Source organism: Leptodactylus fuscus, chromosome 6 (genome assembly GCF_031893055.1).
Source record: "Leptodactylus fuscus isolate aLepFus1 chromosome 6, aLepFus1.hap2, whole genome shotgun sequence".
In the NCBI taxonomy this organism is placed as follows: Eukaryota; Metazoa; Chordata; class Amphibia; order Anura; family Leptodactylidae; genus Leptodactylus; species Leptodactylus fuscus.
In genome coordinates, this window is record NC_134270.1 from 57,040,646 (window position 1) to 57,153,919 (window position 113,274).

The window sequence follows — 113,274 nt, forward strand, 5'->3', positions numbered from 1 at the left end:
TCCTCACCATTTTCTTCCTTGTGAATGGACCCTTAAAGGGAGCCCATACACACATGGGGGAAATTTGATAGAAGCCACGCCAGCTTTCTGTGGTACATTTTTGGCACACAGCCATCTGCACCAAAATAGTGCACCCAATCACACCACACAACAATTTTCCAATATGTTCTCAACTTTTGAGGAAAGTAGGTGGAGTAAGCCATAGAAAATGGCGTCCTGGATTGGAGACCCCTACATCAGTCACAATATTTGCCAAATCCATGGCAATAACCTGTAACTCCAGGACACACTGACATTAGGTATCAACCACTAACCTTCAATGATTTGAGTGAGAAAGGCCACCAAATGTGAACACATAATAAATACAATCTTTACTTACTATTGACATAGAAGATAAGACACATTCATAAGACTATGCATTAACAATGTCACACAATAGATGTATAGGACCAAACACCAGTAACAATATAAAGTTAATAATCTACCAGATTATTATCTACCAGACATGCAGGATGACTATGCAAATACCGCCATCAAGGCTGAAATAAAGTGCTTTAGTGCAAATGAAACTTTAACCAGGTGCGGTTGCAGTGGCATAACTACCACCATAGCAGCAGAGGCAGCTGCCACAGGGCCCGGGACATTAGGGGCCCAATGACAGCCACTACCGCTGCTATCATTATACTCGGGGGGGAGGGGGGGGGTCTTTTCGGACCCCAGAGTATAATGATTGGCAGACCGGGAGAGGTAAGAAACATAAAAAACACTGTTACTTACCTCTCCACGATCCGTGCAGACTTCGGCCTAGTCGTCTGACGTCTCATGACCCCGGCCTGCGTCCCAGGTCATGTGACGTCTGATGTAATTGAAGATTAACTACTTCGGAGGCCGACAATGTAGATGACGGGAGATAGGTGAGTGACAGAGGGTTTTTTATGTTTTTCTCCTTCTGGGTCTCCGATTATTATACTCTGGGGTCTGAAAAGACCCCAGAGTATAATAATTGTTTATGGGTGTCCACAGTGGGACATAATACTGTGTGCAGAGGCCACTTTGGGGGATAATACTGTGTGCAGGGGCCTCTATGGGGGATAATACTGTGTCAAGGGGCCACTAAGGGGGATAATACTGTGTGCAGGGGCTTCTATGGGGGATAATACTGTGTGCAAGGGCCACTTTGGGGGATAATACTGTGTGCAGGGGCCTCTATGGGGGATAATAATGTGTGCAGGGGCCACTATGGGGGATAATATTGTGTGCAGGGGCCACTATGGGGGATAATACTGTGTGCAGGGGCCACTATGGGGGATAATACTGTGTGAAGGGGCCACTAAGGGGGATAATACTGTGTGCAGTGGCTTCTATGGGGGATAATACTATGTGCAGGGGCCACTACGGGGGATAATACTGTGTGCAGGGGCCTCTATGGGGGATAATAATGTGTGCAGGGGCCACTATGGGGGATAATATTGTGTGTAGGGGCCACTATGGGGGATAATACTGTGTGCAGGGGCCACTATGGGGGATAATACTGTGTGCAGGGGCCACTATTGGGGATAATACTGTGTGCAGGGGCAACTATGGGGGATAATACTGTGTGCAGGGGCCACTATGGGGGATAATACTGTGTGCAGGGGCCACTATAGGGGATAATACTGTGTGCAGGGGCCACTATGGGGGATAATACTGTGTGCAGAGGCCACTATGGGGGATAATTCTGTGTTCAGGGGCCACTATGGGGCATAATAGAGTGCGAAGGAATGCGTAGGCGGGGTCGGTCGAGGTCATCGGTGTCGGTCAGGGGGGCCCATGTCAAAAGTTCGCCATGGGGCCCCGCCATTCCTAGTTACGCCACTGGGCGGTTGGAGGTATAAGTAGACCCATTTTCCACTGTATGATACCAGCCTGATGCAGTTTGGTTCAACTCAACTAATTTTGGATACTAGCTTGTTTTTACTGCAGAAACTGCCCACTTCATGTATCTGGTTGTCATATAAGTGACAACCAATAAGCTGAGCAGTGTATGGCCATGTTGGTATTGCTTCGGCTCACTTGGTATCTATTCTAAAGCAGGTACTAAAAGAGCCCTCAGTACTAGGTATTCTCTGGTTCTTTTTCATGGAAAATGATAAAAATGGGTCAAGCTGAGGCGATCTAGTAGCAAGTAGAAGAAAAGGACTGAAGTGTTACATACCCATCATGTAATGTTATGTTGCCTGGTGTCCACCCCAATACATTTTTTGGTGCCCATGCCTTTGTATAAGGCTGGCACTAGTGCGTGTATCCAATTGGTCACCAATAAAACATCCCTAAATAGTTGTTTGAATGAATAAACATGCTAGGATTCAACTTGGCACAAGCAGCCACATTTGTCCATGATGTTCAATGACATCAGACACATGTAGCGTGATTCTGTTACATATCATGTGTCTACACAGACAGCATGGACACATGCACATGGACCCTTCACGTGGCTGTATCATGCTGATAGGGAAGTTTTAACCACCAGAGGGAACCATGAATAAAGTAATGCAAACTAGTAGTGCCAGAGATACAACATCATCCCAGAGAATTGGTAACAAAAAAACCAGACTGACCCTACAGAAAGAGTAGGTGACTGATGAAGTACATGAAGGAAATAATATGGCAGACCGTAAAAATAGATAAGGAAGCATAGGAATAGGAATAAAATAATACATAGACAAAAGAGAAGGCTTGGACTGGACCAAACACATTTTGGGGTGGGCAAGAGGTATAAAGGGTATGTAACACTTCCTAGGCGTCCAGCTGTGACATGTATATATGGGTAAAGTATCATTGGCGCTTGTACTAAAGCACTTTATTTCAGCCCTGGTGGTTGGATCTATATGATGATTAATTTGGTAGATTATTAAATCTATAGTCAATGATTAACCAGATAGAGATTGTGTCAATTGTATTCTATTTGTTTCAATTTCTACTCATTCTGGGTTTAGTAGACAAATAAGCAGCCCTACTCCATCCCTATTCCATGACTGACAGCTCTCGTTGTGTGTTACTCATACCTGGGAGGTTGTCACTCAGTGAAAAGACCTGCTCTAAAACCACCTCAGAAGGAACAGAGAATGGTGATGGGAAGTCACATTCATAGAAATTTATGTACAGTAGGACCTCTTGTGGTCAGTTTTAGGTACTGCAGGCGCATTTATGAGCATATATACAGTATATATATATATATATATATATATATATATATATATATATATAGTCACATAGGGATCTTCAGGGTGGTGCTCAACATCCTGAAAAAAAGACAAAATAGCACAAGTATTGTAGAAGAAAAAAAGTGGGGGGCACTCACCCAAATGACGATGTTTTTCTTAAAATTCTTTAAAATTTTATTGAAGCATATTATTTACAAACACGGTCAGAAGGGAGAAGTGGCATACAGTGGCGTTGGCAACAGCCATTTCGCACCAATACAGGTGCTTTCTCAAGCCTAGTATGCACCTTGAGAAAGTACCTGTATAGATTGTAAAAAAAATTGTCATTTCTTTTGCAGGCTGCATACAGCAGCCTGCAAAAGAAAAGCACTGCAGACAAGCCTGGGAGCCTTTACAAGGCTCCCGGCTGTCATGCCAATATGACGTCAACTCTGGAGCTTGCTCCAGGCGCCGGCGATCACCGGCAAAATGCCCATGCACCTCCAGGAAAATGGCGCCTCAGTTAGCTTTTGACTAAGGTGTCAGAGGGGTTAATATCCCTGGTTGGTGCCCGCACAGATCGGGGGCATTAGCACTGGGTGTCTACTGTGTAAAACATAGTTAAACATTCGGCTTCCGCCATACTAGTACAGCGGATGTCGGAAAGGGGTTAATTAGCCTGATCATCAGCAAGAGCAGCCTTCCCTGCTCTCACCTCCCCCCTGTTTATACAGATCACACAGTGCTCAGAGCGCATCATAAAGACTTCCAGGTGAACCGTAGAGGCTAATTAGTATATCAATACAAGCAGGCTAATTAAAAAACTTAAAAATGATATTTTTTTTATCTCTACTAATTCAAAATCGTCTGGGAGGATTACTGTATAAAAGGTATGTCTGGAATAGCCTTTCTAATGGTTATGACTAAGGGACCACTTGCCACGTTCCGAAACGCGTAAGCCAATTTGTTTGTTTTTATCTCAAACGGAATCCATGATTGTACATTTTTAAAGAGTTTAAACTTCTTTAAAGTTTTAATGTTACAGTAAAAGTTCATTTTTACAAGGCATGCTGGAGAAGGTACTTTTTTTATGCTATTATTGCTCCGAGTAGCAGTCTGGAGCTCGTCCGAGCAGCCCACAGCTTCATGCTCTTTATACATTGATTGCAGTCGTTCCTATGGATAGAGCAACACGGTGAGTGTTTTTTACACATATGCAAACATATGCTTAGTTAAAAATCACAATAGCTAATTATAGAATCCCTTTAAATATGTGAAAAATAGAGATGAGCGAACACTGTTCGGATCAGCCGATCCGAACAGCACGCTCCCATAGAAATAAATGGAAGCACCTGGCACGCAGACTTTGCCGGCGGCCGCTTAACCCCCCGCGTGCCGGCCGCTTCCATTCATTTCTATGGGAGCGTGCTGTGAGCATGCTGTTCGGAACGGCTGTTCCAAACAGTGTTCGCTCATCTCTAGTGAAAAACCATCATTGTGCAACATTTTGAAAAATACTTTTAAAATAATGGCAATGGCGCCTCCATCAGAACTGATTTAAATAAAACAGCACATACATAAGATAAGACTTGGGTCACATCTGCTTTCGAAATGCCGAATGGAATACCGAATGCATTGGCAAGCGGTGAGCTTATGAAAGCACACGGACCCCATAGAATATAATGGAGTCCATGTGCTTTCCACGCGGTGTCCGCATGGAACATTCGGACACAAAAGTACTTCCTGGTCTACTTTCCTGTCCACATGACTTATGCGGACACCGCGCGAAAAGCACACAGACCCCATTAGGGGGCATTCACACGGAGTAACGCCGGGCGTGTATCACAGCCGTACACGCCGGCGTTACGGCAGACTGCCGAACACTTCCCATTCACTTCAATGGAAGCGCTCGTAAACGCCGCTGTTACGAGCGCTCCCATCAAAGTGAATGGGAAGTGTTCGGCAGTCTGCCGTAACGCCGGCGTGTACGGCTGTGATACACGCCCAGCGTTACTCCGTGTGAATGCCCCCTTATAGTCTATGGGGTCCTTGTCCTTCCACTGCTCACTGCTTTCCAACACGTTTGGTAGTCCGTTCGGGGGGTCCCCATGCAGACTCTCTGGAGTACCGAACGCAGATGTGAACCAGGCCTAAGATAATATAAGATAATCCTTTAATAGTCCCACCATGGGGAAATTCAGTAACTCCCTCTATATTATGTACAGTTCTGGTGAATATGCAGTCCCTATATATAGGATCATATACAAAGCATCTAACCCTATAACTGCACAAACAGTTGTCACTAACCTGACAGCTATTTGTGACCTAGTATCAGTACTTTATGATACATGTAACATGGCCTGAACAAACTTATTCCATATTACACAAAGCAAACTATACAAATGAGAGATATACTGTACTACCTAGTACCTAAGATGTCACAATCTATCAATTAAAACAAAACTTGCAAGACCAGTAGGGGGCGCTATGTTTCCATCACCAACAGCCCACAGACTGGTCTGATTGCAGTAACCAAGCCAGGTGTCAGTCTTAGGGTGAATTCACACTGAGTAAACGCTAGCTTATTCTGAACGTAAAACACGTTCAGAATAAGCGGCGTCTAAAGCAGCTCCATTCATTTCTATGGGAGCCGGCATACGAGCGCTCCCCATAGAAATGAATGGGCTGCTTCTTTCACTCCGTGCAGTCCCATTGAAGTGAATGTGGAGTGCCGGCGTATACGGCAAGCTCTGCTCATGCCGGAGCGTACACGCCGGCACTCCCCATTCACTTCAATGGGACTGCACGGAGTGAAAGAAGCAGCCCATTCATTTCTATGGGGAGCGCTCGTATCCCCGCTCCCATAGAAATGAATGGAGCTGCTTTAGACGCCGCTTATTCTGAACGTGTTTTACGTTCAGAATAAGCTAGCGTTTACTCAGTGTGAATTCACCCTTACTTTTAGAATATATTTAGAATACACTTTGAGCACTGTGAGCTTAGTTTGGTTTTTATCGGCTTTACCTAATAAAGGTTAGATTTTATTTACTTGTCAGACCAATGACTAAGTTCAGTGAAGTTTTCTAAGATACAGGTCTTGGTATCTAGTCAGTGAATTTATTGACTTATGTTTTAGATTACAATGCTCTTTCATAAATATTTAATTCTAGTACAATGCAAAGTCAATTTATACACCAGACTGATATAGTAAATCAAACTCAGATCTGCTAATGTTTAGTTCCCAAAGAGTTGTCTGTAAGTCGTGTTAGGCTGGATTCACACCGGCGTTGGCTCTCCATACAGGAATTCTATTCTCCTCCACATTTTTCGCCCTTTTCAGGCGTAAACCGAGTGGAAACCACGCTGACCCCATTATGGGGTCCGCAAGTTTCCGTGGGTAACCGCTTTTTTAAGAGGATTAGGTTTTCATTTGGGGGTCCCCTGAACGGAAACCCGAACACAGACGTGAACCTAGCCTAAAACTGGATTTACATAGAGTTTTGCAGAATTTCTTGTGATGTCTTCATTGGCATTTTTTTTGGACAAGAACACTACAGTCAGCCACTACATTAGGCCTCACGTTGTGGAAAAGCAGTTTGCTGTTTGCGGGGCACAGGCCTTGAATGAAAGGCACGGCTGATGTATGGGCAGCACATGGATATCATCAATGAATGGGGGCTGTGGAAGCTCAGCTGATAAACCGGATAGGAATAAGACCTGTCCTGAGTTTTGCGGCCCGAACTGTCATACACAGTCACGTGCATGCACCGACAGAAATGAATGGGCCAGTGTGCTATCCAGGAAAAAACATACAATTGTGTGCAAGGGACCTTAAGGGGTTTTCAGGTTACATAATATTGATTAATTATTCTTGGGATCAGTTGTTCTTAGCAGCTGCTATAAGGAGAATGGAGCTAGCCAGAAGCAAATCACTCTGTTCTCCATACAGCGGCTGCAGAGAACAGCTGATCAGCAGGGGTCGGGGTTGTTGGACCCCTCCAATCTGATATTGATGACCTATCGTAGGAATAAGTTGTTAATATCATTAGCTTAGAAACCCCCTTAAGTTCTATAGCAAAGTATTACATACAATGGGGGTGGAATTTATTAAAGGGATCCTATAATTTAAACACTTTTTTTTTTCTAGCTGACACGTCGGAATAGCCTTAAAAAAGGCTATTTGTCTCCTACCTTTATCAGTCGCCTCCGGCCCGCCGTTCGGTAGAAATACTGGTTTTTACCGGTATGCTAATGAGTACTTTTGCAGCACTGGGGGCGTCCCCAATGCTGCCAGAGAACTCTCTCCAGCAACGCTTCCATCTTCAGCAGCAACAGCCTCTTCTGCGTCTTCTTCCGGCTGGGGGTCACACTGTGGCGCCTGCGCAGTCGGCTCTGCCATCAGGACGCAGGCAAGAGCCAAGCGCACAGGCTGGCCTGCGGCCATTTTTTTTGTAGGCCGCTACGCACACATGCGCAGTATGCTCCTGTAGTTCTAGTGAGAACAGGAGCGTACTGCGCATGTAAAAAATACATGTGTAAAAATAAGACTCCCATTAACTTCAATGATATTTTTTACACGTGTAAAAATACGCCTGTAAAATGTCATTAAAGTCAATGGGAGTCTTATTTTTACACGTGTATTTTGCAAAAATACACGCGCGTTAACTGCATGTGAATGTACTGGAGCATATGGACGTTGCGACAAGTTCCAGATCCATAAACAGGGCATGTAAGTTCTTATATTTTGTAACCATGGCCTATGACATAGAAAGTGCTGTTTTAGTGTTTATAAGAGCTGCCTCATGTACAGGGCAGACAAACTGCAGCTCAGCACACACACATATCAAACCTGGCGCAAAGTGATAGTGGTGTAGTTACCAATAGCAACCCATCCCATTACACCTCTCATCTACAGAGGCCCTTTCAAAAATGGAAGCAGTGGCATGGCTGGTTACCACATGAGGTAGGGTGGCCATTGTGATTGTTGTGGGCGTATTCTGGTCTGGACAATAATGATTTCCTTCCACAGACACAATATATCGCACACACTTTGCATCTAATGTCTTGAAGTATTCCTGTCCTCAGGACACTAGCCGGTCACACGTGAGTTCCACATTTCTAGAGCCGTCCCCTTACAAAGCACTGAGAGAGGAACTTCTTTGACCTCCAGATGTATAACCACTAGAGATAAAACAACCAGGTTTATAATCCGTCTCCGAAGAGTTACACGCAGCGGCCATTTTCTTGGAGTTTTCTCCACGCATGCTCCCTTTCTTATTAGGACTAGACTACGGGAGACAGGGCGATAGACCGGTTGTATCCCTCTTGTGTTTGGGCTGTGGTCACCAAGCCAATCAGACGCAGGGGAGGCGGGGTCTGCGGTGAAAGGCGCGGCTTCCTGTAGTGTACCCTTCACAGGCCGCGCAGGTGTCAGAGGCCGGTGATGGGCGCAGTGCGGAGCGGGAGTATACAGGCAGCGCGGTCTCTGTGTGTGGCATGAGTACCAGCTCACTCTCCTGGCACTAATAAGTAAGTAGTTTGCTATGCTGGAGGGCAGTACCCTATAGTGTATTGTAATGGTGGGTGTGATATCATGCATGTATATATGTACACCCTTAATATAATCATTGCATATTATTTATGTTGTTGTGCTAACCTCTGACATCAAATGCAATGTCCCCTATACATGGAAATTACTAATACAGTGTGATTCTATTAATCTGGCATCAGTAGGATATGATGGATGCCTAACTATGGGATAGTCCGGATTATGGAACTAGTAAAATACAGAGAAAGCCTTCCCATAAGCATATACAGAGGAATGTGTATTAAACGTATTATCATGCTGAATGGTATCTCTTTAAAAAGTGGTGCAAAATATTCAGAATTACAGTCTGGTTGGATGGACAGTAATTTGGTACTAGCTTTAAAGGGATATTCTGTTAATTACATGTTAATTATAATTGCAAGATCTGTGTTGGTCTGACTGCGAGAACAATTACAAGAACAGGCGTCCTGCTCTGCCTGTATAAGTGGAGTGGTAGGTAACTTGTGTGCGGTGCTACGCCACTCAATTCTATGCAATGTCGGAGAGAGACGATGGGTGTTTTCCTATAGACTTGAATGAAGAACCCCCAATCTTGTGATGAGTGGTGACCCCATTGATTTAGTGATTATACTCTATCCCCTACAAAAGCCGGTAACCCATCCATTATCAATAGTCTGAAATCTGTTTAGTTCCCATTTTATCATAAATTTTGGAGGCCAGATTAAAGGAATTATACAGTAATATAGTGATAATTTCTGTTCCGCACCATATAAGCATGTAGGCCAGTGCGCAGGAAGCATTCAGCCCTGTCATACTGCCTGTAACATTCATTTGATGCTTTCTATGTTTTACTCTATATTGTTTTTTTGCTTGTGGGAATTCATTCTAGCGTTATGGTGATACATTGTATATAGGACACGTTTATGATGCATGAACACATTAGTTATACTCTGTATTGTTTTGGCTTGTGGAGAGACTTTAGTGAAACTTTGTGGTGGTACGTTGTAGCCAGTTATGGTGTATGTGTCGCCTGACACCACAAAGCTGTGGAGATGAAGAAATCAGTGTCCTGTCTTGCGTTATACGGTGCTGTATATAACTGGATGATGACTTGTGCACGTATACAGGGACAGTAAACCGTCCTGACCTTAGCCTGCTGTGACAGGTGTATGTACAGTTTCAGTGCAGGGATTGTATGTGGGGGGAGGGATTGGAGATGGCATTAGAATAGACTTGTACACTTCAGTTACTTCTGGAAATGAAGCAGGGCCTTCCATGGCTAACAAAGAACAGCAGATATCTAACTGCTACTATGGGGTAATACATTTGCAAGAAAGCATCAGGTAGAGCAGTCCCCATATAAAATTGGATACCATACCCCTAGAAACTTTTGAAATTGGCCCCATGTCCAGGGCTTTATGGCCATCAGAACTTGCTGGGAATTGTAGTTTCACAACAGTGGGGGTGTCCTGGGTTGCAGGCTATTGTAAAGCATTAAAGGAATAGTCCTATTATCTCATTAAATAATGTTACATCATTAGGATATGCAGTCACTTTATGATCAGTGGGGGTTTCAGAACTGGGAATCCTAAAAATGATGGGGGTGTGATGCTGATGTGGTTTTTCTCCTGCACATCTGGGTGGCCAGGGACAAGGAAAGACTATATTGGATGCGTACAAATGCCACACCTTGTCCCCTACATCCCTGTGAGTGGTAGCAGACCCTGAGGTTGGAGCCCCACCAGTCATAAAGTACAAGCACATCTTAGCAATATGCCATCACTTTATAAGATGGGAAAACCTGATTATAAGCAATACCAGTTGTGGCATTACAGTGAAGCTGTGTGTAGGCTACAGAAGGGTTAAACTGCTCCAGATTGGTCTGTGTTGTGTAGGGCTAAGCCCCTCCTGGAATGGCCTAGAGCCTATACTGGAGTGAGATGGATTGTACTGGACTGTACTGTCTGGGTTGACAGGTGCCGCTGCACAGAACACATGTCCGTATCAGGCTCAAGGTTCATTCCAATTTACTGACAACACCGGAAACCTTCACCTAGTAACAGGTCTGCTATCTATATGTCTGAAGGGCAAATCCCAGACGCCAACTGTACCTGGGAATCCTCCAGACGGGTCACGTTGCTGTGTGCTAATTATATCTGCCCTTCCACACAGATACTGTACGTGATTGTATGAGTGGCTGTATGTGCCTGCAGGGTCTCCTTACCTTATTTGACTATATGTGTATGGCAGCCTTCTACATCAAAAACTCATGCAGCTCTGTTGCCAATTGTGGTGAAATTTTATCCACATCCTAACCACAACATGTGGGTTATACCTTTTCCGTGATTAGATGTGCAGCTATGTCTGTCTCTTGACCACTATGTCCCTAGGATTAGACCATGAATAGTTTTGCTGAACGACATTAAATGGAGATCTTAAAAATTGTGAGGAATGGGTATAAAAAGTATATTTAACTGTGTACCATTTCCTTCTACAAATAATAAAACTAATTTGGTCAAACCCCTTTCCAGGCTAGGCTTAATATTTCATACTGATGTTGTGTCCTCATATAGGTCAGTGGGGATCTTACACTGTGACCCCACACCAATCATTTGTTCCAGGCAGCCTTGAATGAATAAGACCAGAACTGCTGTAGACACTAATAGGCGAGTCTGACCCCCACCGATGACCTATTTCCAATCCAAAAAATCCCAGTGTTGCCCAAACACTTGAAAAATGTGTCAAGGATGTATATCTAGTTATATTGTTTCATTCAATCTACTTTTGCCGATAGGTATTAAAGGTTCGGCTCTGTCTGCTCACCTCGTCCAGTGTACAGTTGGTCAGTATATGAGTGCAGTGTGATAAAATTGTTACGTCCTTGTCTTTACAGACCTTTAACTGATTGTATCTCTGTCCACAGCGCAATGTCCCTACTGTTTGCCCGGCCAACAGTTAAAATCTCCAACAAGAAGGATAAGAGATACATGGCTGACGTCAACGCCTCTCCTCTCAAGCACTTTGTGACTGCCAAAAAGAAAATCAATGGCATTTTCGACCAGCTCGGGGCTTACATCCAGGAAAGCTACAACTTCTTGGAGGGTGAGAAAAAAATTAAATATAAATGTAATTTATAAAAAGGAGAAAGTTGTATATTTCCCAGAATGCAGTGCAGTGGCGCGCATTATATATTAGATTCTTATTCTAACCAACTCCAACAAATGTGTGAACACCGCTCTGGATGTAATTGGTGTATAAGGTATATATTCATTTAGCAGTAACGTTGGTGCTCCTAGTAAAGAGCACTTTCACCACCTCCACCAATTAAAGTTCTTTGTATCTATTAATAGGTGCTGCTCCACTGATTCCAGCGTAGTTGGAATTTCTTTCTCCAGGCTTAACCATTCCTGAGCAACAAGTGCAGTTAGTTTTGGTGCCCAGTGTGCTATTTAAAGAGGACCTGTCATGTCCTCAGATATAAGCGGTATTATATACCGCTAGAAAACCATGAATTCAGCACACTGCCAACTTTCCCGGTATGCACCCCAGTGTTGGAGATATCGTGTCATGTGTTTTGGCCCGAGATCTCTCCACTATCTGAAAGGCAGGCCTTATAGTCTAGTGTTATTGCTAGGATATGAAAGGTCCTCTTTAAGCTATGTAATGTCAGAAGGGCAATGTGAGGCAGGGGGTGCTCCTGCCAGACACGTCCTCCTGACAGTACAGAGCCTAAATGGCAGATGGAGCAGCAAAACTAATAGCATTGATTGCTCGAGAATGGTAGGGGCTAAAGAAAAAAAATCCAACTGTCCTAGAATAAGTGGAGCAGTAGCTGTTAAATGATGTGAAGAACTACACTTGTTGAAGTTTTGTATGGAAACATAGAATACAGGTGACATGTCATTTTGGCTGCAGAATGAACGCTCCAAAAATGAAGCCCATAAGAAACGCACTTTTTCTTCAAATCTAAATTTTTTTTCCAGCTACATTGTACAGAATAATAAATGGTAGCATTACGAAAAACAATTTGTCCTGCAAACATTAAACCCTCATATGGCTTCGAGAACTGAAAAATAAGAAAGGATGTGGAGTTTGGAGTCAAAAAACGAAAATCTAAAAATGTCACCGGCGGGAGGGGGTTAGAGGACACTACAACTTTATCTCGTATTTGAATGTAACATGTTTGGTTATTGGTAATTTAGAGACCTACCAGAATGCAGAGCTGGATCCAGTTGCCTCTGAAGAACAGGTGGTGGAAGTCAAGGGCTATCTTACTAACGTGAAAGGCATCAGTGAAGTGCTTGCCAGACGTCACATGAAGGTGGCCTTTTTTGGCAGGTAAGATGAACTACCTTCCTGACATGATTGTTTTAGTGCATATGTTTATTCCCCATGAGATAACAACTTTGCACCTTCGTTTTTTACAATGCCACATTATCAAATTCCTCTGCTATTCCTTCACAAATTGTAAGAATGAATTGACTTCTGGGAGTTGGCTTTCTTCTTGTCAATAAGCTGTGTCCCGGCACTGTGTGACACAGAGTTGATTGGACAGTCAGACCGTAAAGACCCATCCGATTTACAAGGGGAAGGCTAACAATCAATAGAAAATTTATTGATACATTTCCTGTAGGTATAATATAGGAACATCCTATCAAAGAAAAGGTGCTTCAGAATTGGTTTCTTATAGAGAATAAGGGAATAAAGACTTTGAGAGAGGACAATATGGCCACCACTACAGCTCCCAAAAACCAGTGTGCACAGGTATTGAAGCCTCGCTTGTCTCACTTTCCCTGATTATGTTATATCTTTCTTCTGCATCAGGACCAGCAATGGAAAGAGCAGTGTGATTAATGCCATGCTGTGGGACAAAGTCTTACCTTCTGGAATTGGCCATACCACTAACTGTTTCCTACGTGTTGAGGGAACTGATGGGAATGAGGCTTATTTACTGACTGATGGCTCAGAAGAAAAGAAGAGTGTAAAGGTAACTTGTGAACATACAATTATGCTTCCTAGGTCAGATATGGTCGAGCAGGTGTGAATGCTTTGTGTCTTAGTATCACATCATTTCCAGATCTCTGCTTGCTGTCAATGATAAAGTACCATGTTTCCCCAAAAGTAAGACAGTGTCTTACATTCTTTTTACCCCCAAAAGTCCCACTATGTCTTACTTTCGGGGTATGTCTTATATTGCGAAAAACAACCACCCCCCACCCCCCACCCCCTAATCATCATCATCAATCATATGGATTGAAGAGGCGGCACGCGAGGAGTTAAGCGGCGGCCGCCGGCAAAGTCTGCGTGCCGCTTCCATACATTGCAATGGGAGCGTGGTATTCAAATAGTATTCGTTCATCTCTAACTTCAATTGTAACTTCTTACAATTGAAGTTAGAGATGCGCGAATACTATTTGAATAGCGCGCTCCCATTGCAATGTATGGAAGCGGCAGGCAGACTTTGCCGGCGGCCGCCGCTTAACGGGGTTCTTCCATGAAAAGAAGTTCTTTCCTCTGACCACGTCGGAATAGCCTTAAAAAAGGCTATTCGTCTCCTACCTGTTGCCATAGCCAGCGCCGCCTTCTTCCTCAGCTGCGTCCACCCCGTCTGTCTCTTCTTTGGGCCTCATGGATGACGCATGCGCAGTCGGCTCTGGCTGCGAGAGCCTGTTAGAGCCGACTGCGCATGCGTCATCCATGAGGCCCGACGGGGACACAGAAGGGGCGGACGCAGCTGAGGAAGAAGGCGGCGCTGGCTATGGCAACAGGTAGGAGACGAATAGCCTTTTTTAAGGCTATTCCGACGTGGTAAGAGGAAAGAACTTCTTTTAATGGAAGAATCCCTTTAACTCCTCGCGTGCCGAGCGCTTCCATTCATTTCAATGGAAGCGTGCCATTGAAATGAATAGAAGCGGCTAGCACGCGTGGGGTTAAGCGGCCGCCGGCAAAGTCCTTCTTCACAGCGCTGTGCTGTGAGAGCCGGGGGGAACGCCGGGGAGTTCCCCCCCGGCTCTCACAGCACAGCGGAGCCCCATGTTTCCCCGATACAGTAGTAACAAGCCCCCCCGAAAGTAAGACAGTGTCTTACATTCTTTTTACCCCGAAAGTCCCACTATGTCTTACTTTCGGGGTATGTCTTACATTAACCGACCTCCCTAAAACCCGCGCTACGTCTTACTATCGGGGGTGTCTTACTATCGGGGAAACACGGTATACTCTAATTTATGTTACTGGGAACATTACCTGAAAATATGATACTTCCGCAGATGCAGAGATTGTAGTTGTATAGGCAGGAACAAGTCAGGGGTTACCTTTCAGTCTTTCAATTTTTCCAATTGTTGACAGTGAGAAGAAATCTTGTAATAATCTATATATACAGTATATATGTTTTGGTTCTCACAGCAATAACTTTTTTTTTTTCTTTTGCCAAAAATGGTGTCTCTTTAATCCAAATCCTCCCCTTTCCTTTTAGACGGTAATGCAACTGGCTCATGCTCTTCATCAGGATGAACTTCTGGATTCTGGATCCTTGGTCAGTGTTATGTGGCCTAATTCCAAATGTCCCCTGTTGAAGGATGACCTTGTGCTGATGGACAGGTAACAATTGCTGATCTCATGCCTTGTTATTGTATCAATATAAGTTTTTACAATTCTCAATAAAACAAAGTGCATCACTCCAGTTATCATTATGTAATATATCCCTGTAATAAATCACGACAGTGTCATACATCATAGGAGGACCCAATGTATGGCCGTGGGGAGGGGGCTGTGCATCTGTGTGATTCCTGGGTGACAATGGAACGCTATGATGACTGGGTAGGTTATAAATGGCTGCTATAAAATAAGAAACTGGCTTTTGTGGTCTCCTCAGTTCCGTTGAGGGCAGGTATAGTATTATCAGCTATAGGTTACTTTTAGATTATTTGTTCTCAATAAAGATTATATAATGTTAAAGCTTTTAAAACTGTAGATCATAGGTGAAGAACTGGGATGGGCATGGGTGGAGGTGGTTAAGGGCAGAGACGGCTGTCAGATAAAGGCAAGTTTGTACAGTACCAAGAATAGTTATTACAAGAATAATTGTCTCAGGACTTCTCATCCAGATCAGCAGTGATCACTATAATAATAGTACAGAACACCTTGTACTAGTAACATAGTTGTTCTCTAGAATTGATCGAGATCTCTGCCTGTAGTAATTTAATGGGAATATTCATTGTTTATTTCCAGTGAATGAAAACCTGTGCTGGTTAAATCTTCCTCTTTTATTAATCTGTTTAAAAAAAAAGAAAGAAAGTGGGTTCACCATAAATTGGCAATCTCTAATATGGCAAACACAAACCACAAAAGAGGGTAAGTATGACATAATAAACACACTAATAATAAAAATCTCAAAAAATCTTTATTATAATAATTAAACACATACACAAAATAGGACGATGTAAAGAAAGCAAATGTACACATACACAAATGGGTATAATGGATGCCACAGCAAATACTGGTCCCTGTGAATACTGCTAGTTTCCCTCATGAGCCATGAAAAAGTACAAAGTACACACTCTCGTATTATGTATTGAAATTCACATAGGTGAGTGTTACCATCATAAACAACTATATAGGACACAGATATAAATTCTGACTCCCTTTTATGTTCACCCCTAAGGATGAACAATAGATATTATAATATCAAAGACTACAGGTCCTATTAAGATATATCTTACTTTCTGTATACAAAGAGCGGCGCATACATTGCCCTCAGAGGTCTAGTGACCACCATATGTTAGAAGAAAGACATGTTGCAAGTGCAAGAAGATTAGTATAGACACTCACCCATGGGGAAGGTAATCAGCAGATCACCAGGGACGGGCACCCACTACCCAACGGGTTTGGGTAGTGGGTGCCCGTCCCTGGTGATCTGCTGATTACCTTCCCCATGGGTGAGTGTCTATACTAATCTTCTTGCACTTGCAACATGTCTTTCTTCTAACATATGGTGGTCACTAGACCTCTGAGGGCAATGTATGCGCCGCTCTTTGTATACAGGAAGTAAGATATATCTTAATAGGACCTGTAGTCTTTGATATTATAATATCTATTGTTCATCCTTAGGGGTGAACATAAAAGGGAGTCAGAATTTATATCTGTGTCCTATATAGTTGTTTATGATGGTAACACTCACCTATGTGAATTTCAATACATAATACGAGAGTGTGTACTTTGTACTTTTTCATGGCTCATGAGGGAAACTAGCAGTATTCACAGGGACCAGTATTTGCTGTGGCATCCATTATACCCATTTGTGTATGTGTACATTTGCTTTCTTTACATCGTCCTATTTTGTGTATGTGTTTAATTATTATAATAAAGATTTTTTGAGATTTTTATTATTAGTGTGTTTATTATGTCATACTTACCCTCGTTTGTGTTTGCGCTTTTTGTGGTAAGGACATGTGTTTATAGGGCGTAGAATACATAATGGAACTGATATATTTACTTTTATTTTGTGTTCCGATTTTGCTTTGTGTCTTACAATCTCTAATATGGGTTTTTGCTATGTTTCAGCTGATCAGTGGCCACTTTATATAGCCCTACCTCTTTTTTTTATCTTTTCTGTGTAGAAAGCAATGCAACTGTTCCAACATTACATGGCCGGGGCAGCTTTTCATTCAAACTGTGATCCTTCCCCTGCAAGGAGATTTCTTAAAAAACTACAATGAATAAGCTTTATTTTTTCTATTGCAGTGTGAACTACTGCCCCTGTGCAGGATACATTATATACTGACCTCAGCATGTGACTCATTGGGGTATATTTATGAAGACTGTCATATTGTACAGTAGTCTTCAGATCCCCAGGCAATTCGTATTTAAAAAAAAATTAAAAAAAAATTGATAACTTTTTTGCCAGATATCTTAGGGTCTATTCACACAGAGTTTTTTGGCAGCAGATTTTGACGTGGAATTCGCCTCAAAATCCACTGCCAAAAATACATACTTCCTGTTTATTCCTTGTTATTTTATAAAATACCCACAGTCCCTCTTATTTACTGTACTGTCTTGTCTGTTTTCAGCCCCGGTATCGATGTGACCACTGAACTGGACAGCTGGATAGATAAGTTTTGCCTTGATGCTGATGTATTTGTCCTGGTGGCAAATTCTGAGTCCACCCTTATGCAAACAGTAAGTGTCCAGAATTTCCCAGTCACCATGATCACCTCCTATAGCAGGTCCCTCTGCACAGTGTTATATTTACTTGTGTTTTTTGTGCCCTAGGAAAAGCAGTTTTTCCACAAGGTCAACGAACGTCTCTCCCGACCAAACATCTTTATCCTGAACAACCGATGGGATGCATCTGCGTCAGAGCCAGAGTATATGGATGAGGTGAGAGGGGGAGACACTTAAGACTGATTGGAACATTTTATCTCGTTCTTGAAAACTTGATTAACACAAATGGGCTAGCTGCCATAGCATTGTAGTTTTCCCTGCCTAGTGGTGCATCTGCAGCTTCTCTATGGCTCAGTAACTGGGAATATAACATATACTCGGAAATAGATTTGTCACTATAAACCATTGTAGCCCGTCCGAGCAGAATCTCTTTACAACCCTGCAGTGAGGAATAGCAATTATTTGCTTATCCTATTGAACATTTTAGAGGCAACACTGCAGAAGCTTTGCTACATTACCTTAAACTTCAGGGGTCTGAAAGTTTATGTCTACTATCTTATGATTTCCATAACGAGCTCATCTTTATAATAAGTGGAGATTTCTTACCAGGTACTCCTCCTAAGTTACATCCTATATTATATTTCAGAGCTGCACTCACTATTCTCCAGGCTTCATCACTGAAATCTCTTAGTATCTGTATTGCAGAGTGTATTATTTTTGTATTTCTTGCATATATACTGCACCATCCTATAAGTTTACATACAGTCGGAAGCCTTTCCATTTGTTTTGTACACTCAGCTGCATTTTTTTTTTGGGGGGGGGGGCTTTCACTGAGGCAGCACCTAGAACACATTCACAGCTCAGTCATGTAATGGGAGTGTACTAAGACTCTTGTTAATCTCTGCCAGTTATGTTACTGTTTCTATTCTGACCACACCTCACTGTGGCATGTCTAGGATATTAACTATAGCAGCATGCTTAGTCATCTGCATGATCAATGTGCCAGGTAAAAACAGGAGATCAAACCAGTAATCCAACATTGACTATACTGCCAAAAACTACAGCTGAGATGCACTTGAGATGGCTGTCAACTGAATGCCGAGCATGTGTGAATGCTCAGTAGGGAGAAGGGAGTAAGCTGCTGCCAGACACTTCAGGTGGCAGTGAAGGTCCCCTAGGAATGGTAGGATTGAGCATGTGAAAGTTTAACATGCCAGGTCCTTCTTTTCCTGACCCCTGATGTTGGCGAAGAGTTATGACCCTGTCAAACACATAAGATGTTCAGTTGGTCCCGCTAGCATTGTCAGGAATGCCTGAAATGAATGGGTTTGAAAGAGTCCTGCAGGTTTCCGACGCCGACAGCTCTGAACGGACTCCGGGCGCTAGTGTGAACCTAGTGTAAGGCCTGATTCACATCTGCGCCGCGGCCTCCGCTTTCAGGTTTTCTGTCTTCTACCGACAGAAGATGGAAACCTGGCAGACAATGTCCGGCCGTGAGCCCCTGTGTGCGTTTTGTGCTCTGTGGCGAAACTGTTTTTGTCTTTTTGTTTGTTTTTTTTTTGTTTTTTTTTTAAACGGACACAAAGTCCTGCATGTCCAACTTTGTGTCCGGTTTAAAAAACCCGGTTTCGCCGCGAAGAGCACAAAACGCTCACAGGCGCTCACGGCCGGACACTTTCCAAACCCATTCAAATGAATGGGTTTGAAAACTGACTGCAGGTTTCAGTCTCCTGTCCAGTTTCTCGGGCAGGAAACGGAAACCTGCAAACCGGAGATTGAGCGCTGGTGTGAACCCTCCCTAAGCCCCATCCCTAGAGACATGCTATAACGTACTGTGATGTAATACTAGTGTTTTTCTCCTACCGTTAGTTGTCAAGGTTAGACATTATCCTTGTCTTATTAGGGACTTTGCTGACTGGCTACTTCTCTTTTCTGTTGTCAGTTTTATGTGGTTCTTTGCAGACATTTACTTGTCAAATACTGCTCTTTTCTCTGCAGGTGCGGCGTCAGCACATGGAGCGATGCACCAGTTTCTTGGTGGATGAGCTTGGAGTCTTGGATCGAACCCAAGCAGGAGATCGCATTTTCTTTGTGTCTGCCAAGGAAGTTCTTAATGCCAGGATACAGAAGGCTCAAGGAATGCCAGAAGGAGGTATTGTAAACAGTATGTCAATGAACCTAATGTTTATAGCCATATGGGGAAGTGTTTTTCTGTGAAAAATCAATGTATTCTATGAACTTAGCAATGCTATTCTTTAGCATTGTGCTGAGGTTAAAGAGACTCTCCAATCTATCTATATGGTAGAGAAGGGTAGTCGTTTCATATTCAGCATCCTCGTGTATTGGGTAGAGTGATGAGCAGAGTTACACGAGCATTAGTCTTTTTGAAGAACCCGTCCTGCATTACACAGATTTCTTATTTATATACATTATTATCCATCCATTCAGCCATTGTTCATAATCAACCTACCATGTTATTTGGCATGTGTTAGATCGTGAGCTTTGTGATCAATGGCCATACTGGGTAGAGATGAGTGAGTACTGTTCGGATCAGCCGATCCGAACAGCACGCACCATAGAAATGAATGGATGCACCTGGTACTTCCTCTTTGACGGCGGCCGGCCGCTTAACCCTCCGCGTGCCAGCTACGTCCATTCATTTCTATGCGAGTGTGCTGTTCGGATCGGCTGATCTGCACAGTACTCGCTCATCTCTAATACTGGGTATTTTGTAGGATGATTGTTTTCTGTTTCTCGACTCAGATGGTTAATGGTTTCCTTACTCACTGTAGGTGGCGCTTTAGCTGAAGGTTTCCAAGTTAGAATGTTTGAGTTTCAGAACTTTGAGAGAAGATTTGAGGTACGGTATTAAGGACTTATTATTAATAACATTCTCTCGCTTCTGTTGATAAAATCATTATCTCTTCCACTTCTGAAGCATTTCTCGGCATGATACCTACATACAGGGGCTGTATTTTATTCATTTGTCAAGTCCGTAAAGTCAAAGAGACAGATGCATATATTTTTTTTTTTTAATGCTGATTTTTGCTGGATTGTTTTGAGCCAAAGAAAGAGCAGTATAATTCCTTTCTTCTTTTTTTTTTTTTTTCTTTTTTTTTTTTTTCATTTCTTGTTAAACCATTCAGTGTTTCAAGTTCAATAAAATTGAGCAAAGTCTTCACCGAAAAAGTAACAAAATATTCATGTACGTCTTCAGCATGAAGGAGTATTCTGGGTCATGGCAAATAAACAGACTGTTTTGAAACTTACATGGTTTTCAAGATCTTTGCTTGCCAGTGGTGATTTAGAAGTTTGGAATTTGTTCACTTCAAGACTATGAAACTCATAATCATATACTATTTACAGCTTCTTCTTTTTTTTTTTTGCTGTTGGTTGAACATTTATGTAATAGACTTACTTGAACTATTTAACTTTTTAATAGAAAACAGGCTATAACATTTTAAAATAACCTGAGGTATCACTAGCTAAAAACATAGCTGGGAATTTGAGCTTTCTACACGACAGTTCATACTGGGTTTAAAAAAGTCACACTCCCAACTGTTTTTAACTAGTATTTTTGCTCATAGTAAGGCCGTTTACGATGTCCGTTGAGCTCTGCACATGCACCGATCGTGCTTCTGTGCCCCCTTTCATTAAATGAATAGGAGCCATGGAAGCAGGGCCGCAAAATAGAATAGGAATAGGACCTGTTCTATATTTTGCAGCCTGGACTGTCGTCCCGCACACGTGACCATGTAATTCACAGCCATGTGTATGGGCCCATAGAAATGAATGGATCAGTGTGCTATCTGGGAAAAATACTGCAGTCTTGGCAGCACGTGAAAGCTGAGAATCTTCTTTCTAGGTTGCATAAAAAAGGATATGCAGCCATTTATTTTGACAATCTTTATTTGGCAAAGGTTACAGCTCTTCATACTCTTAGGGCTTGTTCACACATGGGGCGAGTTTTGACCATATTTTGACTCGGGGAGCCAAGTCAAAATATGGTCAAAACCCGCCTGCCACAATGTCGTGGTCGCGACTTCCCCCGCCCCGGAGTCGGCTCAAATGAATGGGCCGACACCGGAGGTTGCGGCTGCCAGGTGGAAGCCGCGGCTCCGCGAGCCGCAGAATCCGCCTGAATAAAAGGGAAGCTTGCTTCTTTTTTTCAGTTATCGGCAGTTGCCAATAGCGGAAAAAAGAACGCTAGTGGTCTCCATAGACCACCATTGTAAAGGGGCGGATTATGATGTGGATTCCGATGTCAAAATCCGCCCCTTTGGCCCTGTGTGAACTAGCCCTTAGTGGGAACTTTATTGTCTGTTTTCTATTAAAAGGTATTTACATAGGTTAATTAAAGGGGTTGTCCAAGAATGACTGACTGTTTTCTGCAGGGAGTGAATGGGGAGGGAGACATATTCACCTGTTCCGATGCTCTGGTGGCTTACACTGTTGTCCAGTCCAGTGGCATCCCATGGGTTGTTCCAGCAGGAGTCCTTGCTGAATAAGGCCAGTCAGCAGCCTAAGTAAAGGACCCGGGTGTCGCTCACATATGTCACCCGTGACTTCACTGGTTCCTCTCCTTAGGCCACCGATTGTCCTGAGCAGTAATGTGCAGTAAGGACTTCAACCAGAACAAACCCCATGTTGCCACTGGACCGGACTGTAGTGGGAGACACCAGGGACAGGCGAGCATGTTTTTGGTTTATTCACCATCCCTGCCCTCCTTGCAGAAAATTGTAATTCCTGGCCAACCCCTGTTAAGTATGCTACACAAATATTCATCAAATACCTCCTGACAATATTGAAAAACTATTAAAAGGTAGTTACACTTTAAGCAAGGATGAAAAGACAGATTTTCTGCACCTGGAAAGAAGATTTCTATTCAATAACTTCTAGTAATTATCTGGAAAACTATGAGAAATTGCTGATAAAGTACAATCGAAAAATTGCGTTTCAATAAAATTAAAAAATAAAGTACAATACATAGCTTACTTTTTGGCAACAAGCAGGTCAAAGCCTGCACCTCCCACTTTTGTATTGTAAGTAATATAAAGTGAAGGGAGTAGCCATTGGCACACTACTCTTAGGTCTACACCTTAGGCAAGTTCATGAGCCTAAAAAACAATAAAATTCTTTTGTATCTTTCTGGCAGGAATGCATCAGTCAATCAGCTGTAAAGACCAAATTTGAGCAGCATACAATGAGAGCAAAGCACATAGCGGAGGTTCTGCGCCAGATCATGGAGTCTGTGCATGTGGCTGCCCAGGAGCAGAGGTGAGTGTGCTGTATTAAAGCAACAAAGACGCCGCTCCTATCAGATTGCAGCAAAAGTTGTCTTGTTTCATGTCTGTCATGTAAATACTATAAAACCTCTTCAGAGTTTACTGCCTTGAAAAGCGGGAGGAGTTCAGGGACCGATTAGAATTCATTGAGAAACAACTGGAGCTGCTGACAGAGGATTACAGGATGAAAATCAAGCAGATCACAGACGAAGTGGAACACCAGGTGAGAAAACGTATGCCGGAAACTGAGTCTCTGGACACCACAAACTATATACTTTACGGGTGTATAGATGACGGGAGCAGTATATTTACTGGTAGAAGCATGCTCACTTCACAGGTGGCATCATGGATGGGGCAGGGACATGTGGTATTTCTTTGTTGCTTATATATCTTGGCTATTTCAGGTGTCAAATGCCATGGCTGAGGAGATCCGCCGCCTCTCTGTACTTGTTGATGACTTCCAAATGGAGTTTCATCCATCATCTGTGGTTCTTAAAGTTTACAAAAACGTGAGAAATTTTCTGATTTCATCAGTTGTTGTCTTGTTGTCTCCTCTTGTCCTAACATTTCCTTACTACTTTCATGCCCCCCGTACAGGAGCTCCATCGACACATAGAGGAAGGTTTGGGCAGAAACCTGTCTGATCGCTGCTCCAGCACAATTTCTGTTTCCCTGCACACCACCCAGCAGGAGATGATCGGTAAGATTTATGTCTTCAGGGTCAGTACCAGGCCAAGAATCTTGATTAAAAATCTACCATATACAGCACCTATGCACATGTATGTGTTTTCAATGTTACAGACTAAAAACAAATCTTGCGTAGTCTGATCCTGCAGTTTCATATTACTCCAACTATTCCACTTCATGGGTTCCTTACGCACAGTGGAATACAGGCAGATGAAATAGATAAACAGCCCCTCTGTTCTGGTTCCAAATTGAGCGATGTTGTGCTCTGTATCTCTCTTTGTTCATTTTGTATTCATAAACAAATAATTTATAAAAAAAAAAAAAAAAGAAATAAACACATGACTAACAAAACATACATATGTGGAATTTGTTTGTTACGCTAGGTTCATACTAGCGTTTGGGTCTCTGTTCTCAGCTATCCATCTTCTGCATGCAGAAGACGGAAAGCTGTCAGAACGGGTCCGGCCGTGAGTGGTGGTGAGCGTTTTATGCTCTCCGTCGCAAAACCGTTTTTTTTAAATCGGACACAAAGTACTGCATGTCCGACTCTGTGTCCGATTTTAAAAAACCGGCTTCGTGGCGGAGAGCATAAAACGCTCACTGCTGGACATCTTTCAAACCCATTCAAATGAATGGGTATGAATGAGTCCTGCAGGTTTCCTTTTCCTGCCTCTGTTTTGTGCAGGAAACCTGCAGAACAGAGACCGGGCACAGATGTGAACGAGACTTAATCTGTAATCCTGGAAATGACAGATATGCAAAACAGTCTGAAATGTTAAATTTAAGCGAGTGGCTTTTGTTTAATCCTTTGTATGTAGATGGTCTGTTGCCTCTTCTACCATCATCCACCCGATCGCAGATCGACTTGTTGGTTCCCCGACAGAGCTTCAGCTTGAGCTATGACCTGAGCTGTGACAAGCTGTGTGCCGACTTCCAGGAAGACGTTGAATTTCACTTCTCTCTTGGGTGGACGATGCTTGTGAATAGGTTCTTAGGACCCAAGAATGGCCGCAGAGCTTTGATGGCCTATAATGACCAGGTGGGTAGAAGCAAGTGTTTTGTTGTTTTGTTTTTTTGTAGCACCTTTGTATAAAAGATTTACTTCTTGCTTATGTATCACTATCATTGTCAGATACCACGTGCAATGACTCCGGTGAATCCCAGCATGCCACCGATGCAGCAGGGAGCCATGACTCAGGAAGAACTTATGGTTTCCATGGTAACTGGATTGGCATCACTGACTTCCAGAACATCCATGGGCATTTTGGTAGTGGGAGGAGTGGTAAGTGTGACTATCGCAGTGCTCCTATCCACAGAATATGCCATATACTTCTAGAGGGAGGAGGTTGTGCAAGGGTTCCTTTAATCTCTGCTTTGCATAGAACATGTGACTCCATATTTTCTTATATTTACTCTCTCTAGCTTAGCATGCTTCTATTTTTTTTCCTGATGTATTCTAATTTTCAGCTGCTCAACTAGTATTGCAAAAAGAGGCAAAGGCCATTTTGTTTATCGACAGGATTGATACTGATAAAATGACTAGCATCAGATCTGACCATATGCAGCTATTAGCTGTGGTGTATAGAGCATTGTTTCTGTGATTTAAGCGATATGTAACTGTAGAAATTAGACTTATTGTTTATGCAAATGAGCTAAATGGCGCACCTTGGACTGCTCTTCCCTAGCTAGCACCGCCTTCTTGTCTACTTCAGACATTGCTGGCGCCATTGACTTGGTTTAAAAATTTCAATTGTTTGTCATCCCTCCTTTCCATGTCATCTAAGACATATGCCTGAAGACGAACAAGCGAGATTTGTGACCAGAGCTAAGACAATGGCTCCAATACAGGGGCAGCTCTGATGTACCTGAGTGTGTTGTACTGGTTAGGGCTCGTTCACATCTGCGCCCGGCACTCCGTTCTGCAGGTTTCCGTTTCCTGCATAAAACAGAGCAGGAGACGGAAACCTGCAGGAGTCTCTCTCACTAGAGATGAGCGAACAGTGTTCTATCGAACACATGTTCGATCGGCTATCAGGGTGTTCGCCATGTTCGAATCGAATCGAACACCGCGTGGTAAAGTGCGCCAAAATTCGATTCCCCTCCCACCTTCCCTGGCGCCTTTTTTGCACCAATAACAGCGCAGGGGAGGTGGGACAGGAACTACGACACCGGGGGCATTGAAAAAAATTGGAAAAAGTCATTGGCTGCCGAAATCAGGTGACCTCCATTTTAGACGAATAGTGGATTTCAAATCCGGGTCATATGAGAATGTGAACTTTGTGACTAAGAGACAGGGATAGCTGTACAGGCAGGGATAGCTAGGGATAACCTTTATTTAGGGGGGAATGTTATTAAAAATAACTTTTTGGGGCTCTATCGGGTGTGTAATTGTGATTTTTGTGAGATAAACTTTTTCCCATAGGGATGCATTGGCCAGCGCTGATTGGCCGAATTCCGTACTCTGGCCAATCAGCGCTGGCCAATGCATTCTATTAGCTTGATGAAGCAGAGTGTGCACAAGGGTTCAAGCGCACCCTCGGCTCTGATGTAGCAGAGCCGAGGCTGCACAAGGGTTCAAGCGCACCCTCGGCTCTGATGTAGGAGAGCCGAGGGTGCACTTGAACCCTTGTGCACCCTCAGCTCTGCTACATCAGAGCCGAGGGTGCGCTTGAACCCTTGTGCACACTCTGCTTCATCAAGCTAATAGAATGCATTGGCCAGCGCTGATTGGCCAATGTATTCTATTAGCCTGATGAAGTAGAGCTGAATGTGTGTGCTAAGCACACTCATTCAGCACTGCTTCATCACGCCAATACAATGCATTAGCCAGTGCTGATTGGCCAGAGTACGGAACTCGACCAATCAGCGCTGGCTCTGCTGGAGGAGGCGGAGTCTAAGATCGCTCCACACCAGTCTCCATTCAGGTCCGACCTTAGACTCCGCCTCCTCCGGCAGAGCCAGCGCTGATTGGCCGAAGGCTGGCCAATGCATTCCTATGCGAATGCAGAGACTTAGCAGTGCTGAGTCAGTTTTGCTCAACTACACATCTGATGCACACTCGGCACTGCTACATCAGATGTAGCAATCAGATGTAGCAGAGCCGAGGGTGCACTAGAACCCCTGTGCAAACTCAGTTCACGCTAATAGAATGCATTGGCCAGCGCTGATTGGCCAATGCATTCTATTAGCCCGATGAAGTAGAGCTGAATGTGTGTGCTAAGCACACACATTCAGCACTGCTTCATCACGCCAATACAATGCATTAGCCAGTGCTGATTGGCCAGAGTACGGAATTCGGCCAATCAGCGCTGGCTCTGCTGGAGGAGGCGGAGTCTAAGGTCGGACCTGAATGGAGACTGGTGTGGAGCGATCTTAGACTCCGCCTCCTCCAGCAGAGCCAGCGCTGATTGGCCGAATTCCGTACTCTGGCCAATCAGCACTGGCTAATGCATTGTATTGGCGTGATGAAGCAGTGCTGAATGTGTGTGCTTAGCACACACATTCAGCTCTACTTCATCGGGCTAATAGAATGCATTGGCCAGCGCTGATTGGCCGAATTCCGTACTCTGGCCAATCAGCACTGGCTAATGCATTGTATTGGCGTGATGAAGCAGTGCTGAATGTGTGTGCTTAGCACACACATTCAGCTCTACTTCATCGGGCTAATAGAATGCATTGGCCAGCGCTGATTGGCCGAATTCCGTACTCTGGCCAATCAGCACTGGCTAATGCATTGTATTGGCGTGATGAAGCAGTGCTGAATGTGTGTGCTTAGCACACACATTCAGCTCTACTTCATCGGGCTAATAGAATGCATTGGCCAGCGCTGATTGGCCGAATTCCGTACTCTGGCCAATCAGCACTGGCTAATGCATTGTATTGGCGTGATGAAGCAGTGCTGAATGAGTGTGCTTAGCACACACATTCAGCTCTACTTCATCGGGCTAATAGAATGCATTGGCCAATCAGCGCTGGCCAATGCATTCTATTAGCGTGAACTGAGTTTGCACAGGGGTTCTAGTGCACCCTCGGCTCTGCTACATCAGATTGCTACATCTGATGTAGCAGTGCCGAGTGTGCATCAGATGTGTAGTTGAGCAAAACTGACTCAGCACTACTAAGTCTCTGCATTCGCATAGGAATGCATTGGCCAGCCTTCGGCCAATCAGCGCTGGCTCTGCCGGAGGAGGCGGAGTCTAAGGTCGGACCTGAATGGAGACTGGTGTGGAGCGATCTTAGACTCCGCCTCCTCCAGCAGAGCCAGCGCTGATTGGCCGAATTCCGTACTCTGGCCAATCAGCACTGGCTAATGCATTGTATTGGCGTGATGAAGCAGTGCTGAATGTGTGTGCTTAGCACACACATTCAGCTCTACTTCATCGGGCTAATAGAATGCATTGGCCAGTGCTGATTGGCCAGAGTACGGAATTCGGCCAATCAGCGCTGGCCAATGCATTCTATTAGCCCGATGAAGCAGTGCTGAATGTGTGTGCTTAGCACACACATTCAGCTCTACTTCATCGGGCTAATAGAATGCATTGGCCAGCGCTGATTGGCCAGAGTACGGAATTCGGCCAATCAGCGCTGGCTCTGCTGGAGGAGGCGGAGTCTAAGGTCGGACCTGAATGGAGACTGGTGTGGAGCGATCTTAGACTCCGCCTCCTCCAGCAGAGCCAGCGCTGATTGGTCGAGTTCCGTACTCTGGCCAATCAGCACTGGCCAATGCATTTCTATGGGGAAAAGTTAGCTTGCGAAAATCGCAAACGGACAGGGATTTCCATGAAATAAAGTGACTTTTATGCCCCCAGACATGCTTCCCCTGCTGTCCCAGTGTCATTCCAGGGTGTTGGTATCATTTCCTGGGGTGTCATAGTGGACTTGGTGACCCTCCAGACACGAATTTGGGTTTCCCCCTTAACGAGTTTATGTTCCCCATAGACTATAATGGGGTTCGAAACCCATTCGAACACTCGAACAGTGAGCGGCTGTTCGAATCGAATTTCGAACCTCGAACATTTTAGTGTTCGCTCATCTCTATCTCTCACCCATTCATTTGAATGGGTGAGAAAGCTGTGCGGCGGTGAGCGTTTTACACTCTCCACCGCGAAACCGGGTTTTTTAATCTGGACACAGAGTCGGAAATGCTGCACTCTGTGTCCGGATTAAAAAAAACAGTTTTGCAGCGGGGAGCATAAAACGCTCACCGCCGCTCACGGCCGGACCCGGTCTGTGCTTTCCGTCGTCTTGCATGTAGAAGACGGAAAGCACAGATCGGAGTGCTGAACGCAGGTGTGAACTTAGCGTTAGGGACCATAACAGTTGAAAATTGATGCATTGGGAAGCGCAGGCGTGTCACCATTTAGCTAAGTTTCCGTTCATGAGATTCTCTGCAGGTGCTGCAGCCAGATCTCAGATGAAATTTGTACGTTTGCTATGTGCCATAAATCATTTCATAGTCTTTATATTAATACTTCCTGTTTCCTGCTCCTATTTTAGGTCTGGAAAGCTGTGGGATGGCGTCTCATTGCTTTGTCTTTTGGCCTATATGGTCTTTTGTATGTATATGAGCGACTCACTTGGACTACTAAAGCCAAGGAAAGAGCCTTTAAACGTCAGTTTGTGGACTACGCCGCTGAGAAGTTGCAGCTGATTGTTAGCTACACCGGCTCCAACTGCAGTCACCAAGTACAACAGTGAGTTCAGTATTTTCATTTACATGTGGCTATAGGCTTTAAACAGAAAATTCAGCATTTACATATTGAATTACTTAATCCACTTATGTAAATCCTTGACATTACCATCTTCTGATCTGAAGTCACTGCCTGTATTCTGCTCCAGAGCACCACTCACTGTTTAATAAGTCAGTTTTCTGGTATACAAGGTTTCTGCCTACGATGGGGTAATGAAGACTTGTGTTATCCAATCTCCCCCATATTGTATATACATTACACTGTTGTGTATTCTGTTGTGTTCCTGAGTTACATCCCATGTTATACTCCACAGCTGCACTCGCTGTTCTGATGGTGGAGTCCTGTAAACATGTATTACTTATTCTTTACTGATCCTGCTTTAGTCTAGGTTCACATCTTTTATTTAAATGGTAGTGCTGTTATCATTTACTATGCTTTGCTATTTCAACAGCGGCTCCTATTGTAGTTTCTCCTAAGCCATATACTCCAGATCTGGAGTATTACTAGGCACTGTACCATCAATCATATAATGTAGAAGGTGTACAGATGACACCAGACTTTAATTTACAAGAGCAAACTGTGTACAGACAACAGAAAGGAATGCTGGGAGATTTCAGCTTTGACTCCAGCAGAATATAGAGTATAGCTCTGGAGTATACTAAAGGACATAACTCAGGATTATCACGAGATATGTAATAGCATTGTATACATAGCTTAAATCTTGTTTTGAAGACAAATGTGGTTTTCTTTTTGTTTCTTTTGTTTTTTCTTTCATCCATCTTGGGTGAAAAGTAATTTGCCTATAAATTTACCGCCTCCTGTAGAAGCAAACCTTCAGCTGAATGCAGTATTGCTTGCTGAGTATTTCTAATTTTCTCTCTACTCACAGGGAACTTTCTGGGACATTCGCTCACTTGTGTCAGCAGGTGGATATCACTCGAGAAAACCTAGAACAGGACATAGCAGCGCTGAATAAAAAGATTGAAATCCTGGACAGTTTGCAGAGCAGAGCGAAGTTATTAAGGTAGACATGTCTTTTGGAATTTCTTCCCACTAACTCAAATGTAAAAATGTGGACTTTTGTTACTAGCACTAGAGTGGGCGATCTATCCTATCCTATCCCACTAATCCTTCCTATCCTATTTATACTAATATATATATATATATATATATATATATATATATATATATATATATATATATATATATATATATATACTAATATTATAAATGTGAAGGTTTGGATGTTGGCTGAACGGATTTGGATGAAATTTGGCACATAGTTTGTAACCCTGATTAACACACAGGCTACTTTTTATCCTGGTAAATGACATGGCTTCACGACTGTTATGAATTTATGTTCATATACTATATTAAACTGCTCTTGCTAGCAGGACTATCAGTTAATTGCACTTTGATGATAAAACCTGGTCTGTTATCTCTCTATGTAAATGCACAGATAACATTGAGTCCATTCTTATTATATGATCTGCATAAGTGTTCTGTTCAGTCAGAGGGAGGAGGGGGGAAGATAAACTCTAGGCATTGTGCTGACGCACTGAGATGGAAAAACTCCTTTAATCCAAATTGCAGTTTCCCAATTTTAATCATGCCGGGAAAAAGAAAATTTAATTTGTTGAAAAATTCTCAAAAAACGAGAGTTATGACATTAGCCTGAAGTCAACAGACTTCTCCTCAAGCGGAGCTGAGGAGGATTGAACAAGCTAGGCGTCAAGTGGCTTTTAAAGCTGCTGAAACACCGGAGCAGACGGATCATCGATGCCAACAACAAGCTCATTATATGGCGTCCCAGCGAGCTACTGAGATGCCGGAACATTCATGGTATGAGGAACAAGTTCAACGGCAGGCCAGCTTGAGAGCTGCAGAAACGCCAGTGCAGGTGGATCATTGACAGCAGCAGTTTGCTGAATATAGGCGGATGATTGACGCCAACAACACACAGATGACGTCATGGGCAGAAACTAGTCTACACTTATATACAGCTTCCATTCCCCTGCATAAAATTTACCACCTGGTGGCTGAACAAATAGAACTGATTTTTACATCTCTGTTTTTGAGGCAGAGAAAGAAAATATCCACTGTATAAAAGTGATTTACTAATGATCTGTGTAATGTTAAACCTGTCAGTTGTTATCTTATCTGAGATGTTTTTGTTGTTCTTCCAGAAATAAGGCTGGCTGGTTGGACAGCGAACTCAATATGTTCACTCACCAGTACCTGGAGCAGAGCTGATGTGTCTTCGCTGTTGAAATGCCAATGAATGGGAATTTCTGTAATCGCATCCACTTTCTGCGTAACGTCATGCTTCCCGAAATCTCGTCTACCGCACTGATAATCAGCTGTGGTATCTACCTTCTAAAATATTATATTGTATAGTTTACATGAACTATCCAGGACTTGTATACTCTTTGATCACTGCCATCTCTAGGCTCGCAAACTGTATGCAGCTCTATGTCACTCTCTACTGCTGCGAAGGATGCTGAGAAAGTGTTGAGGGCCCAAAAAGATCTGAAAATGCAGCTTTGGCTAAAATGCTTGGTTAGTGAAACAGAAAGGTGGAAAGCAACGTTGTTTATTTATGGTTCGAATGAAGGGCATCAGGTTTATGTTGTCCCTGTTTTATTCTGTCCTGTTGTATGGTGCATACTGGTTCTGTGGTCAGATTTTGGGCAAGTTTAGGGATTCTGTTTAAAAAAAAAGAAAATGGAAAAAAATATAGTAACGTCTGTGATTACATGTAGATTATTATTTTTATTGGCCTGTCTAGTATATATAATACAAATATTGATTTAAAGGGGTTCTCCAGTTTGATGTAAATAATGGTAATTCACATCATGATGAACTAGAATTTTGGTTTACAATTCCTTATTTTTAAGACTTCTACTTGCTGTTGGTAAATGGGAATATTCATGTTTACACCAAGTTGCTGAAAACCTGAGCTGAGGTTATTCTCCCTATAAGGCTTTGTTACTATTGTATCCAGAATTCCCTAAGCTTTTGGGTCAGGATGCGTTTCCAGCCTATGGACATGCACAAATGGTATTGCAGATGGCAAGCAGCAATCTTTTAAACCGTGAGGAATTAAGTTCTATAGTCTTAGGAAGATGCAGAAATTCTCATTATACCAAGATTTACATAAAACCAGGAACCCTTGTAAATCTAACCACAGACATCACTAAGTTATCTAGTTTGGACAATCCCAGCTTTGTGGTCCCTTCCACCTAACAGATTATTACGGTGGTTAAGGGTCTTCCAATCAAGAGATTTCTACTCCAGAGCTGCACTCGCAATTCTGCTGCACATTCTGAAACCAAGATAAGTAATGTAATGTGTGTGTTTGCACATATAGGTTTATTTTATGTAACCTGTAGCATGGGGTTCAGGAGAGAAGCTATACTTGTAGTGTTACAGCTACGTGGATTATTGATAAGCGCAGCATGTGGAGTTGCCTTATTATAAACTGTTTTTTTCTATGATCGTTATATGTTCGTTAATTATTTAATTAATTTACATGTTCCCTGCACAGGAAACCTAACAGATCAAACCTCACTTTGTCGCTGGACTCGTCGCCACTTTCCTTTGCTTCTGACCTTGGTCTTAGTAGTAAATTCATTGATGCGGGCAGGGTCCATATTACACTTACATCCAGTTATAATTCACATATATTGACGCTAAGTAAGGAAAAGTTTATTTTTGTGTTAATGTCTGTATTTATTATCGTTTGCACATTTTATATGTATATTGCCTATCAATTGTCCTTTAATGTATTCCATGTCCATTAATACATTTCCAGAGTCTGATTTGCGCTGGCTCATGAGGTTGGTTTTGGTGTTCGCCCCATTCCAACCTTATTTGCCATTTCTTATTATATAGGACATTGATGTGTTTGCCCCCATTTGAATAGGAAGAAGAAATGACTCGTGTCTTGGGTTTTGTATGTAAGTGAAGGAAGGTTATAGAGAGGTCTTGTATGTTATACAAAGAGGTTTCAGTATTCTGGATTTATAACCAATATTGAGATTATCCATGAACTTTTGTGCACTGACCCCCTTCCCTTTACTATCTCGCTATTCCTTCTGCTGTACTGTATTTCCCCTGGAGCACCCCAATTTCCCTTCTAGATATCAGATTATGTAGGTCTAGTGTTTTGCACTGTAGCAGATGTGGTCTGTAAAGGTATGAAGTAAGAATGTTTTGTGTAAATGCACATTGGTTTTGTACCTCTGAGATGTCTTTGGTCAAGCTGTAGCAGAACTACAAGTCTTTGCATGTTGTAACAATCTGCACATTAGTAGTTCTGCTACGTCAGAAGAGCTACAGTTTGGAGACCGCTCTCCTGTCCGAAATAAGATTCTTGCTGCACTGATAGATCAGCAACGTTACATTTCCCGAATATTAAAAATTTATAAAGAAATGGTGGGATTTTTCTTTGTGGCTAGTGCCATAGAACTTTATTATGGCCATAATTTTAATGTTGCCTTCATCCAGAGGGAGGAGCCATAAGATCTAGACGCGTTTCCAGCTTTACCTGTTAGCAGCATTCATCTGACAGTAGCAGTAACATGCATCACACTGGCATCTCGAGATAAATAACCACCTTAAACATATTCTAGTTGGTCAAAAATTAAGACAAAAAATTGTAATGATGCGATGAGCTGTGTGTACAGAATACCAGGGCATTGTCTTTATCACTACTCCCCTCTCCCTTCTTACTTTGCCAAATATGATTTGACTTGAAATGAGAAGCTGCTGGAAGAAGGGGCTTCAGCAATGTTAGGTGATATGCACTTTATTTTCCAGAAGTCTCTTATGTTCTTGTAATATAGATTGCTTTATTTTCTACATTGTATTTAATTTTAGGTCACTTGCATGTTGTCTGTAACTTGACTATTAAAAATGAAAAACCTTGAAATCCTTGTCTGTGGTGTATCATAATACTGGGGATTTTATAAGATAATGCAAAAGAGGGTGACTGCAGCTCTGAAGCCTGAAAAATGTGATTTCAGCTCTGGGAACAATAGTACAGGTGGAGGATAGTCCACTGTAGAAAGCAAGCTGTATTGTCATCAGCCTGTACAGGAGCCATGTTCATACTGAGCGCTAACTACAATGGCCAATTAGAAGAGAAGGGAACCGGTTCTGGAGGTATGTTATCATATTAGGAGCCAGAATGGCTTAATATAATACAGTGGTCCCTCAACCCTCAAAATACAATGGCTCCGGGTTGCAATGCTTTCAGCATACATTGAATGGTCTGCTCTGGGCCATTATAAGTTAAAATCGGACTCCATATACAGGGCTTGATTGGAGAGTCCAACAAATCAGCATGGTCGTTTCACTGGTAAAACCTGTGTATTAATGAAGTACATGCAGGGACTGGCACCTTTGCACAACATGGTACAGAACTTCATGTTCACAGTAGCGCCTATAGCGCTGTATTGTGAGAGCAGGGAGGAACGTCTCCCCAGTACTCGTCCAAAGACCAGTACTATCAGGAGGGGAGGGGGGTGTTCCTCACCGCTCCCCAGTACAGCGCTATAGGCACTGCTGTGAAAAAGGGCATTCCTGACTGACTATCAGGAACGCCCTTCTGATGGAGTGCCGGCACCGATAGCTCTTCACCCTGGGCACAGAATATGAAAGCCTTAAAAAAAAAAAAAAAAATCTTTCTTTTTAAATATAGACAGGCTGAAGGCTTCTCTAGTGAAAGCTTTATTTAACAATTTCAGCTACTTCAGTGGCTAGATCTTAGACTTTGGATTGATCACTTCATATCAATCCAATCCACCATTCATACAAATGGGGTGGAAATGCTTTTGGCTCAGAACTAACTGAGAAGCCCTCTGACTGATTTCTGAAGGTATGCTTTCCTAACCGAGTTAGGTCTGAAAGGGATCAAGAAAAAAAATAATGGTTTAATTCCCAATTATAAGCTTGATTCTGGGTAAAAAATCAGTCTGCCTTATGACGTCAGCAATTCAGTGGGGGAACATCTGTTTCTGTTCCTAGAAGAATAGGAAAAAAAATGTAAGCAGTGCCTGGTTTTTGGTGAAAGACTTGTCTCTCCTAGACTAAAAAAAAAGAAATTTGGTTCCTGTTACCCCTCGTTCACATCTGTGTTGGTGTTCCGTCTGCATGAGGACCCCCTGAACGGAATACCAAACGCATTTGCAATCGCTGTGCAGTAAAAGCACACATCCCCATATATTAATGGGGTCCGTGTGCTTGCCGTGCACTGTCCGCACGAATCATGCGGACAGGAAAGTAGATTGTGAACTACTTTCCTGTCTGCATAATGCCTGTGGAAATCTGGCGGCAAGCACACGGACCCCATTGTAGTCTATGGGGATCCGTGTGTTTTTACTGCGTAGAGCTTGTGTTTGGTATTCCATTCAGGGGCGAATCCCCATGCAGACTCCCCTGAATGGAATACCAACGCAGATGTGAACCAACCCTTACCCCAGAGGAAAAAAGGTGTGTTTTTTTTGTTTTGTTTTTTTGCCTTGGCTTGCTTTATTTTTCTTACTCCATTGTGTTTTTAGAAAGAAAATGAAATGGTTTGTTTTGTACCTTTTTTTAAATTAATACATTTAAACCATCATCTTTCTTATGAAAGGTTCAGGATGAACAACTTTTGCCCAATTTACTCCCTTGCTACTCTGTCTCTGCACGATGCATATTATCATATTACTGTTCATGCAAGTCACCAAAACAGTCAGTCTAACTGGAAAACGGGTCCCATGAAGAGATTTTATTGCTAGTCTATGGCTGGCTCGCAGCGGATCCAGGATCTACAGGTGTTATGATCTGCAAAGGAGAAGTATAACCACTTATCGAGAGGGAGAGGAGATGAGCCCTCTGTATATACTGACAATGTCGGCTGTATTACACAGCAAGCCCCCACCGTAAACGGCTACAATCTGTGACGACCCCGATTATCATTATCAATTTAGATGCCACAGTTAATTGCTACTGCGGCATCTATAGTCGTCATGGGCAGCGTCATTTTTTTTAACAATAGCATCCCTCCAGCTGCGGGGACCTTATACTGTGTGCGGTCCAGGGTTCACTGTACTGTATGGTTGCACTAAAGGGGCATTGCATCTTGTGTAGACCACTTAAGAGGCTTCTTACACTATTATTGTATGGGGCCATAAAAAGACTGAAGGGATTAGGCGGGGTCAGAATGGACACAGGTAGGACTGGGTAGGGTTAGAGATATGGCGTATCATATGTAAACATGCCATGGTGTGCAGATTTCCCCTCTTTCTATCCTTTGAAGTGGGAGGGAATTTAATAATCTTGCAAAAACTTGTGCAGCAGCCATTCTGATTCTGTTTGAACAAATATAGAATACTTGGAAGATGTCAGCATTGCTGTGGGTGGCTAATTTTTTTTGCTTAGGCTGATCTAGCGCCAGATGTCTGGTCAAAGTCAAAATGTAGACTGACTAGTACGGTAAGGTTTGTTAGGGTTTTGTTTGGATAGAACACTGCATGTGTCACAATGAAGCTCCTTAGCAACCAGGCGCAATGATCTAATGCGCCATGACGCAAGACCTTAGAGGGCTCTGTTGGACCGCCATTACATAGTTAAATTACCAGGTAGACAAGTACACAGCGATGCATGGCAGCTAATATAGGGAAGAATGAAAGAACACGTGCATATACAGACACAGTAAGAAAGGAAGGAGCAGCAAGGAACTCTGAGATTAAGAAGTGCACCTTTTTTTGACTGGAACTGGTTTTTGCACTGCACTTTGCCTGTGCAATGGAGTCTTTGTCTGTATACAGCATGGTACATAATGTATATATTCTACTATGGGGCTTAGAGAACAAGTGATAGAATTGTATACACTCACGCTATGAGAGGGGCATTTAGCCCTGAAATACATTAGCCTTAGATGATTGGACTACCCATAACCCCATGATAGTATTATTAGAAATTTTGATTGAAAGTTAATCTTTAGAACTATCGTTGGATACTGGAAATTTTTGCTTTTAGGTTTCAGTCTTTTGGGTCCCCAAGTGGAGCCAAACCAAGGAATCCCAAATGCTAGTGTGAACCTAGAGTATCATGACTATACTATATCACCAAAGTGGAATGTCAATGAAGACCCCAAGCAACTATATGTATGTAGCCAAATAGTGCAGAAAAAACTAATACACCCTATCAATAAGAGGTGCTACACAACAAATTATATAAGATGAAAAAACTTTATTGAAGTTCATAATGTACAATCTTAAAAAAACCAAGAGATGCTTCTCCCCGTGTTTGTGTGGATTTCCTCCCATTGTACAAAAAAAAGACATACTGATAGGAAAAAAAATGTACAATGTGATCCCTATATGGGGCTCATAAAATCTGCATTTAAAAAACAAACAAAAAAAACCCCCGAGATGCAACACACCATAAAATACACTTGGTCAGGTATGCTTATATGAACCATCATTATCACATTGCCATTGCAGCAGGAGGATGGTGGTGGCCACTATGAGTTGGAAAAGCAGAGAGACTGTAAGTGTGTGGTTATAATCATGTCATTGCCCCTTGTGTATATTCCAGAGTAGTGTGTCTGTATGACCCTATAGCTGCAACAAGATGGTTAGGGAACCAACTAAAAGTCATAGGATACTAGTTTATGGATGCAGAGGTGGAACCTGGTGTTCCTGAGTTCAAAATCCACCATTTTCTTTAACCAGGACTTCTCAAAATTTTTGAATCGCCATCACCAGTCAGTCAATCTGTTATGATGACAGGGTCTCATCTGCAATAAATCTCTACTGAGTAGTGCCAGACAAATGCCACTGTGTACATATAACACCCTCACCAGTGGTAACCAAATACCTCAGTACTGCACACATAATACCCCTAGCATCAGCAAATACCACACTGCAAGACAAAACCGATCCCCAGCAGTGCCAAATACCAAAACCCAGCAGAAAATACCTTCCAGAAGTGCCAAACACCACATTGTAGCACAACATCTTACCCTAGTAGTGCCAAAGAAATAACACCATGCAGCACAAAATACCCAAGTTCACACCTGTACTGGAGTCTCCAGAAACCATTGAAAATCGACGGAGACAAAAGTCCTGCATGGAGAAATTTACTCTCTGCTAATTTCAAGCGGACCTTTCACATCCTCTGGAACCCATGGTTTATATTGAATTCAGCTATGACGGTACTAGCCCGGGTGCTGGAGATATCAGACCCATTCGTTTTGGCACAGATATCCCATAACCATCAGAAAGGCGGGCCTTACTGCTCAGCATCAACCTCCCCTGGGGGTGTGGTGTGGGGTGGGGTGGATCTATCAGCTAGTGCAGTCACAGGGAGAGAGGCAGTCTGCACCTAGTAGCCCAGTGGGCCCCCTTAGGAGCTTGGGGGCTGATTCACAGATAATGCTGTTGAAATCAGGGGGCCCCTTACGTTGTGGGGGCTCTGGGCGATTGCCCAGTTTGTTGATCAACTCCCCCCCCCCCTTCCCAACGCCAGCATGAGGGAGGTGAAAGACTCCCTTTAAAGAGGACCTTTCATCAGATCGGGCACATGCAGTTTTATATACTGCTGGAAAGCTGACAGTGCGCTGAATGTGCCCGGTGTAAAGCGCTATCGGTCCTGGTAAAGTAGCGCTTTACAGTCAGAAGGGCATTTCTGACACTTAGCCAGGGACGCCCTTCTGCCCAGCAGCGCCTATCGCGCTGTGCTCTAAGACTGGGGAGGAACGCCCCCTCCCTCTTCTGATAATACTCGTCTATGGACGAGCTGTGTGAGCAGAGGGAAGGGAGCGTTCCTCCCCGCTCCACTGTACAGCGCGATAGGTGCTGCTGTGCAGAAGGGTGTCCCTGGCTAACTGTCAGAAACGCCCTTCTGACACTAAAGTGCTACGGTACCGGGACCGATAGCGCTTTACCCCGGGCACAGATCGGGAAAGCCGACAGTGCACTGAATTCAGCGCACTGTCAGCTTTCCAGCAGTATATAAAACTGCCTGTGCCCAATCTGATGAAAGGTCCTCTTTAAATATTGGCAGATGTGTCAAACTAGTAATGTAAAGATCCCACACAGCGAACAAGGAAGTGATTAGGATTAATACATAAAATCCACTGTCTTATTATTTATTATTATTATTATTATTATTATTGTTTATTTATATAGCACCATTAGATGAGGAGTAAAGGATGTTAGTTATGTTTCTTGCAGTAATAAGTCTTTACCAGTTAGATGATCTTTCCTGCCTACAGCATCCAGTCAGAGCTCAGCTCTCATTCCTTTGGAGAAGTTTAGGAAATGAAAGCTGTGCTGAGACAGTCTTAACCAAACAATGGAGAGGTGGACCGCTAAAACAGAGGTTACATGCAGAGCCCGGCGCATCGCATTGACTATAATGAGGGGTCCATTAGGTGTCTTTAGTTTTTAAACTGAAGCCACAGAGGAAAAAATTCTTCATGCGGGACTTTTTCTTCTGCCAATTTTTGAAGGACACAGTGATGGAGACGCAGATGTGAATGTAACATTACTCTTAATATATAAGGTCCAAGATGTGTTTTTGTCAGTGGGGATTGTGTTGTTAGTGACCCTTTAAATTTCTTACGGTCAAACATTAGAGGTTATTTTGACAGTTGGCATCAGAGAAGACAATGTCATATTAAAGATGGCTGCCAGCTGAGTATCTACAGTAATATACAGAGCAGTATTCACCCCCAGTAACACAATACAGGGCATATAGAGCCAAGCAATAGACCATAGTCATCCCTGTGAAGTGCGTCTCTACTTGTAAGGTAAGTAGCTAGTGATAGTATCACACATAGCCTGGTGATGGCGCAATGTATGGGCACCAGGTGATTGTAGCCATGACTCCATTATGATGTCACTGCCTATGATGGATCTAGAGTTCCAGTTCTGTGTTGGACGCCACTTGCCTAGGAGAAGCGTTGTTGGTAGCATCTCTGAAGCAGGATTATCCAAAACTTTGATTTTTTTTTTGCTTTTGTATTTATCAACATTTGATAGTTTAGTGTTCTTAAGACCACACATATTGTGACCATTAGTCACAACATGCCAAGAAGCCATGTATCTGGCTGAACTGGCAGAAGTGTCCAGCAACATCTGACGCCACGTGGCATGGAAACTGCTGAGCAGTTGTAGGATCACTCATCCATTGCTCATTGCACGAGGAGTAGATTAGCCCGCTAGGAAGAACACCAGACTCCAGTACATCAGGGCAGGACTGGGAGACGCCATGAATACAGGAGCCGCTCCCCTATCACAACTCTGCATAGGAGCAATACACCAGTAACTTGCACTCCTGAAGACACTCCTGTACCACTGAAAGTGGACGCTCTACAAACTTCGCCCCTTCCATCATAGATCAGGACGTTTTGGAACCAACTTGTTTGGAGGACTATGTGGAGGGTGAGCAGCAGACATGCCATTTAGAGTGTTCCCATAAATTCCACACTCGCTGTATAACCACATGGATCCAAGAAAATAACACGTCTGCTCTGCAGAGCTACGATTCAGCGCATAGTTGGAGCATGGCTAGAAGGCGTTGGGATCCTCTATATTAGAACTGCTCTTAGGGTTAACCATCAGGACCATTTCCTAGTGTATACAGATTCTGGACTGCGACATCTGATCATCCTCTGACCATGACAGAATCCAACATCTCCATCCTTGTATGGAACAGACTGCATACTGGTTATTGTACCTCTAGCACTATGTTCATGGTGGAATATTACCATGTACACATCTATCTAACGCCTTTATCTTTATCTACCTTAAACAAACAAAATCTGAAAGACCAAACCCTTCTCTCTTTCATGCATATACGTGCTGGGAGAGTGCACCACTTGACTTTCCCTGATCGTCTCCCACCCTGATCCCAGATGCATGACCTGGTGTGGTACCTGATTAAGAAATGACTTCACCCTGAGGAGACCACTCCAGCAAAGATGGTGGAGAGAGTGGATTGGACAAATAAACCAGGTCACTTCCACCTAAGATTCAGCACTGGGTTGGACAAGCAGGACCTGCAACGGCTGACCAGCTGGTGTGTTTAGTGGAACGGAACCGAGCCACCGAGAAGCTCCTGCAGACATCTCCCAGACCTGTTACCCCCCAAGACGGGTAAGACCGTGCCAACTACTGTGGGGATGAGGAAGGTTGTGATAGGATGTCGCTCAGAGGGGGAACAGGCAGCAGGGACTGAGACTGTTAAGCCCAGGTCTCAAAATGGAGATCTGTATCGTGTCAGGTGTTGGCGGTCCCGAGAACTGGTTCATATGGCTGCTTACTGTCCCCTGACACCTGAGCCCATGGACTGCAGCAGTTCTAAGCGAGTGTCCATGTTTGCTCAACCAGCTTGTTCAGCAGAAACTGCAACTGAACACCAGATGTTTACTGTGACTGTGAGCGCTATACCTGCTCTGCTGGACTCTGGGAGCCTGATAACCCTGGTGCACCATGATCTAGTTGACCCTGCACTGTACAGTGGACAAACTATTGGGGTCTTGTGCCTACATGGTGAAATTAGGGAGTATCTTATTGCAGAGGTCTCCATAACAACTACCTCTGGAATCTAAGGGGATGTTGCTTTTTCACGCTGCTAGCCACGATGGGATGCCGATGCAATGCATCAGCATCCCGTTGCGGCGTCCTGCTCCGGATTAGGCCAAGATGAATGGGCCTAATCAGGAGCACGTCTCGAGCCGCAGATGCTGCGGCTGACTCAGCTGTGGAATCCGCATGAATATAGGGCATAGCGGAAAAAAACTGCGAGTGACTTCTATGGAAATGAATGGGAGGCATTTTTGCAGGTGGATTTTGAGGCAGATTCCACGTCAAAATCCACCTGCATAAAATCTCGGTGTGAACATACCCTAAGAGTGACTGATGCAATCCCATTGTTTCAATTCCTAAGCCAAATGGTTCCATAAGGTTCTGTAAAGATTTCCGTAAGCTGAATAAAGTTTCAAAATTTGATGTCTACCCAATGCCCAGAGTCGATGAGTTAATCGAAAGGTTGGAACATGCCAGGTATTTTTCCAGAAATTCACAGACTGGAGAAAAACTCCAATTGGGAAGCACTAATACAGTACTTTAATAAAACTTAACTTTTATTATAAAAATAATAAAAGTGAAGTTTTGTTAAAGTATTGTATTAGTGCTTCCCAAATGGAGTTTTTCTCCAGTCTATGAATTTCTTGTAATGCATTGGGTGCTATATGATCAGCGGAGGCCGCCTCAGGTACCGGTCCAAAATACGGGTAGCCGTGAGTGAATGCTGGTGCAGTGCACCGGCATCCAGTCGTGCGCTCCGCTCCAGATTAGGCCAAATGAATGGGCCTAGTTGGGAGTGTCTTCAGGCTGAATCGTGGGGCAAATTGGCCTGAAAAATGAGCATGTCGCTTCTTTTTCCAGGAACCGGAATAAACCGACTCCCGGAAAAAAGAACTGACCGGCTCCCATTGATTTCAATGGGAGCTGTCTTTTTGGTCAGGATGTTGAGGCGGATACAGCCTCAAAATCCTGACCAAAAAACCCCGTGTGAACTTACCCTAAAGAGGCCAGGGAAAAAATTGCATTTGTCACCCGAGATGGTTTATTTCAATATGTGACTATGCATATGGGTTACATGGGGCTCCAGCAACCTTTCAGAGATTAATGAACAGAGTCCTTAAGCCCCATCGAGTGTACACCTCAGCTTATTTAGATGATATTTTCATTTTTAGTATGGACTGGGAAAGTCACTTACCAAAAGTCCAAGCCGAACTAAACTCCCTCCGAGCAGTCAGTTTGACAGCCAACCCAAAAAAGTGAGCGTTTGATCTTGAAGAAACCTGATACTTGGGGTATGTAATAGGAAGGAGGGTAATAAAACCCCAGGTTAATAATGTGGGGGCCATTCAAAATTGGCCCCAGCCTTAAATAAAACAAACAAACAAACAAACAAACAAACTAGTAAGAGCTTTCCTGCGAATTGTTGGCTACTATTGCTGATTTATCCCAAATTTTGCAACTATTGCAGCCCCGCTGACAGACTTAACTAAGAGGACTAATTACATTATGGTTACATGGAGTGAAGAAGGTGAGGGGGCATTCTAGGAGTTGAAGTTGGTTCTCTGCAAACAACTGGTTTTGGTCACACCTGACTTTACAAAAGAATGTTTGGTTCAGATTGACGTCTCTGATGTAGGGTTAGGCGCATTACTATCCCAAATAGTGGGTGGTGAAGAACACCCAGTCACCTACTAGAGTAGGAAGCTTACACCACCCTGAAAAAACTACAGCATTGTGGATTTAGCCATTAAGTGGGCCTTAGAGTCCATAAGGTACTGGGCCGCACTTTAAGGTGATCACAGATTATTCCCCTCTGACATGGATGAGCCGCGCCAAAGAGTGAAATGCCAGAGTCTCAAGGTGGTTTCTGACTCTACAAAACTTCAAATTCACTGTGGAACACAGGGCAGGCAAGCTGCAGGGGATTGCAGATGCCCTATCCAGGACCCATTATATGTGGGTCAAAAGTGTCCACCCCTACAGGTCCGAACAAAAGGAGGGGGGTGGGGATATGTGAGAAGGTGACAGGCAGGGTGCTGGAATCTCACTGTATCTCCCCCAGGTTTTTAACTTATGTATGGTTCAGTGCAGGTCTTGAATAGGCCTCAGCTAGCAGGTTTTTATTTTGTTTTTCCCTGAAGTTAAGGCTGTATTTTGTTTTACTCATTTTGTGCCTGAAAAAGTTTAAAGTTAATTTATTATGTTAAAGTTTATTTATTTTCTTGTTTATTTTTCTAAATAAACCAGTTTGCTGCATATTTTGTGTTACTATCTTTGATTGTTTGGGTCCGCACCACTACTTCTACCGAGCTACGTAGCAGTCAATTGCAAAGATGGATTGTCATTTTGCCCTCTGGAGATGGTCCGGCATTATGCAATTATAGCAATTCTAGTTTGCTATTCCAATTTGCAATTCCATTTTTTTTTTTTTATTCCAGTTTGCCTTTCCACTTTGCTATTCCAGTTTGTTATTCCAATTTTTATTTTATTCCAGTTTGCTTTTCCAGTTTTTTTTTAATTCCAGTTTGCTATTCAAGGTGTTTTTATTCGTTTGCTTTTCCAGTTTGCTTTTCAAGTTCCCTATTCCAGATTGCTTTTCCAGTTTGTTATTCCAAGGTTTTCATTCCAGTTTGCTTTCCAGTTTTTTTATTCCAGTTCTTTTTTTTTTATTCCAGTTTGAACTCCAGTTTGATATTCTAGTTTGCTTTTCCAGTTTGCTCTTCCAGTTTTGTTTTTTTTAAATCCAGTTTGCTATTCCAGTTTTTAATTATTCCAGGTTTTTATACCAGGTTTTTTTTTTAATTCCAGTTTGCGTTTCCAGGTTTTTGTGTTTTTTTTTTTTATTCCAGTTTGCTATTCCAGGGGGTTTATTCCAGTTTGTTTTTCCAGTTTGCTATTCCAGTTTGCACTCCAGTTTGTTATTCCAAGGTTTTTATTCCAGTTTGCTTTTCCAGTTTTGTTTTTAAATTCCAGTTTGCTATTCCAGGTTTTAATTATTCCAGTTTTTATTCCAGTTTGCTTTTCCAGTTTCTTATTACAAAGTTTTTTTTTTATTCCAAGTTTCTTTTTATTCCAGTTTGCTTTTCCAGTTTTGAATTATTCCAGGGTTTTTATTCCAGTTTGTTTTCCCAGTTTCTTATTACAAAGTTTTTTTTTATTCCAAGTTTCTTTTTATTCCAGTTTGCTTTTCCAGTTTTGAATTATTCTAGTTTTATTCCAGTTTGTTTTTCCAGTTTGCTATTCCAAGGTTTTATTCCAGTTTGCGTTTCCAGGTTTGTTTGTTTTTTTAAATTCCAGTTTGCTATTCCAGTTTTTAATTATTCCAGTTAGCTTTTCCAGTTTCTTATTACAAGGTTTTTTTTAAATTCCAGTTTGCTTTTCAAGTTTTTTTTTTTATTCCAGTTTGCTATTCCAGTTTGTTATTCCAAGGTTTTTATTCCAGTTTGCGTTTCCAGTTTTTTTTTTTTAAATTCCAGTTTGCTATTCCAGTTTTGAATTATTCCAGGGTTTTTATTCCAGTTTGTTTTCCAGTTTGCTATTCCAGTATGCACTCCAGTTTGCTATTCCAAGGTTTTTATCCCGGTTTGCTTTTCCAGTTTTTTGTTGTTTTTTTTTATTCCAGTTTGCTATTCCAGTTTTTATTCCAGTTTGCTTTTCCAGTTTCTTATTACAAGGGTTTTTTTTTTATTCCATTTTTTTTTTATTCCAGTTTGCTATTCCAGTTTTTTTTTTTATTCCAGTTTGCTTTTCCAGTTGTGAATTATTCCAGTTTGCACTCCAGTTTGCTATTCCAAGATTTTTATTCCAGTTTGCTTTTCCAGTTTTTAATTATTCCAGTTTGCTTTCCAGTTTCTTATTACAAGGTTTTTTTGTTTGTTTTTTATTCCAGTTTTTTTATTCCAAGTTTTTTTTTTATTCCAGTTTGCTTTTCCAGTTTTTTTTTTATTCCAGTTTGCTATTCCAGTTTGAACTAGTTTGCTTTTCCAAGTTTTTTTTTTTTTTTTAATTTCAGTTTGCTTTTCCAATTGCTATTCCAGGTTTGTTTGTTTTTTTATTTCAGTTTGCTGTTCCAAGTTTTATATTCCAGTTTGCTTTTACAGTTTTTCTTTTATTCCAGTTTGAACTCAATTTCTCTGTTCCAGTTTGCTATTCCAGTTTGAACTCCAGTTTTTTATGGGCAGGTCACACCTGCGCCCTGTACCTCTTTTAGCCAATCCGGCGGGTTTCCGTCTTCTGCCCCGAGAAACTGGACAGGGGATGGAAACCCAGTGGTCAGTTTTCAAACCCATTCACTTGAATGAGTTTGCAAAGTGACCGCCAGTGTGCATCGTCTGCTGCCTGTCCGCAGTGAAACAGTTTTTTTTCATCGGATGCAAAGTCGGACATGCAGGACTTTTTGTGTCCGGTTAAAAAAAAACGGTTTTGCCGCAACGAGGCAGAAGATGCACACTTTGCAAACCCATTTAATTGAATGGGTTTGAATACTGACCGCCGAGTTTCTGTCCCCTGTCCAGATTCTCGGGGCAGAAGATGGAAGCCTGCTGGATTGGCTAAACCGGGGACCTGGCACAAGTGTGAACCCATCCTATTCCAGTTTTTTTTTTTTCCAGTTTGTTATTCCAAGTTTTTTTTTATTCCAGTTTGTTATTCCAGTTTGTTATTCCAAGTTTGTTTTTTTTTATTCCAGTTTGCTATTCCAGTTTGTTATTCCAAGTTTTTTATTCCAGTTTGTTATTCTAGGTTATTTTATTCCAGTTTGCTTTTCCTTTTTTTTTATTCCAGCTTGCTGTTCCAGTTTGAACTATAGTTTGTTGTTCCAGTTTGTTATTCCTGCGGTCAGCCAGTTCTTGGTGAATAGTGATGGCTCTTTTTAAGAGCTTTCGAGATTTTGTTTAAACGTTGCCTCACGGAGGTTGGGTCCGCGTTTGAATTTGGGTCCCATATGTTCCGCATAGGGACGGCTACCGTGGTGGGGTTGATGGAGGAGGAGGTTAAGCGTATTGGCCGATGTCGTTCTAACTGCTACCGGCGTTATGTTAGGTCGGTATATATATTTTCTGCCCGGGATAATGTTGTTTATTGCAGGTAACCACCCATTGGTTTGGATCATTGGCCATTCATATGTTGACTGGGCGAAGATACGTGCTTCAATTGGGCTTCCGTGGTGTTGAGGCATGAGGTGGTTGCAGGTCTTGCCTGGCGTTTTGTCTGCCAGTAGAGCCGCCCAGGCCCCTGTGGTGCTGGTGATCCATACAGGTGGCAATGACATCGGGTCTGTGTGGTTGTCTGAGCTAATCTCATTGATCCAGTCGGACTTTGACAGATTCCCTGCTTTATTTCCCGCTGTATTGGCGGCGTGGTTAGAGATCAAGGCCTGCCTATATGTTATAGTATTTTAATAAAGCTGTGGCCGACCCCCACATTTTCACCCATAAGCTGGTGTCTGTCTTTATTTGATTGGTTCTTACTTATAAAGGGGTAGTCTATCGCAGGCTTGGAGGGAGGGGGTGATTTATAATGGTCCATTGCGGCTGGTCTGCTCCTTGTCATGAATGACGTGCACCCTCCACCAGTGCAGGAGATATAAAAACACTGTCTTAGCCTTAGGCCCCACGTTGCAGACACACCGCTTTTTCTGCAGCAGATTTTGTTGAGGTTTTTTGAGTCAAAGCCAAGACTGGCTACAAGAGGAATGGGAGATATATAAAGTACTTCTACCTTCTGCTTATTCCGCTCCTGGCTATACGTCAGCGGCGGGAATCTGTTCCTGTGAACTATGTAATAGTGTGTCCTGTAAGAGCTGAGCCAGGGCCATTTAGTGAGGTGACACCTGGTGCGCTGTCTACCCTGCGAATATTCAGGAGGGGGGAAATCTGACTTTGCCATGATCATTTCTATGAACGGCTCCGCCATTACAGTCATGGTTACACTTTACATGGGGAAACTTCAACCATACACAGCATAGTAACCTCCTATATAAAGGGAAGGCTGGGATTTGTAGTGCCACACATCTGCGTCAGCGATTGACTGATGATTCGATTGATTGATTCGATTACCATGGTGATTCACCGAGCGTCCTCCTCACCTACGCGGGAACAGACGCGGTTTTAATCTGACCAATCAGCGATGTTACCAGAAGACACGTGAGAAGCCTCTACCCTTTCCTTAAAGCAGCATCTCCTCTTTAGTAACCCGCGCACTGGATTTCACTTAGCCGTGTGTCGCCGCTTTTAGAAAATCCTCTATTCTGTTGCTGTACCTGCGGGTGGCGCTGGTTGACCAACTTTAGAAGCTGATCCACTGAGGACCGGATTATAGAGGTCTCCGGGGACAGAGAGCAGATCCCGGGACGAGGTTTGTGTGAGGCCGGGGCCTGCTCGGAGGAGCGCAGACTTACCTCCAGTGAGGAGGACACATGGACGTCCAGGCCTGCTCGCTGCTGCTGCTATATTACAGGGCATTTCCCACGTGTATCAGTAAATGTTTTAGATTCTTCTATAAAGTTGCAAAGGTGCCATTTCTTAGTTGTATCTGCCCCTTGGAAAGCTGGGTGATATCCAGCATAGCCGCCACACCTTCTTTTGACCTGCATACCTTCTCCTATTGGGCGCCTGGGAAAGCTGGGTGACGTCCTTGTGGGGGTTGTAATAACTTCCATATAGTTTGTCCATGTTTTAGTCTGTCCATGTTTTAGTCCAGGGAACTGCAACTACAAGTCCCAGCATAGCTGTCAGTGCAGCTTCCCTCCTGTTATATCTGACCCCTGCCTTTCATATATGTTACATGATGTCTTGTCCTGTGTTTTAGAGAAAAAATTTGGTTGGAAATTGTTGGAAAATAAGAGTATGTCATCTTATGATCAACTTGAGGAGCTCCGACGCTTGAATAAGTCTCTCCTGGAGAAGCTGACCATTAACCGGGATGAACTCAAGAAGCAGCTATCTACTGACATCATGGCCCCCGGTGAACCATCCAGGGTGAGATTTATGTATTCCTGTCTCCCCCATCATCATAGGAGACCCCTCATCAAATTCATTTGAGGGCTGTGGAGACGGCCAAAGCACCAACTCCGACTCCTCCTCTGACTGTTTCGTAAATGCTGAGCCATTGTTAGACAGGAGCCGTAAATCTCCTCAAATTCACCAAAAAAAACAGTGTTTGACTACATGTAAAAGTAAATATGCAATGACCTATGTATCTAATTATATAGTATTGATTATTGCACAATATAATTTAAGATAATTAATCATTTTATTTTCAAGGTGACATTAGTAACTTTTTTTTAAACCCGACTCCACAGCTCTGCACAGGATAGCTGATAAATGCCTGATCAGTGGAACCCCCACCAGCCCTAAGGCTAGGGGTCTGAAGCCCCTCGGTCCACCTCCGCACAGAATGAGGATAAGTTTGAATGTAGCGGTGGGACTTATATGAATAGTTCATAGCAGGACTACTTGACTGATCATGTAAGTCCTGCCCTGGGGAGAGGGGTCAGAATTTAGGAGCATTCAGTCTTCTTTTCCGAGATAGGAATCCTTTATTATTTAGATATTAACATATCCAGGTCATTAAAATCATGATGTGTTAGTATAGCTACTTGGACACCAGCAAATTGGTTTACCTTTTGGATATATTCTTTTTTAACCAGTATTTCTTTATTACTATAGATGACTACTATGGAGAACTCAGGACCAGTGCCAGTGGCGTAGCTATAAGGGTTACAGAGATTGCCACTATGTCTGGGCCCCTATAGCAGGGGTGGGGCCTGCACCACTTACTTTAAGCTAAAGCAGCTCTAGCAGCATTCCATGGACAGGCGGACCCTCACAGAAACCCACACATTCCTCCATGTAGCCTGGTGTTTAGACAGGTTTATGACTAGGAGAGGGGCTCCTGTGGGAAGCAACTCTTCACTAACTTTCTTGGCCAGGTTGTCCAGAGGTCAATAAGCATCTCTGTCCTCTGTGTGGAAATTGAGGAAGAGCAGAGAGCTCTGTCTCCTCTTACTGCTTGTTTCCACTACATCTAGAGGACTAAATCAGCGTTTGGTAATGCATGCCGATGGAAGAGCTCCATGTATAGTAAGGGTCCATTCACACCGAGGAAAATAGCGCTTTATTTGGCGCTGAATTTTCCACGCTGAAAAAAAGCCTCCCATTGACTTCAATGGGTGTCGCGAGCTTTTATTTCCACTAGCGGAATTTTCTGCTAGTGGAATAAAAAGCTAGCGGAACCCTGACCACCTCACATTCATGTCTGACCTTGCCATGATGAGGAATAAAAAATAGGTATGGTTGAAAAAAATCAGATCGCACATCAATAATACGGTTGGTGTAAAGAGTCTAGTAGACTCAAGTCATCCCTGTTTTTTCATGGGTGTTTCATTTCATGTTTTTCATTTATCTGAAAGACCACTATGTATTACTTCATTTTTTTTTTTTCTGTAGCAACCCTTACAAGTGAAATGCCTGACTGACTGTGGCTTTCCTCAACAATTAAGTTTGCAGATATATCAGGGGAATTATTGGATCTCCCTACTAGCTGCAGCTTGAGGGAGACTATTTCTAGTATCTTAAAGAAATACTACTGAGAAAACTGATACAAGCAAAATATCATGCAGCCAGGCATATTGCACATGAATCATTTCCTAAATGTCACAATTAATCAATTTCCTCTGTAACTTATCTACAATTTTGGTGAGACTTGTCATACCACAGAAAGTTGACAAACAGCCAGAAAGTCTTTGCCAGTTCTGTGGGATGTGTGACTGCCCGCTCTCGTCTGAATAAATCTTGTAGGTAATGGACAATTCTGCCTGTTCATTACTCTGACACACAGATCTGTATATATTGTGTCCTGCACTAATCTGTAGAAAAATGTCCAAACCACTTAAATGTTTTGAGCTGTATCCAGCTACAAAGGGTAGCACATACCAGGGGTAATAACCAGGATACTGTGGTCCAAATCCAGACCAGGGTTGCCAGCTGCCCAGCCCCTAGTTGTCTGGACATGGTGGGTGGAAGAAGAGATGGAAGGGGAAAGACGCGGGGTATGGTGAACAGGACGGACCTAGCAAGCAGAGGCAACCTGTGTGCTGTGTAACTTCAGAACTTGTCCTGCTCAGCCAAGATGAGCATTCACATAGTCACTAACTGGGTTAAAAGGAATCTACCACCTCCCCCAGGCATATTCAGATTCCACCGCCATGTTATAGAGCACATAATGATAAATAATATACCTTTGTTATGTATGTCACTTTTGTACATTTGGAGAAAAAACACTTTGAAATCTTATGTAAATGAGGCAATTAGTGCAATGGGGGCGGGCCTTCAGCTCCCTGGAGCATTGTTCTTGCCACTCAGATCCCTACCACCTCTTGCTTGCGCTAACCTGTGCGCTCAGAATTTATCTTCCCACTGTAATATTACCCATCCTACTTAAGTGACAAAATCAGTGTACCAATGTCTTATTTGTATTAGACTTCAAAATAGTTTTTCTACAAATGTGACATATGTAACAAAGGTATGATGTTTATCAGTAATCTGTTGGTTGTGGTAGTTGAATATACTTGGGGGAGGTGATATATCCTTTAAAAAAGAAGAATGTCCCTTAGGTGCTGCTCCAGCAGAAGGAGGGACAATCTTAAACCCTTATATATACCCTTTCATGCTCTTTCCCCTTCCCCCTCCTCTACAGAATGCAGCATGCATTGTTATCCCATGTAGCACACGTCACACAGTTAAATGATAACTATTGGGTAGATACAAATTCACAACCAAAGCTTTCCTTTTTTTTTTTTTTTTTTATTGCAGTAAAATAATCAAATCGAGATTCTTTCTAATATAGCAATAAATACACAACTGGCTGGTGAACATTATCCAACAATGTCCAAAGTGGTTTCATGCAGGTCCATATCGCACTTAGACATTCGCAGTTGAAGGTGCTAATGTTTTTTATTTTCTATGCATATCCTTTCCCTTATTGGGTGGAGATACTCTCCAGTACTTATCCCCACAGACATCTGCATCACTTTTACTCAGCATGTTGAGACGCCAACACACATGGTTCCTAACAACCTGAGAAGGAGGAGAGGTGACATGTACACTTACCATTTCCATTGTGGTTGAGTCTTTGAGCAATATTTGACTATTTAGCTCCCTTAGATTTCTCTATGCTGCAGGGAACATGTCCCCAAGAACTTTAATTTGGACCCTGATATAAATTGTCTGGTCATCAGAACAGGGCCAGCTAACTTTTTTTTCTTTTTCCTATTGACTGTACAGTACTGCAGAGCTGCACTCCCTATTCTGCAGCATCAGGGTTGAAATTTCACTGTACAGTCATCAGATACAGGGAAAAAATATTAATATAGAAATATAACTCCAGCTCACCCAACAGCTTGTGAATAATTTCCTGATGCCTCTAGCCGAGATGCACGGACACCGATGGACTCCCTCGGTCAGTGAAGACTTTGATAGTTAGAACAGAATTCCAGCATTCACGGACAAGAAGATACTATAAAATCTTTTTCTTTATTTCTTCATATAAAACATATTCATTTCATATTCCTAGAGGTGCTGTATCGGCAGATCCAGCATATCGCTACTGACAAATGCTACGCGTTTCAGGACATAGTCCCTTCCTCATGGCAACATGTCAGTTGCCATGTCAGTAGCGATATGCTGGATCTGCCGATACAGCACCTCTAGGAATATGAAATGAATATGTTTTATATGAAGAAATAAAGAAAAAGATTTTATAGTATCTTCTTGTCCGTGAATGCTGGAATTCTGTTCTAACTATCAAAGGGAAAAAATATTCCCTTTCCTTATATTGTAGGAGCTGGAATAAGCCATTACAGGGAGTTTCTGGCTACTTTCTATAACATCCAACAGAATTGTAATACAATTCTGGAGTGTGAATACTCGGGAAATATGAGATTACTTTGTATTGCATTTACAATCATTACTTTAAAAAAAAAAAAAACAGTTTATAATAGTGTTACTACCTTATAACGGGAAAGGAAGGTACTTGCGACATCTGTGGATGAAAATGTTTCTGGATATATGTGATGCAAAGTCGTAGTCATGGGGAAGGGAATGTCCTGGAATTTCTTCTCACTTTCCCCATTGAAGAACACTGAAATTAGCCTCCCCCTTAGAAAATTTTGATGACGGGGAACAACAGATTAAACTGGTCTTATCTGAATTTTATCAGTTCCTCCTTAATTCCTGTTACATTTGTGTATATTGAAAATACTTATACCAAGCATGTGTTTGTAATGTAGATCTGGATACCTAAAGCGGCATGGGATGGATCTGAGGAGGTTCCAAAACGTTTATTGGGAAGTAAGGACCCAGCTTTGCATACCACAAAAAGTTCATCATCCGCTGCAAGGCAAGCTCTGTGTACCTCCAGGAAATCCCATCCTAAAGAGAAGCATTCATACCAAACATCTGCTCATAATGTGAGTCTCGGGAGGTCGGCACACTTGGTTGGCTCTACTCGTAATGCGATTAATTTAGATTCTCCAGTGAAACGCGTCAGTATCCTGAATTCTACAGAGATTGACCCTAAATTCAGTTCCTCCAGGGGCGCAAGTGACTTTCCTGCTCAATATATTGACCAATTAGAGGATGATGGGAACCTGAGGACCAAAGAACCAAGAACCCCAAAATCTATTCTCCTTACACCAAGCCGAAGCTCCAAGGTACAGTCTGGATATCTCATTTGTGGGCGACCCAGGGACACACATTATACAGTGTCTTTTCTCTGTTCAGCCAGTCCTGTGCCAGAATATAGGAATTCATGATTTTATTCATAAGTAACAAAAGTAAGGAGCAAAGTATTTTGAATTTTTCAACAAATTGTGAAAAATTCTATTTCTCAATGACTGGGAAATCTGGATTGATAGGTGATTCCTCAGGCAAGCCCGACAGGAGTGGAGGGGTAGGGAGTAAGCATGCACACCAAAGTATGGTTGGTGTGCGCGCTTACTCCCTACCCCTCCACTCCTGTCGGGCTTGCCTGAGAAATTGCCTATCATTGCATCACGCTGTTCCACAGCGTAAGGGAAAGAGCTGCTGCTATAACACCTTTTATATGCTCATATGATGTGACTATTTCACATCAATAGGTAAGAGACCGATCACATATCATCACCAAGAGTTGTATTTACTACACTATATTGGCGCTCGGTGTCTCTCCCATTTTATCTTTTTATGGGAAATCTGGATGACAGCCAATACCTCTTAATAGCCATTATTTGAATGGTGATCACCCAACTTTCCTATGATCCTGGTGCTGTAGTCATAAATATGAAAGGGATGCATCAATAGACTATTTGGCATGGGAAAGATGGCTGACTCCTCTTAAAGGCACTGTAATGTTGTATATCGTGGTTGTCACTCAGATGCTACTTGAAAGGACTACATGACTCAAGGGCTTGTAGTTCTTTGTATTTAGGGGAAAATGCTCTTTAAAAGAAACTTTCTATCTGATATCATATTTCCTGTTATCAACTGAATATCTAGATTTGAGGTTCATTAACATGATTAGTAAAGGTGGTTTAACCCTTTGTGGTTCTGAGGGTCTTGAGCCCTTTGGCTTGGATAAAACTGTCTGTGTATTAGAATTTCTATAGGTCTTCATGATAGGCCTGATGTCTTCATACCACTCTGCTACAGCTTTATGCTCTACTTGTATGCAGTTGCATTGAGTGATGTGTAAGCAGAAAGGGGGGCTGTGATGTGACTCATAATGGGGTCTCTCACTCATACTGCAAATTTACTGACTAAGATTTTCCTCATTGAAAGCATCGTAATCGTCAGAAATGACGGGGCCTGGACCCTGGCTGACTGTTCTACATCTTCTGCAAATCTTCCATTTCTAAAACAAGATGGTCATTATCATGTTTTCTTGCAGAAAGATACTGGGCACGTCACGTTTGTGTGCAATGACGAATCCTCTCCCCTGGAGACGGGGTGGTCTGGTCGCCCACTGCTGGGTTATGACTGGATAGCAGGTCAGTATATACATGTACTAAAAAAGGTACAGAATCTACTGCTGTATGGCTTCTTGGTGTCTTATTATAAAAAGTTGCATGGGATGTATAGGAAAAGCTATATAAATGGCTCTGGTTTGCAGTATGCAAACTAGCTCACTGATGGTTGGGTATGTCCTTAGGGTGTAGCCCAGCTGGACTGTCAATGTTTTATCTAAACAGAGTGAAGAACATCTCCAATCCCTCTGCAGCGCCCAATAGCTATGCAATTACACAGGCAAGACTGCTCCTCGAAATGTTGGCCACCTAACAGGGTGATTATAAAGACATTTAAGCAGTGTGGGTGCCCTTTAATATGAATTTACGTAACCACCCATAATTCCATCCACTAAAAACCTCCCAAAATCCAGTGGGACAGATTTACTGATATTCAAAACTTTCATTTCTTTCACCAACTCCAACTCTATGCATCCTTCAGTATGTTCTTCTCCACTTATTCTGGCATAGTTGGCGGTTTTTCTCTACCCATCAACCTTCCCAGGCAACCATTTTTGATAGTTTCAGCTCAGTTGTGCTCTTTAGACAGATGGGTGGTCCCTGTGTGTCTGTTTCAGCAAATGACCGCCCACCTGACAGTAGTGTGATTGTGCTCCAAGTAACAGAAGTGATTACTTGAATGGTAGGAGCTAAAGAAAAAAATCCAACAACACCAGGATTGAAGGACTGAGACCTATTGAATGATGTAATTAATTGGAGTTGTGAGAGGCCGAGGCCCCAAAACGCAGCTTTTTTTTGTTGCAAATTTTGCTGCGTGTTTTCAAGCCAAAGCCAAGAATGTCTACAAAAGGAACATGAAATTCATAGGAAGTTCTTATACTTCTCCCTTTTGTTCAATACACTTTTGTATTTGGCTCAAAAAGCACAACAAAAAAAAAGTTGAATTTCTATAATGTGGGGCTTCAGCCTAAGGCTGGGGCCCCACGGGACAGAAATGCTGCATTTTGCCCGTAGTGGAAACACGAAGGGAAAAATTGTGGCCTTTTACAGTACGGGCAAAGTGGATGGGATTCAAGCAAATCCCATGGCCACTTTGCTTTAAAAACTGCAGTGCAGACACGCCGAGATTTCCAAAACCGGCACAGTTTTGAAAATCGCAGCATGTCAATTATACCTACAGAAACTCCAGCAGCTTGCCCTTAGGTATAATTGTAACAGAAAGTCCGTGGAGGAAAACTCTCCCTGTGCCGTATTCAGTCTTGCCCACTTTCAAGATAAGCCCTGCCACTTTGATACCTAAGGGCAGAAAGTTTCTAAAACTGTTAATAAATGTGAAGGTTATGTATGCAAGGTTTTTACGTACGTTTTCCATAGTAAATCTGCCCCAGTGTCTTATTAACTTATTACCTTGTCTACATCTTCATGAAATATATAATTAGAACTTTAGTACCGTCCATTCCTATTCCAGTATGTTTTATTGTTACTATGGTTTACCCGCTCTCAACAGGACTATTGGAAGTAAAGTCACCTATCACCAATAAATCTGACCAGTATTTTGCAGAGATAAGTGAATTTCGGCAGGTCAATCGTGATGAGTGTGCACATGAATATTTTACAGAGTAAGTCAATTCTTGTTGATAAATGTTGGCTGCATATGCTGAAGAACAGGGGGCAGTGCCTGCTTTCCTGTCTGTCTCTCCAGTAATTGTGAAAAGTCCTACTGTAGTTTATACAAGTGTTTATGGATAGCATTAGAAACCATTTACTAATATATACGTATCCTACAAATACATTGTAGCAGCTTTCTCTGGCTTTCTTTTACCAAATCACTCTCGCTTATAAAGTGAGAGAATGATGCCGTATGCACTTGGAGGAATCTGGGCTGGAGAATCTGATCCATAGTGGACAGATTTCTTGGACCAAACCTAGTCAAGAGACCTGAGCCTTCTTGCATCATAGTGATATATGATGGTGGTAGTCCCTACCTGCTCATGACTTTACTCTGTCTGTTACTGTATACTTGTATATGGGGTAATAAACCTAGATGTGAATTGCTAACCGTACGATTCCCTGATAAAGAAAATATACCAAATGATTGTTTGCATTTATAGTTGACATACTTCATGTTCCTTGTGGTTTCAGCAGTTAGTTAGCTTTTGCTTTTTCATATATACTTTTGACTGTATCTTCAGATCAGGGGCACAGGACACATCAGTAGAAGATCTGGATCTCTCGATGGATACTCATCAATGTAAGGCCATTTGGATTTCTTGCAGTTGTGTGGTTGGAGAACCATAGGACATTTGGGTCACAATTGCCTTTTGTATTTGGTCCAGGTGTATACTGCTACAGAGTGAACCAACGATTATTTACATCACCCATGGATACAGAGCCAACATGTCCCATATGTAAGAAGCGCAGGGGCAGACGACATGTATCATTAGAAGAGCCTGCATATATCCGGTACATGAACCGTATTACTGTTTACTAAAGGTTTACAGTTACAATGCAAACCTATGTGTTATTATGGTTACAGGCTAGCTACTCTAGTTTGATACTGATTCATTTTGTTTCTCTATCTGTCTCAACTTCCTATATGTTGTTAGTTTAATGTTCCATATGTTCTTCATCTAATATTCAGTCACTTTGTTACAGAGTGAGCATTCCTCGGAGTACGCTGCTTCCCCCTTACAAATATAGAGCTCACAGGAGAAAAAGCTTTGACCCTACAGACAGCCTTGCATTGCCTTCTGTAAGTAACTTCGCAACCTTCAGCCCCTGCCCTATGTACATTCTAACCTCTCAACATGCAGTGCAGTACCATTTATGCGTTATGTGTGTGTGTGTGTTGTTTTTTTTTTTTTTTTTATTCTAACAATAAAAAGTTGTCACCCCATTTAAGGCCAGGTTCACACTGGGTATTTGGTCAGAATTTTGAGGCGGAATCCGCCTCAAAATCCTGACCAAAAAAACGGCTCCCATTGATATCAATGGGAGCTGGTCAGTTCTTTCTTTCGGGAGCATTTTGTTCTTTTTTCCGGGAGGCAACATGCTCATTCTTCAGACTGATTCGCTTCGCGACATCCGCCTAAAGACGCCTCCCTCCCGACTAGGCCCATTCATTTGGGCCCAATCTGGAGAGGAGTTCTGTGACTGGATGCAGGTGCACTGCACTGGCATCCAGTTGCGGCTACTCTTATTTTGGTCCGGAATCTGAGGTGGCCTCTGCGTCAAATTCCGGTCCAAAATACCCCGTGTGAACCCGGCCTAAGATATCTGCTTGCTATCAGTGAATAGGGATATACTGTTTAATTTCTAGAAGCCTCATAACCATTCTGCATGTAGAGGTGAGCTTTGATAAACCTATGTGAGCTGATCAGGATTTATTTAAAAAAAAATAAAAATGGATCCATTCACTAAGGCCTCCTAGGTTTTTATGTCTAGCACACTGACCCATTCATTTCTTTGACCCCATATACATGGCCTTGTTTTTCCACAAGCCAGTGTATGTGGCTGTCAGCCAGGGGCAAAGCTCAGGACATGTCCTATTTGTCTGTTTTGCAGCCCAGGCTCATAGATCAGTGTAGTCATGGGCAGCACACAGATGTCATCCATGTGCTATTTAATCACGGTCCCAGTTGTGTGCCTGTAGTCTTAGTGCAAGCTGAGATCTTAAAGAGGAGTTTTCATATCCTCCATCACTGGGCATGTTGTATACCCATTGCAAAGCTGTTTGTGTTCTGTATTCAGTGCACTTTGTTTTGTTGATATCTTTCCATTTTGTAGAGATATTGTTTCCATTAGATTTGGTTACTGATATCTCTGTACTGTCAAGGGAACAACCTTGCAGCGGTGAGGAATGCCGCTCAATATTATGGTACAGTGATGGCAGTAGCCGAAACATAAGGCCAAATATATATTTATATATGATCCTCTTTAAAACTATGATGAATTTATACACAAAGTATATTGGATATTTGAGTTCTGTCAGTTCATATCCCTTCTGGCTCCTAACTTGATGTAACAGGCTGTCATATCACAATAGGACCTGAGTTTTGTAACAGCTAGCTGGAGATCACTAATGTAGAAAGTATTGACAATGTGTGATTTTTCTCTTTTAGCATTGTTTAGCTGGATGGGAAAATGCTGTGCCCTCCTGTGACCTCAAAGTTACCAGTCTGGACTTGAAGACCTCCATAGAGCCGAATTCCTTACCTCCACCCGCAGCGGGTAATGTCAGCACGGTAAGAGAATATGTACAGAATTAAGATCCTCCTCAGTATGCTTTACTTACAATGCTCCATTCCCCTCACATAGCATCTTGTCTATGGGCAGTGGCACTTCAGACTGTCCGTTCTCATCTTTTGAACCTGTTACAGAAGAGGAAGTCTCCCAGCTAATTTCTTCATCTCGCCCTACAACCTGCAGTAGTGACCCCTTCCCCTCACACCTTCTCCAATCTCTGTCGCCTCCTGTCACAACTTACCTTACTAAAATATTTAACCTCTCTCTCTCTTCTGGAATCTTCCCATCCTCCTTCTAGCATGCTGTTATAACCCCGCTATTGAAAAAACCCTCCCTGGACCCATCCTGTGCTGCTAACTATCGACCCCTCTCTAACCTCCCCTTTATCTCTAAACTCTTGGAACGCCTGGTCTATTCTTGTTTAATCTGCGAACTCTGCTTGACCCCTTACAATCTGGTTTCAGCGCTCTGCACTCTACTGAAACGGCCCTCAGAAAAGCCTCCAATGATCTCCTAATGGCTAAATCCAGTGGTGACTTCTCTCTTCTTATTCTTCTGGACCTCTCCAGCTCTCTCTTTTGACACTGTTGACCATCAACTTCTCCTCACTATGCTCTGCTCAGTTGGCCTCAACGACACTGCGCACTCCTGGTTCTCCTCTTTTCTCTCAGACCGCACTTTCAGTGTATCATTTGCAGGCTCTGTTTCTTCCCCTCTTTCCCTTGCTGTTGGGGTTCCTCAGGGCTCGGTCCTAGGCCCCCTGCTCTTTTCTCTCTACACAGCCCCCATTGGACAAACCATCGCCAGATTTGGCTTCCGGTACCATCTTTATGCTGATGACGCCCAATTATACACATCTTCCCGTGACATCACCCCTGCACTCATACAGAACACCAGTGACTGTCTTTCTGCTTTCTCTAATATCATGTCCTAGCTCTATCTGAAACTAAATCTTTCTAAGACTGAACTACTACTGTTTCCACCATCTAATAGATCTGTCCCTGATATATCCATTGCAGTCTCAGGCCTTACTATAACTCCTAGGCAGCATGCCCGCTGCCTTGGGGTTATGTTTGACTCAGACCTTTCCTTCACCCCTCATATTGAATCACTCACACGCTCATGTCACCTCCACCTCAAAAACATCTGCAGAATACGCCCTTTCCTTACCAGAGATACACTAAAGACACTTATTGTCTCTCTGATTCATTCTCGCCTTGACTACTGTAACTTCTTACTAATTGGTCTTCCCCTTACTAAACTCTCCCCTCTACAATCTATTCTGAATGCAGTGGCCAGGCTCATCTATCAGGCTAGACGCTACAGCAATGCCTTGGGTCTGTGCCAGTCACTACATTGGCTACCTATTCATTATAGAATAAAATATAATGCTGCACCTCCCTACATTTCCTCCCTCATCTCTGTCTACCACCCAACCCGTACTCTCCGTTCACTCAATTACCTAAAACTTACATCCTCTAATTATCAGAACCTCCCATGCTCGTATACAAGACTTCTCCCGAGTTGCAGCACTTCTCTGGAATGCTCTACCCCGGACAATCACATTAACTCCCAATTTCTACAGTTTCAAACGCAAACTAAAGACGCATCTTTTCAGACAGGCCTCACAATTTCTAATGTAAACCCTTCCATACTATAAATAGAATCCCAAAAATTTAACCTTCCTCTGTCCCTGCTCCCACATTACCCCACATGATATGATGCCATTTCAGGCTATCTTTATATGTCCAAGCTCCATCCACATGTTAAAGGACACCACTAGTGACGAAGTGTCAAAAGTTCCTAGTTACGCCACTGTCTATGGGTTCTATTATATGTACCCGTTATACTCCTTACACATGTACCTTGTTCCTTATACTGCTGCAGATTTCTTCAGGTTCATTAATACTAAATATTAATGTCTTCTATACTTTTTATATCTTTATCCCCAGGACAATGCTTCCTACTATGCTTCAAGGGCAACGTCGGACAATCTGCTAAACCTGTCCCGCTCAATTATGTTCCATCACAGGAACATTAAGTGACGTCCAAGGGAATAAGAAAGTAAGATCTGAAACGTTCCTCTTCTTTCCGTACTTTCTCAGGAATTATCTGGCAGAAAGGTTTTCAATAATAAATGCCGCCTCACAAAATAAAAACTTGTTCCTTATTGCTCCAAACAGAATCTTGTTGCGACTTCAGTGTGTTGGTGGCTTTCATCATCTAGTTAGGGCTCAGTTAATTTATCGACCTGTCTAGTGACAGATGTGACTACATTTGCCTTCTGTGAATAATCTGTCACATTACTGCCGGTGGCTTTCACACTGGCTAAACTTGTCACCACTTTTTCTACACCTCCGTATGTCGTAGAGAATACGACTTTTTTTTTTTCTCATTTCCACTTTAAAAAAAAAACTTGCATTTTTATAGACAAGTCTAAATTCTTGGCAAGTACATAGCCACACTTTTAACTCTATTTTTACAAACCGTTATTCACTGTACAATCGGTCAATAAATGGGTCACCCAGTGGACCACACTGCTGCAAAAAGGTTGTGTTTCTTTACTACACGAGGCAGATAGACCCAAATATTAAAAGGTGGGGTGTCCTGCACAGGTGCAGAATACTGATGCAGTCACTCACAGCCCTGGTGCTCGTGCATGTACGTAAATAGGTGCTGAGCAGTCCATCTGATCTAAAAAGAATGAGTGGTGCTAATAGAGCGTTAACCAGGGCCATACATTGATATTACCATGTGACGGACACCTTATATTAGCCATAGCTGTTTGCATATGAAATCCTAGCATCCACCCTCCTCATGGGCCCTTTTGCTTACTGCAACAAACCATTACTTTATCTGACACTGGGTAAATGGAGCCTCTTTTTCAGGGATATCATTTATTGTATGTCCTTTTCAGTTAATTGTTGGTGAGGGATTGTAACATGCCTGGTGTTAAGTGGTTCCCCAAACTGTGGATTATAGCCCCCAAGGAGGATATGCAAAGTCAGTACCTCCTCCATGTCCACCACAGCACCTCCAACATGGGATGCCGGGCAGAGCTAGGCAGACTCCCCCTATGGCTCACCATCCAGAAGAGGGTGCTAACATTCTGGACTCACATACAGGGCAGCAGTCCTGGCTCTTACCACCACCAAGCCTGGCTGAGCCACAGAGCCCCGAGAAAAACTGATGCCCCCCAACCAAGCATCAGCCACCTGCCAAGCCAAAACCCCCAACATGCCATGAACAAGGCTCAAATAAAAGGAGTAATTGAGAGAGACAGAGAGTGGTACATCGAGGAATGGAGAAGCGCAATAAATAACTCCAAGAAACTCACCGTGTACCAGTCATTGCAAAGAGACTACACCATGGCCACCTACCTGGAGAGAATACGCCACCCCAAACACAGACAGACCCTTAGTCGGTATAGACTGAGCGCCCACAACCTGGAGATGGAGACGGGGCGACACAGGCAGACGTACAAGCCACGGGAGAACAAACTGTGCCAGCACTGTGATCAGGGGGCCCTAGAAGACGAGACACACTTTCTGCTACACTGCACCAAATACTCAGCTGTGAGGGCCGTCTACTACCAAAGACTCTGCCCACATCCCAGACTTCATATCTGCAGATGAGAAGAGGAAACTCTACATCCTACTGGGAGAAGAAGAGGCCACTGTGGAGATCGCTGCCCAATACGTGTCCATCTGTCACCAAATAAGAGGAAGATGAGACTCCACGGATTGTTATACCCCAAACCACCCGCCCCACTTCCCCATATAGTGGCCACCAACTAAGAGGAAGATGAGACTCCGCGGACTGTTATACCCAAATCAACCACCCCACCCCACCCCATACCCACCATTCCTGACCCCGACTCCAACTCCCCCCCCCACACACTTTACTAGCTTTGGTAATGCCAAACATCTATTCGGACGTGCCAATAAAGCCTATTTGATTTGATTTGGTTGTGAGGCATCAGTGGTAATTGGGCTGTGCAGCTCCGAGCTACAGTTCCAATATGGCTACTGATAAAGATCAGCAGCTGTAGCGGAGCAATGCACAGCTTTCGGTGGTGGGTTCAGGGGATGGCTGTGTGTTGAGTGATTTTGATGGAATAACAAATTTACACTGTTACACAAGCTGTACACTGACTACTTTACATTGTATCAAAGTGTCATATCTTCAGTGTTATCCCATGAAAATATATCCTATTAATATTATAAAGGTGAATGTTTGTGAGTTTGGATGTTCGGATGTTTGTTCCTCAATCACAGCCAAACGGCTGAATGGATTTGGGTGACATTTCACACACACCTACATATTTCCCAGGAAGGTGCAATAGGCTACTTTAAAAGTGGGTCACTCACCCCAAATCGCCACCGTCACCCTCCAAACACCCCTCCGGGCTCGGCAATAGAAGCTGGCATTCTGCCAGCGCTGGTCTCTGCACGCTCCTCCTATTGGTGCATGGCAGATGTGGGCGGGCTATAGAGCCAGGGCTGCGGCACCATAGGTTGAGGACTCAATGTGGGCGTGCCGAATTGGCAGTGACACAAAGAACAACATGGCGGCCGCCCACAAGGTCCTGGAGCCGCATCTATGCCAGGCTGCCACACACAGGAGGAGGCTTCTGCACCCGACCCAACAGATACAGGTCAGTGCAGCGGAGGAGGGGTGTCCTGGGCGGGGGGTTGTCCCCCAGTCGGTGTCCCCAGGTCCCTAGCTTCATTACCCCCCCCCCCCCCCCTACAGCGAACCCCGTGTTGTAACACTCACCGTGCTCTCCTCCGCTCCTGTCTGCATACACTTCTCCTGCTGCCTGTCTGTCCTGTATGAATCACAGTAAGCCCTGGTGTGGTTGCTAGGACGCCGGAGCTCTGCTACATAATCTGCTACATACTCGACACAGCCAGCTGCACGAGAAGTCTATGCAGGCAGCCAGCACACACAGGAGCAGATAGAGACAAAGTTGAGTGCTACTACACGTGGGTTACTGGTGATGGTGGTGGGGGTTCATGAAGCTGGGGGGACATGAGATGGGGGGGTGACTGGGGGTAGTGATGGGGGGTCCATGAAGCTGGGGGCAGAGATGGGGGGACATGAGACTGGGGGGGGCACAGATGGGGGGAAGAAACTGGGGGCAGAGATGGGGGAGCATGAAGCTGGAGGCAGAGATGGGGGGACATCAGACTGGGGGGCAGACATAGGGGGGGAGAAACTGTGGCCAGAGAAGGGGGGGCAAGAAACTGGGGGCAGATGAAGTGAGCCGGGGGCAGAGAAGGGGGGACATGAAGCTGGGGGCAGAGATGGGGGGGGGGAGAAACTGGGAGCAGAGATGGGGGGGGGGGGCATGAAGCTAGGGGAAGAGATGGGGAGACAAGATACTGGGGGCACCGATAGGGGGACAAGAAATATAAGCGGTTCGGCGCCACCGCCAACCCGTAGACGAAGTCGCGGGTAACTGCTAGTAATGAAATAATTACAAAAATGTGAGGTGTGTGCTCACATTTGTGAGATACTGTAGATATATAATGTCTTGTTACATCTTTTTCGTCCACGCACTGCTTTTTTTTTTTTTTTTTTCATATATTAAATATAGAATTAAATAAAATTGTCCTTAAAGCTAAATGACTCCACAAATGAAGAAATTAAAGGAGTTATCTGGTTTCTAGCATTGATGGCCTATCCTTAGGATAACACTGACAACAAGCATTAGGGTTTGCATAGACCCCTGACTAGTGGAGATGAGCGAGTAGTATTCGATCGAATCCCTCCCCTGCATAGTTATTGGTGTAATCGGCCGAATACCACGTGGTAAACGCAGTAAAAATTTGATGCCCCTCCCACCTTCCCTGGCACTTTTTTTTACATCAATAACTATGCAGGGGAGGTATTCGATCGAATACTACTCACTCATCTCTACTGACTAGTGATCCAGTGACTGCGGATGAGGATAGGATGTATTGCACCACTTTATTGTACAGAACTCTAGGAAAGCTGGATGGAAGCAAACAGTCTGTTCTAATCTGGATTTTAAGAGACTTATAAAAACAGAGGACGAGGCCACAGCTGTGTTTTTGGGCAACGTTTAGCTTTGGCTATAAACTGGCAGATATATTTTGTAACATATCAGCTTTGCCTTTCGGGACTGTATGGGAGCTGGGTGATAAGCTATATCACATTGGTAAAATAAACCCTGCAGTCTTGCCCAAATGAAGGGAGAGGCGTGAGAGAGTAGAAACCACCATATAGGTCTTTACAGGAAATGTGAACTGAAGAATCGTCATTCCTAGAATTCACCAGCAGTTTTCTGTTATTCTTGTTCGTTTGTTCGGTTTAATTTATTGCAAACTTGTAAAATCATTCAGTGAATGTAGGGCAAGTTCAGGTGCCGTCTGCAGCATGAAGCCTGTGTCCTATCATTTGTGTGAATGGCAGTAGTAAAACGTCCCATTAATTGTGTTACTTTTTAATAGATACGTCTGCAAGTTGGTAAAGTTCATATTACAGAACTAAGCAACTCCCAGGATATAGTCAGCAGCTTATACTGATGAACAGAGGGAACGTGGAAGCTGCTGCAACGCTCATGGGATCACTGTGACAGCTCTTCTATTGTCAGGAGCCACAGACCACAGGGTGCTATAGACACTGCAGATAGTCTCAGGGGCTTCTGGGATGTTCATAACCTGCAAATGTGAAAAGTACTCAATGGATGAGATGAAGAAATGGAAATCAAGTTTTAGGGGTTACTTAGTACAATCCCTGTGTATATGAATTATTATTTATGTAATTGAATTGGGATTCCTTCATTTTAAGCAATTTGAATTGTTTAAAATAAAAATACTTATCCGGAATATATGGCTGCCATAAGATGCTAAATGATAGTTCTAGTCAATCATTTCCATTGGCACCACATAGTCACAACTATGTGATACCATACTATGCCATGCCCTGTTGGCACAGCCACCAATTATACACAATTTATTCACGTGTTTGTGTATATATATATTTGCATGAGCTGAGTTGTAATGCAGGACACAACCTATGGACAGACGTGACACTGTTTTCGAATATCAGCCATGTTTTTATAATTGTGTACAAGGGGCTCTAGCGTGTGCTGCTTATCACACAATACATTGCAGTCTAGAATGCCCTTATAACAGGTTTTCTATCTAAATAGAAGTGTCATCAGTTTTAGAGTTGTGCTGAATCCGCTTTATATTACGCCCCCTCCTGCACTATAGAAACTTCCACCTACTCAATCTATGCCCTTTTCACGGCTGACATAGAATGGCTCCATGTCTATGTCTCATGTTTGGCTTCATATTGCATAATATAGAGGAGTCCCTAACACCACCCTTTAAAACAGGGGTGGGCAATTAATTTTCCCATGTGGCCACATGAGAAATTGTAACGGTTCTAGACGGCCATGTGCGTCGTGGCAAATTTAGCTCCACCCACTTCCCCACTGACTCCGCCCATTCTCAATCATTTTACCCATGTGCCCTACAAAGTAAAATCCTCCTACAGTCACCCTAACATTATACACCCCACATTATAACGTTTCCCTCCAAATGTCCCACAGTATTAAGTCCCTCTCCTGGTGCCCCAGTATAAACTAGCAGAAACTAGAAGGGACATTAAACTGGGGCAGCTGGAGGGGGACATGTCCCCCTCCAGCTACCCCCCATGATTTAATATCCTCCTCCAGCTGCCCCAGTTTAATGTCCCCCCTCCATGTGCATTCAGTGTAACTGCCCCCCTACATCTGTCCCTAGTTCCCCCTCTTGCTCACACATGCTGTCTCTTCTCTCTTTATCATTCAGCAGCATTCATTGCCGACAGCTTGCATCAAGCACACAGTCCCGTGTGGCTCCGCCCACTAATGAGTCATAGCCCATCCTGGTGATAGGCTGTGATGACATCATCACAGGTCTTTGAACATCTGCCCCCTAGTAGTTTAATGTACCCCCTCCATGTGCATTCAGTGTAACTGCCCCCCTACATCTGCTCCTAGTTCCCCCCTCTTGCTCACACATGCTGTCTCTTCTCTCTTTATCATTCAGCAGCCTCCATTGCTGGCAGCTTGCATCAAGCAGAGTCCCATGTGGCTCCGCCCACTAACGAGTCATAGCCTATCCTGGTGATAGGCAGTGATGATATAATCACAGGTCCTTGAACAAACTTCCACTAGCTATGAGGGGATGTGGCCCGCGGTCTGCTTTAAAATAACCAGTGATCTCCTGTAACCAGGAGCTTGGGTGTTGAGTGGACTAGGAGTTCAAGGCTAAGGCCCCATGTAGAGGGCTGCAGGAAAAACTGTGGGGGAAAACACATTGCGTTTTTTTTTCCGCAGCACTTTTTACAGAAAGTATGAAGCATTTACCTCTGCAGACTTTCCGCTTCATTTATGCCTATAGGGAAACCGCCAGCATTTCCGTAGATATCAACATGTGATTTCCAAAACTGAAACGAAGTTGTTTTGGAAATCACAGAGTTTTCCGCAATATGTGAATAGGATTTGCTAGAATCCCATCCGCTTTGCAGGGACTGTAAAATGCCAGTTTTTTTCTGCATCCAAACCTTGGCGTTTACACCATGCGGGGCCCCGGCCTAAAGGTCAAAGTTACCTTCTCTGCATCCTTCCATATAATGTCTGTGCTCCAGGAATTGTGTGACAGCTACCATTTCCAGCCATGTTAGCATTTATTGGCCTGCTTTATATGTCACCCAGTCTTCCCCCTCCATTACTGGGGTCTCCTAATAGTTAACACTGTCTGACTAGTATTGAGTGCTTATTCTCCATCATGTGTCAGACTGAGCTAGAGCATAATAGTTTATATAGGGTGTGAAGGGCCTCCTGTGGATGCTATAGCTTCTCCTCAGCAGCATGCAGGACATTCAGATGCTGTAGTTTCAGTGCACACTATGTTTTTAGATCACATGATTGACATCAGGGTGGTGTTAAATTGCAGAATCCCTGAGATATGCCATCAGTATGTGACCAGTATAGCTGAGCGTCTCCAGTCATCAGAAGCAGGGGATACCACCTCTGTCAATGCCCTATATTTAATATTATTCTGTATTTTCACTTTGACTGTATCACAGTTTATATATTCTGTCTGTTGGGAATTGGACCGTGTGGAGTGCAGGGGTTAACCATGGGGAGGTGCAGATACACACTTCTACTGTAAATACTGTACAGGAATCTGCACCCACTCAGTTTCCTTTTCCTAGACAGTGGTTGATGTCATAGCCGCAGCTGATCACTGAACTCTCACTCATTTCCAGCACAACCATATAAACAACCAGTTCTTGTGAAACTACTACTCCCAACATGCGCTGATATCTGCAGGACAGCGGGGGATACAGGAAACCATATACTTAATGGTCATCAACTGGGAAAACACAACCAGAAAGCACCATTATAAGAAGCCTCAGTGGAGAGCAATGACATACTGTAGCATGCCATCTGTACAATACTATTATCACTATCACTTTTTATGGGTCAATACTAGGCACCCTATACCACCTGGTTAGTATATATGTTACTTGGGCTGAGGAGTTGGAATTGGGGCCAGTTTAGGATGAAGTCGGAGTTGGAAAGTGCAAACTATAGGACAATATGGTGTGCATAAATGTTGGCAAATTGTAAATTGTGTTCAAGATTGATTATGGATAATAAATCTATTTTGTATTACATGCCAGAGCCTCTTTATTTATTCATATATATTTCTTCATACTCCTCTGTGTCCTCCGGATGCAGATGAGTTGATACTGGGACAGGACCCAGAATCTGGGATTGTCCTGCTGAATCCAGGACGGATGGGAGATATATATAAGCCTATGGGCGAATTCAGACACCCATGTGTAGTTCAGGTTTTACGGTCCTTGTGTGTCGGCTACATTTCCTGGATCAGTACAGGGGTGTAACTATCGTAGAGGCAGCGGAGGCGGCTGCCACAGGGCCCGGGCCATTAGGGGGCCTGGTGACACCCGCTACCGCTGCGGTTTTTTTTAAATAGGCCATTACGGGCCCTATTCACTTGCCGATCCTGGCTGGGCCGGGATCGGTAAGTGACACCGCGGGCCCCACAAAGACTATCATTATACTCGGGGGTCTGCAAAGATAATGATAATGATTGGCGGACCGGAGAGGTAAGGGAACATAACAAACTGTTACTTACCTCTCCACGATCCTGCCAGGCCTCCGTCCTACTTTGTCTGACGTCTCTGACGTCACATGAACCCGGCATGCTTCCCAGGTCATGTGACGTCCGACGTCATTAAAGAAGGACATGAGCGGCGGTCAACAGCATAGGAGCTGGGGGACAGGTAAGCAACAGTGTTTTTTTTTAATGCTTTTATTCCCCGGGTCTCCGATTATTATACTCTGGGGTCTGAAAAGACCCCAGAGTATAATAATTGTTTATGGGCGTCCACAGTGGGACATAATACTGTGTGCAGGGGCCACTATGGGGGATAATACTGTGTGCAGGGGCCACTATGGGGGATAATACTGTGTGCAGGGGCCACTATTGGGGTTAATACTGTGTGCAGGGGCCACAATTGGGGTTAATACTGTGTGCAGGGGACAATATTGGGGTTAATACTGTGTTCAGGGGCCACTATTGGGGTTAATACTGTGTGCAGGGGACACTATTGGGGATAATACTGTGTGCAGGGGACAGTAAGGGACATAATACTGTGTGCAGGGGACACTATTGGGGATAATACTGTGTGCAGGAGACACTATTGGGGATAATACTGTTTGCAGGGGACACTATTGGGGATAATACTGTGTGCAGGGGCCACTATGGGACATAATACTGTGTGCAGGGGCCACTATGGGGCATAATACTGTGTGCAGGGGCCAGTAAGGGACATAATACTGTGTGCAGGGGCCAGTAAGGGACATAATACTGTGTGCAGGGGCCACTATGGGGGATAATACTGTGTTCAGGGGCCACTATGGGACATAATACTGTGTGCAGGGGCCACTATGGGCCATAATACTGTGTGCAGGGGCCAGTAAGGGACATAATACTGTGTGCAGGGGCCAGTAAGGGACATAATACTGTGTGCAGGGGCCACTATGGGGGATAATACTGTGTGCAGGGGCCACTATGGGGGATAATACTGTGTGCAGGGGCCAGTAAGGGACATAATACTGTGTGCAGGGCTTACTAAGTGACATAATAGAGCGCGGAGGAGGGGGTCGGTCGAGGTCTTCGGCGTCAGTTGGGATGGTATGGGGGGGGGGCCATGTCAAAGGTTCGCCACAGGGCCCCGCCATTCCAAGTTACGCCACTGGATCAGTAATAGATTATTATGATGCATTGAGTTTCATTCCACTGAGCAATGTTTGTCTGAGAAATGTGACTCTCAAATGGACCATAGTACATAGACCACACACAGCATCTGAATTCACCGTTAAGTGACATGCACGCGACCGAGTGCGTGCTGCCAGCCATAAATGATCGGTACATGTCATCCATGTAGCACCCATGAGCACTATCTGCAAAATGGACAGGAATAGACTGTGTCTCGAGTTTTGCTCATGGCTCACAACCCCATACACTGGACCATGAAAATACACGGTGGTGTGTATGGAGCCATAGCAATTAATGGATCAGCATGCTAGCTATGAAAAATACGGCTAGCACACTGACTGTGCACACAGTTGTGTGCATTAGGCCTTGCATTGACTGTGATTAACAATAATTAGGCAGATTCATACCTGCCAACTCTCCCAGGAGACCAGGGCTGGGATGCAGCCAACTGACCCAGTGTTAGGGCCCGTTCACACGGAGTATTTTGGCAAAATACACGTGTAAAAAATACACGTGTAAAAATAAGACTCCCATTGACTTCAATGACATTTTTTTACACGTGTAAAAAACACGTCAAAATACACATCAAAATACATGTGTAAAATGTCATTGAAGTCAATGGGAGTCTTATTTTTACACGTGTATTTTTTACATGAGTATTTTGCCAAAATACACGCGCGTTTACTCCGTTTGAATGGGCCCTTAAAAATATTGCTCATTTGCATAATGGGGAGAAAATGATCCCTCAGCCCCTCCTGCTCCAGATGTATATGACATGTCACATCAGCGCAGAGAGAGAGAGAGCATGGTTGGGGAAAGAGAGGTAAGTACTGAGCTATATATAACTGGCCATTGTAATGGGGACACTGATGGTGGAAGAGATGGAGGTCACTTTTATTGTGTAGGGGAAACTGATGGAATCCATTATATTATACGTGGACACTGATGCGACCATTGCCCCTACGCCCAACCAGCAGCACAACTGGGGGTATTTCTGCCCCTGTGAGCTGTTAGGACAGGTGGAACTTTTAATTAACTAACAGCTTTAACCCCCTATAAGAGGCCGCAAGACCTCCTCCCCCCTGTGTTTTTTTTCTTTCCTAGGCGGACAGGACAGGTGGCGGGGGGGGAAGAGAGGTGTTGCAACCTCTTAGAGGAGGGCACCTCTCCCTCCGATTTTCAATTGTAGAATTCCTACAAGACGGCCTAGAGAGGGGGCTATTGTAGCGCCCCACAGAGTGTGTCACTACAAATGTCATCTTATGTGATCTATACTGTGTACTGTGAAGGTATAGTGAGATCCAGTCAACCTGTTAGCATACACAAAGTTCCACAGACACTGTCCCTTTAGGAAAAGGGGTGGAGCTACAGACTGGAAGAGGGTCTCTTTTTCAGTTCCAGATCAGAGAGGGCAGGAGTGTGCAAGAGAAAGAGCAGGTGTGTGGAGGTGCAGTGTGTGCTGCAGCCTCATGGTGTGATAGAACAGCACAGGAGGCCGGAGACCTGCAGAGGTGAGATGAGACCTCACAGGCACGGAGCTGCAGTGATAGGACCATCAATTCCTAACTAGTGTGAGAAACACTTAGAAAATTGAGAAACTCACTGGACCGAGGCCTAGTGAATGCAAGATTCCTGAAGGCTCAGTAACATACAGAGTTGGGGTGAGTGTATCCAGCATCCCAAAGAACTCGCGTTACCTGCTGTCCAGAAGAGGTATCTACCCAGTTGCAATTAACCTTTGAGCTCCTGGAACCCAGGACCAGAGGAAACCTATTAGAGAGTTTGAGCAGCAGTGGAAGGCTGAATCATACAAGTGGTAAAAGGGGAGACTGGCATCTCACTATACTGAAGCAAGGTGAATCCTCCTGTAACATCTGTTATCTCCTGCTGACTACAGAAGTAAACTGTAAGTGTTTGGTTAACCCCTGTCTGGACTGTATTCTTTCATCGCTCCTCTGTTACTCCTCCTGGAAATCATCCCTTTCTCACCTATATCATCTGGCCCTGGGACCTGCCCTGGTTGGGGAGGGTATAACATCTGGCACTGCATCACCACCTATTCCCAGAGGCCCTATCTACAGTGCCCGGCTTCACCTCAAGCCGAAACCCCAACTGGCGTCACGACAAACTTTTATTTTTCTTTATTTTTCTTTAATCCATTTTTGCTTAAAACTCCCCTTTTTCAAGGCGCTGCCGCCCCCGGTGTCGGGCCTGCTCGCACCGTGAATCTACATAGGCCGAGCCGGGGCGACTCACTATCACCAGCCACCCTGAAGGTTCAAGTTTCAGCTCTGTCCGCTGTCCTGGAGACTCGGCTATCACAAGATCCTCTAATCAAGCAATTCCTAAGAGGGGCCGCCAGGCTCCGCCCCCAGGTACAACCTCCAGTCCCCCGGTGGGACCTGGCTGCCGTTCTACAGGGGCTCTGCGCTACCCCTTTTGAACCTTTATCTGAGGTGGATTGGAAGTACCTAGCATACAAGATTACCTTTCCGTTGGCAATAACCTCCGCCAAAAGGGTTGGAGAACTACAGGCCTTAGCGGCCTCAGAACCCTTTATAACCTTCTTCCCGGACAGAGTACAGCTGAGGTTTGTCCCAGGATTCTTGCCAAAGGTACCTTCACTTCAGAATATCAACCAGGTAATTTCTTTACCGGCCTTCTTTCCCTACCCCACTTCCGAGTGGGAAGAGAAGATGCACAAGCTGGACTTGGTCAGAGCACTGCGGATCTACCTGGACCGCACAGCCTCCTTCCGGAGATCAGAAAATCTGCTGATCAATGTGTTTGGCCACAATAGAGGTGTCAAAGCATCGAAGGTGACTGTCAAAATGGATCAAGGAGGCCATCACCTGCTCCCTGCGTGCTCAAGACCTTCCGGTACCTGAGTTTGTCCGTGCCCACGCCACCAGAGCGGTGGCAACATCCTTGGCAGTTAGACGTTCCCTTTCCTTGGAACTGATATGTGCCGCTGCTTCCTGGAGTTCACAGCTGACCTTCGCCAGGCACTACAGGCTGGATTGGCGTGCGGCGGATTCCACAGCGTTTGGACAGTCTGTCTTGGCATCAGCCTGCCAGGATCACCCACCCTAGGGTAATAGCGATACTTGCTAAATCTCCAGTTGTGCTGCTGTTGGGATCTCCCTCCGAGATCCTTGTCATTGTATATATTGTATTTGTATACTTTGGTACTAACACAGGGGGGAGGAGGTCTTGCGGCCTCTTATAGGGGGTTAAAGCTGTTAGTTAATTAAAAGTTCCACCTGTCCTAACAGCTCACAGGGGCAGAAATACCCCCAGTTGTGCTGCTGTTTGGGCTAAGGGAAAACAGATTATCATTCATAATCTTCCATTATATTATATGGGGACACTGATGGGGCCATTATACTGTATGGGGCCAATACTCTGTGTGGGAGCATTGATGGAGTAGTTAAACTGTGTGAAAAATTAATGGGGACTATTAAAGGGGTTGTCGACCTTTCTAATATTAATGGTCTATAGTAAGAATAGCCCAACAATATTATTTTTGTGGGAATCTGACAACAAGGACCCTACAGAGCAGCTGCTCCACACAGTGGCATTACTAGGAATGGCGGGGCCCTGTGGTGAACTTTTAACATGCCGCCCCCCCCCCCCCTGCATTCCTGCACACAGTACTGTGCCCCATAGTGGCCCCTGCAAACAGTATTATGCCACATAGTGGCCCCTGCACTTAGTATTTTTCCCCCATTGTGGACTACCCATTGTTAGGATCACATCTTCCATCTTGTATTCTGTCAGCCATTTTGTAAGCTTTTTCTTATATAAGCTTCATAAGGATGTCAGTTTAGAGTCTAAGAGACCCTTTTAGGGGATAAGGCGTGTGGAATGTTAATGGCTGGGTTATAACTCCTTATCTGTTGTAAGGGTCTCATCTTTGAGGGTGTGTGTAGAATAACCTGTTGACCGTCAGACCAGCATGTGATCATTATCTCTCTTGCTGTGATATACATCTAGAATTAGTGTAAGATATTGGTTTACACATAAATATTTTAAGTATACACAACTAAATATAGGGCAAAAATTGGCAAAGCAATATAAATAGAACACTATGCTAAAAAAGCGAAGCCACGGTAGTGGCGAAACGCGCGTCGGGGCGCGTTCACTACATGAAGGTCCACCCATAGGTAATTTACTACTTGGTATCATGTTATTTCACAGAATATTTGCACTTTAAAAAACTATATGTTATATATGCACTTTAGAAACTATGGATGTTTCACATATCCTTATATATATGTAATGTAAGTGTCATTTATTCCTCATCAACCATTAGTATTCCATCTTGGGCCTTCATTGTTCTGTTTGGTTGTATCACCCCATTCATTATTTCTGTCTTATATATGTTTTAAAATGTATTTAAATAAAGCTTTATATATTTTTTGCTAAACATTTTCTGTGGCAGTGCTCTTTTTTAGCATAGTGTTCTACATAAATATTTTAGATTCCATGAGAAAGGTCATCCCAGGTTGGAGTGTAATAATAAGATGCAGACCTTATCCAATAGTCATGTGCCACAGCTTATGTTATAACCAATCATGTCAAGTCCAACCTGCTTTTGTCTGTATAAATATTGACTCCCTGTAACAATAAATCAGAATTACACTTGATACACCACGAGCAGTGTGTGACTGTGTGTGAATTCTCCAGGCCTGTTAATTAATTAATTAATTTGGAGCTCTGCAACATACTCTGTGACAAGGACCCATTGATGTCCCCAACACCATGAACCATGAACCATTATTATACTCTGGAGTATAATAATTGGAGACCCAGGGAAGGATACAAACATAAAAAACACTGTTACTTACCTCTCCCTGGCTCCAGCGCACTCCCTGGTGATGTCGGCCATCTTCAATAATGGAAGAGATGTCAATTGAGTCAGAGCTTGCTTTGCAACAGATAAGGATGCAGGCCCTGGCCCATGTAACCTCTGTGACGTCACCAAATAGGGCTGAAAGCCTGAGGAAGCCAGGAGAGGTAAGTGACAGTGTTTTTTATGTTTCTTTAACCCTCCTTGTCCTCTGACCGTTATACTTGGGGGGTCTGAAAAGCAGTGGCGGATCCAGGGTTTGCGGGGCCCTGGGCAATTGACTTTGGCGGGGCCCTACTTACTGGGGGTCTTCGCACTTCTAACCTGTACTTTCCAACTGTTGAAGACTAGAAAGAGGGAACAAAAGTGGGCGGGGCCTAATTTACTGCGACACGCCGCCACAAATTATGCCCCGCCCACTTTTATGTTGACTCCACCCATTCTCATTCAATTTTCATGTGATTCCACACAGTATAATCCTCCTACAGTCACCCGTAAATTATATCTCCCCCCATTTTCATATACACCCTTCATCTACCCCTAGTTTCATGTCCCCCCTCTATCTCTGTCCCCAGTTTCATGCCATTCTCCCCCTTTATCTGCCCACAGTTTCATTTCCCCCCCGTCTCTGCCCCAGTGTCATGCCGTTCTCCCCCCTTCATCTGCCCCAGTGTCATGCCGTTCTCCCCCTCTTCATTTGCCCCAGTGTCATGCCATTCTCCCCCCTTCATCTGCCCCAGTGTCATGCCATTCCCCCCCTTCATCTGCCCCAGTGTCATGCCATCCCCCCTGTCACGGGATGGTTAGAGTCTATACTATAGGCAATGTGTAATATATATTTCATGTGGAATGTATTCTCTAACCTGTTGTAAACATCAGTGTGTAGTTGGCTGATTCGGGTCTAGTGTGTTAGCACATTGTATGCAAATACCTCTAACTAGTGAGGACCAGTGAGGACAATGGGTGGAGATAATCTGATCAGTGTCTCCAAGAAGATGTTGGATGGTGCATTGTCCATAGTAGACAGGGAGTCTGCTCTCCTTGGTATAGGTGAGGGGGGAAGGATCTGTGACTCAGCCCTTCCCACCCACAGATAGAGGAAGTAACAGTCTTAGTATATAGTTGTAGCTTGCAGTTAGTATGTGTTAGCCGGCCTGTGCACAGCTCTGCAGAGAGCCAGGACTTAGTTACAGGACCAAGGAACCAAAGCTATCATTGGATTGTGACTTCTGTGGACTTATTGTTATTACGGTTGATGTGACCGCCGCCGGCTACTAACTTTGTGGATTACAATAAATTGCTGTTGTCTCCCGACCTCTTGCGTCCCTGTTGATTCGAGATATTTTCCGGAGGAAGGACGTATACTTTTGCTCCGTTACAACTGGTGGCAGCGGTGGGATCAACAGCGGACAGCGAGATGGACTACAGCAGCCCAGCGATTAATGGAGCCACAACCTCAGAATACAGGAACTGGACTATGGCAAGTCTACAAGTAAGGGCCCGGGAACTAAACCTGAGTTATCAGGGAAGAACGAAAGAGCAACTGATCGAGGCACTGGAGGAGATGACCCTGCAAAGCGACCATGAGGAGGGCTGCCCCCAGGAGACTGGAGAGATACGGGAGTGGCAGGTACAGACCCAAAAGAGCAGATGGGTTGTTTTGTATGAGGAGGAATTGGCAGTGCTGGGGCTAGAAGCAACTGCAGAGCAAAGGAGTAGAGCGTTACAGAGGGCTCAGGAAACGGAGAAGGAGGAACAGAGAATGGCGCATGAAAAGGAAAGAATGGCGCATGAAATGCGAATGGCTGAGATAACTACGCGGAATTATAATCAAACGTCGACCCCCAGCCCAACAGTGAGAGAACCACCATATGTCTCCCATAAACACTTCAAGACCTTTGATGAAGCGGCTGGGGATGTTGATGGATATTTTCAGGACTTCGAACACCAGTGCCGCCTGATGGAAGTCCCAGAGAAGGATTGGGTCCGGTATCTGGTGGGGCACCTACGAGATGGGGCTGCGGAAGCTCTCAGAGCCATGGACCCTAGTGATCAGCGGGACTATGAGGCCATTAAAAGAGCGGTGCAGAAGTATTATGCAGTCACTCCAGAGACCTACCGAGTTCAGTTCCGCTCTTTGTCTTACAATGGGGGAAGCTCCTTCCACATGTTCGCCCACAAGTTGAAGCAAGCATGCAAGCGCTGGCTAGAAGGAGAGGAGGCTGTCACAGTCGATAAGATCCTCCAAGTCATACTTAAGGAACAGTTCTTTTCCCAGTGCCCCGCTGAGATCCGTGAGTGGGTGCTGGAACGGAACCCAGCCACAGTGGAGCAAGCTGCTTCCCTTGCAGATGAGGGCCTGACCATCAAGCCGCAGTGGAAGAGGTTGTTTGCAGAGGAGCGGAAAACTACCACAGTCCGCCAGACACCCTTCAGCCAGCCACCCACCTTTTGTGTCCGGCCTCAGGATTACAATTCCCCCTCTACCCCTGCCCCAGCCCATCGGCCTCCAGCTATGAACAACCCTGTCCCTAGACAACGACCTACTGGAAGAATGCTAGAGCGCAGATGTTTTGGGTGCGGGCGGCCTGGACATTTGCAAGCTAGTTGCCCTGTTAACATGGGGGCACGGGCCACCGTGGCATCCCGGCCTATTCACTACCTGGGAACCACTCCTAGGACAGAAAGTTTGGCCCCATTTCCAGATGACTCCATGAATGACACATCTGTTCCACCTCCAGGGGTCTATGGGATTCAGCCTTCCGCCACACATCCCGCAAACCTTCAGAGGAAGCACTTGCAGGAGGTCCTACTGGATGGCCGAACAGTTGTTGGATTCCGGGACTCGGGAGCTTTCCTAACGGTAGCGGACCCCCGAGTTGTGCGACCCGAGGCCCTAGAGGAGGGTCCTGGCATTTCTATCAAGTTGGCAGGGGGTACTCAAAGACGTATTCCTAAAGCTACCGTGGAACTCGACTATGGTTATGGACCAAAACGATGCACAATTGGTGTGATGAGCGGGCTGCCGGCCGATGTTCTGTTAGGCAACGATGTTGGAAATCTACAGTGCCACTTTGTGGGAGCAGTGACCCGAAGCCAAGCTCAGGGAGAAGCCAACATGGATCCACCGGATTTTCTGACAGATGCCAGCCCTTCAACCCTACAACTTTACCATTCAGTACCGCCGAGGGAACCAACACCAGAACGCGGATGGGTTATCCCGGCAGGAGGACATATGAGCTATAGAGACTGATGTGCATTCCCCAATTTACCTGTGTAGGCCAATTGTGTCATGCACATGTTTTGAGAGGGGGAGGGGTTGTCACGGGATGGTTAGAGTCTATACTATAGGCAATGTGTAATATATATTTCATGTGGAATGTATTCTCTAACCTGTTGTAAACATCAGTGTGTAGTTGGCTGATTCGGGTCTAGTGTGTTAGCACATTGTATGCAAATACCTCTAACTAGTGAGGACCAGTGAGGACAATGGGTGGAGATAATCTGATCAGTGTCTCCAAGAAGATGTTGGATGGTGCATTGTCCATAGTAGACAGGGAGTCTGCTCTCCTTGGTATAGGTGAGGGGGGAAGGATCTGTGACTCAGCCCTTCCCACCCACAGATAGAGGAAGTAACAGTCTTAGTATATAGTTGTAGCTTGGAGTTAGTATGTGTTAGCCGGCCTGTGCACAGCTCTGCAGAGAGCCAGGACTTAGTTACAGGACCAAGGAACCAAAGCTATCATTGGATTGTGACTTCTGTGGACTTATTGTTATTACGGTTGATGTGACCGCCGCCGGCTACTAACTTTGTGGATTACAATAAATTGCTGTTGTCTCCCGACCTCTTGCGTCCCTGTTGATTCAAGATATTTTCCGGAGGAAGGACGTATACTTTTGCTCCGTTACACCCCCTTTATCTGCTTCAGTGTCATGCCGTTCTCCCCCCCTTCATTTGCCCCAGTGTCATGCCGTTCTCCCCCTTCATCTGCCCCAGTGTCATGCCATTCTCCCCCCTTCATCTGCCCCAGTGTCATGCTGTTCTCTCCCCCTTCATTTGCCCCAGTGTCATTCTGTTCTCCCCCTCTTCATCTGCCCCAGTGTCATGCCGTTCTCCCCCCTCCATCTGCCCCAGTGTCATGTTGTTCTCTCCCCCTCTATCTGTCCCAGTGCCATGCCGTTCTCCCCCTCCATCTGCCCCAGTGTCATGCTGTTCTCCCCCCCTTCATCTGCCCCAGTGTCATGCCATTCTCCCCCTTCATCTGCCCCAGTGTCATGCCATTCTCCCCCCTTCATCTGCCCCAGTGTCATGCTGTTCTCCCCCCCTCCATCTGCCCCAGTGTCATGCCGTTCTCCCCCCTCCATCTGCCCCAGTGTCCTGCCGTTCTCCCCCCTCCATCTGCCCCAGTGTCATGCCGTTTTCCCCCCTCCATCTGCCCCAGTGTCATGCTGTTCTCTCCCCCTCTATCTGTCCCAGTACCATGCCGTTCTCCCCCTCCATCTGCCCCAGTGTCATGCTGTTCTCCCCCCTTCATCTGCCCCAGTGTCATGCCGTTCTCCCCCTCCATCTGCCCCAGTGTCATGCTGTTCTCTCCCCCTCCATCTACCCCAGTGTCATGCCGTTCTCCCCCTCCATCTGCCCCAGTGTCATGCTGTTCTCCCCCCCTCCATCTGCCCCAGTGTCATGCCGGTCTCCCCCCTCCATCTGCCCCAGTGTCATGCCGTTCTCCCCCTCCATCTGCCCCAGTGTCATGCCGTTCTCCCCCCTCCATCTGCCCCAGTGTCATGCCGTTCTCCCCCCTCCATCTGCCCCAGTGTCATGCCGTTCTCCCCCTCCATCTGCCCCAGTGCCATGCCGTTCTCCCGTTCTCACACACACACACACACACACACACACACACACACACACACACACACACACACACACACACTCACCATTCCTCGTTCTCCCGCAGCTCTCTCCCTCATACACATATTGTAGCCGCGATGTGATGACGTCATCACATCGCGGCTACAAATGCCGGAGCTCAGCGTTAAAGCAGGAGCTGAGCTGTGACAGCTCCTGCTTTAAACGCCTATATTTTCAGCTCATTGGCGTCCTACCGCCGATGAGCTGAATACATAGGCGTTTAAAGCAGGAGCTGTCAGCTCCTGCTTTAACGCTGAGCTCAGTTGGAATCGGGACATGCCGACCGGGACCATTTTGTTAGGTCCCGGCGGCACCGCAGGGCCCCGCTAAGTGCGGGGCCCCGGGCGGTTGCCCGTCTCGCCCGGCCCTGGATCCGCCCCTGCTGAAAAGACCCCTCAAGTATAATGAAAATGTTTGTGGGGTTCGCAGGCCCCCGGCCTGACTTACTGAAGAAGACTTCCGCAGAAGAAGAAATGCCAGCAGCCGTGAGCAGGAGCAAGGATCGGTAAGTAAATAGGGCCTGTTACCTGCTGGGGTTACTCCAGCAGGTAATGGACTATTAAAAAACAAAAATATCTGCAACGGTAGTAGCTGCCACCGGGCCCCCTAATGTCCCGGGCCCTACCACTGCTACCCCGGTAGTTACGCCCCTGATTCCACGACAGTGTGGCAACCAGTAATGTTAACATGTAGAGAGCCACACTGCTGACTTGCCGTACAATGCATAGTGGGTTTAGGCATACCTCCCAACTTTCAAAGAGCCGAAAGAGGGACAAAATATTAACTTAATAACTTAGCTCCGCCCACTTTTATGTTGACTCCACCCATTCTCATTCATTTTTCATGTGCCCCCACACAGTATAATCCTCCTACAGTCACCTGTAAATGATATTCCCCCCCTCCATCTCTCCCCCAGTTTCATGTCCCCCCATCTCTGCTCCCAGCTTCATGTCCCCCCATCTCTGCCCCCAGTTTCATGTCCCCCCATCTCTGCCCCCAGTTTCACGCCGTTCTCCCCCCCTTCATCTTCCCTAGTGTCATGCCATTCTCCCCCCTTCATCTGCTCTAGTGTCATGCCGTTCTCCCCCCCTTCATCTGCCCCCAGTTTCATGTCCCCCCATCTGTGACCAGTTTCATGCCGTTCCCACCTCGTTCATCTGCCCCAGTGTCATGCCGTCCCCCTCTTCATATGCCCCAGTGTCATGCAGTTCTCCCCCCCTTCATCTGCCCCAGTGTCATGCTGTTCTCCCCCTCCTTCATCTGCACCCAGTTTCATGTCCCTCCATCTCTGTCCTCAGTTTCATGTCCCCCCATCTCTGACCACAGTTTCATGCCGTTCCCACCCCCTTCATCTGCCCCAGTCATGCCGTTCTCCCCGCCCCCTTCATCTGTCCCAGTGTCATGCCGTTCTCCCCCTTCATCTGCCCCCAGTTTCATAGGCCCCCTATATTATGTTCCCCTCAATGTTTAACACAAACAAACACTGATACTCACCTTCCAACGCCTCCCTGCCGCTCTCTCTACGCTCACTCACTCCACTCACATAGCTGTAGGCCCGATGTGACGTATTCACATCGCGCCTACACATGCAGCAGCGCAGCGTTAAAGCAGGAGCTGAGCTGTGACAGCTCCTGCTTTAATCGCCTATGTATTCAACTCATCAGCGTCCTCTGGAAATCGGGACATACCTCCCGCCGATCGGGACCGCGGGCCAGGACACCAAATTCGTGAATGTCCTGCAGAAATCGGGGCGGTTGGGAGGTATGGTTTAGGTACTGCAGCAGTGCACGTTGTACAGCAGGTGACCAGCTGGATTGCAGAACTATTGAGCCCCAATTCTACTGCAGATAGTACTAAAGTATGCTATATTCACACAGCACTGCTATACATACAGTCGATACCCACACACTCTCTTATGCATTGAAATCTGTGCCAGTCAGGAACTGGTGTAGATTTCAGGTAGAACTCACACTATAGAAACCATGTCGGGCTGAGGTATCCAACTTGTGAAAAGTGATGAGCGGGCTGTAGCAGGAACAATATGGCGTATCTTTGAAGCAAGAAATCTGTCCACAAAAAATTCACCACATTTGCGTTTTCTGATGTAGATGAGTTAGTAAATTCTCCCCACTGTATTTTTTTGTTTTTGACCAGTCTTGTTATCCCCCTGATCAGGCAGTTCAGATCAATCAGACAGAGCCATCACATCCTTACTAAATCTATCGTGTATGGCCAGCCGTAAATTAGGGTGCATTCACACAGAGTAATGTGCCGCGGGATGTGGCACGTATACGGCGTGTGAGACTTTGCGCGCCATAAAAGCTCCCATTGATTTCAATGGGAGCCTGGATCGTATATGCCGCATTATTTTGCGGCCGTGATTTTGTTAGGTTGCTTTTACACGTAAGCATATACTTGGATTGGTACAGAAAGTATAATGGAAAAGTTTATTATTAGAGATGAGCGAACACTGTTCGGAACAGCCATTCCGAACAGCACGCTCACAGCACGCTCCCACAGAAATGAATGGAAGCGGCCGGCACGCGGGGGGGTTAAGCGGCCGGCCGCCGGCAAAGTCTGCGTGCCATGTGCTTCCATTCATTTCTATGGGAGCGTGCTGTTCAGATCGGCTGATCCGAACAGTGTTTGCTCATCTCTAATAATAAACTTTTCCATTATACTTTCTGTACCAATCCAAGTATATGTTTACATGTAAAAGCAACCTAACAAAATCACGGCAGCAAAATAACGCGGCGTATACGATCCAGGCTCCCAATGTTCGCTCATCTCTATTTATTATCTCTCATGTCACATAGAAAAACATTTATAAACTGAAGCCAGAGTACCCCTTTATATAAAGCTACAAGCAACAAGTTTCATCTTCAGACTTGTGTGATAAGGTCTTCTTCTGAACATGCTGATCAATAGTCTGTTCACACAGTCATGAATCAGACTAGAAGTACTGGATTGAGTAACTGCAAACATGTAATAACCAATAGGTGCAGGGGGTAAGTTTCTGTATAAGTGTGTTTTTATAAGTGAACCTGATCTGCTATAGACACACAGTCAGTGTGACAGAGGGACGCTGCGCGCTGGCATGACTCTAAGAGCTTTACAGCACAAGGCTCTATAGAACTTACATCTGGGAGCTGGAGAACTGCACAAGACCAATGTGAGTACAAAGCTCCTGTCCTCAGGCTTACTGGCTGTTACATAGATGGAGTAGTAGGGTGCTGCATCAGAGGTTTTTCCACAGCGCTTTTCACAGAAAGTCCACAGTTTTCCCTTGAGGACTTTCTTCTTCTGTTATACCTATACGGAAAACGCCAGTGCTTTCGTAGGTCTAATTGGCATGCTACGATTTACAAAAATGCGCACGTTTTTTAAATTGCAGCATTTCCGCTGCAGATTTTTTTCTGCAACGTGTTGATGGGATTAGTCAGAATCTGACCCACTTTGCAGGGACTATAAAACATGGCCATTCTGCTACGGGGGTTTCGTCTGCAATTTAGCAACATGGGGCACAACCTTAAAGGTCTCCAGATAGATATCTTATGTCTTACTTTCAATGTACTCCATACCACCGATTGTGAATATGCTTATTTGAAAGACAAAGTAAAAAGAGAAATGAATTATTTCCTGATTTTTCTTGATTGATTTTTGGGATCTTTCCTACAGCTAAACTTGACCAATCATGGGAGCAGTGTACTGAGTCTGCGCAAAATGACTAATTATCGTGCCATACACTTTTATCTTTGGCTGACTGCAGCTGACAGCCATTGAGAACGTTTTTTTTTAAAGTGAATGGCTGAAACGACCAGAAACAGCCATTTTGGCTGTCTAAAGTGTGATGTGTTAGCCGTGTGTAACATACCGTAATATCTCATTAGTAAATTATTAACGTATGGAGTGAAAGGGTTAATCTGCATTGATGACATCAGAAGGATATACAATTCACCCACTACTCACTGACAAGGAAGGCGGCAATGAGGCTTGAGACACATACGGATAATGAGCCGCCTGGCCGCCATTTTTTAAGCATATTTCCCTCCATGGTAAATACTTTGAGCTTGGAGGCGTGGTTTAATTTTATTTAAAGGGACACTACATTTATGAAGCGCCTGCAACATTTTCTATTCAAAAGCAGCCAGTCAACAACAGGTCAGAGGGGGAGGAATTTTTTTGACAAGGAAGATTTTCTTTATCTATTGAGTATCAGATTTTGACTTCATTTTCTCCAGAATGTTTTGTTTTCTAGATTGTATGGCATGTACACGTTTACTCCCATTTTACTCTTTCTTCCACAGAGACACAATGTACTTTGCTCCTATAATATCCATCCTCATCGTGGTCACAGGGACCTTTCAGGTAAGGATTTATATAGTATTGTCTTTGATGGGGGATGAGGAGGGGGATTATTTTACACTTTATTAGATATGTTTGAAGTAAAGGAGAGACTTTCCATTTAATGTATATTATGGGGGTTTCACATCCTCTGAATGAAAGTATGACTTTATAATAGTGCAAGGAAGGAACTTAAAGCATGTACATGTATGGAAGATGTAAGTAAGACAGAGATATAACCACTGTGTAGGGGGCCTCAAAAAAAGTAAAAAGCCCCTAAATGTATGCATGAAACTGGATACCAAATCTCTTAGTCTAAGCGGGAATTCCCACCCAAGATCTATCTATCTATAGGCCTTTGCTGTAGGAGAGAAAGGTGCGCTATTGTCTAACGATTCTTCAGTGCAGGCTATAGTATGTCATGTAACTAATCCTAACTAACTAATTGCAGCAGTCACACATGTTCTGTGTATGGTCCAAGCACAAAAACCTGAGCCAGGAGTCAGGGGCGTAGCCGTACCTCCCAACTTTTTAAGAACAAAAAGAGGGACAAAATGTGCGGCATACGTAGCGCGTTGTGGCAAATTTAGCTCCACCCACTTTTATGTTGACCCCACCCATGCTCTTTCTTTTTTCATGTACCCCCACACAGTATAATCCTCCTACAGTCACCCCTACGTTATATGTCCCCACATTATAATGTTCCCTTCCAACTGTTCCACAGTATTAAGTCCCTCTCCTGGTGCCCCATTTTAAACTGGTGGAAACTAGAGGGGACATGAAACTGGATCAGCTGGAGGGGGACATTAAACAGTGGGGGTAGTTGAAAGGGGACAATAAATTAATGGCAGCTGGAGCAAGACATTAAATGGGGGGCAACTACAGGGGGACATTAAACCGTAGGGGTAGCTGGAGGGTGACATTAAACTGGGGGCAACTAGAGGCGGACAGGTCCCCCTCCAACTACCTCCAGGGTTTAATGCCCCCTCCAGTTGTCCCCAGTTTAAGTGCCCCCTTCATCTATGTCCCCCCCTCCATTTCTCCCCCCTCCATTTCTCCCCCAGTTTCATATCCCCCTTCATCTGCCCTATTTCATGTCCCCCCTCCATTTGCCCCCAGTTTCATGTCCCATGCTCCATCTGCCCCCAGTTTCATGTTCCCCCTCCATCTGTCCCCAGTTTCATGTTCCCCTCTCCATCTGCCCCCAGTTTCATGTCCCTCCCCCTCCATCTGCCCACAGTTTCAAGTCCCTCCCCTCCATCTGCCCCCAGTTTTATGTTCCCCTTCCATCTCTGCCCCTAGGTTACTGAGACACACACACACACACAGTGTCGGACTGGCGTGTCTAGGGCCCACCAGTGGAATTGTTTCTAGGGACCCACCATCAGGACCCCTGCAGACCATCGTTACTGAGACAGAGCGGCTAAAGGTAATAACATCTCGGGAGCCATGCTGCTCACCCGCCATATGATGTGCAACAATGCACTACCTAAACCTACTGCTACACACTGTATGGAAAGTGATCAGCATGGCTCCTAGAAATGTTACCATTACCTGTAGCCACGCTGTCCTGGAAGAGCTGATCTGCAGAGGTCCTGGCTGTTGTATCATCACAGTTGTAATATTGATGGCCTATCCTAAGGACAGACCATCAATGTTATAAAGAAGGATAAATCCTTTAAAGATTTGTCCACAAATTGGAGCAACCCATGTACCGGGCGGGAGGTGTAAAATAAAAAATAAAATAAAATAAAAAGCGCTTTCACCTGTCCCCGGTGCTCCATTGTCTGCCACCAGTATCCATTCAGTCTCGTGCCGATGCCTCCTTGCTGGGAGTCCTGCACCTCATATGATCGCTGAGACTATTTAGGTACAGGATTTCCAGAAATGAGGCCATGAGACCGAACAGACACAGGCAGGAGAATAATGGGGTGCTGGGGACAAAAGCTCAGTGAAAAACACTGTGGAAAAAAATAAATTGATATAGGTTATACACAGCGCCGCACCTCCCATGAGGCCACCTGAAGCGAGCGCTTCAGGCGGCGCTATGCCAGGGCCTCAGGGAGGGCGGCATTTTTGCTAACCTAAGCCAGTCCAGGACAAGCTGTCCTGGACTGGCTTAGCACCGAGCGGTGGTTTGGGGAGGCCACTGGAACAGCGCTGCTCCAGCAGCCTCCCTTCACGCTCAGGCAGAGAGCAGGCAGTCTCCGGGCCTGCTGTCTGCCGGCGAACGGTGCTAAGCCCTGCCCCTTAGATTCACCACGCCCCTCCGCTAAGCCACGCCCCCTGCTCCGCCCCCTCCGCTTTCTGTAGTTCGCCTCGGGCGGCGAAAGGGGCAGGTTCAACCCTGGTTATACACAGTAGCTATAGGCGCTGCTGTGAAGAAGGGCGTTCCTGACTGACATTTAGAAATGCCCTTCTGACAGTGAAGAGATATGGTACCGCTGAATTCACCGCACTATCGGCTTTCTAGCTGTGTATTAAACCGCATGTGCCCCAGGAGATGAGAAGTCCTCTTTAACATCTCAATATACTGTACATCACACTATAAAGATAAGACCTAACACAATGTCCCGCAGCAAAAAAGTTTTTCCTGCTATGCTTTTTGCAGAAACTCCACAGAGGTTTCTTGTGTGGACTTTCTGACGCTGAGCGGTGAGGAACTTCAAATGACAGTTCTCGTCCATAAACAAGTACTGGGGGGAGTACCTCACCACTCAGCATCATCGCTGGTCGGTAAGGAATGTCCCCTCTGACAGTATAGAGCTATGGACAGACTGTCAGGAGGGGGCGTTCCTCACAGTTCAGCTATACTGTCAGAAACGCCCTTCTGACAGTGAAGAGATACTAGTAACTGCACCAATATCTCTTGCCCCAGGGCACATAACGGGAAAGCCGACACAGCGCTGAATTCAGCGCACTGTTGGCTTTCTAGCGTTATATATAACCTACGTGTACCTGAGGACATGAGATGGACTTTCACCTGTTAACCTACTCATGTAGCCAAGATTACTAAGAAAGGAGGCACTACCCTAAAGCACTCTAGTGAGTGACATTAGGGCTAAAGCCACATATTGTGGAAACAGGGCTTTGTTGCAGAATTTGCTGCATTTTTTTTTCAGCTACATTTAGAAGTGGATTTAACAGAAGAGAAATGACTATATGCTTCCTATATCTCTTCCATTCCTTTTGTAGCCACTCCTAACTTTGGCTAATAAAACTGCAGCAAAATCTGCAATAAAAACATTTCCTTTATATGGGACCTTAGCATAACGGGGTAGTCCCACAAAGGCAAGATATTCCTTATCCATAGGATAGAGGATAATACGCAGATCAATGGTGATCTAACTTCTTAGCCAACCATTGGAGACAACTGTGAAGGTTATAATCCTGTAATGTATGAAAAACCTTGTTATCCTTAAACGCCGAATGCTAGATATAGTTGCTTATGCTTGAAATGTTATATGATAAGATGGCGCCTGCATCCAGGATGGGTGCAAGAAAAACAAATGCTTGGCTTGCTGCCAGAAGACAGCTCCCCAAGGTTACCATGCAGGAGTAGCTGGCTATATATGGCGCTGCTTAAACGTTTTCTGTTTGATTGAGATCAGGGCCGGCTCCAGGTTTTTATGGGCCCTTGGGCGACAGAGCCTCAGTGGGCTCCCTAGTAAAGGAGGTGGGGGGAGTCGAGAGACTGTGTGTCGCAGATGAAGCGAGTGACGTCACGCAGGAGTGTGCGTCACCAACGCCATACCTCCCAACTTTTGAAGAGTAGAAAGAGGGGCAAAACTCTGGACTGCGCGCCGCGGCAAATTGAGCTCCACCCACTTTTATGTTGACTCCGCCTGTTCTCATTCATTTTTCATGTGCTCCCACACAGTATAATCCTTCTACAATCACCAGTAAATTATATGCCCCCCCCTCCATCTCTCCCCCAGTTTCATATACACCCTTCCTCTGCCCCCAGTTTCATGTCCCCCCCTCCATCTCTGTCCCCAGTTTCATGCCGTTCTCCCCCTTCATCTGCCCACAGTTTCATGTCCCCCGTCTCTGCCCCAGTGTCATGCTGTTCCACCCCCCCATCTGCCCCAGTGTCATGCCGTTCTCCCCCTTCATCTTCCCCAGTGTCATGCCGTTCCCCCCCCTCCCCTTTATTTGCCCCCCATCCTTCTCTGTCCCCAGTTTCATGCCGTTCTCCCCCTTCATCTGCCCACAGTTTCATGTCCCCCCTGTCTCTTCCCCAGTGTCATGCCGTTCCCCCCCTCATCTGCCCCAGTGTCATGCCGTTCTCTCCCCACCCCCTTCATCTTCCCCACTGTCATACCGTTCCCCCCTCCTCCTCATTTTCCCCAATTTCATGGGCCCCCTTCATTATGTTCCACCTTAATGTTGAATACAAAACAAACACTTACACTCACCTTCCATCGCTCCCCCGCCACTCCTCTCTCCGCTCTCTCACTCCATTCACATAGTTGTAGGCACGATGTGACGTCATCACATCGCGCCTACACACGCCGCAGCGTTAAAGCAGGAACTGAGCTCACAGCTCCTGCTTTAATCGACTATGTATTCAGCTCATCGGCGTCCGTCGGACGCCGATGAGCTGAAATCGGGACAGGCAAGTGCTGGGGCGGGCGAGTGCCGGAGGGGACCCCGGCACTTGCCCGACTATGCCGTGCGCTGACGTCGGCCCTGATTGAGATGTACCATACCACTCAGGAATGAATATGAAAACTTACGTTGTTGTTATCTCTCTTCCTTTCTCTGCTACTATTTAACCCCACCTTGTTTAATAAAAGTGCGTCAGTATTTCCTCCTTGGTTGAGAGAGGAACTAATACCAACATTGTGTGTCTGGTGTAATTTCCTTACTGCTGGCACTCAGCCTAATTAATTAGGATGACGAATTAGGGTAACTGTCGTCATCCTAATTAATTAGGCTGAGTGCCTAATTAATTAGGATGATGACAGTTACCCAGGATTAATGGTCAATTAGTCATAAACATGGCTTTGACCTTATCACAGTTACCTCCGAAAATTGGTGGAGGAAAAATACTGTATGAAGTTTCAGTTTAAAAACAATGGACACCTGACAGACCCCTTTATCGTCAATGGGGTCTGCTGGGGGGCATATGTAACCTCTATATTAGCAGTCCCACTCTCCATTGTTCTGGTCACCTGACGGACCCAAACAACAGAGAGGGGAAGCGAATGTGGAACATTTATTTACCAAAATCAGAATATGCCTTTGGGGATTTGGAGTGTTTTTGAATATAACTTTTTTTTGCTGTTTTTCGCTATATGGCAGAAATTTGATTCTGAGCAAAACATGACATTAAACCAGGGCTGTGGTTGTAAGATTTTCTTTGAATGTCAGTCTGGGAATTTTACTGCCTGTTTTTTTCATGTTAAATGTCGTCCTGTTGAAGTTGAATCACACTGCGATCTATTGTCGTCTTTTGCGACTATAGCGAAACCTTCTGCCAGAGCTGAGAGGTTACACATCAAACGTCTCTTTAAGCTGCAGTCTGGTTACTGTGGTTTCTGGGGTGACACAAGTTCTCGAGCTTGTCCTTCTGAGGGAAAATTGATGACTGAACTCAAGACCTGCATACAAGTTAATAAGTAGAGATAAGAGGTGACATTTTAGAGAATTTCTCTCATATCTCCCACCCTGATGTCAAAACAATTCTTAGCATATGAGTCGACTTGTTAGAATTATTTTATTTGTTGTTTTCTTGTAAAGGGCGATCAGGCAGTATGCACACTCATGGCATGTCCCTGTACACTGTCTACCAATAAGTATTTGGACACCCAGTAAAGTTCGGCAGAGGTGGAGTTATGGTCTGGGGGTGTTTCTCCCGGTATGGACTGGGACCCTTGTTTCCAGGCAAGGCCACCTCATCTCTGTAAATGTGAGTTGGGCACCAATGTTGAGCTGAAGCCACTCTCATAGTCATAAATATAGAGAGAGACCACTTTCAGAATGAGAACAGCGATATCCCTTCGGAAACAGATTAGCTCAATGACATTATGAAGTCTTACCAGCTGATGGCAACTATAAGACTTAAGTAAAATTTGACTATTTTCTGACAGTTGTTTGGTACCTGGTACACTTCATATACTCTATTTCTTTGTCTGTAGGTATTCCCCACACAGCATTCAAATAAGAGGAGAAGCTAGCTACTTCCTCCCACCTATTGTTCACACTACAATGTAATACAATGTATTATGCCTCTCAGCCCAACACTGACAGGCCCTACCTCTAGCACAGCCTAACAGGTGCACTTAGATGACAGATGGCATGGTCATCAGATGGATCCCATAAATGCTACAGTAAGTAGTGACTATGATCAGAGGTCCTTTAGATGCCCCGGTTGCTATTGACGTTAGCATCCAAGTAGTTAAATGGCCAGGATTAGAGGTAACTCCCATGCAGCCCATTATCTGAGCTGTATATTGCAATATGCACTGTAGATGGTTTGGGCTAGTTCTATAGCTATTTGTGGCAAGGCACTACTAAAATGAATGTACGGTTATGACGACTTGCTGGAAGTGGTTAAAGGGAAATGCCATGCAAATACAAGATACTGTATATACAAGAACTGGCTCAGATCAGGAACCATGAACTTTACTCAGCTTTAAAGGGATTGTACTAGATTAGACAAACACAGCTGCTTTCTTTCAGAAACAGTGCCATACCTGTCTATGACATTTGTCTGATATTCAGCTTGACTCCACGGCAGTGAATTGGGCTCAGTGGCAATACCATACATAGCCTGTGAACATATAAGCAGATAGCACCAACCATAAAGTGTTACTTTCCATTTGAGTAGCCATTTGCTGATCTGAACAACTTGTATAGGAGGGTTACTATTTCTTCTAATGTTTTACAATGAAAGTGTTATATGTTGCATTGGGTATGTGTATACTGTATATGTATTGACATATCTAGTAATGGTTAATGTTACATTGTCTTTGTATCTGATAACAAGGTTTTGTCTGTCCTAAGACAAGTTAGAGAAAGAGGAACCTTTGTAAAGGCTGCTCCTCAGTATGGCTCCTACATTGGCTATAGCCTTATGCTGGGTCTACCCAGTGGCTGTAATGTGGCGGGGGCTACCTACCACCTTGCACAAGTATGACTTTAGGCAGCAGACTATGACTGGGGACTCACCCACTATAGGCCAGGTGTACCTTGTGAAGAGGAGGCATGGCTGAAGATGTCGTCAGACCCTGAATGCCCGCCCCCCGTGCACGTTCAGTAAGTTGAACATATTCTGTTTTAGGGTTTTATTTTAAAACGGGGGGGGGGGGGGGGTAGTTTAATATAACTTTACCGGCATAATTTTACTGATAGAGCCCCTTTAAGCTCAACAAGCCCATAAGCAAGCAAAGAGTAAAAGAGACATAGAAAACTGTTAGATTGAAATTATTGCGTCAGTGTGAAATACTTAAAGAAGCCCACAAAAAATGGGCCGGGTTAGCCAGCGGGGCCCTGCGGTCCGGACCTAACCAAAAACCGCAGCTCGGTTAGAAGCGCGACCCCTTAACCAGCCCCATAAGCAAGCAAAGAGTGAATCAATGTGAAATACTTAAATAAAACCACAATCCGGCATTTATTGTTGTTTTTTTTTTTTTTTGCTGACTTGAGTATAAGCCGAAGGGGACTTTTTCAGCACAAAAACTGTGCTGAAAAATTTGGTTTATACTCGAGTATATATGGTAGCTTTTATTAATGTTTTAGGTGGGGGGCAGTGTGTTTTTATAGTGTTCACTCTGCATTAAAAACAATATGGCAACTTTGTCCCGCAGAACTTTTCCAAAATAAATGATTTTCCTGAGGTTACCATATTCTGACGTCCATAATTTTTTATTATTTTGGTGAGAGAATTATGTCAGGGCTCTTTGGTATCAATTTTTGATACGTATAACTTTTTGATCACTTTTTATTGTGATCACTTTTAACACGAGGTAGCCAAGATACATTTGTGCATTGCAGTGTATATTTTTTTTATGGCGTTCATCATATGGGATAAATAACACTATTTTTGGATAGTATGGACTTATACGCACATAAAGATATCTAATATGTTTGTTTATATTATGAATTTTTTAAATTATAAAGTGGGGTTTTTAAACTTTTTTATTATTTATTTTTTACATTTTTTAACTTTAGTTTTTTTTTTCGCTATCCTACAAGGGGATTGTAATATACTACAATACTTCTTAAACCCTATGTAGTATCCCAATGTACAATTGAGAAAAGCTGTTCAGAGGCCATTGATTGACCTAATGGCTGCTATGGCAACCCTTTATACCCAAAATCTCATCACAGGGGATCTGAGGAGTGAAAATGGGAGGGTAAGCTTTCCCTCTAATCACCCAGATGCTGTGATCGAGTCTGAGTATTTTTTTATTTTAGTAGCAATCCCGGCTGTGTCATACACTGCAGGGACTGGATTTAGGGAGACCAAACATAGATAATCCACATCCGATTATGTTGAACTGACGTACCTAGGGACCACCAGAGGAACTTGTTATGGGGCCCACCCAGGGCCAATTACAGCTTTTCTGCTGCCTGAGGCAAAAATTGAAATAGTGCCCTATGAAGTTAGAAAATTAGGCTCAATTACCACTCAGCACTGAAGCCGCTTGACTGAGATAAATCACTGAGCCCCCGGTGCATACACAGTGATTGAAAGATGCCGGGGACATACACCCAGCTTCAGTGTTCAACTTTTTATTTTCTTCCACGAATTAGACAAACTCCACCTGTCCCTGGAACTTTGGCGTCCACCACATTGTATTTGGTTGAATGCTTTGCCTTGGTCCTTGGAAGCCCTGCACCTCACTAAAATGCTGAACCCAATCAACAGCCTCTTTGGTGACATATGTGAGTGACTTGGGGTGCAAGGCTTATGGGGACCGAGGCATGACATGCAATTAAACAGGATGTGATGGTGGACACTGGTGCCCCAGGGACAAGTATGTCCACACACAGTATAATATACTCCCCAGAGAATCCCCACAGTATAATACTCCATAGCAGCCCCACACGGTATAAAAAGCTCCTCTGAGCTATAACAGTGTAATGCTCCACAGTGGTCCCTCATAGTATAATATACTCCCCAGAGTACCCCCATAGAATAATGCTCCATAGCAGCCCCACACAGTATAAAAAGCTCCTCCGAGCTCCAACAGTGTAATGCTCCACAGTGGTCCCACACTGTACAATATGCTCCCCAGAGCCACAGGTCAACCAATCAAGACAAAAGGCTGTCACCACTGAGAGGATGAAACAAAATCTTTAAAAACTTAGATATAGTTATATGTTTTTATATGTTTATAAGAACTGCATGCATTTTTAAAAACCACTTTTTTCCTTTTTAAGTCACGTTTTTTCCTATAACACGTGCATTTTTGTATGTGCTTTTGAGTAAAAACGCACAGTGTAAACTCAGCCATAGAGACAGTACAGGGTTCTTTATAATGAACTGTTAAAAAACAATAGGCCCATATACACGGCACCGTCTGCTGCCTACATTAGTTCCCGAACGCAGCGTACTAGAAGTATGACCATTATCAGTCTTTACTGTAAGCAGCTGAGGTTTTGACACCTAATTCTTGTCTTCAGCCATCACCACACTTGTGATATGATCCTTTTGCGCTCAGATGGGGAGCTGAGAATGAATGTGCACATGTACCAGAATAATCGTGAGTTCATCTAGTGCAGCTTACAAACTACTTGTGTGATGTCATTGCTTGTATTTGAGAACCGTATATGTGTATTCCTGGCAATACTCAATATTGCGACTCTCTGGAGGTATCAATAATACCACAACATGTTGGTCTTGCCTCCTTAGGCTGAGTTCACACAGGGTATTTTGGACAGTATTTTGAGGCCGAATCTGCCGGTCAGTTCTCTTTTTTCCGGGTGCCGTTTGTTCTGGCTCCTGGAATAAAGAAGCGACATGATCATTCTTCAGGCAGATTCGCGAGGCAAATCCGCCTGAAGACACTCCCTCCTCCTGACTAGGCCCATTCATTTGCTCCTAATCTGGAGCGGAGTGCACGACTGGTGCTGGTGCACTGCATCAGCATCCAGTCGCAGCTACCCGTATTTTGGACCGGTACCTGTGACGGCCTCCGCGTCAAATTCCAGTCCAAAATACCCCGTGTGAACTAAGCCCTATACTTCTCCTAAAGGCTTATTCAGGTGACTAGGTTCTGAAAACTTGAGTATGTAGCAGTAGAGTTGTGATACATCAGGAACTTACAGTATTGTAAATCACTAGCATACTGTAGGTTCAGTTTACACAAGCTGTTGAACTGAAGTACCTAGGGCCCACCAGAGGAACTTTTCTGCTGCCTGAGGCGAAAATTGAAATAGTGCCCTATGAAGTTAAAAAATGAGGCTTGACTATGACTCAGCACTGAAGCCACCTAACTGAGATAAATCACTGAGCCCCAGGTGCATAAGCAGTGATTGAAAGATGCCATTCTGAGACATGTGCCCACTCGAACAATGTTCCTATGGTTATCTGAATAAGCACTAACATGACAAGAAGTAGGAAGAAGGAAACATATAGGCCAGAGGCAGTGTAACTCCACTTCCAACTTACCGGTTGGGACCCTGTTCTGAAAATGTCTAACAGGGATTGGAAATGTAATATATGGGGGTTTTATATGCATTCAGTAACTTCATGATACAAGACAACATAGGTGTATTCAGATCTAGTCAGTAGTTTGTGTTGTGTTTAGTTATAGGGGGAGATGAGGACTGGCTTTCAACACTGTTCTTACCTACTCATAGATCAGGTGCACCCTCTGCCAGGCCACCCACCCTCTGACATGTGTGTGACAGCTGACGTAGATTTCAGGTATCATTTATGCCACTGAATGCCCCTCATCGCACCCAATTCCAGGAAAGTGGCAAGGGCAGCGAAAAAAAAGTTGCAAATTGTTAGATATGCATAACAAATTTGTGTACAAGGCGTAATAAATGTATCCAAATGTGTACCCAGGGCAAATACTCAGCATACTAGCTGGTCAAATGGCTTGTTATTGCTAGAAGCATTCGGCTTAAGGGGCACATGACTCCCCCTTCCCACAAAGCGCTAGAATTTCAGATCATCGCTATTGACTATGGTTTGCCATAAGCAACAATATTCTCTTCAAGACTATGATCACATGGCTAGAATTCACATGAAAATTTGACATGAATTCCATCCAGAATCAGTTTTGTGCATTAATGTCTAAGTATAAGCAGATTTTAATGCAGAATTCAGCGCATTTATTTTTTTTGACCTTCAGCACATATTCCATATCAAAATAGGGCAGAATGTTTTTTTTTTTTTTTTTTGCTATACTGCTGATTCCACAACACTAGAAATTATCTTATGAACAATGGCACAGATTCTGGTTGAAAACAATAGGAAGCAAAATTCAAAGGGTTTCCATGCTGAATTTGGATATAGAAAACGCTATGAGATCACCGTGGAAAAAATGTGACTTCACCCTACGACAGCAAACCAGTTCAGTGACACAACATGACACCGTATTACACAACACTTCAGTCAGATCTGGCACACTAACCTATATAACATTGCACTGTGTGGAACATTTCACAAGAAAATGAACTACCAAAAGTGCAATCGCAACAGAAAAACTGCTTGTGTGACGGGAAAAAAGCAAGACAAGTGCCAATTAGTAAATGTAACATGATCCAAATTCTACTTATAGAGCCATTCTGTCAGGATAAGGATTCATTCACACTGATGTCATTCAACTCCGATGTTCTGATCCATCATGGTGCTGAATTGCCAACACAATGACCGATGCACATGGACCACCCTCCATTTGCATTTGTCTCCATTTACTATAATATTTTCTTCTGTTTTTCTTCTTTAATGTTTTAACGGGAAGGAAAAAGTCCTGTAAAACAACAATGATACATTGACACTTGGAGGACTGGACAATGACAAGCTGACATTTGGGATTTGGCACACTAAAACTAGGGGTGACAGAATGACATAATGACACATTAAAGGGGTAGTCCAGGATTTTTTTTGTAATTTATGGCCATAAATATAGGTCATAAATATCTAATTGTGGAGTATATATAAGTAATGGATCTCATTCTATAATAGTTTCACTTTGCTTTATTGCACAAGGTATGCCCCCAATAGCCATCTGATTTCATATAGGTATACAAAAGTTAGGAAGACTCACCACAACATTTTGGTTACCTTGATGATGTATTTGTTGGATGAATTGTGGGTGAGAACACAGAGGGTTAAATTACAACGTAATCTCACAAATGTTTCCTTGGCTCAGTCTTGCAGATCCCGACTTTTCCCATTTCCAATATAGTTCACCCCCAGCCATTGACATATGAGTGGATTTCCCTTTCCGTTTTGTGCTTACCAATAGATATTTGCTGTGACAAACTATTATATTGTCATTTTAGGAGGCTACTGGTCAGGTGAGATGCCGAGAAACGCAATACTACAATGAAAAGGAGAAGGCTTGCTGCTTCAGATGTCCTAAAGGTTAGTCTTAAATGTGTCAGGTTCTTTAACACAACTGCTGGATGACGTGGGTAAGTCACTGGAGGTTTTACTAGGGAGGTATAGGTACTACCTTCAGCTTTTGGGTTCCCAATAGTGTCCCACACCTACCAGGTATCATTCCTCTTAGGTGGCTGAGAAGGCTTTTGGCCCAGATACAACATCTATTTTTGTACCCCTTGTAGACTAGGACTCTCTGATCAACATTATTGTCTTGTCCAAGCAGCCGTTGAGGGCAGAGAGGGGTGTCACATACTGTACTCCGCTAGCTGTGTCAGTCTCTGGCCATAGACAATAGATCTTTGTCAATAGATCCCATTCATTTGTTCTAGCTATTCTTATTATTGTGCATGGTTTTAGTCTGCACATGACATCACATGAAGTTCTCTCTTTATCATTATCAGGTCAGGAGACACGTTCTACTTGTGTTAAAGACATAAAGAAAGAGTGTGCAACGTGTTCTGAACCCAACAAGTACATTGACTGGTCCCAGAATAATCCAGTATGCAAGAGTTGTAGGATGTGCAACAAAGGTAAATGACTGTATGCTAAGATCCCAATATTACATCTTTTCATTAAAAAAACAACAAGGGATAGGTTAGGATTGAAATGGTGTGAATGGTTCCATGCTGCTCCTGTCCCTCTTGGCTATGTACACAAGGATCATGTGACTAAGAGACATACTGTCCAACTACTGGTTAAAAATATAATCTTATGGGCCATTCACATTACGATTTGATTATCCATTTATTCGATCAGTTTCATGGATGTAAAAAGCATCTCCTAGATGAGCGTAAAATGTTCGAGATTCGATATTCATTTCGAGTAGCCCCTCAATATTCGACTACTCGAATCGAATATCGAATCCTATTATACTCTATGGGGTGAAAATGCTCGTTTCAGGGGTAGACAACATTCGATCAAATTACACTTACCAAGTCCACGAGTGAGGGTCAGGCTGGATCCTCCGAGCAGTCTTCTCCGTGCAGTGTCCCCGCGGCATCTTCCGGCTCTGAATTCACTCTGCCAGGCATCGGGCCTGGGCAGAGCTGACTGAGCATGCTCGCACTACAAGCGACTGTATAGCATTCGGCCAATCAATGCTGGTTCTGCATCAAACTTTTCCATTCGAATAGCGAGTGGTACTCGATCGAGTACAAGTATTTCGAATACCGTAGTATTCGATCGAATACCTACTCGATCGAATACTACTCGCTCATGTCTAATCTTTATTCATCTAGAACAGTGGTTCTTAACCTTGTTTGAGGTACCACCACCAGTTTCATATGCACATTCACCGAACCCTTCTTTAGTGATAAATCAAATATGATTTATTTCCAAATTCAAGACATGGGTATATGTTTTTTCTACTGGTACACAAAATGAACTGTACATATGGCCTAGGATTCGATCGAACCCCGGTTAAGAACCACTGATCTAGAAGCATAAAAAAACATGTAAATAACAATGTACCCAAAAAAAAGAAAGACCCTCCAAGACATCCCCATAATAGAGCATAATAGCACACAAAATTACACAAAGACTACAAGTGTATATAGTTACCAAACAGAGAGGAACAAAAAAGTCACAAATTGCAGATAATAAACTATATGAAGAACAAATATACAGGAGGCGATACCTCGGGTCTGTCTCCAAAATGCAAAGGACAGATGCTAAAAACGGTTGGGTATTCGCTTTGCATTGCCTAAGTGTAAAAACAAGGTGATTTTTGTTGTCAGGCGGAAAAGCAGTACATACAGTATTACACTACAAAAAAAGCCACACAAAACAATTAAAAAAATATATATAACATTGACTCTATGTAAATGGTCATCCATTTGTATCCTTTTTTATTATCTGTAAAATAGATCTATTTAATGGTTGATCACAATCTAATGTGAACAGCCTCTTATAGACCCATAATTTGGTATAAACCGTACTGGAAATAAAATGCCCCAGTACTAGTATCACTGGATCTTTTGGAATTTTATTATTTTCTGTTTTCTATGATCATCCAGTTCTTTAGAATATCTGATATAGTTGTCATTGAAAGGATAAGGTCTCGCATAGCGGAATGTAACTGAATGTAACTGAAAACCCAATCCCAAAAAAATGGCTTTTCTGCTGCATTTTGTATTTTTTTCCAATTTAAATCCGTTTTCTGCAGAATTTTTTCCCCACAATATGGGGATGCGATTACTATAACTAAATCTCATCTACTTTGCTGGGGCTGTAAAACGCAACATTTCTGAAACAGCCAAAAACGCTGAATTTCCACATGTGGCCTCAACCTAAAGTAGAAAAGAAGTATTGATAATATTCGTGGTAAGATTATTGTGACTTCTTTACGTTTCATGATCACTGCCCACAAGTAATTTGGCGCTAGATATTGCCGGAGTCGCTTACACCTAATACATGAAACACAGAATTATTAATAAGCAAATTTATAGTAAGAAAGAGACTACCCGTAATGAAACCCAATGCAGCAAGGAAATTCTGAACTATTTATATCTGAACGGTCATAGCTACAGATGAGTCACAGGCACAACGATTACTGGTTGTAGCTTTCAGGGTTTACTTTGGAGTTCACTTCAGCGTGCAGTACGAGGCCTCCTTTACACGGCCATGCTTTCATCCGCAATTGGAATTTATAATTAATGCAATATACATGAACTGGATTACTTATCGAGATAGTAATTTACATGCATGTTATTAATTGACATGAATTTATATTTATTCTGTGCCCTGGTGTTGCTGCGACCTCTATTCCCTTTTTCTTTCTCGCTGGATTGTTCTTATTGAGATTTAATTCATTATTTGACCTATCAATAAACTATGAATTTGTGATAATTTATGTTTAAATATTATTTATTATAATTCAGGTGAGGTTTTATATAAATACCAAAAAAATCAGAGCTTTTGATTACAGATTATATACATGCCCATACTATAATAATAATAGTAATAATGATAAACTTTATATATATAGCGATAACATATGCCGTAGCACTTTACAAATCAGAGAACACATGAACAGACAATATGAGACATTACAATGTGACAAAGAAATAAAGAATATCAAACAATAGGAGTGAGGGCCCTGTTCGCAAGAGCTTACAGTCTATATACAAAACATCAAGAGTCAGTGGTCTTACTGAGGTGGGAAGTGGGGGACACTAATTTGGTTGGTTTGACACACTGTAAGCTGTGGGCATTCGCAGTCGGCCTAGAAAATTGAAAACCCAGTACGGAAGAAGACGTGCAGAGGCGGGTTCCTGAAGAAGATGGAGGCGTCACTGGAGAATTCTCTCACAGCATTGGGGACGCCCCCAGTGCTGTTTGAGTGCTGGGGCCCGCCCCTAGTGCTGTGAGAGAACTCATTTGCAAACCGACAAAAACCAGGGTTACAGGCGAACAGTGACGCAGAGAAGACAACGAAAGGTAGGAGAAGAATAGCCTTTCTTAAGGCTAATCCGACATGATACTTACAAAAAATTGCGTTTGAATGATAAACAATCTCATAGGGTGCAGCACATGAATAAGGGTTTGCCAACCAGTTTGTGTCATAGATACAGTACTAGGTAACAGCTGACAATGTTTTCATTCTCCCTTTCCAGAATCTTTTCTTATAGAGGTCCAGAGCTGCTCCTTACTCAAACCGGCGATCTGCCAGTGTAAACCTGGGTACTACTGTCAGACTGAATTGCCCGACACATGTGCCCGCTGCAATCTTTTTAAACTGTGTCCACCTGGCCAAGGAGTAAAGCAAAAAGGTACCTGGCTGTGTAGGGGCAGAGGTTTCAGACTCACCTGTCTCTGTCAAAAAATGTACGTTTATTCGGTATACTGCGTGTGTGATACTAAATCATAGAATTCTATTTCTATATATTTTACAGGCTCCCCTACGAATGACACAAAATGTGAAATGTGTCCCAGTGGGACTTTCTCCAATCTGAGCTCAGACACAGAAACATGTAAACCACACACAGAGTGAGTCCAATCCCTCAGGAGGGTCATATTAGATTTAAGCTTTATTCACACTATATTAATTAATAATAATGAAAAAAAATGAACATCATAAGGAAGCATTAAATTCATTTCAAGTGAATGGGGGATATTCACATGACCCTTATGTGGATGATCTTTTGTAACAGACCATCAAAATGTAGGTCATGCTCTATTTTTGTCCATTTCACAGATCCCTCCATACACTGGAATGCATGGGGCATCCGTGTAAGGCTAAAGTTCCATGTAGTGGGCCACAGCAAAAAAAATATTGTAGAAAAAAACGCGCAGCAACGTATCATGGTTTTTCCGGAAGCACTTTTCACAGAAAGTTTGCAAAGGTTTGCTCTGCGGATGTTTTGCTTCCATTATATCCATAGGGAAATCGCTGGCGTTTCCATAAGTATAATCGACACACTGCGTGTATTTTTCCGCATGGTGTGGATGGGATTCACTAGAGCAAAGGAGCAAAGTGCTCATAGCTTATTATGGTGCATCTAAACTAAGGCTACTTTCACACGACCGAGGTACATATCCATGAAAAGCATCCATTTTTCATGGCCATCTTACCCCCAAGGGGCGCCCATTTTCACACATCCCTCATCAATTTGAGCGTATGGAAGGATCCATGAAAACAGAAAAAAATTGGACATGACCTATGTTTTGAGCGTTATTCATAATAATGGACATGTGAATAACCCACATTCATTAACACGGAAATTAGTGCTGGCCTGTGACGATCCATTTAAAAAAAAAAAAAAGAGTCACACGGCCATTATTCATTATTCATCCATTATTGTTGCGTGAACCACACTAAAACTTGTTTAAAAAAAAGTGTACTTGTGAAAACTATGGCCAAAAAAGGGGCCATTTACGTTTTTCACAATCAGAAAAGCATAACAACATTTTTAACAGCTTGATATAGAAAGATGTCTCAGGGCTATTCGCAGTGGTTTTGTTCGGTTATGATTCTGCTTATTGATTTGTATTTATTTTCAATTTAGCTGTAATGCATTAAATCGAGTGACCACTAGGAGGGGTAGCGTTACGGAAGATGCTCTGTGTGGGGAACTAAAAAACCTGGATGCCATATCAATAGCGAACACCACATATAAGACATCTACAAGATATGCAGCTACTTCCGATACTACGACCCCTGCCACGACAACTCCTGACACCACAACCTCTGTGACTTTAACTAGTACAACCAAAGGTGGCACACATGAGTCAGGTAAGTACCTTCTATGCTTTCCCAGTAAGGCTAGGATCACATCTGTGCAGCTCTTAACTGCAGACACCCGCGGACCCCATAGACTATTTTTATACTGAAACCGCTGGAGCAAAAAGTCCTCTGTACAGGACTTCTCTATCTGCTAATTTTCGACAGTTTCTGCTGGCTGCAAACAAGCTACAAACTTGTACTTATCTAGTCCTTGTCTCAACTCAGGAGAGATTACAATTACAGTATATCTCGTGTAGACAACTCTGAGGCCTGTTTTACATCTGCGGGTTTCTGCTCGGGGAGTCCGCTTGGGGACCCTCGGAACGGAAACCTACACGTATTAAAAAGTGGTTACCTAACTAAACCACTTGGACTTCATAGAGTATAATTGGGTCTGTGTGGCTTCCGCTCGGTTTCCAAACGAACCGTGCGGGGAGAAAAGTGCTGCTTGCAGGACTTTTCGCTCCACATGTTTCATGTGGAAACCACATGGACCCCTTTATAGTATTTGGGATCCGTGGGTTTCCCAGGTAACCGCTTTTTAATGTGTATGGGTTTCCATTCAAGGGGTCCCTAAGCAGATTTCCTAAACGTAAACCTGAACACAGATATAAATAGGGCCTGAGGCCTGGTCCACATCTACATTCGGTATTGTGTTCAGAAAGTCTGCTTGGGACCCCCCCGAACAGAATACCGAACACATTGACAAGCAATGAAAGCACAAGGACCCTGTAGACTATAATAAGGCCTGCATGTTTTTACCACATGGTTTTTGCACGAATCATGCAGAGAGAAAAGTGTCTCATGAACTACTTTTCTTTTCACATGTTCCGTGCGGACACCACGTGGCAAACACACCGACCCCATTATAGTCTATGGGGTCCGTGTGATTTCAGAAGCTCACCGCTTGTCAATGCATTCATAATTCTGTTCGGGGGGTCCCCAAGTGGACTACCTGAATGGAATACCGAATGCAGATATGAACCAGGCCTGAGCTAAACTTCCTGGACCTCAGACTGATGCATCTGTGCTGCTGATGCCAATTTGTGTTGCTCATTGAGCATTGCTAGACTGGATGCAGCTATGTACAAGTATACGGCCAATGAATACAAACAAGTCTTCTCATTCACATATTGTGCAGATGGTGAGGAATAACAATAGAAAGGCCATTCAGCAAAATCCATAGCAACCAATTATGGAAAAATTAATGCTGAACTATGATTGGTTGCTATAGGCAACACAAGTTCTTATTTTAGATAGTTTTGTTACTTATGTAAATCCTTTTGAGTCTGTAGTATGCAAACTGTAGCACTCCATATATTATGGCACTCGTACTCCCAGCATGCCCTGGCTCCCTTGCCTGTCTAATTTATACACCATGTCAAGTATCTTTGGTTCTTTGCTAAAGTGTCACTTGAGGAGATGTAAAATGTCTTGCAGGGAAGCGGAGCATACCATTTGTCATGGCTGCCATCATCTGTGTCACTGCACTCCTCATCGCCTTCCTCTGCCTGTCCTGGAAGCAGAAGATCTGCAACCTTAAGCTCTGGAAAAGTAAGTACCCGTAACTGCCCAAAAAGGAGAGGATAATGGGGAAGAGGAATCAGTGAAGGAAGCTAGAGGATTCATCTAGAGAAACAAAATAGGATACATTCATGAAGTGAAAGATGTTGGTGAAAAGCCACATTTTTAGAGCTTGATATATTTGTGCCTAATATTCTACCTTTTAGCCACTTTTGCTGCTCATGCCATTACTTAACAAATGGATGTGGCATGGTTGCTGGCTGGAGGACGAGGGGTGGGACTTAATTGGGTAATCTCACCACAACATATCTACAGGATAGGGGTAACTTTATGCTCATTAGGGTCCAACCAGCGTTTTGCATTCCAGTTTAAACAAACACATTGACAAGAAATGCGCTCCCCTGCTCTGTTCATTTTAGTAGGGTCACCAGAGATAGCCAAAGTTCAACTGAAGGGGGCCCACTGAAATGTACAGAACAGGGGAATGCATTTCTGACCACTGCCTCTGTTGGGGTGCAAAACACCCCTGTCCTCATGATCAGTGGGGTCCTAGAGCCCAAAGATTGGACTCCCACTGATAAGAAAGTTAACTCGTTTTGGTTGCAATACCCTGTTAACAACCTTATAACTATGCCGTATTCACATGTGTATCACAATGCATTGCATCAATGAATGTCTGCGGTCCATGAAAAAAATTGGATGACTTCCATGTGTCAAAAACATACAAAGTATAGGAAATAAAAATAAAAAGGTTGATCTTTATACAGCAGGAATATTTAAAGTGTAATAATAATAATAAGTGTAAATAAGGCCTGACAGATATTTTTGACTTTTTTTTTGTAGATTTCATCCAACCTGAACTCCCTCGGGTAAGTGTATTTCATAAGGTTCCTATCTAGTAACATGGTTATATTCTATTTAGTGAAGGGCCAGAGGGAGCAGACCCTGACCAGGGATTCACGGGACACCAAAGACAGAATTCTTGTGTCAAGCCCTATCCGTTCAGGACCTGCACATGACATAACATAGCAAATTAAGGGTGGATTCACACAACCGTTATTCAATGTCCATTGTACTCCTCCATCACTTTCTTCTGTCACGTTGTTTTACTTTTCTGATGGAAGAAAAAGTCCTGCTAAAACTAAAAAGAACAAGACAGAAGACAGCATTCATCATGTTGTTCACATTAGATTCAATGCATTGTGAAACAAAGCGCTAATTTTGCTTCCTGAAATTGCACTTTAAGCTGTACCCTTTTTCATTAGGACATGCCCACTTAGCACGCAAAGCACAAAAAGTTCCATATATATAATAAATGGGATGCACAGCACGTACAGCAGTTTCTGGGCACAAATCTCACCAGGATTATAATGTATGTCATTAGAAAATTTGCCCCAGTTGATCAGTTTTGCCGCAAGCGTTTCCCTGACCTTTACTTTTGCTAATCATGGCCATAAAACCACATTTTTGACTGCAGGATTTCTGGTCTGTTATTTTGTTTGAGGTACATTGGTTCCCCTCACAACTATATCTAGCTTTAAAGAGGACCTTTCATGTCCTCGGGCACATGCAGTTTTATATACCGCTAGTAAGTTGACAGTACACTGAATTCAGCGCACTGTCGGCTTTCCTGTTATGTGCCCTGGGGGAAGAGATATCGGTACAATTGCCAATATCTCTTCACTGTCAGAAGGGCGTTCCTGACAGTCTAGCTGGAAACATTCCCCCCCGACAGTAGTGTCCATAACGCTATACTGTCAGAGGGGTGAGGAAAGCCCCCTCCCCTCCTCCTGACAGTACTCGTCCCTAGACTAGTACTGGGGGCGCTCCTCACCGCTCAGCATCATCACTGGGCGATAAGGAACGCCCCTCTGTAAGTATAGCGCTACACACAGTACTGTCAGGAGGGGCGTTCCCAGCTAGACTGTCAGGAACGCCCTTCTGACAGTGAAGAGGTATTGCTAATTGCACCAATATCTCCTCCCTTGGGGCACACAACAGGAAAGCCGACAGTGCGCTGAATTTAGCGCACTGTCAGCTTTCTAGCAGTATATCAAACTGCATGACAGTTCTTGACAGGTCCTCTTTAACTATTAAGATTATGTCCTCTCTTTATTATGTTAGAAATGTAATTTTTTTTTTTCCTCTGGTATCCCAAAGAGGACATTGATAACAAACATGGCAGAAAATAATAGAAAGAATCTACTGCAAAAGGAGAATAGAACTGCTGAGATTTACCAGATGACGAAGAATACACACAATAATAGGACAATGGAGCCTGGAATGCAGCTAGGCAGAGATCAAATGAACAATAGGATTGGTGAGAACAATCTCATATCTACCTCTCGTATTCCTCTCTCATATCTGTCTAACTCTACCATAGCTATCCGTCTTTGTAGGATCTATCTTTTCCCATCCCAATCCAAATATCTGACATGCAATATAGATATATCCATGAATCTCTTATTTTTACCTTTTCCAGAAAAGATCTACATCATGAATGCCGACACTGTCCTTGTGGGTTCAGTTTCAGAAGTTCCTACTCGCTGGAGATCTATGACGACAGAATGTGACAGTCAAGACAGTACACCACTGGCATCCCACTACCCAGAGCAGGAATCTAGCAAGTTATCAGCAAATGATCTTATGATTTCTATAGAAGAAGAAGAGCGAGAGTCCTGCACAGCCAAAGCCATACTGGAAGTGTGAGGCCAGTAACTGAATGCATAACATTGGTAACATCGTATGACTTATGGTATGATGGCAATAGTATGATGCATACAGAATCTGTGCCTCTGCTGGAAAGTGAATAGGCTTGTGGGGTATACACTTATACAATGAACATTTGAGCAGTGACCATGAGCTGTCAGATACTGTATTACATGGGGAGCAATGAACACTGACTACAATGTACCCCATAACAATGAACTATGATTTCCGGAGAATGAGAGAAATAAGGATTGTCATAAGACTGTACAAGATGGTGATACAAATGAACACGAGGGCGCCATCTTTATTGTAAAAACATGAAAAACTGATTGTATATGTCTTCCTCTGTACATCGTGAAAACTTTGAGACTGTTACTTTAAGGTTTATTCAAGGGGGTAATCGCCGAGACATTTTTTTCCCGATCTGGATAGAAGAGTCAGAATCAAACCTCCCCTTCCTTTAGAAACCTTCTTTCTCTACACATTCATGTAACAACTGAACAGGGAAATAAAGAGTGAAAAAGTTAAAAACTAATACTGAAATATGTTTCCTAAAGGCTAAGGCAACACATTACGGGAACACAGCTTTTTTTCTTGCAGATTTTGTTGCGTTTTTTTGAGTGAAAGCCAGGAGTGGCTTGAGCAGAAGGTAGAAGTATAAGAACTTTATATATCTTTCCCATTCCTTTTGTAGCCATTCTTGTTTCTGCAATGTGGGGCCACAACCTAAATCAGTGATGACGAACCTATGGCACACGTGCCAGAGAGAGCACGCAGAGCCCTCTATGTTGGCATGCGTGCGGTTGTGCAAATGCAAATCCAGCAGAAAGCTGTCAGTGTAGGCCGCACGTACACTGACTATACAGAGTGTGACCTCTGCACTGGCGCGGAAGTGATGACGTAAGTCATCAGCGCCCGCAGTGAATAGGAGAGAGAACGCCCGGCGGCCCTTCAGGTAAGAATATTTGTGTGTGTACTCTTTGGGGAGGGGGCTACTGTGGACCATTTCATGCTGTGTGGGGATGGGGCTACTGTGGAGTATACAAGTATAATCCTTTGGGGGGCCACTGCGGGACAGATTGTATTGTGTGTGGGGGTCATTGGGGGGCGGACTGTACTGTGTGTGGGGGCCACTGCGGAGCAGATTGTACTGTGTGTGGGGGCCACAGTGGGGCAGATTGTACTGTGTACAGACCTTTACCTTTCAGTACAAGCTCTGTAAAGCTCCATTCATACGACTGTAATTGTGGATCCAAAGAGTTTTAAGGCTAAATTGACGTGTTGGCACTCCGCGATAATTTATTGGGTTTTGGGTTACAGTTTGGGCACTCAGTCTCAAAAAGGTTCACCATCACTGGCCGAAATGCTTTTCCTGAACATCACATGGTCAAAACTTCATTAGGCTTCTATTATAGCTATATGAAAAACGCCAGTATTTCCGCAGGTATAATTGACATGTTACGATTTGCAAAAACACAAGTATTTTTTAAATCACAGCATTTCTACTGCAGATTTTTTCTCTGCAGTGTGTGGATGGGATTAGCCAGATTCCATTACACTTTGCAGGTACAGTAAAATTCAGTGGGTTTTTTTTGCCACATTTTCGCAACGCTACTGCTTATGCAACGTTTAACCTTGCAAAAGATGCATAGGCTGCTGCAGTCCATCCAGTCAGGGCACTGAAATGTTGAACTTGGGGAAGCCTTTAGTTCCACCAATAGGGGGCCTATCAAGTGGACAAGACACTGCATAAAGCTATGACAGGGGAGTGGAGACATCCCAAAAAGACACCTATTTTATTCAGGAGATTTAGGACCCTATTTTCCATCGCTGAGTCTCAGCAGGATCGTTGAGGTCCCCAGCCTTAGGTGGATATGGCGTCAGCTAAATTGTTTCACTCTACGGAAAATGACTCCAATCTCCAAGACTCTATAGATAGTCGCATGGAGTGCACCCTTAGGAGGGTTTATTCCATGGCCTCTGCTCAGGTTTCTGTGGACATTGCCTCCAACGAGGTAGCAAATAAGCTGTGCTCTGACCTGGCTCAACTGGAGAGGCACATTGACTCCGGAGTCTCCAGAGATGATCTGTTATCCTTTATGGGAGTGGTTTTCTTGGCGGCAGACTGTCTAATGGAAGCTTCCGCACGCCAAGTCAAGATAGCTGACAAATCTATGGCCCTCTCAATAGCTGCTAGAAAGGCCATTATGGTTGAAGCCTTGGAGAGCAGACATTGCATCCAAGTATAACTTATGCTCCTTTCCCTTGAGCCGGGTAAACTTTGTTTCAGATGCCTGGACGACATCAGGGAAGGTCTTGCCGATCAAAGGATAAGTGCTGCCCGCAGTCTTTTAGAGGAAAAGCAAGAACTTTTAGCCTGGGAAGAAGTTATCAGTAGCCACCTCAGTCTATGTCCCAATGCTAGATATCAGTCCAGAGGCGTTGGACGCAAGTTCCCCAAGGAAGGGGACTGAAAGAAGCCTGGCTATTGTCACCAGCTTCTTACCTCTTGCAGCAGCAAATACTCCTGGTGGTGAATGCCTCTCACATTTTCTCACCTTCTAGCAGGAGAAGATCCAAGACCTTTGGTCTTACAGGTAGGTAATACAGTGGGGTTATTTGGATGATTTTCTTTGCCCACCACAAGACAGATTATTCACAAACCGCTCTCTTCCTGCACTGAAGCAGGTTATACTGGAAAATTCTAGCCTGGAACACCTGGACAAAGGGGCTTTGGGAAAAGTTCCCCCTCAGAAGAAGGTTTGGGTGTCTACTCTCCAGTCTTCCTGGTTCCAACATAATCTATGATTATAAACCTAATATATCTTTATCAAAATGGATTAAGGAAGCAATTAAAACTTATTTTTGCTCTCAGGGGTTAACACCATCCAAGTTCCTCACAGGCAATCCAACCAGGACTGCATAGGCCTCCTGGGCTGAGAGTCAGTCTTTGCCTTTTGAGCAGATTTGTGCAGTTGCTTCTTGGTCATCCCAGCTAACCTTAATTAAACACTATTGGTTAGATGTCCATAGTTCACGGGCTACTTCCTTTGTATATTCAATCTTAAGCACTGTAGTGAAAGAGAACCAACCCTAGGGGAAATGCTAGCTACATCCCTGTTTTGTGCTACTGGTAGGACATAAGGGAATTGTTGATTATGATGTTAATCTGTTTTCCCTTAGTCCTGAGAGCAGCCCAAGCCCCCCCCCCCCCCCCACCTCAGGTAATACTCTTTCTGTATAATTGCCACAAAGGTCTGTTTTCTACTACATGCGCTGTACTTTGACCAAATTGTTCACAGATAAACCTGTGGATTACATCCTGGCCATTTACAGGCAAAAATGGACAACCCTTTTAACTTTTAAATCAGTGGGGGCAGTGAAATAAAAAAAAGTAGTCCCCCGTCCCTGATGATCTGGTGTCCTCCCACGCGTCCTGATTCTTCTGCTCCAGCGGCTTCTCCCGGGTCTCTTCCGGAGTTCTGCTGAAGCCATTGAGGCCAATCAGTGGCCTCAAGTAGAGGACCCGTGATATTACAGGTAGTGACATTGCAGGCCCTTCGCTGATCGGCCTCAGCAGTCACATGACTACTGAGGCCAATCAGTGGATTCTTCAGAACTCCAGAAGAGACCCAGGAAAAGGCACCAGAGCATAAGAACCAAGACAAGCGGGAGGACACCGGAGAATTAGGGACAGGAGAGTATGCATTTTTTAAAAATGTTTTCAAAGCCCTCCGCTGAGTTAAAAGGATTGTCCATTTTTGCCTAACTGGAATACCTCTTTAAATAATGTATTATAATGTGAAGAAGCACCCATAATACTTGAAATATAAAAATACAATTTGCACTACTGCACTGACAACCGTATAGTCTGCCATCTATTTAACGGCAACTGACACTTTCCACATCACATTCACTCATGTGGTATCATGTCAGCTTCTGCCACCTAGAGGTGGCCATAGAGTACTACCTACCCTATGCAGATACAGTATCCCTACGATTGAGCCATCTAGTGGTTACTTGGTGCAGTCACCATGCTGCTTTCATTCACTACAATCCTTGTGAAAATCATAAATCACGAGTCTCATCTTTGACAAAATATGGTCAAAATAAGGTGGAAAGGGGCTCATTTATGTGCCGTCTAGTCATCACAAACAAAAAACTAATTTATATGCAATTGCTATTTGACATTAAAGAAAGCAGTCAGAGTTAGAGTTGGATTAGGAGAATATTTTTGAGGTTATAGAAAAATCAACAGCAACCCAAGTCACTCATAGAAGCTACGAAATAGCAACAGAACAAAAAATGGTCAGAGACCTAGTGTACGTTTCAATAGCATAGGCTCTCCCAGGGGGAAAACAGAATGAAGATACCAGGTCTTAAAACCAACCCTATCCAATCATGGAGGAAGCTCCTTGCTACCACATGGAATGAACTATTAAGTCATAGTGTGATTGTGTTGAAGTCGATTCCTTTGTGTGAGAGCAGGTGACAATAGCTGGTGGTAATCTTATGTGTGTGACCTGCCATCTGACACATTGGAATGCTTGCTGCAACCTCATTCTTTGTCCTAGACTGCAATAGGTCTGACTAATGCGGTGTTCACACTAGCGCCTGTGGCCGCCCAGAGGTTTCCATCCTAATCCCTGGAGAAACTACATAGGGGGCACCTTGCCGGCGGTCAGTTTTAAAATCCATTCATTTGAATGGGTTTTTAAAGGGATTCTATCATTAAAACTGCATTTTTCTCGCTTACACGTAGGAATAGCCTTATGAAAGGCTATTCTCCTACCTTTAGGTTTCATCAGTATGCAAATGAGTTCTCCCACAGCACTGGGGGCGTCCCCAATGCTGCAAGAGAACTCGACAGCGATGACCTTCTTTCACATAACGCCCTCCGCGCCATCTTCTTTTGGCTTTAAATGTAACGCATGCGCAGTCGGCTCTGCCATGCCTGTAGCCGCTTACACAATACGCTCTGAGGTCTAAAGAGACCCCACAGTATATTAATAGCTAGTGAATGGCACAAATTGTAATGGTATTAGTTAGATTATACTGTATGTAGGGGCCGCTATGGAACAATTCTGTATAAAAGGGTTTCACAAAAAACAGGATTTTTTTGTGCAAAATGCACCATGTGAATGCAGTTTTACATCAAAGTTTGAGGTCTAAGAATATAGCTGCATCCAGATATAGTGCTTCTACCATAAGGATGCCGCCATATGATGCTCCTGGACACACTTACCAATAATTATTGGGCTGCACATGGACTTTTGCTTCTAATCGGAGAGTACAGATGCATTTAAACTGGCGCACCGAACTATGCCTGTATTACAGCCTCAGCCAGCCATCTTTAGACTTCTAGTTCTTACTCTATAACCTTCTCCATTGGCTGAAATATTGTAATCACCATAATCATTGCAGAAACAAAGCTTCAGGATAATGGATTATTTTTAGCAAAAATCTAAGTAGCAATGCACACTAACCGTATAATGCTTCATACTAGCCCCTGCATGGTATGATATGGCTTGTGCATTTGTAGTTCATATTCTACTTTAGACATTTCTAGATACGTGCCACCCAGCACACACTAATATACCAACTGGCACCTCCTGTGAGCACCTCCCAAACCCCCATTATACTTACCTTCCAGACCTATGACATCCTATGCAGCTGGCACCGACATGCGTCATCACCCACTGTATTGCACATGTGTGGATGGTTGGCACATGCAATGTAGAAGAAAGACTTTCATGATGTCCTGCATCTACAGGAGGAACATGTATGTTATGTTTACAGGCGCTGGGGAGGGTGGAACTTTAGGGATATCCCAGGGTGCAGATATACCAAAGGGCTCGTTCACACGTGTGCAAAGAGGCAGATTTTGCTTCAAAATCCGCCCCTTTACAATGGTGGTCTATGCAGACCACTGGGCTTCTTTTTTCCGCTAGCGGCGAGCTGCTGCTAGCAGAGAAAAGCAGCGACATGACATTTCTTCAGACGGAAAACGCGGCTTGCTGGACTGTGGATTACGCCTGGCAGCAGCACCCTATGTCAGCCCATTCATTTGAGCAGACATAGGAGGGGAAAGCTGCGTGTCAGAACCTGCGCATACGGTTCACATGTGAACTGACCCTTAAGACTGACACCAGGATGTCTGCTGGGGGGGGGGGGGTGTAACAAGTGCCATTTAGAAAGTTGTAGGGGAGATGTTTTTTTTTTTTATCCTGGACAATCCCCTTTAAATCTTGGGAGCAGTATTTAGACATCTACCCTGTGCACAAATTGCACTGGTAACCTGAATGGAAAGGTAAGAAACTTGCACCCCTACACAACCCCACTGTTGGTTCAAGTGGAAATTTGGAATAAATACTTATTTTACAAGAAACTTAAGTAAAGCTGTGCAACATTCACCTCCTATT

The 113,274-nt window shown here is 43.9% G+C and overlaps 3 protein-coding genes across 4 annotated transcripts; all 3 read left to right on the forward strand.

Annotated features, from left to right (window-relative positions):
* Positions 1-8,564: 8,564 nt before the first annotated feature.
* On the forward strand, positions 8,565-34,484 carry MFN2 (mitofusin 2). Of its 2 annotated transcripts, XM_075280003.1 has the most exons (19): positions 8,567-8,711; positions 11,525-11,572; positions 11,654-11,832; positions 12,933-13,068; positions 13,555-13,717; positions 15,203-15,327; positions 17,796-17,904; positions 17,998-18,105; positions 19,888-20,041; positions 20,682-20,749; positions 23,045-23,166; positions 23,271-23,397; positions 23,579-23,683; positions 23,772-23,874; positions 24,680-24,900; positions 24,994-25,143; positions 29,358-29,554; positions 30,441-30,575; positions 31,738-34,484. In XM_075280003.1, the coding sequence occupies exons 3-19, from the start codon at positions 11,658-11,660 to the stop codon at positions 31,802-31,804; spliced, it is 2,265 nt and encodes a 754-aa protein (XP_075136104.1). In that variant the 5' UTR covers positions 8,567-8,711; positions 11,525-11,572; positions 11,654-11,657; the 3' UTR covers positions 31,805-34,484. The 2 variants fall into 2 exon arrangements, with proteins under 2 accessions (XP_075136103.1, XP_075136104.1); XM_075280002.1 differs by lacking the exon at positions 11,525-11,572 and having other exon boundaries at positions 8,565-8,711.
* A 14,010-nt stretch (positions 34,485-48,494) lies between these two features.
* MIIP (migration and invasion inhibitory protein) lies at positions 48,495-61,440 on the forward strand. The gene is made up of 10 exons (XM_075278543.1): positions 48,495-48,611; positions 48,943-49,112; positions 53,423-53,845; positions 55,060-55,159; positions 56,643-56,754; positions 57,328-57,386; positions 57,472-57,598; positions 57,791-57,887; positions 59,257-59,379; positions 61,333-61,440. The coding sequence occupies exons 1-10, from the start codon at positions 48,551-48,553 to the stop codon at positions 61,423-61,425; spliced, it is 1,365 nt and encodes a 454-aa protein (XP_075134644.1). The 5' UTR covers positions 48,495-48,550; the 3' UTR covers positions 61,426-61,440.
* A 10,081-nt stretch (positions 61,441-71,521) lies between these two features.
* Positions 71,522-106,852, forward strand: LOC142209114 (uncharacterized). Its single transcript, XM_075278054.1, has 12 exons — positions 71,522-71,539; positions 73,347-73,596; positions 84,736-84,845; positions 97,293-97,374; positions 97,797-97,925; positions 101,010-101,165; positions 101,289-101,382; positions 102,402-102,628; positions 104,060-104,173; positions 104,987-105,012; positions 106,304-106,463; positions 106,626-106,852. The coding sequence occupies exons 1-12, from the start codon at positions 71,522-71,524 to the stop codon at positions 106,850-106,852; spliced, it is 1,593 nt and encodes a 530-aa protein (XP_075134155.1).
* Positions 106,853-113,274: the final 6,422 nt, after the last annotated feature.

Bases quoted from the DNA above. Each gene is read 5' to 3' on its own strand.
- MFN2 (XM_075280002.1), top strand. From the start codon at position 11,658: ATGTCCCTACTGTTTGCCCGGCCAACAGTTAAAATCTCCAACAAGAAG. The intron at 13,069-13,554 runs GTAAGATGAACT...CTTCTGCATCAG, and splicing joins AAGGTGGCCTTTTTTGGCAG to GACCAGCAATGGAAAGAGCA. The intron at 30,576-31,737 runs GTAGACATGTCT...TTGTTCTTCCAG, and splicing joins AGCAGAGCGAAGTTATTAAG to AAATAAGGCTGGCTGGTTGG.
- MIIP (XM_075278543.1), top strand. From the start codon at position 48,551: ATGGACGTCCAGGCCTGCTCGCTGCTGCTGCTATATTACAGGGCATTT. The intron at 56,755-57,327 runs GTAAGTCAATTC...CTGTATCTTCAG, and splicing joins GCACATGAATATTTTACAGA to ATCAGGGGCACAGGACACAT. The intron at 57,888-59,256 runs GTAAGTAACTTC...TTTCTCTTTTAG, and splicing joins ACAGCCTTGCATTGCCTTCT to CATTGTTTAGCTGGATGGGA.
- LOC142209114 (XM_075278054.1), top strand. The intron at 84,846-97,292 runs GTAAGGATTTAT...TTGTCATTTTAG, and splicing joins TGGTCACAGGGACCTTTCAG to GAGGCTACTGGTCAGGTGAG. The intron at 101,166-101,288 runs GTACCTGGCTGT...TATATTTTACAG, and splicing joins CCAAGGAGTAAAGCAAAAAG to GCTCCCCTACGAATGACACA.